This window comes from Mercenaria mercenaria, chromosome 2 (assembly GCF_021730395.1).
Source record: "Mercenaria mercenaria strain notata chromosome 2, MADL_Memer_1, whole genome shotgun sequence".
Classification (NCBI taxonomy): domain Eukaryota; kingdom Metazoa; phylum Mollusca; class Bivalvia; order Venerida; family Veneridae; genus Mercenaria; species Mercenaria mercenaria.
Window position 1 is genome coordinate 85,813,291 of NC_069362.1, and position 128,639 is coordinate 85,941,929.

The 128,639-nt window shown below is 35.9% G+C and overlaps 1 protein-coding gene across 5 annotated transcripts; it reads left to right on the top strand.

Annotated features, from left to right (window-relative positions):
* Positions 1-3,975: 3,975 nt before the first annotated feature.
* Positions 3,976-100,146, top strand: LOC123562334 (multidrug resistance-associated protein 1-like). Of its 5 annotated transcripts, none has more exons than XM_053537121.1 (30): positions 3,976-4,132; positions 22,090-22,269; positions 27,829-27,954; positions 28,295-28,432; positions 30,992-31,117; positions 34,816-34,877; positions 40,554-40,685; positions 41,697-41,930; positions 42,224-42,401; positions 42,946-43,266; positions 43,640-43,777; positions 44,912-45,058; positions 46,009-46,093; positions 49,141-49,207; positions 49,375-49,501; positions 50,030-50,206; positions 50,964-51,131; positions 52,236-52,416; positions 53,187-53,256; positions 55,919-56,174; positions 57,745-57,973; positions 61,590-61,900; positions 91,025-91,224; positions 93,596-93,722; positions 94,261-94,362; positions 95,007-95,153; positions 95,682-95,840; positions 97,046-97,212; positions 97,649-97,843; positions 98,546-100,146. In XM_053537121.1, the coding sequence occupies exons 1-30, from the start codon at positions 4,103-4,105 to the stop codon at positions 98,655-98,657; spliced, it is 4,692 nt and encodes a 1,563-aa protein (XP_053393096.1). In that variant the 5' UTR covers positions 3,976-4,102; the 3' UTR covers positions 98,658-100,146. The 5 variants fall into 5 exon arrangements, with proteins under 5 accessions (XP_053393096.1, XP_053393099.1, XP_053393095.1 ...); XM_053537124.1 differs by lacking the exon at positions 61,590-61,900 and adding an exon at positions 65,342-65,652; XM_053537120.1 differs by lacking the exon at positions 61,590-61,900 and adding an exon at positions 67,120-67,430.
* Positions 100,147-128,639: the final 28,493 nt, after the last annotated feature.

The window sequence follows — 128,639 nt, forward strand, 5'->3', positions numbered from 1 at the left end:
GTTGTTTCAGTTGTTAACAGTTCCCACTGAGCAAATTCAACCAAACATCTCATTATGATGATATGATATTTCATATCTATTTGATAGTGCAAAATAAAAGGTAAATTGCATTTTTCATATATAAAATATGTGAAAAGATACTTTGGAAGCATAGAATGCAATCATGCAACACAATAGTAGACTCGGTTTGACGGAGGCTGTTCATAAGAGGTAATGAAATGTGCAATATCCCTCACGTCCCTACCCCCTTTGTACCGGCTTGAGCGGAATATTATTATAGTAAAAATGAAAGTATTCCATTCTCTCAAAGGACCATGAATTATAACAACATACAGTCCAAGTACGGAATTTTTTTAAAACGGCCACAATACAATTAAAGACTGCTGTTTTGATAGTTAATAAAATCTGTGATTAGATCCTTTTGAAGCACAGAACGCAATCATGCAATATTATAGCAGACTCAGTTTGATTGAGTCTTATATCAGTATGGAACATTATTTTCCTACATATAATTATATTCAAGTTTTTTTTTCACTTTCATCCATATGACACAAAAAAAAAACTGAAAAAGTGTGATAATGATGCAAAACTTCATACTTTGGACTGCTTAGAGCTGTTGAAAAGGGCCTCCGTTGCCGAGTGGTTATGGTCACTGTTTCAAATAATTTTCCGGGTCACAGTTGTCGCCTTTCATATAAATATACGGGGCTTACGTTGGTCCAGGTCCAGTCATGCAGGATGTTACCCGTTGATAGGGATTTCTAAAACGGTTATGAGAGTCTAATTGTTCTATGGAAATCTAATGTTACGTCTAAAGGTAACAATTACTCGTTACATAAAATACTAAAGACAACAGAAAAACAAACCAGCAACTATAAACAATATCAAAATTCATTTTGAAAAGTAACAATTCATATATAATTTTTTCATGAATGCAAGATAAATATCTTAGCATGAAAATTTGCTAGTTAGTGCTTTAAATTGCCAAAACATACCAGATAACGTTTCATGATACCAGCTAACTTTTCATGAAAATAAACTTTTCAGGACATTAAGGGGAAGTGCAGTTTACAAGGACCATAACTACTCTGCAATTTTTTTTAATTCTGGGAATTTATTCCAACTGCATAAATAGAGGAAAATATGGGGAAGTGCAAAGCACAAGAACCATAACTCTACCGTTCCTTTTTTCAATTATCTCCCGTTTCACACAATGCTAGAGGACATTAAGTTTATGGCCATAAATAAAATAGCATCTCTAACTGATATGTGTATACTTTAGTACCAAAAGTTAACATATTTCACAACATTTCAGATGAAAACTTTGCGTCGGGGGTGGAGGAAGGAGGGAGGGGATTGGCCATGTCCAACGTGGCTCTTGTTCTTATAGGGGTGGTAACTACGTATTCTTCGATTTTACAGCTGTAAAATTGCGACTGTTTTTGAGTCATAGGTCTTTTACACACTCGGATCCTTTATGGCCATTTTACAGTTTTAATACATGTCTGTTTCGTTCAGGTGTTATTGTTTACTTTGCCAAAGCATTGGGACTAAGATTATATATTTTCATAGACCGCTTGACTTTGAACAATAGGTGAACTCTATGAAGTTGGAGGTCAATGTGTCTAATGTCAATTCCAAATCTGTCGTGTTCCTTAAATGGTCCCGAAGTGTTCCAAATAGATAGGGAGTTAAGGAACTCAACTGTTTTGAGACATACCGAATGTTTAGTTTTCAACCCGTTTACAGTTGGACACTACGCTTCCCTCTTTGATTGTGTCTGACGGATGAGGGAGGAGGAGGACTCTATGATAAGCAGTTTTAAATCCCACCAGGACTGAACTGTTTTGATATCTGTCTTCTGGTCTGTTTCGTCGGGTCCTTAAGGGTGTTTCTCTTGAACATTGCTCTGTCTTCTGCAAAGACATTGAGTACATACGTTTTTGTTTCTTAAGGTTTGCTTTTCATATATTTATACAGGAGCATTTTTGTGTTTTAATTGCCATGCCTTTTTGTTTCCATTACGTGTGTTTGAGATTCTCTTGGCGGGGATTACTTTTATTTAGACTGTCCCGTGTCTTTGGAACACTTTGGGGGTAAGAGTAAGGTTGGGTGCGCACCATAAACCGGTTTAAGCTCCCCAGTGGTGTTTTTGCCACTGACCGTTCCAAGGCGGTGCCCTACTGTGTTCCTTTATTTGTTTGTTTTGTCCTCGTGCGTTTGCTTTGTATGCGAGTGTGCGTGTGTGTGTGTGTGTGTGTGTGTGTGTGTTTCATTTTGGGGAGGCTGCGTTTTTGGAACATGGTATTCCCTTTTGATATTTGTCCTTGTTTTTTACCCTTACTGGCAGAGGTCATTAAATGGTCAAAGGACAAGGTCGAAACTTTTATGTTAAATAACAGGTTAGCACTTGAGCCTTGAAACCGTCAAATTTATTGATGTTTGGCTTGACCAATAGATGTCCCAAACTGATTATGAGGTCAATGGGTCAAAGTTCAAAAGCAAATCTATCATTTAAAGTAACTGGCGAACTATTTTGCCTTGATCTTCACACTTGATAGGGAGGTACGTCTTGACTGGTAGAGTACCCCTACTGTCGAACCTTTTTAGTCCAATAACGTGTGCAAGGTGACCCAGGTAAACGATATAGGGTCATCATGATCCTCTTGTTTAGCTCAAACTTTCTTTAAGTGGTGTCAGTTCAGAGCACTAACTAGCATAATTTCGTGTTAAAATATTTAACTAGTTTTCATGATATGTTTCTGTTTTCACGAAATCCTCCATTATTAACGTGAAAACTTCCATCATTTTCGCGAAAGTTTCATGAATACTAATAACTAAGTGGTGGCAGTTTTATGCCACCATACCTTTAACTTGTAATATAGTAGTACTAAAAATTAATATTGCATACTAACTAGTCATCAAAGTGCCAAAGTACCTCTACCCAGACAGTCGCCTTCCAGTCGTAGTCAGTTATTGACTGATTTGATTTAATCATATTTTACTGCTTTTGAAAACATATAACATAATAAGTAAACATTGGAATAAATACGGAAGCAGGAACATGTAATTTGTTTAAAGCAAATGGGTCGGATCACAAGTTTTACCAACATTAATTACGGCCCTTCCCTAAAAAAGTTAAGTAACAAAATATTCAGTTCATTGTTCGTAATTTATGTGTAATATTTAAACCAAATGAATAAGAGAAAAAAACACTAGAAAAAAGAAAGAATTTAGTAAAGCAAGAGATTAAAAATATACATTTATAAAGTAAGAACTTATAACGAGTGTAAATAATTTTTAAACAACACAACAAAAGAAAACGAAAAAAACGGAAAAAAAGACAAAACACACACACACACTCTCTCTCTCTCTCTCTCTCTCTCTAACTAACTAAAATGGCAGAAAAAAAGAGGTATTTGCTCGCCGTTCCACACCCTACATTATTTGAAAGTTCATTTTCTCAAAAACTCAGATTACAATCCAACGACTGGGAAGAATTAATTCAGTAAATTTTGATTCAATTAAAACGATTAGTTTCCTTTACATAATGTTGTACATGACTAAAAATGATGCCATTGCATGATTTCTTGTGATAAGTTATAATAGAACTTTATTGGCTGTTGCAATTGGATGCACATGTGTAACTTCTTGTAGTAGTAACGTCTTAATGATAAATAGTTCTATTTTTAGGTGTGCTGTATGCTGCATTGATGTTTTGTACACTGAGTATTGTCTTTATACTGGTTCTATCAATGTTGTCATCACATTATTATATGAGTACAGTGTGCCTTTATGTGAAAAATAAACTTGAACTGAAACTAGAACTTGAGTATCATGTAGATGTAGATTTCAGAATAAAGTGTTGAACATTCAATATGTTAGATGATATTCAATATGTTAGATGATATGTGTTATTCCATCCAACGAGCTACAAAAATAAATTTTATACATCTTTGTTCCATCAACTGTCCCAGTTTTCGGAATGATTCGACTGAATTAAAAAGTGGAACAATCGAGCATACCACGTCATGGTCGAAAACTAGAACATGGATTTTAAGCATTACTAAATAGGAAATACAAAGGATAAGGACTAGTAGTCATGTTTTGCGATCCATCGGAGGATTTCTTAGTAAGTATTATGTTATCAAAAGTACTATTCTCTTGCTTTGCCTTATTAAGATAAATTTAAACAGTTAAATTTCAACAATATTCGTACCCAGTTAACTTCGTACCATATATGAACAAAATTAATAGGAGAAAAAAACTTAGCCGAATTGTGGTCAGTAGCGTGTTTTATATTTGTGATGAAAATAAAATTTCTTCATTGGAGCTATTCAGTATATTGAATAACATTGCATAGTCTTCAAAATTATTTAGGATTGAGCAGACACTAATCTTATCCCATATAAAAAGGCAGTGGCTAGTGAACCGTCACCAGTGCAGCAGACCCGAGGTCTAGTGCACCATCATCGGTGCAGCAGACCTGAGGTCTAGGGCACCGTCATTTTTGTTATATATAAAATATAGCCTTTCTTTGAAGTATAGTTATAACATTTTGTCACCAGTAATATGTATGACCATTATTAAAAGAATGAAGTAAGATAAACCTTGATTTACCTTATAATTTACCAATTTACCTCAACACGCTATCTTCATTCTTTGGCAACAGTATTTCAGATTCACTGTCTCATGATCACAGCTGCCACCACAAAAGACAAACACGCCCAATCCAATCATTAAATAACTTTAACAAGCAATCCAACAACACCTACATTTGTAGACCTCCATTCATTGTCTTAATTTAATCTTTATTGTCTTTCACAGTTTTAACCATGGATTTCGTGAGATGTAGCTATTGTAATCAATAATATAACAAATATTGAAATTATAAACAGTTTTCACCGTGCATGTACATTATAAAATATTTGCTTGCAAGATGTCAATATTTCCGAATTTACGGTCCCATGACATAATAAAACTGAAATTAAGATCAATTTCAATTTTGATATGTATACTTACATATATATCCAAATATAGACAATAATTATTTTTATATATTCGACTTAAATTGACAAAAATATATGGTATTCATGAAAATTAAACAAAAAAAATCAAAGAAATTCATTCTGTCATTCGGAAATATCTTAGTAAATGACGGATACTAACGTTGCCGAAGAACGAAGATCAGCGCCAGAGGTAAAGCCATAAATTAACAAGTAAGTCAAGGTTTATCTTAACTCATTCTTTTGATTATGTTCTTGCTTATTACTGGTGAAAATATCTTTCAAATAAATTTTACAAAAAGGCTATGTTTTATATATATTAAAAATGACGGTGCACTAGATCTCGGGTCTGCTGCACCGGTGACGGTGCACTAGACCACAGGTCTGCTGCACTGGTGACGGTTCACTAGCCACTGCCATATAAAAATGCAATCGACAGCGAACTTATTCGTCTGGAACCAGTTCTCTAACCAAAATACCGTGCATAGGCTAGGGAACCAGAATTTTGCTTCTATGCACAATACTGCCGAAATTTACTTCGTTTCTTTTGGTAAGGCGTAAAAAAAAAGTTGTTTGTTTCCGGTGACCCGACCTACCCTATTTTTTTACCGCCGACCCTAAACTTTTTTAGTGGTAAAATCGGGCCGCATATTTTTGCAAATAAGTATATTATTATTTTTATAGCTCTTTGCACGAATGGACTACTCCACCGATCGAGCAAGTAGTTTTTTCGTGGTAACTTTACCAAATTGAGAAATTACATCAGGCAAAATTACCTGGATTGACTGGAATTTACCCGCGAATCGTAAAAATATCAAAACGTCGTGCTGGTAATTTTCCATTCCACAAGCACGTGCGCCCTATCGTAATATCTAATTTACATCCCTGTTACTTTTGACACAAAAAACGCGCATAGTGCATTCATTTTTTAATATAATCGCTTCAGATTTTCAACACCACTTGAGAACAAATACAGTTTGAGTTCTATAACAATTTCAATCAGATATCCACAGGAATGTAGGCAAAATTCTTTAAAAACGATCAAATTTTCATATAATGTTTTGTAAAATTTCTAACAGCGCGATCTTGATTATTTACTTCTTTCTTAAAGTAAATAAACGGTACATACTATGGTAATAAAATTCAGACTTTTCACCAGAATGTACAAATGTACACAATTAAAAAATCTTAAATAATGAAAAAGCGGCAGCAATTTAAATACATGGAGTAAAACGATTTTTGGCAAACAGATTTCTGTTCGCACGGCAGAATAGGTTACGTGACCTCGTGAACGTAAATAGAAATGTGGTTTTAAAATAAAGCAGTATGATGTTGTTGCGGATTTTAATAAGTTTTAAATTATTCATTGTACATGTATTTTTTGACACAACACTTTGTTAGATATTCTTTTCAAACAATAATGTAAAATTCCTTGAGGGCAAATAGGTCACAGAGGTAGACGATCCACTATCATCGTTCACGGTTTGACACATTTACATGTCAGTTTGTTCGGGATATTGCACATTCGCTTTAAAAAAAAGATAAAGAAAAAACTTTTTTATTGATTTCTTCTCAACAATTTAAGGAATCGAGAAAGTACGATTAGACAGTGATGTGTCACATGGCGCGAAAACATGACGTAATGCCATGACAATCTCGGGCAACTATATACCGCTTTGATCTCCACTTCAGATGCCATAATAACCGACACACTTCTTTTAGCTCTTTGAGGGGGTGTTAATTGATGATGAAAACAAGGCTAATTACTTAGTTTATCATCAGAATAATTACTGATAATTGTCAATTTTTTTTTTCACTTTCACAGCTTGAAAAGTCAGGTTTTAGATCGGATTTATAGTAGTAGTAAGACGTTGAACGACCACTTGCAGCTTTAATAATTCACAATTTGGGCATACCAGTCAAAACTTCATTGTCTGGCATTTCCAGTTAATCCAGAATTTTAGATTGGGGTAGGGGGTGATGGTATTAATCTCAATGCAGATCAAAGATGCAAATCATATTCCTGGCCAGTGTGCTTTTACTTGGTTTTAGTGTGAAATATAAATGTTGGGCATACCAGTCAAAACTTCATTGTCTGGCATTTCCAGTTAATCCAGAATTTTAGATTGGGGTATGGGGTGATGGTATTAATCTCAATGCAGATCAAAGATGCAAATCATATTCCTGGCCAGTGTGCTTTTACTTGGTTTTAGTTTGAAATATAAATGTTGGTTGTTGAATAATATTCAATATTAAAATTATATTATTTAAAGAGAGAATACACAGCAAGATTTCATTCAAGTTTCACGTTTAATTAAATATAAACCATGTTCTCCGCAAGTAATTGCCAACTTCTCCACATGAATTAGCGGCGGAGAATGAATGATACAGGACACAACGATCCTATGACCACTTGTTCCGTAGATCGTCTGCTCTACCTTGAGCTAATCGGATGGGCTTATAAATCTGGAAATTAAAAAACAACAACAACAAAACGCAAACATGTAAAGCAAATATTTATTTCATAATATTTAAATACACAATCAAATGGCATTTTATATTGCTAAAACATCATCAAAGTCATTGTACATCCGGGTGTAAATCAAACATAACAATAGGATGCATGTTTATAAGGTTTATAATCTCCCTGTTTGAAACTACGATAGTGTTACATGTAGGTTAAAAAAAAAAAAAAAATGCCTACCTACCTACCCTATTTTTTTTGGCCATGTCACTGGAAACAAACAATTTTTTTTTTTAGGCCTAAGTGTCATGCATGTTATTATCTTATTAGCCACTGCCATATAAAAACAATTCAGATCAGTATCCCTTAAGGTAAAAGGTAAAGGTAAATTTTATTTACCGTCGCTTTGTGAAACAGTTAACATAAGCTCTGTAAAGCTTTTTAGCGACCCTATTTAAAGAATAGATGCTGTATCAGACAGTTTGTATCTCAGAAGTCGAAAAATGGGGTATATCCCCATTTTTTGAAGTTCTAAGGAACTATTGGTTGGCTATATCGTGGCCTCAACGCGAAACTAGTCTATCTGCTTCTATTTCTATATACACATAGACTAGTTTCGCGTTGAGGCGACAATATACTTTCCATTGATGTTTTTAACCCTTTACAGGGAAATAGACAATTTTGTGTGCATCAAACCACACAGGTTATATAGAAAGAAAAGAAAGGAAGTGGCTATTCTTACAGTCCCGTAGGAATAGCCTCGCAGGCTATTCTTACGGCTGTCCCATAAGAATAGTGAAAAGTCCGCAGGTGTCTATTCCTACGGCTCTCCCGTATGATTACTGAAAAGCCCGCAGGTGGTTATTCATACGGCAGTTTTGTGTTCTTCGTATTAAAATATCTTTTTTAAATTGAATAACCATTTTAAATGACATATAATTTTAATAGCGGTATAGTGATGTTCAAAACTTTTTAGAAAAACAGTGTAAGTTAAGCGTTCATAATTAATCCATCTTATTTCGAAATAATAATTAAAAACAATTAATAAATTGCTTGTTTTATAACCTTTCCATTGATAAAAAAATATTGATATAATTTGTGTTTTAAGAAAGTTAAGGACATTAGAAAAACATCACTGTGTACTAAAAACATGTACGTTAAATGGCTTCTGCCCATCCGATCAGTGGACTTTTCACTATTCTTACGGGAGAGCCGTAAGAATAGCCTCCGAGGCTATTCCTACGGGGCCGTAAGAATAGCCACTTCCTAAAAGAAAATTGGACAAAGAAAATTTGCAAGTAATTTAAAAGATAAAGAAACGGTGAAAAGCAAGGTTATGGTGAACAGCAAGTTTTTGGGTCACTTTGGGAAAAGTTCCCAGTGTTTTTTTTTAAGTTTTGGGGGAATGGTGGTGGGGCCTGTAAGGAGGGGAAAATTGCGTCATAACCACTAAAATAGGGGAAGTATTGCGCCGTGATAAAAACAATATTTTTTGTCAAAGCATTTGCTGACTTGATCACTCGTGATCAGATTAGCAGACGCTTACTAAAGTATTACACTGGTGATACAGACAGGACGTAATAAACCCAATCGGGTCCAGTTTTCAAACGACAACTGTTGATTTCTAAGACTTCCAATCATAAATTCATTCCCTCCCCATGTAGAAAATATAACATTAAAAGACACCATTATCATTATAAAGTTTATAATAAACAAGCAATCTGGTAGAAAGTTTTTAACGACACAAATTTTTAACCTTCTGCTGTCTGTTTCATACACCAGTAAAACAAGATCTCATTCAGTTCCCACGTGATGTTGGCGAGCTTAAATTTTGCTCTATATGCCTTTCGAGTTGCCGATTTATTTATTTTTATAGCTCGAGGTCTTTGGCCAGTACTTAGCATAAAATTGCAAGCAGTCATTATATTTGCAAAGTTAGGATCTGTTTTGCATACAAGTCAATAAATTACCAAACCACTTAACAAATTGACCATTTTCCTTTGTCATTTTGGGAACATGTTGATGGAAATTGGGAAAGAAAATCCTTTTTAAATTGAGAAAAAGGTCCTTTTACCGGTACTTTATAATGAAGGAAAAAATCGCTGGTGAAGCATGTTTAATGCAAAGATCACACATTATTTTATTGCCCTGGGAAAAATATGACTTTTTTTTGTGGTGAAATATGTCAACAAGCAGACAATTTTTGGTTGCGGGTTTATCCCGCTACCAAAGTTAAGTGTATTTCTGACAGTCATGTCGCATCTTTATTTGATTCCAAATCACATCCAAAGGAATTTGTTCATGTGCTACACAAAGTAGTCCCATTCATGAACAATGGCGATGAATTATCAATGATCCAGCAGTTCTTATTCATCCTCTATCCATTCACACTGGCCATTTAGATTATATAAGATTTGTCAATGATTAGGTATTCCAGCCCATGGTTACATCACTGACTTCCAGCTAGGGCTGTCATTGATTGGGTCTTTTGCATATCGACGATACCGATATATCGGAAGACAAATATCGACGATACATCGATATATCGATTATTAAGTTAGATTAACAATCTCTTTGTTTATGGGCATGCTATATACCTTCTTGTTAATGTTATGTCTTTTTTTTTGCCTACTGTTTATATTACTGTTTGATTGTGTTGTATTTGTATCTATGAAATAAATAAAATAAGTGAAAATTAATGAAATCTTTTATAGATCTTCATTGTGCCTTCACTCCTCTTTTGCATTTATCCTACTTTACAACCTAGTAAACTATAATACCAGGGGGTTTCAAACAGCTAAAATTCTGCATTTCTCTTCCACAGATACTATTTATTTATTAAATTAATTAATTTATTTATTTACAATGTTTTTATTTATTTTTAGCCTGTTTCATACCCTGTCTTAATTTTTACCTTGCACAAGTTTACATTCGGATTAGGTACTGGCACCGCGTGTTTTTTTTTTGTTGTTTTTTTTGTTTTCTTTTTTAACTTCTGCCCAAGTTTTCAATGGGCCTCAAATTTGTAGTGTTTGACTGTTTGTTTGTTGTACTGAAAGGCATGTTTAAGCAACACCCTGTGTTTCTACGAACCAAAACAAAGCTTTTCCTTCCGTCTTTTGACTGTTTTTCCACTATTTAAGCCGGCGACGGCTTCCTCTTCGGCCATCTTTGATTGTTATTGTTACGGGCACTAGCTAAATTCTGTACCTTTTACTGAGTGATCAGCTATACGCGAACAAGTAAAAAGCCGAGATTGACGTAGAAACAGTATATATACTCTATGTTTTTACATGCACAAACAACGAAGCGACCTTTCAAGACAGGACAACGTAACTTTTTGCAAATAGATTCTGAAGTTGAGCCCTTTTTACTTCTACCCATATAGGTAGTGCCGGCTAGTGGGAAAAGACTGCTACGGTACAAGTTTAGACATGACCTTTTTTGACAACTTCCGTTACTTTCGGCACATTTTGCAGGCAGAAAAAGTTGTTTTAGAGGGTCTGAGTGTTTATCTAGACAGTTGTTTTTTCTCTCTGTAAAATATCGATTTTTGAAAATGGGAATCGATAATCGATCAACCAAAAAATATCGTTGATACATCGATATCGTTTCTATCGATGACAGCCCTACTTCCAGCTGTTCATGTAAGGTCAGGCAGAGTTTATCTTAGATATGAGGCACATAAGTATTTGTTTCTTATACATGTATATTTATAGATTGGCATTTAAAATGAAAATAACTCTAGCAAAACCGTCAACCATCAGACATCTCAAGGCTTTGATTTTTAAAGTTAAAACCCACAGAATTTCACAAGGTAAAATATGTTGAGAAAGCTACTGCTAGAATGAGAGCAATCTCTGCAGTGCTACCCATATATTTCATCAAAGTATGGGAAAAACTTTAGAAGTATGAGAAAATCAAAGAAAACAATTTCAGGACTGTTAGATGCATGACTGTGTTATCCTTTATAGCAGGTAACATAGATAGCTAACTTTTCCATTGCACTGATACAATATGAACAGGATTATCATTGTCAAGCGGTGTTCACTCAACACTTTCACTCTAAAAACGGGGGCCTCCGTGGCCGAGTGGTTAAGGTCACTGACTCTAAACCACTTGCCCCTCATCGATGTGGGTTCGAGCCTCACTGGGGGCATTGAATTCTTCATGTGAGGAAGCCATCCAGCTGGCTAACGGAAGGTCGGTGGTTCTACCCAGGTGCCCGCTCGTGATGAAATAATGCACAGAGGGGCACCTGGGGTCTTCCTCCACTATTAAAGCTGGAAAGTCGCCATATGACCTATCATGTGTCGGTGCGACATTAAATCCAACCAACCAACCACTCTAAAAACAGATTGATTTCCTTTATGTAAAGAGGACTTAGGGTAAGACAGATGATAATTGGGTGATTGTGTTGTATTTTAAAGAGGGATGAGATCATCTTCCATTTGAATTGCAGCAAGATGATTTGAGATTTTATGCATAAGCAAGACGGGAGTCAGTGCGCCAAAGATTTAACCTGCGTTTTAGACAGTATAGCATGTCAGTGACGCTCATACATAGCCCAATATGCTGCTCGACTTTGAACTGCTTCTGTTTGGTCTATTCTGGTTTGTGTTTATGGAGACCTGACTTCAGTGTTATATGGTCTGACAGGGGTCTGATAAACTATGGACTTAAGGTTTAGCAGTATATCATAAAACAACAGAAATTTTTAGTAAACGAACAGCATCTTGACAAACAACTTATCTGTCCAATACATGTTTAATTGTTCTGTCCCATAGAGTTTGATACTTAAAATATTCTAAAGGAGTTGTCTCCCTTTAAAAAAGAATGCCATTTGTAAAGAAATAAATGTAAATAATTGTCAAAAATGATGTTTTACCTAGTTATGTTAAGTTTAAACACTGGTACTTTGTTGCAAATGCATCAGACAGGGACATGTAACAGCTTTTTAAAAATGGTGAGTTTTTAAAGGCGCTGAACTGTCCAGAAGCGTGGCCCCTTAATTCATGCAGTCCCTTTCTGGAATTCAATATATATATGAGTAAATTGACAATGGTTTTGTAGAATAATATAAATGTTTTATATGCTGTTAAATTTTCATGTAAAACCATGCTTTCTTTCTATGATTTGATGATGTGCAAACTTTTTTCTCCGAAACATGGACCTAACTCTTAAGGGGTTTTGAGTTGACCGTTATATTACTGTGATGAAAATTTAAGGTTTGCTTTGCCTTTTTGGTTGACCTACAGTATTTTTGTTGGCATCCAGTGAGAGATTGTTTGAGATAACCACGCTAATGTATTTTGCTGAAGTGACAGATTCTGGTAATATGATAATGCAGGTATTGTGAGAGAATTTGGTAGAATGTTTCCTTCTTGTTATGTTGATAACTTGATACCATATCCCATTCCATCTCCCACTTTTCTAGTGTTTTTGGTGATTTTGTAGGGTATTTAGACCAACTACCCACTGCCAGGCACCTGCTCATGATGAAGTAATGTACATGGATGGGCACCTTGGGTCTTCCTCCACCATCAAAGCTGGAAAGTCGCAATATGGTTAATAATTGTGTCATGCGACGTTAAACCCAACAAAAAACAAAAAAAATTTAGGGTTGTAGCTCTTTATCTTAAACGGTACTTAATATTTGTTAACTACTGTTAGTACTCTCTATCGAGGAGTTAATTGCTACAACAAAAGAAAAAAAAGTAACACGATTGAGGTAAAGTATGGAAAATTCACGCCAGTGGTACACAAAAACATGATGTCCTCAAAGGAAAAGATACATGTACTGGCAGTGAAACAAGTCAGTCTTCCAGTAATGCAGGCCTCCTAGTGAAACCTTTAAAACCTTTAAAAACCTTTAATTTCAGAGCAAACCTTTAAAACCTTTAAATCTTCTGAAAAAACCTTTAAAACGGCCAAATAGCCTGTAATTTTCACTCAAAACCTATATTTTTGTTCAGACTGCAGGGGTTTTTTTTACGACTGGGGGAAGAGGCCCCAGCCTGTCATTGGGGGAAGAAAATAACCCGCGACCAGCAGTTTTGGGGGACTTTATCACTCGGGGGAATTTACAATTATGCATAATAAACACTTTAAACTATGTTTTTATTACATATTCTTGCAACTTTTAGCAACTATACACACTGTCACTTAGCAATAGATGGACTTGCACTAATGTTAACTTATCATTGTAACAAGGTGGGTGGGGAGAGTTGAAATGCTCAAATCATTGAATATTTAAAGGTCACATGCTTTTATTCACAAAAAAATGCTTTAAAATAAGAGTTGCTTTTGCAAGAGTCATCATATTATTATTAAATGCATACTTTTTTTGGCTTTTTAGCTCACCTGTCACAAAGTGACAAGGTGAGCTTTTGTGATCGCGCGGTGTCCGTCGTCCGTCCGTCAGTCCGTCCGTGCGTGCGTGCGTCCGTAAACTTTTGCTTGTGACCACTCTAGAGGTCACATTTTTCACGGGATCTTTATGAAAGTTGGTCAGAATGTTCATCTTGATGATATCTAGGTCAAGTTCGAAACTGGGTCATGTGCCATCAAAAACTAGGTCAGTAGGTCTAAAAATAGAAAAACCTTGTGACCTCTCTAGAGGCCATATATTTCAAAAGATCTTCATGAAAATTGGTCAGAATGTTCACCTTGATGATATCTAGGTCAAGTTCGAAACTGGGTCACGTGCCTTCAAAAACTAGGTCAGTAGGTCTAAAAATAGAAAAACCTTGTGACCTCTCTAGAGGCCATATATTTCACAAGATCTTCATGAAAATTGGTCAGAACATTCACCTTGATGATATCTAGGTCAAGTTCGAAACTAGATCATGTGCCATCAAAAACTAGGTCAGTAGGTCAATAATAGAAAAAGCTTGTGACCTCTCTAAAGGCCATATTTTTCATGGGATCTGTATGAAAGTTGGTTTGAGTGTTCATCTTGATGATATCTAGGTCAAGTTCGAAACTGGGTCACGTGCGGTCAAAAACTAGGTCAGTAGGTCTAAAAATAGAAAAACCTTGTGACCTCTCTAGAGGCCATATATTTCATGAGATCTTCATGAAAATTGGTCAGAATGTTCATCTTGATGATATCTAGGTCAAGTTCGAAAGTGGGTCACGTGCCGTCAAAAACTAGGTCAGTAGGTCAAATAATAGAAAAACCTTGTGACCTCTCTAGAGACCATATTTTTCATGGGATCTGTATGAAAGTTGGTCTGAATGTTCATCTTGATGATATCTAGGTCAAGTTGGAAAGTGGGTCGCGTGCCTTCAAAAACTAGGTCAGTAGGTCAAATAATAGAAAAAGCTTGTGACCTCTCTAAAGGCCATATTTTTCATGGGATCTGTATGAAAATTGGTCTGAATGTTCATCTTGATGATATCTAGGTCAAGTTCGAAACTGGGTCAACTGCGGTCAAAAACTAGGTCAGTAGGTCTAAAAATAGAAAAACCTTGTGACCTCTCTAGAGGCCATACTTGTGAATGGATCTTCATGAAAATTGGTCAGAATGTTCACCTTGATGATGTCTAGGTCAAATTTGAAACTGGGTCACCTGCCTTAAAAAACTAGGTCAGTAGGTCAAATAATAAAAAAAACCTTGTGACCTCTCTAGAGGCCATACTTTTCATGGGATCTGCATGAAAGTTGGTCTGAATGTTCATCTTGATGATATCTAGGTCAAGTTTGAAACTTTGTCAACTGCGGTAAAAAACTAGGTCAGTAGGTCTAAAATTATTAAAATCTTTTGACCTCTCTAGAGGCCATATTTTTCAATGGATCTTCATGAAAATTGGTGAGAATGTTCACCTTGATGATATCTAGGTCAGTTTCGAAACCGGGTCACTTGCGGTCAAAAACTAGGCCAGTAGGTATAAAAATAGAAAACCCTTGTGACCTCTCTAGAGGCCATATTTTTCATGAGATCTTCATGAAAATTAGTGAGAATGTTCACCTTGATGATATCTAGGTAAAGTTCAAAACAGGGTCATGTACCTTCGAAAACTAGGTCAATAGGTCAAATAATAGAAAAACCTTGTTACCTCTCTAGAGACCATATTTTTCAATGGATCTTCATGAAAATTGGTCAGAATTTTTATCTTGATAATACCTAGGTCAAGTTCAAAACTAGGTCACTATGTCAAATAATAGAAAAAACGACGTCATACTCAAAACTGGGTCATGTGGGAAGAGGTGAGCGATTCAGGACCATCATGGTCCTCTTGTTATTTCAATTGTACTAGAAAATCTTGTAAGAAAGGATAAGAAAGTCCGAAAATCACGATCGCAAAAACGTGTGATAAATATGAAAAAAACGAAAGCAAACATTAAAAATTCTTGATAAAATTTCATCTTTTCACCAGAACTATTCCATACTAATAATATCTGATTACTTAAAACATTTATATTTTATTTTGCTCTAGCAAAATACCTCGGCAAAGATAATAAATTTGCGTAACGGCCGACCGGCTTATTTAATCGAATCAAGCACATAAAATAATTACTTTAAATTAACAACACATATTACACAATACAGCATAAGCTGTTACCGCTAATTAACAAGTGGTACAAACATGATAATCTGACGCTGCATGTTTATCAATCTCTATATTACATACTGATGATAACCACGTGTCACTAGCGCGGGCGTGATTAAACATCATGTCAAGCTAATTCAAAATGACGCTCCGTTATGTTAATTAATACGCTGGTGTCGGACAAACATCAGACAGGAATTAACGGTTTTAATGGTGGTAAAGGGCTGAACTGTCGAATCGTGCCCAATTTCATAGAGTATCCTTTCGGAATCAAGAACCAGATATTAATGTGCGGTGTAGATACATATTATAATGTTTTATATGCTGTCAAATTCGGAAAACCATGCCTTCTTCTACTATTTTTGATGATGTGCTAAACTTTTTCTCAACACATTGGAAAATTTGTAGGCGTTTGAAGTTGACGTTATATTCGGATGAAAATTTAGGAGTTTGCATTGCTTTTGTTTACGATTTTTGGTAGGCAATTCGACGTGAGGAATTGTGGGATAAACCTTGTTTGTGGGAGTGAATCATTGCTGGTGACATATGATATTGCAGTATTGTAAAAAATTGCCGAACTGCTTGTCCTTCCTTTTAAAGCATGTAATTGTACATATACGTATTCTCCCCCCTTTTTAGTGTTTTGTTATTGTAGGTATTAGCAATTATCCTGTCAATCTGATGGTATTACAGGAATGCTTGGTTTCCCCACCACAAAGTAGTAAATCGCAATATGTATATATTGTTCAGACGTAAATTCCCACAACAAAATTAGTCCTTTATTTAACTCTTTATATTTTTAATATTTTCTCCTACAAGGTAATTTACTTCCATTAATTGGATCCTTAAAAAACCTGATGTCTTCAGGCAGTCTGTAGGCAGGCCTCTTCAGTAATGTCTCTTTTGGAGTAGACACTAAAACATGCACCTGAGAAACCAGAAGGGGCAAATCAAAGGAATTGGTCTAGAAGTTAAAGAGTCTTCGACTTCAATTTCGAACACTAGAGCTGTCTCATTCAAAGTTTAGACCCAGAATCTTCTACTAGTCTCCCTGAGTCATAGTCAGAAACTGTTTGTTCATACATGTCAGAGCCCCCAGGCAAAGTTCTAGACAACAGAAATTAAAATGAGTACATAATATTTTCCAAAACAGTGATTTTGTCCATTTTTTCCCCAATTTTCTCAGCTTCTTTTCCTCAAACTAGTCAGGAAAAGGTCTGACGTACTGGATATCTTGTGGAAGGCCATTTATGTATGCAAGGAAAAAGAGGGGCCCAACCATGGACCCCTGCAAAACTCCAGAAAGGATAGGTATGGGCTTTGAGCTTGGACCATTCAGGATTACCAGTTGAAGCCAGTTGTCGAGGGAGCTCTTAATCCATTTCAGGGTTTTGCCATGTATACCGTAGTTTTGTATTTTAAACACTGTTAACAGGACGTTTTAATGGCTCACTAATAAAATCTAATAGGATCAAGTAAACCTGTTGTTTGTTTTAAGTGTAATTAGTTGGGTCACACAGGATCTTTTTATGCCACCCTTTGAAGAAGGTGGGGTATATTGTTTTACAGATCTATGTTGGTTAGTCAGTCAGTCGGTCTGTCCGCAGATGATAACTCAAGAACACTTGGGCCTAGGATCATGAAAGTTGACAGGGAGGTTGGTCATGATCAGCAGAAGATCCCTATTGACTTTGAGGTCAGTATGTCAGAGGTCAAGGTCACAGTTGCCCGGAACAGTTAAATGGTTTCCAAATGACCACTCAAGAACGCTTGGGCCTAGGATCATGAAAGTTGATAGGGAGGTTAACTGTTTCCAGATGATAATTTGAGAACACTTTGGTCTAGGATCACGAAACTTTATAGGGATGTTGATCATGACAGCAGATGACCCCTATTGATTTTGAGGCCAAAGGTCAAGGTCACAGTGACCTGGAACAGTTAAACTGTTTTTGGATGATAACTTGAGAAACATTGGGCCTAAGATCACGAAACTTAATAGGGAAGTTGATCATGATCAGCAGATGACCTCTGTTGATTTTGAGATCAGTAGGTCAAAGGTCAAGACCACATTGACCCAGAACAGTAGAACTTTTTTTGCAAATAACTAGAGAAAATTACATTTGATACTGAGTTTACTTATGACTGGTAAATGACTCATAATTATTGATTTGAGGTCAGTATGTCAAACGTGCAGTGCACGGTGACCAAATTATTTCTGTTCCTTGCGCAATTACTGAATGCATCAAGGGGGCATTTCGTGTTCTACAAGCTCTTGTTTTCTTGGAAGTCTTGTTGGAGATACAGAATGCCAAGGCTTGTAAAGAGTTTTGTTATTGGTGAGGATACTATATATGTATGCTCCAGGGTTTTGCAAGGTACGCATGTAAGGGATATTGGCCTGAAGTTGGCTGGGTTTGACCTGTCGCCCTTCATTTAGATCAGGGTTACATACCGGTAGCATTTTACCACTTGGAAAGAATGAATCCCTCATCAATGGATTTCTGAAAGATAATTTCTAGGATTGGTGAAAGTTCCTTTGAAATTGTGTGTTGAGAATGATTGGCTGGATCTGAAGTATGAAGGTTAATAAATGATAGTACATGTACTTACCTTTTCTATGCCAGTGGCACTTACCTTGATACTTGGCATTTGTGGGTAGTTTTGATTATCTTCTGGTGGTGAGTTTAATTACACAATACATTGGAATGCTTATTTAGAGTTGTTGCTTTTGAAGTTTCAAGAGTTGAGTTTGTTTTGGTATTTTAAGGTTATTTCCTTCGGAAAGCATGTTTGGTTTTGATGTAGGGTAGATATCAGGCTGGTTTACATGCAGAATATCTTCAAGGTATTTTTCATAAGCCTCTAATTTTCTTTTGGGCTGTATGTTTGAGGTCCAAGAAATGTTTATGATTTCTAAAAAAAAATTTAAGGCCTTATCTCACTGTCTGATTATCTTTCGACTTTGATTTACCAAGGGAAGGTGGTTTCTAATATTAAATCAAAGTTTACTGACTGAATGACTGAAATATTATACGTATACATATTCAAGATTGACTTTATTGATCATATTGTAATTACTTAAAAACATTATTGGATTTTAGTCAGATTGCATAATATTATTGAATTTGAATATCAGGGACAATGGTTTTTTTAGATTTATGATATATGTCAGTTGAAAGTGATAATCATTAATGAGACGCACCATGAGAAAACCAACAGTGCGTTTGCGACCAGCATAGATCCAGACCAGCCTGTGCATCCGCCAGGGATCATCCTAGGTCAAAATTTTAGGGAGAAATGACTTCTCCCTCCGCAGAATTTAGGGAGAAGTTGAGGAATTTAAGGAGAAGAATCGGCATAGCATTCAGTTTCCTGCCTATATATATCCACTTTCTATGGGTCAAGCTGTAACTTATAAACAGTAATTATTTAAGGAAATTGATTTTTGCATTATCATTTTCATGAATTTCTAAATAAAGTATAAACTTAGCTATGAAAAAGTCGCCTTTAAATTTTTATCCGAAATTTACATGTCCGAAACTCGTAATTTAAGGGGTGCACGATCAAAACGCCATGAAATTTTTCATTCATATTTTGATTCTCGTGCTTTTATAATGCCTGATTTTTGCATCAACTTGTTCAGATTTATACATTTAATTCACTTATTTATTTATTTTTTTGAAAATAACACCAAACTCGTAGGTAATTGCGATCTTTTTACAATATTTTGTATGGCAGTTCTGACGTCCGCGAAATCATTTTTTATCCACAGTACCCGAGAATTCATTTACAGAAATTGACCGTAATCATGGTAATTGAAATAAATTTTGAAGTAATCTTTAATAAAATGAAAGAATAATATACAATTGTTGCATAAGATCATGCTCTCGTTAAGTTTATCTGCTTTTTACACGCCGATTGAAAATTTTCAAAATGGCGGCGACTTACAATATTATTGATTGACAATGTTGGATATTAACGCTACGATTGGCTGAAGTTTTACAGGCGAGTAGGCGGGGTTGACTATGGATTTATCGATAATTTAATCTAGAATATGCATAAAGTTTTACAACTTTAAGTAAACAGATAATCACTTGCTGAAAAACTCGGCGATTCGGACTTCGCCCGGAGGCGATAATTAGGTGAAGTGGCCGACTTTAAAGCGACGATATCGCTCAAATCGCCTTGTAGGATGATCCCTGATCCGCGCAGTCTGGTCAGGATCCATACTGTTCGCTTTCAAAGCCTATTGCAATTAGAGAAACTGTTAGCGAACAGCATGGATCCTGACCAGACTTTGCGGATGCGCAAGCTGGTCTGGATCCATGCTAGTCGCAAATGCACTATGTTGGTTTTCTCATGGTGCGGCTCATTTACTGAATGGTAATCTGTTTTTAAAAATCTGAGTATTTACTGTTTTCAGTTTCACTTTCTCACTTTGACATTTTTGTAAAAATCTTTCTCTTGTAAAGTTGTCAAACTCATCACAAGGCTTTTGCATCATGAGATGATCTCGCAGAGCAGGTTTCATACTTGGGGGTTACATTTTGTCAAAATTAAGTTTATGTAATATTATGAGGGCATACATGTGTCATACAATGTTGACATCATTTTTGTTCACTTTGAACTTTTTGTGATAGTGTTGCATGTAAGTTGTGTTATGAGGAACTATTGTATAAGGACTGAATGCTTTTAAGCTCTTCATAAGTCTTGGGCATCCTAAACATGGTTCCATATCTCTGACTTAGGGTTTACAAAAGTATGCCTCTGTTTGTTTTTCCTTCTGGAAACTTTTAGTAAAACTTTTATATGAAGATAGTTTAGTTTGCTGTCACTAGATGGCTCTTGTTATATTTTGAAAGTATATAAATTCATTATATGGTCCTTTTTGTATTGTTAGCAGGGTCCTAACCCTTGTCAGTATATATATAATGGAATAAAGTTAATTTAAAGAAAGATATAAAAAAAAATCTGTGGCACACTTCTTTCAAGCTAGGAATATATAAAATGCAGTAAACTTTTTTGCTCATTCCAAGTGGCTGTAAACCTTTGTCAAAAATTGAGGACTGTTAGGATATTTGTTCCCTTTCCTAACCTACATCTTTTTGAAGTCACAAGGTACATGTCAGTTTTATAAGATACTTCCATAAATGTATAATGTTCTGTCTAAAATTTATACAAACATACGAAGATTTTAGCAAATAAAATTTCATTAGGGGTTATGAATAACTCACCTTAACTTTTCATGACCATTCTGAAGTAAAAGTCTTGTGAAAACAGTGGATAATGATTCATGACCTCTCGTTATGATTAATCTGAACACAGGTCCACAGGGCAATTGTTTGCCCAGAGATTTTGACCTTTGTCATTGACATACATTGTTGTACAAAGTATTTAGGCAAAAAAGCGTAGAAGAACAGTCAATATTGATATGCTAGAATATACAGCATTTTTAGCTCAGCTTTATGAAGTATTTGGAGAGCTATCCTACTTGACCTGGATTCCAGTTTGACATCCATTCCGCATCCACACCTTGGTTAAAGTTGTAATGTACTTTCTCTTTATTTCTGTAATATCTTTACAGATTTGCTTCAAACTTTAAATAGCTATTTCTCGTTTTCACCCATATCACACAGCAGAAGAACTTATTCTCGCATCAATATTTCATGAATTATCACCCCTTTTCACATAGATTTTCATGTCAAAGTTTTGGTACACTTTCACTCTTTCTCAGTTACATGTATTTATACTAAACAGATTTGATTCTTAGTTTAAGGTAGTTGTTCCACATCATCACCCACATGACATTACTTAAGGCCCCTAACTCTAGCACCATTTTTTCATGAGTTATGTCCCTATTTTTAATTAGAATAAAGGGACATGATTCAAACTTAAAATTATTCCTCCACTTCATTATCTTTGTCGTATGACACAAGGTTGTAGAAGATAAACGCCTACCAGTTACCTGGTATAATGGTGGGAGGGGCACCCTAGTTGTTTCTCTGCTGTTTAGCTGATCATAGTTACTACTTTAAATGTCAAAACAAACGTATTTTATTTCAGAGTGAAAACCAGTACTGGAATACAACAGACCCAGACTTCTCTGAGTGTTTCCAGAAGACTGTGTTGCTATGGATACCATGTGGTTTCCTGCTTCTGTTGGCCCCGGCTCGTATCCTCATCTTACATCACAGTGATCACAAACACATCATTCCGTGGTCATGGCGCAGTCGCTCAAAACTGGTAAGAATAGCTTTGGACACTATTTCATTATCCAGACAAAAACCAAAATTACCTATCAGTATTGATGTTTATGTTTGAGATTTATTTAGAATAGTTGCACAAGTGTGAATAGAATGATATTTAAATTAAAACTTAAAATTCTCATTGAAATTTGTTTATGTAGTGTTTCTGGTTTGTGTTTCTGGTTAATTAATCAGAATTACATCTTGGATAAGATAGAGTACAATTAGCATGATTCCTTAGACTAATTTACTTACTTTTAAAAGTGTTGATTAAATCAAGATTAATTTTGTCTCCCACCTCTGATAAATGTAGGAAGTTGCCAGCAGTGTAATATTGCAAGTTTTTGATCTGTATGTGTACTAACATTTCTTTTCATCTTAAACATGAAAATATGCTTTAAATATTTTAGCTCACCTGAGCAGATTGTGCTCAAGGTAAGCTATTGAGATCACCTGTTGTCATCATCCTTAAACAAGTTTGGCTGTTAATACTCTACAGGTTACAATTTCAGCCCAATGTTAATGAAATTTGGTCAGAATATTAACCTTAATAAAATCTGCAGGGCTTTTCATCAGGAAATTGGGAAGGGCCTTGGCCTTTCATATTGGGAAATATATGTGCGGTAATTTGGGAAAACTAATAAACTGGAAGTAAACACCAAAGATTGATAAAATTTATCTCCCCAGAAACACAGACTAAAATCCAGGCTATGGAACATAACGGATTAGACTGGTAATGCATCACACCTGGTTCTGTGCACTGTTGGGCTATAGTGTGACAAAAATTGATACCAGACATTGAGACAAACGCTTCCTCTGGAAATACTAAAATGTAAAAAAAATTTTAACCATCTGTTGGCATGATTTGGGGAAATCTTACCTTGCATTTTGGGAAATATCTCTGCCACAGTTTGGAAAAAATAGTATATTTTTGGACTGGGAAGTGGCCTTATATAGGCCTCTGTTATATAAGGATGAAAAGCCCTTTAATCTCGATCAAGTATGTTACTGGGTCATCTGGGGTCAGAAACTAGGTCACTAGGCCAATTAATAGGAAAACCTTGTCAACACTTTATATAGGCCACATTTTCTACCTTATCTTTCTGAAAATTTGTCAGAATGTCTCTATGAAATCTAGGACAACTTAGAAACTAGATTACCTGTGATCAAACTAGGTCAATAGATCAAATCATAGAAAAACCTTGTTAATTCTCTCTAGAGATGTCATATTTATGTCTGCCCCCCACCTCCCCGACATATTGTTTTTGCCCTGTTCATTTGTCTGTCCGTCCGTCCCTCACACTTCATTTCCAATCAGTAACTTCAGAACCAGTTGACCTAGAACCTTCAGACCTTATAGAAAGGCAGGGCTTATGGAGTAGACGACCCCTATTGTTTTTGGAGTCACTCCATCAAAGGTCAAGGTCACAGGGCCCTGAACATGGAAAACTATTTCCGATCAACAACTTGAGAACCACTTGACCCAGAATGAAGAAACTTTATAAGATGCTTGGTCATGTAAAGTAGATGACCCCTATTGATTTTGGGGTCACTCTGTTAAAGGTCAAGGTCACAGGGGCCTGAACATGGAAAACCATTTCCGATCAATAACTTGAGAACCACTTGACCCAGAATGTTGAAACTTCATAGGATGATTGGACATGCAGAGTAGATGACCCCTATTGATTTTGGGGTCACTCTATGAAAGGTCAAGGTCACAGGGGCCTGAACATGGAAAACCACTTCCAGTTAGTAACTTGAGAACCACCTGACCCGGAATATTGAAACTTCATAGGATGGTTGGTCATGCAAAGTAGATGACCCTATCAATTTTGGGGTCACTCTAACAGTCAATGTCACAGGGGCTTGAACATTGAAAACCATTTCTGACCAATAACTTGACCACTTGACCCAAAATGTTGAACTTCATAGGATGAGATGACCCTTATTGATTTTGGGGTCACTCTATTAAAGGTCAAGATCACAGGGGACTGAAAATGGAAAACCATTTCCGGTCAGTAACTTGAGAACCACTTGACCCAGAATGTTGAAACTTAATAAGATGATTGGACATGCTGAGTAGATGACCCCTATTGATTTTAGGGTCACTATTAAAGGTCAAGCTTGCAGCAGACAGAAAATGGAATTCCATTTCTGGTCAATAACTTGAGAAACATTTGACCTAGAACCTTCAAATTTCATAGGGTGATAGGACTTACAGAGTAGATGACCCCTATTGTTTTTGGGATCGCTCCATCAAAGGTCAAGGTCACAGGGGACTGAACATAGAAAACACTTTCCGATCAATAACTTGAGAACCACTTGACCCAGAATGTTGAAACTTTATAGGATGATTGGACATGCAGAGTAATGACCTCTACTGATTTTGGGGTCACTTGATCAAAGGTCAAGGTCACTGGGGCCTGAACATGGAAAAGTGTTTCCAGTTCATAACTTAAGAACCACTAGGCCCAGAATGTTGAAACCTAGTGGTATGATTGGACATGCCAAGTGATGATCCCTAGTTGCCAACCATCAGTGTCTCTTTGACTTTCGCTCCTGTCCCCTATTGACATCTTGCCTAAAAGACTATGCGTTGGGGGAGACATGCGCTTTTATACAAAAGCATCTTCTAGTTTCTGTTAATTTTTTTCTAAACTTTCTCAGAATGTTTGTCTGTATGAAATCTATGTCATGTTTAAAACTGTATTACCGGAAGTCAAAAACTAGGTCACAAGGTAAATTCATAGAAAAACGTTAACACTCTAGAGGCAACATTTTTGTTTAATTTTTTTTAACTTTAGCAGAATTTTTGTCCCTATGAAATATAGATTTAGTACAAAAATGAATTACATAAGATCATAAACTAGGTCACTAGGTAAAATCATGGAAAAAGTTAACACTCTAGAGGCCACATTTTCTACTTGATCATCATAAATCTTTTTCAGAATGTTTGTCTCTATAAAGTCTAGATCAGACTCAGAATTTGGTTACTGGAGGTCTTTAACTACGTCAAATCATAGAAAAAACATTTCTCACACTCTAGAGTTTAATATTTGATCTTCATAAAATTCTGTCAGAATGTTTGTCTCTCTGAAATCTAAGTCAGATTCTAAACTGGGTTATCTGAGATCCTAACTAGGTCACTAGGTTGAATCATAGAAAAACTTTTGTAACATTCTAGAAGCCGCAATTTCTACTTGATTTTCATAAAACTTTGTAAGAATGCTTGTCTCCTTGAACTCTAGGTCAAGTTTAAAACTGGGTAATCAAGGTCAAAAGTAGGTCAGTAGGTCAAATCATGGAAAGGCAGTGTTAACAGGCTAAAGGCCACATTGTTTACCTGATCTTCATGAGACTTGGTCAGAATGTTTTAAAATGTAGGATAAATTTGTAACTGGGTAACTTGGGAAACAAGATATGTCATAAAGTTAATTCATAAAAAAATGCTTTGTTCACATTATAATGGCTGTATTTTCAACTTGATCATTATAGATCTTTGTCAGAATGTATGCCTATATGAAATCTTAGGTCCAGTTAAGAATTTTGGAACTTGAGGTCAAAAACTATGTCGTCAGACCAAATCATTGAAAAACTTGGTTAATGATCTACTTGATTTACATAAAACCTGGCTAAAATGTTTGTCTCTATGAAATCTAGGCCAAATTAGATAGTAGGTTATCTGTCAGGCAAGCGATATAGGGCCCCCAGGGCCCACTTGTTTAGTTCATGCTTTATTTTGAACAAAGTTTAATAGTGTTTATACACTGCCACAACTGAATTCTTGATAAATATTTGTAACTGTAAAAGTATGTTCAGAATGTAAAATAATTTACTTTGTCAAATGTAAACTACATATCCATGAACTTCATTTTGTATACTCTGTAATACCTCCGATATTACTTAACATTTTAAAAGCTCTTAAGATTGTAATTTAAGAATGCCTCTGATTTTGATTTAACATTTTCCATTGTGAATATCAGATGTATCAGACCAGTCTTCAAGTTGTTTGTGACTCCATTTTTTTTTTGCTCCCCAAAGGGTGAGCATATAGTTGCCGCTTTGTCCGTCCTTCCATCCGTCCATTTTGTTCGGAGTATAACTTGAAAAGTATTAATGGCATTTGATTGAAACTTCACATAATCATATAGGCCATTGAGAAAAAATGCAATGTCAAAGAATCATAACTCTACCTTACCTAGTTTTTGAATTTTCTCCCTTTATTATACAAAATAAGGCTTGTCTGGAGAATTACTAGAAAAGTATTAATGGCATTTCATTGAAACTTCACAAAATGATAGAGTCCATTGACAGGAAGTGCAGTGTCAAAGAACCATAACTCTGCTTTACCTGTTTTTGAATTATCTCCCTTTATTATACAAAATAAGGCTTGTTCGGAGCATTACCTGAAAAGTATTAAAGGCATTTCATTGAAACCTGACAGAATGATAGATGTTATTGATGGGAAGTGCAGTGTCAAAGAACCATAACTCTACCTTACCTAGTTTTTGAATTATCTCCCTTGATTCAATTTTCCTTCTTTTTATTACCTCCATTTATTTTTGGTTTCTAATATGTTATTCCCCATATTAGGACAAGCACATGGATCAGGGAGCATCATTCGGTTTTACAGATTCCTTGTGTTTATTGGTTCCATGCAAAACTTAACAGAATATCTTACAAAGCAAGAATGAAAAAAAAAATCAGAAATATTTTATTTTCTAGACAGTAACAGGCTTTTGATAAAATCTCAAGGCCTATTTCAAGCTATCAAGTTTCGAGTTTTATTTTCACATCAAGTCACATAATATGCATGAAATGACAACACTATACCACATAATGAAAACAATTGAAACATAATACTCATTGAACTAAACAACAATGCAGCAAATTAGACAATTAAGACATAAGTGCTATTTATAACATAAGATGTTAATCACATGTTCAATTACAACTATAAGATTGACAAATTTTATAGAGAATGAAGTTATTTAAATCAAGACAAAATGGTGTAACAAAATACAGCTACAGTTTTGTCCTAATTTTGCGATTCATAAGGTTGTCTTTGAATTTTATTTCTTTTGTCACATTAAAATAGCATTTGCAATATTTATCATATCTGCATTATTAATTTGAGCCGTGCCATGGGAAAACCAACATATTGGGTGTGCGACAAACATGGATCCAGACCAGCCTGCGCATCTGCGCAGTCTGGTCAGGATCCATGCTGTTCGCTAACAGTTTCTCCAATTCCAATAGGCTTTAAAAGCGAACAGCATGGAGCCTGACCAGACTGCGCGGATGCGCAGGCTGGTCTGGATCCATGTTGGTCGCACACCCACTATGTTGGTTTTCCCATGGCACGGCTCATTTTATGTTTAAGTAGTTGAGTTATTAAAACAAGAAAGCAACAAATGTATCGTAAGATAAAGTTACAGTTATTTTATTTCAGAGAAAACTGATGTGTGTCATTATTATTTTATTGTGCAATAAAGAACTTACTGTCTACTCATTTTAATGTTTTTCAGCAAAGATATGTTTTATGTTTGACTTGCAGGGGTTGGCCTTTGTGATTGCATTACTGGGAGCATTAGACGTAGGTTGTGGTATCTACGAACATTTTAATGGCACAACGGTCCCGGCAGTTGACTTTGTCTCACCGCTTGTTGTTGTTCTTACTATGGTAAGTTCTCATATTGTACTGTGAATTGTTTCAGCAACAGTTACTTTAAACTAGAAATTATATGTCTTATTTGCCATATTATAATGTCAGAAGAATCAAAAGAGAGATTTTAGCAATTGGATTGGAATTGGATTCAGAAATACATTCTCACTTTTTATGCACAACCTGATTTGTGATCATACTGATGAAATACAACTAAGGCAGTTAGAATCTGGAATAACACTTGTTTCACTTGGACAGTTATGTCACATTTATACGGAGACCAGCTGAAAGTCCTGAATGTCAGTCTCAGAAATTCTCTGCCATTGATATAGAACTATACAGGTAATTTTATTTCCAGGTTGTGTATGTACTTGTGGTCCACTTTGAAAGGAAAAATAGTGTTAGGTCATCTGGATTTCTTTTCAATTTCTGGTTTCTGTTAGTCCTGGTTTCCATAATAACCTTCAGGTCTAAGATTAGAGTAGCTTCATTGAAGGTAAGTGTTACAGATCAGTTCTAACTTTGTAAAAAGGGTAACAACACAATTTTTGTCTATAATTTACAGAATATTCTTTTACAGCATAAATTTGTTAAAGTAGTGTATCACTGTCTTGGAGATTACTGGTGGAAATTTGAATGATCCCAAAGATAATGATTGTCAACAGCGGGTTTATTTTATTATTACTCTCTGTCAAATTGAAAATCATCATACATGTGCATTTATTTATAAGACTAACACCTTTGTCAAACAAAAGTCGGTTTAACATGTTAAAGAATTTTTGGATGTCCACTAAATAAACTACTTGGACACTGTTATTTAGGAGTATAGCCCCTCAGTTGTTTAACTTTGTTTAGTTTATCTTGGAACCCCTAGGGGGCAAAATTTGCTACCTGTATGTATGCAGGTGTTTGAAAATATCAAAGTTTAGTAGTCGAACATCTGTCATCATAATGTATCAAGTAGGCTTAATCAGATTTCACAAACATGCTTGCAAAGTCAAACACTTACAAGTCAAATGATGTTTATCTCAAACCATAATGAGAAATAGTGCGTTTCAAAGATATTTAGGTCAGTAGGAGAAATTTTAGGACATGTTTCAGTTCTTGACCTGTAAATAATTGTTACATAATTTAATTTGTTGAAATTTATTTCATTGTATTATTTCTGATGAATAAAGCTTTTCACACAATGTTTGCATAAAAGGAAAGATATATGCATTATAAAAATGGTGTTTTTTCATGTTGTATACAGAGTTCTGCTGAGGCTGCGTTTTTGCGCCATTGGCGCGAAAAAAATATGAATGGCGCAGCAAATTTCGCGTCGGTGGGCCTTTGGTGCGCCAGAAAATCTGAAACTCGAACCCGATAACAATCGCTAGTTTGCCGGTCTTGCCGGTAGATAAACATACCTCCAGGGGAGATCACTGTGACGGATTTGAAAAAATAATGTGTCGTGATAATTGCACCATGTCTGTATCAAAATGGCGGCCGCACCGAAAGGAAAAGCGATTTTGCACAAATTTTTCAGTCCTCCTGCCCCTAAGAAAATGAACCAGACTTTAGTTACTGTTACACTGGGGAAAGATACAAATAGAAATGATACATTGAACAAAAGCGACGATTCAACTACATATGTCGCTGAACATTAAACAACAACCCCAGAATCACAGATTGATCCGACACCCACCCAGTCAATAATTTGAGTAGAGCGAAAAAGTAAGAGTAAAACATCTGACAAACAGAACTTTCAGAAGAAGTTATTGGTTGAGTATACATGGTTAAGTTATAAGGAAAAGAGAATAAATGGCATGAACTTTGTGTATAATTTTACATTTAAAAATAAAATACACTTCTTAAATGCATAAGAAATGTAAAGTCTTTTTAAGGTAAAATTGGTTCTTTTTGAATGGCCCCAAAAGTTTCAGAATGGCCCCATGTTTTCAGGGTAGATGGGCCATGGGCCCATCATGCTGAAATCCTCGGCAGAACTCTGTGTATAGATTAATATTTATGCATCATTTTTCAGTGCCAGTTTTAAGCTCAATTGTGAAGTGCTCATGGTGAGCTTTTAGGATGGTTGGATGTCTGTTGTCTATATACCTATCTGTCTGTTCGTCATCCAAAGTGTTTGTAAAGAAATCTCCAAAACCACCAAACCAGTCAACTTCACAGGAATGTCCCTGAGGGGGACCTGTCAGTTTTATTCAGATCTAGGTCAATCAGTGCAGAATTCACTTATCAGAAATCTCTTGCCAAATTTTGAAATTATTTCGGAGAAATGTTCCTTGAATGACCCGCTGCCAAATTCTTCAAGATGATTTGCTTTCCCTGTATGGCTTTACAGAAAAGTTTGACTTCTTAAAACTCTGGCTACATTGTAAAATAAATTCACAGCAATTTTTCTTTAAATTAGTGATCCCCTGCCAAATTCCTTTTAATCATTATGTTTCATTCCAATTTCAAAATATTTTAACGGCAGTTTTCCTACAAAATTGCTGCAGGCCATGTTGATTTGCTAAAATTCATGACTGACAAGGGATAGGGCTAGTTTTGATTATATCTGTAAAAATCTATGAAACTGCTGGCCTGATTTCAAAATTCCTTGAGTGATCCTCTTCCTCTATTTTGTGGGAACTTTAAACTTGTCATAAAACAACTTACTTCAAAATAATTTCACTGATACTTTTTTTGTGTGACCCTTTACCAACACTGTTCAAACAAGCTGTGAAACTCAGATGAGCTATTTAGGGCCATCATGGCCTTGTTTTCTGAACTTTTCCATTCAGGTTAATGAAAATACACTTTAGATCAAAAGTTACCTTGATTAATATTTTTAAAAAAAAATGGCATTTTAGGAAGAAAAATACTGTATTCTTTGTTTTTGATAGAGTTTCTAATAATGTCTTGCACATTATCTGTTTTTAGGGTTTTTCATTTTCAATTCAATATCATATTATTATAGATCTATGTCATATTAATTATTAGTTCTTTTCTTCATTCTCGTCATTTGTATTTCTGTTTTCTGAACTTGGTAAGTTATTTTTGTTTTTACCAGGGTGAAGTTGAGGACATGTTCCGGTTTGTGACCTTCTATGTCTTCTTCACAGTTATTTTGATACAGCTGGTCATCTCAACTCTAGTGGACAAACAGCCAGTGGGTGCAGTACCAGTAGAAGATGAGGTACATATTTGACATTATGCCATCCTTAAAAAGTATTTATTTCCTGTATTCTGTATATTCATCAAAATTTCACAGCATTTCTTTTTTTTTTCTTCATTCATGGAGTGAATTAAAATCTCCATTCAGCTATTGTTATTCCTGTTCTGTTAGGTCGTTGACAGCAAAACAATTTTTCTTTTTTTCATTTTTGTATCAGAATGAGAGCTTGTCGCAAAACTATTGACATTCAGGTTTTTTAAGTATCAGTGATTTGCTCCAAACCTGAGGAAATAATGCTATAAAGTGTTACTGTAAAAATTCCAAGTAGCAGTACAGCAAAAGTCTTGTTCTGTCTTTATGTCCCCTAAATGTTTTTAGGAGGGTGGGGTCCAGTTACGTTTACCCCTATTGTTTTTGGGATCACTCCATCAAAGGTCAAGGTCACAGGGGCCTGACCATGGAAAACCATTTCCGATTAATAACTTGAGAACCACTTGACCCAGAATGTTGAAACTTCATAGGATGACTGGACATGCAGAGTAGATGACCCCTATTGATTTTGGGGTCACTCTGTTAAAGGTCAAGGTCACAGGGACCAGAACATGGAAAACCATTATCGGTCAGTAAATTAAGAACCACTTGATCCAGAATGTTGCAACTTCATAGGATTATTGGACATGCAGAGTAGATGACCCCTATCGATTTTTGGGTCACTCTATTAAAGGTTAAGGTCGCAGTGGACAGAACATGGAAATCCATTTCCGGTCAATAACTTGAGAACCATTTGACCTAGAACCTTCAAACTTCATAGATTGATAGAACTTAAAGTGTAGATGACCTTTATCATTTTTTTGGGTCACTTGAGCTAAGGTCAAGGTCACAGGGGCCTGAACATAGAAAACTCTTTCCCATCAATAACTTTAGAACCACTTGACCCAGAATGTTGAACTTAATAGGATGATTGGACGTGCAGAGTAGATGTCCCTTACTGATTTTGGAGTCACTCGATCAGAGGTCATGGACACGGGCCTGAACATGGAAAATTGTTTCCAATTCATAACTTGAGAACTACTAGGCCTAGAATGTTGAAACTTAGTGGGATGATTGGACATGCCAAGTAGATGATCCCTATTGCAGCCGACCATCAATGTCTTTTTGACTTTTGTTCCTGTCCCCTATTGACATCTTGTCTATATGACTGTGCATTGGGGGAGACATGCGCTTTTCTACAAAAGCATCTTCTAGTTTGTACCTGAGGTTTTATTTAGGATTTGCACCCACCACCTGTCCCCACCCCCACCCCTGTTCTCTGGTGAAGTATCTACACCAACTCCGCTCCACCACCTCTCAGAAAAAATAATGAAATAAAAATGTAAAAAATTTAATTAGAAATACTCCTTAATGGTTTATTTGTGTTCATAGATGTTTTGTTATTAGCTCACCTGTCACATAGTGACAAGGTTAGCTTTTGTGATCACCCTTCGTCCGTCGTCAGTCCGTGCGTGCCTGCATCAACAATTTCTTGTATTCATACCCACCCCTTTCTGACAGTTCCACAAGAAAGTCTTGCATTTTCATCAAGTGATATAAAAGTGTACAGTGACAGGGAATGGGGCACACCCATGCAATTCTTAATGTTTTTGAGACCTTCAAAATATGGTTTGTTCTTTCTATCTGAAAATTTCAAACAAATAAAAGTGCCAGTTGAGTTCATACCAAAATTTGATTTACAAGATTACAAGTTAATTAAATAGATTTTACTAAATGTCTGTGATAAGTCGTTTAAATATTATACACATACTTTATGCATTAATACAAAGCCATTCAGTCTATTTATTATTCAAGAAATTAACTTGACAGAATTATGCTTTCATTGTTATGAACTTTGAAGTTAGTTTAAAAGTCACATAAATATCTCAGAATATTTTCTAAAGACAATTTGTGTGTGCTTTTATTACCAGTGTTTGATGTGTAATTTAGATGTGACATACATACTTTTAATGTTAATGAAATTTACTGTATAAATGTCATTTTTTTATGATTAAATTTTTTCAGTTGTTGCTACAAATAAAGATAACATTGTCAGCAGATCAAAATAGATGCATGAATATGAGATAGAAGTTGATAGATGTTTAGGGGAAAATGCTGTATATTGCAGAAGTGTTTTATGTTGTTGTACAGTTAATACAGCCATCACAATTTTGAATGTAGAAAATTAATGTGGTTACTCTAGTACATTGAATTATCTGGGGTTTCTATGGTATGCTGAAACACTTCAATAACACAGTGCTTACATGACTAAGTAAGAATAACTTCTGTGGTTTTTATTCAGATTTTGCAGGAAAGTAGCAGAATTTTTAACACATGCTTGACTTTTAATTTCATTGTAAAAATGACCCTTTGCATAACTGTATGCTTCAGAAGACACCAATGTCACAAACTGTCAGAACATTTGTTAAAATAAGGCATTCTACAGTTCTACTTGACAGTGTGTTCAAATAAGCATATTTGTAATAAATGACTTTTGGTGTTTTCCTTAAAATCTGTTGAAAGTTTTCTGGGGGGAGAAAATGCATTATTACTAATTCTACGTTTTGTTTAATTAATGCAATATTGATGCATAAAGAAGGTTCCTTGAATAGAAAGTTTTTATGAGCAAAATGTTATAATAAGTGAGCTGTAGCTTAGGAATTGTTTCAGTGTTGGGGTTGAGCCACTATCTGCTGAACCTGATTTCTTTTCTCCTTATTCAATGGTTTTAACCAGAAACACATTCTTTACATTCTTTGCTATCATTGAAAAAATAACTGTTACCATCTTATTAAAACAGTCCTTTAAAGCATGCAGTGAGTCTTTTTTTCCCCTGAAAATATTATATGATATTTTTAGCAGCTGCATGATGTTAGCATCCTCACCCTTCTGCTTTTAGCTTCTGTGTTGATATTGGTCAGCATGTTTGAATATAATGGTATAATTATACCCACATCAAACTTCATAGGAATCACTTTGCCTGGTTTGTTCTCATCTTGTTCTGCCTGTCTCTGGAACCCACACATTATGTCATTTAATATAAAGTTGCACTGTGTTTTAATGATCAAAAGATAAATTCACATACCATGTGCCATAACTCGTGACTTTTTTGGGGACCAAATTATTCCCCATCCTCACTTGAATTTTTTTTCCAAAATGACATTTCTTGCAATATTCAAAAGATGACTATTATTTATCACCATTATAACATTTTCAAAAAGGGCTAAAAGCATATCTAGTGTAAACTCTAGTTTATTCTGCAGAGATTTATCCATTCCTTCTTATAATTCACTTACGTAGACTCAAATGCTAGCATTCCATCAAAATTTATTTATTTCAGAAAATTGACTGGTGCCTCATGGTTAGAGGTAACATTTTGTTCTTGGCAAGATATTCAAGATTTCATAACCTTTATATACAAATTACCTATACTTGGATGTTGTATTGAATGTACTAGTACACTTTTATCCAGAATTTGTGTTGTATGATGTACTGAGCACCTTTCCTTGCTTGTAGGTCTAATGTACACGTTAAATATACATATATCAGTGGCATTTTTGTGTTTCTTTAGCCCATGGCCAGAACTTCAGTCTGTGTATTAAATAGAGACAGAGTTTTTCAGTGTTGTTGAGGTATAGGCTATATCTGAATGTTTTATGATATATAATTCATATGTTTATGTATTTCAGAACCCCTGTCCAGAGCCCCATGTCTCGTTTCTGTCCCAGATTACATTCTGGTGGTTCTCCAGGTAAGTCACTCATTGAATACTACATACTTATCAGAGTCTATATCATGTTGCCATTTCAAGGGAATGATGAAAAGATAACTGGTCAAGCTCATATTTGTTTACATCTTGAAAAAGAGTTTGTAAAAGCATGATTCATCTCATGTTTGCATGAGTCTGTATTGTCTCCAAAAACTTAATTTTAGATTTGTATACTGTGAAATCATTTGACTTCATTGCCTTGAATTTCATATGGATTTTAATTTTTGAAGTGTATATTAATGGAAATTATACATGGTACATCAGGATTTAATTTTGTGGATTGAGGCAACTATTAAATCCATCCAGATTAGTTCACACTAGCAGAAACTATTTTATTTGACCACCCATTATCAGTCCATACTTTTCTCAAATTGATATCTCCTTTACTTACCCAGTTTAACCAAACTTCACAGAAATGTTCGTTGGAAGATCTTCTTTAAAGTGGTTCAAATGGTTCTGCTCTGCTGCACATACAGATTGTTATAGAAAATACTCAAAACAATGTCTCTTCCTAAACTATCTGTCTGATTTGGAAATGATTTAACAGGAATGAACCTTCAATATTCGTATGATTATTATTCATAAAAAAACAAGGCCATGATGGATCTAGTTTTTATACGCCTGAAGGGACGTATTATGTTATACCCCAGGTGTCCGTCTGTCTGTTCATCCGTCCGTTAGCAATTTCGTGTCCGCTCTGTAACTCTTGACCCAATGAAGGATTTCAAAGAAACTTGATACAAATGTTCACCACACTGAGATGACGTGCAGAGCGCATGTTTTGGATGTCTCGCTTCAAGGTCAAGGTCACACTTGGGGGTCAAAGGTCATATCAGTTTGTTTCATGTCCGCTATGTAACTCTGGAACTGCTTGAAGGATTTCAAATAAACTTGACATAAATGTTCACAACACTTAGACGACATGCAGAGTGCATGTTTCGGATGACTTGCTTCAAAGTCAGGGTCACACTTAGGGCTCAGAAGTCATATATGACTGCTTTGTGTATATTGCTCTGCATTGCAGTGCTTTTGTTTTTATTTGGCAGATCCCTTTTTTGTTCACTTACAGTAAAAAAAATTTTGAATTAGTTCCCTTTTATGTTACTATAAATAGCTTATTTTGAAACTTTTTTATTATTGGCCGTGGGGAAAAACTGAGACAACTTTTCTGTGGTACAGCATGAATGGTACCTCCAATTTTTAGGTGTATTTTGACATACCTGTACCTGGTAAGGGTATTTTTGTGGACTTAGAATTTTTTTTTGGAATTTCTTCCCTTTATTGTTCCTGTCCTTTGGGCTTCAACAGTTAAGTTCTTTAAATTTTGCTCCCATCCTCTGATGTGACTCTTAGAGCGAATTTTGCCCAGCTTGGCGGAGCTCTTGTTTCCATTCTAACAGACTCTGCAGGACAGTTTTTAAAGTAAATTTGGCAATGTTTTTTAGCTCACCTGTCACATAGTGACAAGGTGAGCTTTTGTGATCACCCTTCGTCCGGCATCCGTCGTCCGTCGTCAGTCCGTGCGTCAACAATTTCTTGTCTGCACGATAGTGGTTTCATTTATGATTTTGTTTTAACCAAACTTACACACAACTTGTATCACCATAAGATCACGGTTCCTTTCTTGAACTGGCCAGATCCCATGATGGGTTCTAGAGTTATGGCCCCTGAAAGGGCCAAAATTAGCTATTTTGACCTTGTCTGCACAATAGCAGCTTTATTGTACCCCCCGACAACAAAGTTGTAAGGGGGGGTATACTGGTTTGAGGTTGTCTGTCTGTCTGTCTGTCTGTCTGTCCGTCTGTCCGTAGACGCAATCTTGTGCGCACTATCTCTCCTTATCCCCTTGACAGAATTTAATGAAACTTCACACAAGTGATCAGTACCAACAGTAGTTGTGCATGGGGCATGTTAGGTTCTTTTAGAAAAAAAATTTGCAGAGTTATGGGACTTTGTTTTTTTGTTACTATACTATATATACATAGACACAATCTTGTGCGCACCATCTCTCCTCATCCCCTTGACATAATTTAATGAAACTTCACACAAGTGATCAGTAAAAACAGTAGTTGTGCATGGGGCATGTTAGGTTCTTTCCGAAAAAAAATTTGCAGAGTTATGGGACTTAGTTTTTTTGTTACTATACTATATACATAGACATAATCTTGTGCGCACCATCTCTCCTCATCCCCTTGACACAATTTAATGAAACTTCACACAAGTGATCAGTAACAACAGTAGTTGTGCATGGGGCATGTTAGGTTCTTTCAGCGACAAAAATTGCAGAGTTATGGGACTTTGTTTCTTGTTAACATACTATGTACATACAGTCTGCATATGCAGTCTTGTGCGTGCCTAATCAACCAAACCCTTACACACAATTTAATGAAACTTCACAGAAGTGATCAGTACCAACCCTAGTTGTGCATGGTGCATGTTACATTCTTTTAGATAGATATTCTGCATAGTTATGGGACTTTGTTTTTTGTTACTATACTGTATACATACAGTCTATATACATACAGTCCACATAATTATGCAATCTTGTGTGCGTCAAATTAGAATGTACTGTGTCAGTGCATGCGGGGGGTACATTCATCACCTTTAGTGATAGCTCTAGTTTATGATTTGATTTTTACCAAACTGGCACACAACTTGTATCACCATAAGATCTTGGTTCCTTTCTTGAACTGGCCAGATTCCATTATGGGTTCCAGAGTTATGGCCCCTGAAAGGGCCAAAATTAGCTATTTTGACCTTGTCTGCACAATAGCAGCTTCATTTATGATTTGAATTTAACCAAACTTGCACACAACTTGTATCACCATAAGATCTTGGTTCCTTTCTTGAACCGGCCAGATTCCATTATGGGTTCCAGAGTTATGGGCCCTGAAAGGGCCAGAATTAGCTATTTTGACATTGTCTGCACAATAGCAGCTTCATTTATGATTTGAATTTAATCAAACTTGCACAAAATTTGTGTCACCATAAGATCTCGGTTCTTTTCTTGAACCGGCCAGATCCCATAATGGGTTCCAGAGTTATGGCCCCTGAAAGGGCCAAAATTAGCTATTTTGACCTTGTCTGCACAATAGCAGCTTCATTTATGATTTGATTTTAACCAAACTTGCACACAACTTGTATCACCACAAGATCTTGCTTCCTTTCTTGAACCGGCCAGATTCCATCATGGGTTCCAGAGTTATGGCCCCTTAAAGGTCCAAAATTGGCTATTTTGGCTTTTGCAGCCATATAGAGACTTCATTTATGGTTTTATCTTATACAAACTTCCAAAATATCTTCACAAACAATAAATCTTGGATTCCATGACAAATCAGATCCAATCGTAGGTTCCAAAGTTATTTTATATCTGATTACCTCCCCTGATTATAATCAAAATGGATTTATATCAGTAAGTACTTATAGGACTTATTTGAAATTTCATTATTGTTATGAGTTGGACTGAGACAATCAGGGTAGATAACTATGGACTGATTGTATGTCAAATTACCTCCCTTTATTTCAAATTAAAATGGGTATATCTCTGTAACTAATGAAGATACTGATCTGAAATTTCATTTATGTCAGCAGATTTATTTGGCAGATCCTTCTTTTGTTCACTTACAATTTTTTTTTTATTACTTCCCTTTTACGTTACTATAAATAGCTTATTTTAGTAACTTTTTATTATTGGCCGTAGGGAGAAACCGAGACCACTTTTCTGTGGTACAACATGGATGCTACCTCCAATTTTTAGGTGTATTTTGACATATCTATACCTTGAAAGAACTTTTGTTTTCTTTTTTGTTAAATTTCTTCCTTTTGTTGTTCCTGTCCTTTGGACTGAGATATCTTTTCTGAGGACCTTCTTGTCCTCAAGTGCAATGATAACAGGTGAGCGATATAGGGCCATCATGGCCCTCTTGTTGTTATATCTTTTGAGCTGTGAAACTGTGATGAGCAATAAAAGGTTATTCTAGCTGTCTTGTAAAATGGATAATGGTACAGTGAATAATTTATAGCCTCATGGGTGTTGGGACTGTGCCTCATAAAACACTAAAGTTGTTTTCATAGGAAGCAGACTGGAGATTGGTTCAAATTAGCTTCTGTACAGCCTACTTATACTCTTTAAGGTTTCTTTCTTAACCATTACCCTGCTAAATTTCTATAATGAACTAATTTGTCTTTCAATTTGGACAGTTCCATTAACTGTTTAAAAGTGGTGCATACCAAAAGATACTGACTGAATGGCCGACAGTGTAGATCATGATCAGACTGCATGGATGTGCAGGCTGATCATGATCTACACTGGTCTCAAAGGCAGAATCAATTGTGTCCAGCATGATAAGGGTTAATTATGTCTCCCCACAACTGGGGGAGACATACTGTTTTTGCCCTGCCCATCTGTACGTCACACTTCCATTTCCGATCAGCAACTAGAGAACCATTTGACCTAGAACCTTCAAACTTCATAGGATGGTAGGGCTGCTGGAGTAGACGACCCCTATTGTTTTTTGGGACACTCCATCAAAGGTCAAGGTCACAGGGGCCTGAACATTGAAAACCAATTCTGATCAATAACTCGAGAACCACTTGACCCAGAATGTTAAAACTTCATATGATGATTGGCCATGCAGAGTAGATGACCCTTATTGAGTTTGGGGTCACTCTGTTAAAGTTCAAGGTCACAGGGGCCTGAACATGGAAAACTATTTCCGACCAATAACTTGAGAACCACTTGACCCAGAATGTTGAAACTTCATAGCATGATTGATCATGCAGAGTAGATGGCCCCTATTGATTTTGGGGTCACTCTATTAAAGGTCAAGGTCACAGGGGCCTGAATATGGAAAACAGTTTCCGGTCAGTAACTTGAGAACCACTTGACCCAGAATGTTGAAACTTCATAGGATGATTGGTGATGCAGAGTAGATGACCCCTATCGATTTTGGGGTCACTCTATTAAAGGTCTAGGTCACAGGGGCCTGTTCATGTAAAATCATTCCCAGACAGTAACTTGAGAACCACTTGACCCAGAATGTTGAAACTTCATAGGATGATTGGACATGCAGAGTAGATGACCTCTATTGATTTTTGGGTCAGTCTATTAAAGGTCAAGGTTACAGTGGAGAGAAAATGGAAATCCATTTCTGGTCAATAGCTTGAGAACCATTTGACCTAGAACCTTCAAACTTCATATGGTGATAGGACTCACAGAGTAGATGAATGGCTCCTATTGTTATTGGCATCACTCCATCAAAGGTCAAGGTCACAGGGGGCTGAACATAGAAAACTTTTTCCAATCTGTAACTTGAGAACCACTTGACCCAGACTGTTGAAACTTAATAGGGTGATTGGACATGCAGAGTAGATGACCCTATTGATTTTGGGGTCACTTGATCAAAGGTCAGGGTCACAGGAGCCTTAACAATAAATTGAGAACCATTAGGCCCAGAATGTGGAAACTTAGTGGGATGACTGGACATGCCAAGGAGATGATCCCTATTGCAGACAACGATCAGTGTCTCTTTGACTTCCGCTCCTGTCCCTTATTGACTTCTTGCCTATACGACTATGCATTGGGGGAGACATGGGCTTTTTTACAAAAGCATCTTCTAGTCTTGCAATTTTTTTAACATAGATCATTTAAACTTGCAGTTTGGTTGTATTGGGGTACAAGAGGGCATTGGAGAAGACCGATCTATGGAACCTGAATCCCTCAGACAAATGTAAAAATATCATGCCCAAGTTTGACAAACATCTACAGAAGGAACTCAACAGATGTAAAAGGTACATTATGGATTATTGACCTTTTTACTTTTTCGAAATTACAGTTTCATACCATTACTTACTTCTATAATATAGAGCTTTTTGGATTTTTACTATTTATAGACTGTCAAAAAACTAATAGAAGTGTTGGTCGATATTGAAAGTTGTATAACAGTTCAAGTAAAGTCAGTTGAACTGAGTTTCTTATCCATGCTTATTGGAGGCCAATTATTGGTTTGAAAATTAATTAAAAAATTATTTAAAAAATTATTTAGGGTGAAATTGTATATTACGTTACTATGTCTTTATTTTTTTGTGATGAAGAATGTATACATGTATTTTATGTAATGTAAAAGGATTTGGACTTGCATAGTAATCATCAGGACAATGTGAAGGTCATTGTTTAAATGATACTTGCTTTATTTGGCATTTTATAAACCTGACCTTGGTAGTTAGGTTTGCTTCATAAACTTGGTCATCTTGCTAGTTAGGTTTTGTTCATAAACTTTGTCACCTTGCTAGTTAGGTTTGCTTCATAAACTTTGTCACCTTGCTAGTTAGGTTTGCTTCATAAACTTTGTCACCTTGCTAGTTAGGTTTGCTTCATAAACTTTGTCATCTTGCTAGTTAGGTTTGCTTCATAAACTTTGTCACCTTGCTAGTAAGGTTTGCTTCATAAACTTTGTCATCTTGCTAGTTAGGTTTGCTTCATAAACTTTTTCACCTTGCTAGTTAGGTTTGCTTCATAAACTTTTACATCTTGCTAGTTAGGTTTGCTGCTAGTCAGGTTTGCTTCATACACTTTGTCACCTTGCTAGTTAGGTTTGCATTATAAACTTTGTCACCTTGCTAGTTAGGTTTGCTTCATAAACTTGTCACCTTGCTAGTCAGGTTTGCTTCATAAACTTTGTCACCATGCTAGTTGGGTTTGCTTTATAAACTTTGTCATTATAGTTTCAGCCAAATAATAAATGATCCATCAGTTTATTTGATGTTGTGATGAAATATGACATAAGATATATATTTACACAGAGTAAATGAGGAAACAAGAACTGGTGCAGAATCCAATGCTACAGAGGTTGAGATGAAGGAGATACGTAAAGATGGGGACACACCAGAGGTTAAAATACTAGAACAACAATGTAGTAAGAAGAAACCACGTCTGTTCTGGGCAATGGTTAAGACATTCTGGTTCAAGAGCTTTATTGCTGCAGTTTACAAGCTGATATTTGACGTACTACAGTTTGTCAGCCCTCTCATTCTCAAGTAAGTTTTGTGTAGTTAAATTAAATATCTTTGTATCTTGAAAATGTACACTTTGTAAATAGTTACATTAGAATCACAGCAACTTCAAGTGTGTTTGCTCAAACTGGAAACTTAAATGCTGTCTTGGTCAGATGGCTTGACACACTTCCCCATATTGCTGTTGGTTCAAAATCCTGCCTTTCATGTAGATTTTTTACGTGAGGAAGCTTTTAAGGTTGAAGAATGGATCACAAAAATTTGTGTATGTATTCATTATTAATGTACTTAGTTCTAGTGTAAAAATTCTGTTGCAGATATTTGATAGCTTACACAACAGACAAGAGCCAGGAGACATGGAAGGGATACTATTACTCAGTTTTAATGTTGGCGGTGGTGCTGTTCCAATCAGTAGTCTTACATCAATACTTCCAGAACTGCACTATAGTTGGTATGAGACTGAGAACTGCTATCATTGGTGCTGTCTATGAGAAGGTAGGGGATTTGATCATACATATTTAAGATGGCTGGCTTCAAATTAACTGCCTTTTACTGCTGTGAGTTTGAGACCTGCTCAGGTGACGTGAGGAATCCCTCCAGTTAGCTACTAGAAGATTGTTATTTCTGTACATTAAAATGCCTGCTTGTGTCTGAAATTATGTTTAGAGAGGTGCCCGTGTCTTCTTTCACCACTATAGCTGGAAAGTTGCAATATGACTTAAAGTTAGTTATTGTGATTTAAAAGAAACAGTCGTTTATTACTTGGCTAGTGCTTTACTGTATGAATGGAAATAAATTTTAAGGTATTTTTTGGCATGTGACATTTGAGAAAGCTTTGAATGATCTTACCTGTATAGGGGTATTGAATATATCACTTCTGTGAGTATACATTCTTGTGAATACTGAAGCATATATAGTGGAAAAAAAAAATCCTTTCGAAAATTTCTAATTTTACACATTATAACTTTTCTATACATAGCCTTGACAGCATTCAGATATATAAATGCTCGTATGAAATACAGAATTGTTTCTCTTTTAGATGTTGAAATTATCTACAGCTGCTAGGAGAACCTCTACTGTGGGAGAGATAGTGAATCTGATGTCTGTGGACGCTCAGAGATTTAACGACATGATGACCTACATCAACATGATCTGGTCAGGCCCCGTTCAGATCACAATCTCTATTTACTTCCTATGGGTGACTCTGGGACCATCAATCCTGGCAGGGCTGGCTGTGATGATTATATTGATACCGGTGAATGCTGTAATTGCCAATAAAGTGAAACAGTTCCAGGTGCAGCAGATGAATCTGAAAGACAAGAGGATTAAGATGATGAATGAAATACTGAATGGAATAAAGGTTTGGAACTTTTTTCTTGTTTTACAGAAAGTGAAACTGAAACATGAAATAGTTAAAGGAATAAACACGTGTTTTTTTTTCATGTTCCAGAATTAATCCGATACCAACAGAAACAAAAGAAAGAGAGAAAAGCAATTGTTTTTAATTCTTATTTGGTAGTCCATATTTGTAGGAAGGCATTGATTGAGCGACTTCAGACCTTTGCATTGAATAAGTAACTAGCAGTTTATTGTTTTCTTATGCCATTTTATGAATGAGATCATGTCCATTAGAAACAGATTTATCATGAGGTATGTCAGGTACAAAGTTTTGAGTAGTCTTGTTGGAATGAAAATTTGAAAGGAGCTTCATTTTCTGTTTGGTTTTGTTTCAGGTGTTGAAGCTGTATGCCTGGGAGGCATCCTTTGAAAAGAAGGTGCTAGATATCAGGAATAAAGAACTTGCTGTACTCAAGAAAATGTCCTATCTCAATGCTTGTACAACATTTACCTGGACCGTGGCTCCAGTAGCTGTAAGTTTTTTTTCTGGTGTATAAACTAGTGTAAGAAATAGGAATAAAGATATTGCAGATGAAACCTTAGATAGCCTCTTGAGAGATTTAGACTTGATGTGCTAGAGGTAACAATGGGGAATTAACAAGAATAAATGCTTCAAATGATGTTTGCTTTTAGAGAAGAGTGCTGGGGCCAATGCTTGGTGAAAAATACTTACAATTATTCTGTACAAAGTTTAGTTGGCAGGGTGCGAAACTATTATAACTGTTTATAAATAAAGAACAAGATACAGTAGTTTTGCGCTTAGCCCTCAAAATGTTAGGTTAGGGTAGTCTGTCTGTCCCTGTTTACTGTTGTCTCTGTTTATTGTCCCAATTCAAGAATTATCGAAGAGCTGACTAGTTTTGTTTAAAATACAAAAATAAATAGGACATGAAGTTATAGAAAGGCTGTACTATTAAGTCTAGTAGGTCTACTTTAAAATACTCCTGTTTTTAGCATATTGTTGGTAAGTTAAACATATATTTAATTCTTGAAACTTTGGCAGAAAATTTGGGATTAAGTAAACAAATAGTGTCCACAATAAATATGTCTGTTAACTGAATAAGTACTTACAGCATTCATTGCTAAATAGGACATATGTTTAGCACTGGTATGTAGAGAGCATGGTCCCATCACTCAAGTTGCCTTAAAAATACGTTTAGTTTGCAGAGTTATATATTCTTTAATACCACATTTAGAGAAGCTTTCTTAAGAGATATTGTTGAAGTTCTGATTCTTATTATACTATTTGGGCATCAATATTCTGAAAAACTGATGGTCCTTTCTTTCTATATTATTTACAATGAAACGCTGTTGGCTTGAGAATACAAGGGGATGAGCAAAAGCTCGAGTTACCCAGGGTTTTGAGTGATTGAGATATTGGAAATATGAGAAAAATGACCTGGGACTAATATAGTTTCTTGAAGGAGTCCTGGTGTCCAAGATACTGATACTTTAGCAAACAGTGTTTTAATGTCAGTTTAAATGTAATATTTGTCATTTGTATTTAAGGATTTAAGACACAATATTAAGTTCCCTTCTAAACAACCATTTTCTCTATGTGTTGACTGTATTGAAAGCTAGACAATGAATTCATTATTTTCTGTCAGGTATGTTTGGTGACATTTGCTGTGTATGTGCTGGTTGATGTCAACAACATCCTCGATGCAGAGAAAGCTTTTGTTTCCCTCTCTCTCTTCAACATCCTGAGGTTCCCCCTGTCCATGTTACCCATGGTGATATCAAACATTGTACAGGTAAGTGTTTCTTTACCTCTGTCTCTTCAGCATCCTGAGAGGGGCCTCCGTGGCCGAGTGGTTAAGGCCGCTGACTTAGAATCACTTGCCCCTCACTGATGTGGGTTCGAGCCTCACTTGGGGCGTTGAATTCTTCATGTGAGGAAGACATCTAGCTGGCTAACGGAAGGCCGGTGGTTCTACCAAGGTGCCTGCCTGGGGTCTTCCTCCACCATCAAAGCTGGAAAATTGCTATATGACCTATAATTGTGTCAGGGCCACGTTTAACCCAACAAAACAAACAAACAAACAAACATCAACATCCTGAGGTTCCCCCCATCCATGTCACCCATGGTGGTATCAGATATTGTACAGGTAAGTGTTTCTTTTCCTCTATCAGTTTAACATCCTAAGGTTCCCCCTGTCCATACTTTCTATGGTAATCTTGGACATTGTACATGTAAGTGCTGAAAATGGTGTAATATCCTGATTGTATTTAACAGATACCTGCAATAACAAAAAAGAACTATTAAGAAAATATTTTAAAAAAGAAACAGAATAATATTATCACTGATAGAAGTATTTGCAAAATTTATAGAAACAAAATACTGTTACTAAACTTTATATATCAGACTACAGATTTCAGTGAAGCAGTCCCTCTTTATTTATTGACCTTTGATTTTTGTATGCCTGGTATTGATTGTTTGTATTTTGAAAAGAAAGTACTTTACATAATGAATTATTGTGGAGTTGTTTGATTTCAGATTGTAAGAAATAACTTCATTTGTTGTCGGCTTACTTTGGCACTACAAGCCCTGACTATCTTGGTATTTGTGGGCACAGGTTGACACCAATAGCATAGACCTCTCTTAACATCTATATTATATATATATAATAACTATTATACTAAAATTGGCTATATCTACTCTACTATGGAATCTTTTGATAAATACATTATCTATATTACACAGGTGAGGGTATCACTGTCACGTCTTCGCAGCTTCCTTGGAAATGATGAACTTGACCCAAATGCTGTAAAACGAGACCCTGATGCAAGTAAGTAAAAAATTTTAAATAATTTTATTGCTTAAAAGACTAATATCCAGGCTAGAGAAAAAGATGACTTGTTTTTAGCTCGACTATTCAAAGAATAGTCTAGCTATTCTACTCACCCTGGCGTCGGCGTCGGCGTCACACCTTGGTTAAGTTTTTGCATGCAAGTACATACAGCTATCATTTAAAGGCATATAGCTTTGAAACTTATTTATTGTTTTTCTAGGTCAATTACCAACCTCACTGGGTCAAGTTCCATAACTCTAACATGTATTTTGAGCAAATTATGCCCCCTTTTGGTCTTAGAAAATTCTGGTTAAAGTTTTACATGCAAGTTACTATCTCCAAAACTAATGCAGATATTGAATTGAAACTTCACATGTGTCTTTGGGGTTATAAAACTAGTTGAAAGCACCAAGTCTCATAACTCTGACCTTCATCTTGGTTAAATTATGCCCCCTTTTGGACTTAGAAAATTCTGGTTAAAGTTTTGCGTGCAAGTACATACAGCTATTACTAAAAGGCATATAGATTTGAAACTTATTTTTTTCTTTTTCTAGATCAATTACCTTCCTCACTGGGTCAAGTCCCATAACTCGGACATGTATTTTGGCCAAATTATGCCCCCTTTTGGACTTAGAAAATTCTGGTTAAAGTTTTACATGCAAGTTACATCTCCAAATCTAATGCAGATATTGAATTGAAACTTCTCATGTGTCTTCGGGGTTATAAAACTAGTTGATAGCACCAAGTCCCATAACTCTGACCTTTATTTTGGTCAAATTATGCCCCCTTTTTGACTTAGAAAATTCTAGTTAAAGTTTTGCGTGCAAGTACACACAGCTATTACTAAAAGGCATATAGATTTGAAACTTATTTTTTCTTTTTCTAGATCAATTACCTACCTCACTGGGTCAAGTCCCATAACTCTGACATGTATTTTGGCCAAATTATGCCCCCTTTTGGACTTAGAAAATTCTGGTTAAAGTTTTACATGCAAGTTACATCTCCAAATCTAATGCAGATATTGAATTGAAACTTCTCATGTGTCTTCGGGGTTATAAAACTAGTTGATAGCACCAAGTCCCATAACTCTGACCTTTATTTTGGTCAAATTATGCCCCCTTTTTGACTTAGAAAATTCTAGTTAAAGTTTTGCGTGCAAGTACACACAGCTATTACTAAAAGGCATATAGATTTGAAACTTATTTTTTCTTTTTCTAGATCAATTACCTACCTCACTGGGTCAAGTCCCATAACTCTGACATGTATTTTGGCCGAATTATGCCCCCTTTTGGACTTAGAAAATCCTGGTTAAAGTTTTACATGCAGGTAACTATCTCCAAAACTATTACAGATATTAAACTGAAACTTCACATGTGTCTTCGGGGTTATAAAACTAGTTGATAGCACCAAGTCCTATAACTCTGACATGTATTTTGGGCAAATTATGCCCCCTTTTGGACTTAGAAAATCCTGGTTAAAGTTTTGCGTGCAAGTACATACAGCTATTACCAAAAGGCATATAGCTTTGAAACTTATTTATTCTTTTTCTAGGTCAATTACCAACCTCACTGGGTCAAGTTCCATAACTCTTAACATGTATTTTGAGCAAATTATGCCCCCTTTTGGACTTAGAAAATTCTGGTTAAAGTTTTACATGCAAGTTACTATCCCCAAAACTAATGCAGATATTGAATAGAAACTTAACATGTTTCTTCGGAGTTATAAAACTTGTTGATAGCACCAAGTCCCATAACTCTGATATGTATTTTGGTCAAATTATGTCCCCTTTCGAACTTAAAACTCTTTTGATATTTAACATTTTGGGTAATAATTTCCTACTTCTGTGACAATATTTCGAATAGTCGAGCTTGGCTGTCTTACGGACAGCTTTTGTTGTTCTTGAAAGTCTAACTTATTAAAGAGTGGACTTTGCACATTTGTTAAACCTGTTGGCTTGCCAGACAGAGAACAAGAGTTTCAGTCTTCAGTTCAAGGTGAGCTTTGATAATTGCCTGTCTGTTGTTTTGGTGCAACATGCAATTGTTAACAATTTTACTGTAGTGGTCACAGTTGCATTTCAAGTAACAGAGAAACTCTGTTATCACTTAAAGAGTCCACATTGATCGTCATGAAAATTTTTGTCTGAATTTGTGCTAAATAATCTAGGTCAGATTTGAAAACTGTTTTCTGAAATAAAAACTAGGTCACTAATTCAATTTATTGAAAACACTTGATAACACCCTTGTTCTTACTCTAGAGTCCACATTTATCTGATCCTCATGAAACTTTGTTGGAATGATTTTGTTGATGAAATCTTAATGTTTGAAACTGGGCCATTGTGGTCAAAAATAAGGTCTCTAGGTCTGATCATGGAAAAAGCTTGTTAACAATCTATAGACCACATTTTGAACCTTGAACCTTATCTGCAGGAAACATGGTCAGTATAAAATCTAGGTTAAATTTGAAACCGAGTTGTTTGTCAAAAAGTAAGTTTTCAGGTCATCTGAAAGAGACACCTTATTCACAGTCATGATGCTATGGAGAAGCTGTATTTATACCAATCTGACTAAAGTACATCTCCTATTACGCTACGCATAGGATCTGAGAACGAGCTATTGATAGTCTCGTTCTGACGATCCTTTCGCTAGCCAATCAGGGCTTAACTTACAACATATTGTAAATCTCTGTTTAGCCTTGACTTTTGATATTTACAAATCTTACGTCGTAATGTGTCAGATAGCCGGTTAGCTCAGTCGGTAGGCCACTTGCTCTGTAAGCGAGGGGTACCGGGTTCAAGCCCTGGAATCACTGCACTTTTTTCTTACTGTTTGACATTGGAACAAGTCGTCTGATTGGTTCTTATAAAAATAGATTTGCAAAAACAAAAATAGCAAGATTGGAAATCCAAACTATACAGAAGACGTATGTGAATAGGTCGTTCTCAGATCTTCGTTTAGAAGATCAAGTACTTAAGTCAGATTGTATTTATACAGATGTATATTTTGATGAGTTGTTCTTTCATAACTCACTTTTCCTTGTTTCAGAACATGCTTTCAGTATAAAAAATGGATGCTTTGCTTGGGACTCGGCGGCAGGCACTACCTTGAAAAAGTAAGTTTACATGTTAGTTTACTGTTTGTTTAAAAAAAGTAGCATGAGATTTTTGTTGCTGGTTATAATGTATTTAAAGCAGGCTTTGGAATTGCTAAATTTTCCAAAAGATTGATGATAAGTTATGTGTGAATAAAATTCTTTTCATTGGATGTTGTTTATTACAGTATAAACCTTGAGGTTGAAGAGGGGAGTTTGATTGCAGTGGTAGGGACAGTAGGAACAGGAAAGTCTTCCTTGTTACAGGCTGTGCTTGGAGAAATGGAGAAGGTTAAAGGAGAAGTCACTGTCAAGGTATATCTTTATTGAGACTGTAGGCCAGCATGAAATCAGTCAAGGTAAATTTATATTGTTACTATGGGAGTCCCTGTGGCCAACATTGAATCAGTTACTGCTGACATGCCTTGACTTAAGAGTTTGGCATGGGTTTATGTGAAAAGACCATGTTGGCTGGTGTAAGTTCCATGTCTATCCAGGAATCTACCTGTGAATTGAACTATGCCTGGAGGGGCACATTGAGTCATAGTTCTCCACATTGAACATTATGAAAGATGGCAATTGTCATTGAACCTAGCATCTATTTGTTTGGACCAAAATCCAGCAAAATTAAACAGCAGTCATTTAGGCTGTCAACAATGAAATGTCCATTTTGGAAATACTTTTACATTGCATATCACATCACTTTATTTTCTCTACTTGAGTTCATTTTTCCTCAGAGGCAATGTAAAAGTACAGCAAATCAGGTTTTATGTGTGTTTAAAGCGAAAATCAATGTTAATTGAGCTGATTTGTTGGCTAATCTGCTTTATATAATTTATTCAGGGATCAATAGCGTATGTTTCACAGCAAGCATGGATACAGAATGCCACACTGCAGGACAATATCCTGTTTGGTAAATCAGCAGATGTGACCAGGTACCGCGGTGTGATAGAAGCATGTGCTTTACAGCCTGACCTTGAGATCATGCCAGCTGGTGACCAGACAGAAATAGGAGAAAAGGTGATATTGTTGTGCTTTATGTAAAATGTAAGCTTTAAAAAAACAACTGAAAATGTCAATAAATAAATAACTCAGTATTTTCTTATCATGAAATTCAATTTAAATCCTATCAGTGAAGCTGACATATATCAATGACCTTGTAAATGCAAAGCTGTCATTTAATCCAAGCTGCAAAGAGATGTTACCGCAAAATTTCTGTATAGATTAAAAAATATTACAATCATTTATTGTTGAACCCGCTTGCGGATGCGAAAACATAGTTGTCCAAATGGCTGTTTGGTGTATGTGCGTGCGTGCATCCATCCGTCAGTGCGAGCGTCCATCCGGATTTGTTTGTCCAGACCGTAACTTTGACATGCATGGAGCAATCTTGTTTATATTTGGCATGAATGTTAACATCAGTCAGACAGAGTGTCATGCGTAAACTCCGGGTTCCTATCTCAAAGGTCAAGGTCACAGTTAGAGGTCAAAGGGCGGGTTCAACATGGACATCTGGTTTTGGAATGTTGTTCACTGTTTTACTTCATCACATCATGCATTTTGATAAAAAAAATATATAGAGATACACAAAAGAGTACAATACAGTACAACAGTGTGGCAAGGGAATGACCATAATGCCAAAGTTATCCTGGGTTTAGTGCAATTCAAAGATAGAAAATACAAAAAAATGACTGGAACCACATGAATTGCCCGAGTGGTCTAGGAGCCATCAGTGCTCTAGAAGTGTTTAACAGTACCATCCTTTATTTACATTCAGGGTATCAACTTGTCAGGAGGTCAGAAACAGCGTGTCAGTTTGGCTAGAGCTGTGTACCAGGATAGAGATCTCTATTTATTTGATGATCCATTGAGTGCAGTAGACTCGCATGTTGGAAAGCACATATTTGAGAATGTCATTGGACCTGAGGGTCTGTTGAAAGGAAAGGTAATACAGAAATAGTCAACAGGATTAATCCCTGTATCCAAATTTAGGGCCACTATAGGTGCTCGTGTTTTTACATAGAGTTATATATGGAAATGTATGCAAAAATGGCCAAGCTTTAACATGAAATATTTTACATGTGGTACTAGCTTGTGCTCTGTTACCAAGAATATACAGTTTAGTGAAAGGAATAAAAAAAAACATTTTGGCCACATACATAATATGTGGTTATTGTTTTACTTAAGGTAGTTCTGCACGTTTGGATCGAAATTATTTCTACAATGTAGAATTTGATTAAACACTGATTTTTCAAAACTTCAGAATATACCTAGAAAATTAAGCAAATAAAAAAGATAGGGTCGTGTGCTTGATTTTTTGCTAGACTGATTTGAAAAATAGGGACCTCATGCAATATTTCATAATGAGAGTCTATGGGAAAATCATAACTTTCTTAACATTTTCGCGAATAGAAATTTTTCTACAATGTAGATTTTGATGATACTTCTCACAGTTGTAAATAAAGACATGGCCTATAATTTGATGAAATAAAATATACAGGTCCGTGTGCTTATTTTTGAGATATTTGACCATGATTAAAGTAAACCGGACATTTCACGCTAATTTTAGGACGTTATTTTGAATTATTTAACATGTGATATGTTTTAATATCATATTTTGACTTTACAATATAGCAACAGTACCATTGTAATAAATTTACTCACAGGTTGCAATTAATTCATTAAATGATTTTCTGTTCCGTACGCCGAATCCAGTCTTTATTGTACGTTTTCCGGAAAAATGTCGTCACGCCATCACTTCCGGTTTATCAAACGTGCAGAACTACCTTAAGAGCTTCAGAATTGCCTTCTTGTTTGATGGATATTAAACAATGTTGTTGAGAAGCTTCGTCCGATGGATCTCTCTGTAGTCTGTTCTGCTTGACAGAACTTGGGGAGTAATAGAACTAAAACTAGAGAAAAAACTTGAAACTCTTTGTTGATATATTAACTTTCAAACTTTAATGGAAGAATCATCCTTACATGGAGATACAATGAGCTTCACCATGCTTTTACTCACTTTAACAACACTGATTGTTCACTATTTTAGACAAGAGTACTGGTGACTCATGGTGTAGGTTTTCTGCCATATGTGGACACTATAGTTGTACTTGCGGATGGTCAGGTATCAGAGATGGGTTCATACAAGCAGCTACTTGACCATGATGGTGCATTTGCCCAATTCCTGAAGAACTACCTTTCCGAAGAATTGCAGAAAGAAAACGCTGAAGGTAGAATAACTTGACCTGACTTAAACTTCTAAATGAATAATTGGCAAAATTGTTTACCTCAGTCAGAAGCTTAGTTGCACACAAGAAACAGGACCCTTGCTTAAAGGTCAAGGTTATACTTGAAGGTCAAAGGTCATATCTGATCTAGATCAAAATGTAACATTTACAGTTGTGATTTGAACAAATTTGGACTTTGATGTGACACATTTTTGCTTTAATGAGAGGGCACGTCATGCACTCACAGTTGGTCAGACTTGCATTTGTTGGTCAAGGGTCATGTCTAATCTAGTTCAGACTATGAATTCAACATGCTTTAAGCAGTCTTGAAAATATTGCCAGAAATGATGATGAGACAGTGGCTGAGACACCCAGGTTGCTTTCTTAAAAGAATTTGCAGAATTTGTTTCTTGCAGTTGGTCAGCAAAAAATGGCTTGGCATTGTTACCCTTTATGCAATGAAATTCTTGCTAAGCAATTCATGTTTAGAGAAAGGCAACAGTTTTCTAGTTATTCATAGTTTCACACTATATGTCAACTTCTCATTACATTTTGGTAGTTAACATATTGACCCCCACTCCCCACCCACCCAGCAAAAAAGAATTCAGACAAAGTGTACTACTAACTATTGTTAAGAAATGATAGTGGCAAATGCAGAATTTTCTAGAATGGTGAGTTTTAAGGCTTTGCACAAATTATTTTAATCTTGAATACTTGCAATTTTCATTACACTTGCTCCTTCTGTGTATTATGTTAATTATTTGTGATTGTAGATATGGAATTAGATGTGGAGACCATCTCACAGATAGGAACTTTTGTTGGCAAGAGTGCAGCATTACAGAAGTAGGTTATTTCCGTATTCTAAAACTTTCAGCATTGTACTAACGTGCACTTATGTTATGAAAACCATTCAGTTAAGCATACAAAAACACCTGTGTTTGCATGAAATACTCACTGGAGGAGTTTCTTCAGTCTTCCTCCACCAAAAAGTTTACTAAACTGACATTACAGATAAATCATGACTATAAAAAGATCTTAATGAATTTTTTATTCATTTTTGATAGTTTTTAGCTTGGCTATTGGAAGAGAGCTGTTCTTGACATCTGGGCATCAGTGGTGTCATGCCTTAATTTAAGTTCATATCTCAGTAACCATTGCATGTATTGGATTGAAACTTTATAGAAGGATTCCTAGTAATCAAACCTACTGAAATAAATAAGTTAGATAACTATTGTTTCAGTTCAGTTCAATAAAGAAAATTTAGTTAATGTTTTGCATGCAACTATCCAGCTGAATCTCTGTAACAATTATATTTATTGGATTGAAACCACATGATGTTTCCCAGTCATCAGACCTACTAATTAAAGTAAGTGGAATATCACATGGTTGAATCAAATTGTGGATAATTTCTATAAGGAAATTTGGTTGATGTTAGCATACAAATTTTTCTATTGCCATAATAAAACTCCCATTACATAACTATTGCCAAGTAATGGCTATTTTAGATAGAGCTGTCAAAATAGTGGTTTTGTCTAATAGACAGTTGTTGTTAATAGTACACTTTATGTAAGGTATTCCTAAAGCAAAACAATTAGATATTTCAGTTTACTTAGATTTAGTGACTTTTTCTTGATATTGTCAGTCCAGGAGAATATTCAGTTCTGAAGTAGTAACTTTCCAGTTTCCAAGAACCAGAACTTAGAACCTATTTGTTTCAAAAATGCCATTAGTTCATGATATTTTCATTGTAGACAAGTGTCTGTGCTGTCTGACCGTATGCGGATATATCTGAGGCTGTGTCAACACCACCAGGTACACAGATTTGTCTGTAAAGCTGCATCTCCGGATTCCAAACTGAACAGATGCTTCAGGAGTCAGCACATCTTGCTTCCAGAAATCGTTACATGAAGTACCTATGCATTGAAGAAGGAAATAACAAGAAAGAGGAGGAGAAGAACTTATAGAAGTGAGAAATGAAATGAGAGGTAGTGTATTTATAGTTTAGTTATAAATTGTGACTGTCAACCATAAGATCATGTATTTTCATTGCTGGATCTTGCATATGCTTACTGCTTTGACACAGGATCTTGTTAACTTTACAAATTGTTGTAGAAATTGCTGTGCCTCTGTTTTGACACCATTAGTTAATTTCTTCCCTTCTGTTCTTGCAATGCTACTACTTTGGACATCCTTCAGGCATGGTTTGATTCCTACTACGTGCAGATGTAATTCTCTTTCTGTTTAGAAAGCATTTCTAGTTATTCAGTTTCGACAGCTAAGTCCATTAATTTGGTAGTTAAATTATGACCCCCATCCCACCACCAGTCAAAAAAAGAATTCAGACTGAAAGTGTACTCTAACTATTTTAAGAATGATAGTGGCAAATGCAGAATTTTCTAGAATGGTGAGTTTTAAGGCTTGCACAAATTATTTTAATCTTGAATACTTGCAATTTTCATTACACTTGCTCCTTCTGTGTATTATGTTAATTATTTGTGATTGTAGATATGGAATTAGATGTGGAGACCATCTCACAGATAGGAACTTTGTTGGCAAGAGTGCAGCATTACAGAAGTAGGTTATTTCCGTATTCTAAAACTTTCAGCATTGTACTAACGTGCAGTTATGTTATGAAAACATTCAGTTAAGCATACAAAAACACCTGTGTTTGCATGAAATACTCACTGGAGAGTTCTTCAGTCTTCCTCACCAAAAAGTTTCCTAAACTGACATTACAGATAAATCATGACTATAAAAAGATCTAATGAATTTTTTATTCATTTTTGATAGTTTTTAGCTTGGCTATTGGAAGAGAGCTGTTCTTGACATCTGGGCATCAGTGGTGTCATGCCTTAATTTAAGTTCATATCTCAGTAACCATTGGATGTATTGGATTGAAACTTTACAGAAGGATTCCTAGTAATCAAACCTACTGAAATAAATAAGTTAGAAAAATCTTGTTTCAATTCAGTTCAATAAAGAAAATTTAGTTAAAGTTTGCATGCAGCTACCCAGCTGAATCTCTGTAACAACTATATTTATTGGATTGAAACTTCACATGATGTTTCCCAGTCATCAGACCTACTAATTAAAGTAAGTGGAATATCACATGGTTGAACTCAAATTGTGGATAATTTTCTATATAGGAAATTTGGTTGATGTTTAGCATACGATTTGTTACTATTGCCATAATATAAAAACTCCCATTACATAACTATTGCCAAGTAATGGCTCTTGTTCAGATTAGAAGCTGTCAAATAGTTGAGTGTGTTGTCTTATAGACAGTTGTTGTTATTAGTACACTTTATGGTAAGGTATTCCTAGACTGCAAAACAATTATAGAATATTTCAGTTTACTTAGATTTAGGACTATTTTCCTGTGCTACTTGTCAGTCCAGGAGAAATATATCAGTTCTGAAGAGTAACTCTTCCAGTTTCCAAGAACCAGAACATAGAACCATTTGTTTTCAAAAATGCCATTATTTCATGCATATTTTCATTGTAGACAAGTGTCTGTGCTGTCTGAACGTATGCGGAATATATCAGAGGCTGTGTCAACACCACCAGGTACACCAGATTTGTCTCGTAAAGCTGCATCTCCGGATTCTCCAAACTTGAACAAGAATGCTTCAGGAAGTCAGCCACATCTTGCTTCCCAGAAATCGTTACATGAAGTACCTAATGGCATTGAAAAGAAGGCAGAAAACAAGAAAGAGGAGGAGAAGAAACTTATAGAAGCTGAGAAAATGGAAACTGAGAGAGTGAGTGTATTTATAGTTTAGTTGATAAAATGCTGACTGTTCAACCATAAGATCATGTATTTTCACTGCTGGGATCTTGCATATGCTTACTGCTTTGACACAAGGACTTGTTAACTTTCTATTGTCCCTGCTAGCATCCTGCATGTGCCTACTGTTTTGACACCAGTGCTAGTTAAATTCCTCTTGTCCCTTCTGTCATCTTGCACATGCCTACTACTTTGACATTCCTTTCAGCCCTGCTGGTATCCTGCATGTGCCTACTACGTGGACACCAGGACTGGTTAAATTCCTCTTGTCCCTGCTAGCACCCTGCATGTTCCTACTGTTTTGCAGGTTTCGCACAGGCCTTGAAAAGTCCTTGAATTTGATGGTAGTCCTTGAAAACTCCTTGAAAATGACAAAAACCCTAAAAAACCTGGAAAAGTACTTGAATTTTGAAAAAAACTCTTTGAATTTGACCTTTCACTCCTAGAAAATATTCTTTCCATAACTTTGCTTTGCTAAAAGAATTTGTAAGGCTTAAAATAAATCAGAGAAAATGAAAATAAATTCGTGAAATTGCAGGATCGGGCCACTCGTGTGCTATTATAGTGGTCTACGGCCACACTATCGATATTTACAAAGTGCTATTTCTACTGTATCACCGTTTGCATGTTTCCGTTTCCGTTTAAAAAAATACGGGGAATAATAACTCGCATTTTTTTTTGCAATTTTCGAGTGTTTCCAGTGAATTAAAATGAGTAAGAAAAATACACATGTTTACTCAAGTAAGTGGGAGACAAAGGACGAATGTAAACAGTGGCTGAAGCCCTATAGAGCAGACAGAATGAAGTGTATTTGTACGTCGTGTGACAAAATTTTGACGTATCATTAGTGGGAGTGCGCTAAAAAATCACAAGAAAAGCGTTAAACATCAGCAAAATAGTGAATCACATCAATCTAATAATCGAATAACGTCATTTTCAAAGGTGTGACAATAATGGTTGTTTTATTTTTGCATTACATAATAAGTTGTTCAGATTAGGTCATGGTTTTGAAAAAAAATAGTGCTTGAAAAATTGTAAAAAGTCCTTGAAAAGTCCTTGAATTTTGTCTCTGATATTCTGTATGAACCATGTTTTGGCATTAGTACTGGTAAACTTTCTCTTGTCACTGCTGGCTGGCATCTTGCATATGCCTACTGTTTTGACATCAGTAATTACACATACCAATATTGGTTAACATTCTGGTGTCCCTGCATAGATCTTGCACATGCTTACTGTTATGACACCAGTACTGGTTAACTCTTACTCTTGTCCGTGCGTAGGCATACTGTTAGACACCAATACTGGTTAACTTTCTCTTTTTTGTGCTAGGATCTTGCACATATATTTCTTCTGGTTTGACCACAATACTGGCTAACTTCCTCTTATCATTGCATATTCCTATGATTTTGATACAATTACTCGTGAGATGAGTTAATTTATTGTATTTTATCTTAATATGAATATGATGTGTAGTATATTTGTGAGTTAAATGTTCTTGCAGTGTGATTCGGCAGAGTTTTAATGACATAAATCCATGTTTACAGGTGAAACTTGGTGTATTCGCAGCCTATGTAAAGTCTGTAGGTGTGATACTCAGCGTGCTGACTGTGTTGTTTTACATACTATACAATGCAGCCAACTTGTATTCAAACATCTGGCTCAGTGATTGGAGTAATGACGCCACAAACTACGACCTGACTGGTAACTTCACAGTGGACACTAAACAAAGGGATCTTCGCCTAGGCATCTATGGCTTGCTTGGATTTATACAAGGTAAGTCTGCACATGAAATGTCATAATGTTTTAAATTTATATGTCATAAAGAATGCTTAATTCCAGTTTTTATGGAATTAAATACAAATGAGCTGCGCCATGGGAAAACCAACATAGTGGCTTTGCGACCAGCATGGATCCAGACCAGCCTGAGCATCCGCGCAGTCTGGTCAGGATCCATGCTGTTCGCTAACAGTATCTCTAATACCAATAGGCTTTGAAAGCGAACAGCATGGATCCTGACCAGACTGCGCGGATGCGCAGGCTGGTCTGGATCCATGCTGGTCACAAAGCCACTATGTTGGTTTTCTCATGGCACGGCTCAAATAACATTTTATAAAATACAGATTAAGAATTCTTACAAACAGATGTAGTGAGGGTTCTATTCCCAAAGAAAATGGAGTCTTTCTTCAAGGTAATCAGAGAAAGCTTTTGTCAAACATTCTGTTAATGCCCTGTCTGTTTTAAATCTTGGGGCCATATTCACTGTTACCAAAAAAGATCTTGTGATAAGAGAAAACCTCTTGCTGATTTTTGTCTCCATCTGCCTTGCCTAATGTTTGCAAATAAATTTCACCAGTTTTTGTGCTTGTCTTTTACCAGAGTAATAGATGAGAAAGCTGGCAAATGTGCACAAAGATAAAAAACTGAGTTTGGAGACCACTCTGAAAATACAGCATTGCCATTGGTCAGTTTCAAAACTGAGTTGAAAATCGACCAATCAGATGCTGCAGTTTTGACATCATGGTCTCTAGACTCTGTTTTGTAATCTTTACATTGTCAGTAATATTTATGGGAATAGTATCCAGTCTACTCTTAATTTTGAATTACATAAAATATTGATTTAAGTGCTTTATATACAAATATCAGGAGTTACAGAGAATTCTGTTGCAGTTGTAAAATTAACGCAAAATGTCATTTGTTTTTTAGAGAAGAAGAAAAACTTTTTAAATGTCTTTAGAGAATTGTTTACTAGTTAATCATGGTATTTTAATATTTTCTGCTGTAACCATTGATACATGTTTTTCTTATAAATGATGGATTTCGTTGATTTATTTTACTGAGTTTCGATATTGTCTAAAAAATGGCAAAGTTCTTTATTTGTTTTAAGTTATACAGATTATCTCCTTTTAAAGTTTTACATTAAGCATTGGCATAAATTGGCAGGAGAAATAGCAAGACATCTAGGCATTGTATAATTGTGTACAATTTTATTCATTAAAACTTACAAAAGGTTATAAAGAACTTTGTTATCATATATATATTGTTGTTTTATAACAATTTGCTAGTGCCAGTGATAGTTGACCAGTTAGAAACTTTGATTTAACCATAGATATTGTGTATGGTCTAAGGCAAATTTCTTTTCCTTCCTTATTTGACGGATGTAATATTTGAAGCTTAACTTCATATCCATAGTTGTTCCAAGGGACTTAAAAATCTTTAAAAGTGGATACAACATAAAGATATTTCTTATTGTTGATTGCATGATTTGGTTCATTTTTTGTAGGAGATATATTTATTTTGTTAATGAAGTCAGAAACTGTGTAGTTTAAACACATTTTAGGTAAACTCTTAGGCATGGAAAATTTTAGTTCTAAATGGTCAACTAAGACTTAATATAATCCTCCTATACCTTGCATGCTTTGCTTTACTCTGTTGATTCCTTAATTCTTTGTAGCAATTAATATTATGTACTCTTATCTAATTTACCTGCAGACGCTACACTCTGTCACTTATACCAGTTCTTCTTTTACTTAAAAGTGCTTGCTAAATCATTGTTAATGCTTACACTTTCCATATAAATTAGCTGTTCCTTAAAATTTTTAAGTTTTAAACTAGAAAGGAGTCAGTCCAAAATAGAAAAAAATATTTGAATTAGGTAAACCAAAACGAAACAGATTTCTTATATGGATCTAAAAATCATTGTTTTTAAATAGAGTACCTGCAAGTATTGACTGATACAAAATTTAAAAAGTACCCTTAATTATCAGTGGTGACAAATTTAAGTAAAAATGTAACACTTTTCATCATAGACAAAATTAATGATAGATAATAATGTGAAAAGACATTCTTTAATGTTGTAAAATGTATTGGTTATTTTCCATTTTCAACTTCTGATAAAATTTGTTAACATATAAGCTTCTTAGTACAGTCATGCCTGCTTTAGAATAGTGTAATTATTTATTTTCTATCACACTTTTTCTAAACTAGGCTTGCATAGTAAAATTGTCTTATCTGGCATGTCTTAAAGGAACAAATGTGCTGTTTGTTATTGAAGTGTATAGTCACAGTAATGTCTTGTAAAAGCTGTGTTACTGAATACCATATAATTATATACACCAGTTTAGTAGATTTAAAAGCATGAACATGAGAATGCCATGGTGCTTCATTAGTTCAGAATGATTTTTTTTACGATTTCAGATAAATATTTCCCCATAAGAAAGTCATTGAGTTGAAAAATAAAAATAAAATAAGATTGCTACTAGAATTCATTTTCTTCCATTTTAAGTTGCTCAACAAACTTGGTTTTACTCTAAAAGAAATTCTGATTTAATTGAAAGTAAATTAAATTTGTAGGCATATTGTTGTATTACTTTTGTGTTATGAAAGGGAAAATTTGTTTATGATATAATGGTTAGTAAATGTAATAAATACTAAAATGCTTTTATTTAGGGAAAACATAACTTTGGTGTAAAGGTTGACTTACATTGGAGAGGGAAATGTAAATGAGCCGTGCCATGAGAAAACCAACATAGTGGCTTTGCGACCAGCATGGATCCTGACCAGACTGCGCGGATGCACATGCTGGTCTGGATCCATGCTGTTCGCTTTCAAAGGCTAATGGAATTAGAGAAACTAATAGCGAACAGCATGGATCCTGACCAGACTGCGCGGATGCGCAGGCTGGTCTGGATCCATGCTGGTCGCAAAGCCACTATGTTGGTTTTCCCATGGCGCGGCTCAAATACTGGGGGAAATAGGGATATCATATACTTAGAAGGTTAATCTGTTGCAAGTTGGTCATGTCATGTGACTTTTTCTGGGACAGGACCACATCTCTTACTATGTTGAGCACAGAGTCGGGTAACTTTTATGGTAATTTCATTATTCTTGAAGGAAAAAGTTACGGTGCAGAAAAATAAAATGTGAGCACATTCAGGACAAAACAGTGATTTATGTATGAACACTAGATGCTAAATTTTGGAACCTACACTGGCAGTTAAGGTAATGTTCATGTCAGTGTAATAAATTTGCATTTCTTGGACTTCATGAATCTTTCTTAGAAGAGATGTTATTGGAAATACTAAACAAATTCATTAAAATGGAATGTTTATCTTTATATGTCTGAAAAACTTAGATGCTTCTAGCCTAAAACAATGTTTTGTCAATGTTATTCTTTCCTGTGCCATACACTTTCAAAACCCATTTAGGAATAATGAGGTAATCAATTAAAGGCCTTCCTGAATTGATGCTGAATGTAGTAACAGAAGTGCTCCTGTCCTAAAAAATGTCAGGTGGGATAGCAATGTATGTATGTGGGATGTGAACAATAATGCATACTGTAAACTAATCATTGAGGTAATCTTTCTGTTGAGTTAAATAATTCACATTTTAGGTGTGTTTATTTTGGCTGCAAGTATTTCATTATTTATCGGCAACGTTAGAGCTGGGCGGAGAATTCATTCGTGGATTTTAAGAAACATAGTTGCCTCCCCTATGTCCTTTTTCGACACAACACCAGGGGGAAGAATATTGAACAGATTCAGTAAAGATATAGACGTTATAGATACACTGATAGCGGTCAACTTCCAGGCATGGATTACTTGTCTTCTACGTGTGCTCTGTGTACCCGTTGTGATAGGATATAGCACCCCTCTATTTCTGACAGTGTTTGTGCCCATAGTCATTCTCTACCTGGTTATTCAGGTTAGTTAGTGTGAGTGTATGTAACCATTCTTACAGAAAGTGGGGGGGGGATTCAGCAGTTTCTGGGAAGAAAGTAGGTGAAAATTTTATGTTCTCAACCGCAACATTTCAGTACAATTTGTGTTGAAAAACTAAATTATATATGATTTTCTCTCAGCTACCTAACCAACAAAACCTCTCTTAAACTAACTGCATTACACCTAACAAGCAGATCATTATACAATAATCAGGTATTTGAAAATAAGAAAGGATACTTTATAGGAATAACTAAACAAAAACTTCCAAACAAATTGTAGAATTTGCTGAAACAGGCTTTAATTAAAGACCAGTAATAATTTTTTTGTAATTTCCTGGATTATTTAGTGTCAGAATTTCTGGAGGGAAAATACAAGGTTGTAAATTCAAACTTTGTGTTAATTTTCAAGAGATCCTTTCTAAAATTTGAATGTTGTCCATATAATTTAAGGATGACTACCCGTAATAGGCCTCAGTTTCACCAAAAGCATACATATAACTTTATAATGTAAGCTTTGAAAATGTCAAACGATAGAAATAAGGTGCATATTGACAAGTTGTATAGTGACAGAAGTTCTCAAAATGTCCTTTAGATTACCTCCCCTGATAATTTTTGTTTTTCATGAGTTACCTCCCCTGAAAACTAGAAATAAATAATGTTCTCCTTTTCCTTACGGGGAATTTTAGATTTCTTTTTGATATTTGTAGCAGAATCATATAATGCTGCTTTCTACCGCAAAATTTTCTCGAAACTCAAGCTCATATTCTCATAATCAAAGAAATTATATATTTCCCATAGGCATCAATGTTAATTTCAATATCGATTATCTCCCCCAAAAATGATGAAATTCGGAAAATCTCTCGGTGAAACGTTTTTAATTTTGAATGTCTTTAAAGTGACCAAATTTCATTTAAATATTACCATCCAGTTACAAGATAGGATATATCGCTGTTACACCATGTTATCCTTAATACCTAATGCAGCAGCTTTAAAATTTTAACCCGAAATAACATTTATAATATGATCAGGAATTCAAATTCTTTATACTTTTTCTGTACTTCAGACATTAACAAAATGCATTAACAAAATGCATGATATTGTTCTCTTATAAATACTTAATTGGAAAAAAATAACATGTATTTGTTATTTAAATTCAGCTTCTGAATAAATCAGTGTTCGCGTTTACGGCGTAAAAGTATCTAAATACGCAACGAATTTGGTTGGTACGCTAACTTTTCAAGACCATTGCGTACATGGGACGCAAAGTAAAAACGGAACTGAATGTTTTAATTTAAAGACAACAAATACTAATCACGATGTCGGAATCCCAATTTCATTTTCAGCAGCATTATTTTCTAAAAATAACACAGAGTGACGTAGCCTGTAGTCATTCAGTGACGTAATCAGACTGGTTTAGCGTACTGATCAAAATCTCAACTTATCGATGTAAATTATATGGAAACAGTCCAGGTACTTCTTGCATTGCAAACCGAAAGTAAGATGGAGTCTCTGGCGAACGCGAACACTGGTTTTATTTTTGAAAGCAGGGCTTTAGCTGGAGGTCGCCATGAGTGAAATTCAAGTCGCCGAATTTTTGTTATTCATCCACTAACAGCCTATTGTGGTACAGCATGTTGACACTTGTACTCGAATACACATGGCATAATTTCGCCTTTGTCTTCTGATACAGAGAAGTTTGAAAGCAATTATAATGGTCGCTGACACCTTTAATTTGATCAACTAAACAGTAGGGATTTAGAGCGCTCTATATTACATTAACTTGTACATTCTCCTTTGACTTTTCAAAAAATTATCTTACCTTGAATAATTTCCTTAATTCCGCGTTATTTGAATCATTTTACTCCGAACTTAGAAACATATCACTGACACTTTCTGTGACGAAAACAACCTTACTGAAATTTACACAAATTTCTGACAGCTGCTGCAGAAACTGGGTTAAACATGATTGACAACTTTTTCTTTTGATGTGTGCCCACATTAGGGGATCAAAAGGACCGTGTTACCCTTTGTGTGACGTCACTGCTGCTGATGTCATGATGGCATGTATTTAACTCACACAGTCAGTTCTAGTACAATATTGCTTGTTTTGACTAAACATTGCACTAGAAGCTTGATTTATTTTTTGCTGGGCTAATTTTAGAATATGAAATGATCAAACTGTTTTGAAATTGTATTCATAGATCTAACTAAAAGGTGTTTGGTTTTGGCAGTGATTAGGAAATTAACTGGAAAAAATACTTAGAATTACAATTTACAGTCAGTAATCACATTATATAAATTCACAAGAATGAGAAATTAGATTAACAAGGATAAGAAAGCAGATTCACTGATCTTTTCAGTTGGTTTGTTTTATAATTTGATAGACTTGAAAAAAAAAAGATTTAAACAAAGATGTGACTTTTTCCGTAAAATCTTAGTCTAGTGCTTAAACCTGTTAAAGTAACTATTAGCTGGTCAAACCCATTATATTTGATGTAACTTTGTAGATTCCAATATTTTTATACCTCTTATCAGAACTGGAATGCATTTATGAAGTTAAAGAAGAGGTGTTATTTATTGTGAAACATGGACATTTGTCAATATTGTAGCCGCAAAACCTGGGACTCAACCATATTTGGCTGGGACTCAACATTTTTGGGAGTACTGAGTCCCAGGGACTCAGTGAAATTTTCAGAAAACGCGAACACTGTAAATACAAGACTACTGTGCTAAAGGTGTTGCAATGACACATAAGTTTGCATATTTGTAAGTCAATTTCAATTTAAAGACACTTGCTGCAGTTTCTTGTATGAGAGATGGGGCAAAATTTCCCAATGATAGAATTTGTTCAAACTTTGTTTATGAACACAGTTCCATCTTAGAAACAGAAACATGCAAAAACAGTCATAGATCACCATGTTTGTTTAGGAGCAATCTGCCTGTAAAACTGCATTTTTCTTCATATTTGCATATTCGAGGGCAGATAACTCCTGAACAAGCATGGTGACCTTCATTTTTTTGTTCACACTTCTGTTTCTAACATGACACTGTGTTCATATACAAAGTTTGAACAAATTCTATTATTGGGAAATTTTTTACCAAAAAGTGCCGCACGCGTCCTTAAGTTTTCAGGTATGGATTAAGCATTTCAGTGTTAAATTTACCCGTCCTCCTTGCTTCTGAGTTGCTTCTCATGCCTACATAATAAAGCATATGCTTCCCAAAAGAGGAAAAGCTACATTTAAGCTCTATATAAACAGACAGAGAGCACTTTGAGCAAACCTTCTATGTAAGCTGTATATATTAGGAGAAAGACAGACTTTAAAGTGTAATTGCTTTTGAAATATGTATATATACAGAAAAACATATCTAAAGAAAACAGTTTTGCAAAATCTCGTATGTTTTTAATGGCCATGTAATTTCAGGGGTGTTTTTGTTATGTGGTGCTCTAAGTTTGTTTGTCGGGAATGTCCGAGCAGGGCGTCGACTTCATAGGAGCATTTTGGAAAACATAGTTGCCTCCCCTATGTCATTTTTTGACACAACCCCGTCTGGGCGGATATTGAACAGGTTCGGCAAAGATATTGATACAGTTGATGTAATAATTGTACAAAATGTGCGACACTTCATAGGCAGCCTGTTGCAGATTTTAACTGTACCTATAGTGATAGGGTTCAGCACACCCTTGATACTTACTACCCTGGTTCCCATGGCAATACTCTACGTTTTTGTACAGGTTAGTGAACTCTTCTCTTTGTATGATACATTATTTCATACATTTTAAATAGGTTATGATTTTCGTAATGGTAAGTGTACTGAATCAGTAATGGAAGTGAAATGAAATTCTTCAGTATATAACCTCAGTAAATATTAAAGGTATATATATGTAACAAATAGTCCTAACAAAAAATTGGTCTGCAGGAATGCATTAAAACGAGACATTAGCCATGACTGTAGTAATCCTGTTAAAAAAAAAATTAAACAAGCAAAAGAATGTTGTAATTAAAAAGTTCTATAACATACAAAAAAGAAAATGAACTAAGCCCAAGTGACACAGGATAACTGTGCTAATTGTTTAGAAGAATAGATGAAACTTAATGAAAAATAATTTGATTTGTGCTCCTCTTAATACTATGATGTTTTGAAGCATTCAGTTAATATCTTACATCACTTACTGACATCACTAAAAGATAATACATTAACTAATTTTGTTATTGAAATTATCACACAAGTGCGCAGACCAGTATTTAGTACTGGCCCCAGGTTCCTGTCTTGGCTGCATATTTTTTCACATACTAAATGATGATGGCTTTACAGATAAGGTGAAGGCTTCACTTAATTAACAGAAGTTTATAAGATAGTTGTAACCTTTATTTTCCTCATTTCATGTCAAAATAACCAATGTCCATGTGTGTTAGTTTTTGAAATGTTACCTTTGATGTGTTATTCTATAGTTAAATATTTTTCATCATAATTATCAGTTTGATTTGTTTAATTTACATCCATGTTATTGCATGAGGCTGGTTTGAGTTTAGCCTCCATGTTATTGCATTAGGCTGGTTTGAGTTTAGCCAAACTGTGCAATTCTGCTTGAACATTTGCACATTTGGTGACTGTAGATATTTGCTCCATTTAAGTTAGTATTTATCTAAAAATGTCTAAAGTTTTGATGCAGTATGATAAAATGGCCTTATACTATTTGTTTCTTACCTGTATAACAACATTCTGAGTATTACATTCCAGACACAGTGTTTTACCATAGATTTGTATGTGTCTTTCTTAATTATGTACATGAAATATTTTGGCACTTTTTTCTTACGTTTCTCTTTAGAATTTTTTAAAATGGTAATGCACTTTGACCAATTTTGATATAGTTACAGGATTCCGCAAAATACTGTCAGTTGAATTCATCTTTAAAATGATAATAGTATGGGACAAATATATTTAATATATTCGGACTGCCGTAAGAAAGAAAAATGTAGTTTTGTACATGCTTTACTGTTGTGATGGAGCAAATATGTATGTTATCACTGAGTTTGCTTGCTGCCTGGTTTCCTTTCATTGATAACCTGTTCTGCATGTTGGGTGAAGTATGATGGGATAAAAGCATGAAATGTTCTGTAATTTTTCTAGAAAATCAAATATATGTTGTTGTGTTTCTAACTAGTTAGTTTCGAAGTCTCTAAACCTTGGTCTTTTACAGGAGTTTTTGTTGTTGCCGGTGCCCTGTCTCTATATATTGGTAATGTGCGAGCTGGGAGAACACTTCACGCTGCCATACTAGGCAATGTAGCTCGCTCCCCCATGAGCTTCTTTGATACAACACCTTTGGGTCGTATTCTGAACAGATTTAGCAAAGACATTGATATCCTTGACGTTACAATTGCACATAATTTCCAGATGTGGATTTCATGTTTTCTCCGCGTGATTACCGTGCCAATCATAGTCGGCATGAGCACGCCACTGTTTCTGACAACCATTTTTCCACTGTTGATATTCTACTTGGTTGTACAGGTGGGTTGGGAATGAGTTTTACATAAAAGTTTGAAAATCAATGGGGACACAGTAGTTTGAAAGTCTTTATACTGATATATAAAGCTTTTAGAGGCAAGACATATACATAGCTTTTTTTGATATTGCCCATTATTATATCAGTTTATCAAGACTTTATCACTCGTATTTATGGGACATGCAGTCCTTAAAATTAATTTGATGTTAGTCCTTGAAAACAGAAAAACAGCTTTCATTTTTAGCTCACTTGAGGTCATGATGAGCTATTATGATCATGCTGTGTCTGTCATGTGTGCATGCGTCTGTCCGTCCATCATAGACAATTTCTTTAAACAACATCTCCAAAAACACTGAATTTTGATGAAACTTGGCCTGAATGTTTCTTAGGTGGTCCTATACCAAAAGTGTTCAAAGGGTTTTGCTTGATTGCACATTGGGGTTGGCAGAGCTAAAAGTAGAAAAATCTTCAAACAACATCTCCTAAACAGCTGGTCTGATTTTGAAATAATTTCACACAAATGGTCTTTATATAACCTTCTACTAAGATTATTTAGATTATTCCGATATGTCCAACAACATGGCCGCCAGGGGACGTGGTCACTTTTCCCTATATGCTGGCCTGATTCTGAAATAATTTCATACAAATAGTCTTTACATAAAATTCAACCAAGATTGTTCAAATTATTCTGATTTGTAATAAAACATGGCCACCAGAGGGTTTGGTCACTTTTCCCTATATGTACATATTTGAAACTTTAAAATCTTCTTGTGTGAAACTGCTGGTCCAATTTTGAAATAGTTCTATACAAATGGTCCTTGTATGACCACCTACCAAGGTTGTGGAAACTTTAAAAATCTTGTGTGAAACTGCTGGCATGATTTTAGAATAATTTCACACAAAATGGTCTTTGTGTGACCTTCGACCAAGAATGTTAAAATTATTTTATTCGTCAAAAAGCATTTGCCACCAGAGGGCATGGTCACTTTCCCCTACATGTTTATAGTAGAAACTGAAAAAATATACATTTTGTATTTGTATGAAACTGCTGGGGGGAGTGGTCACTATTCCCTCTATGTATGTATTGGAAAAATCTTGTTTGATGTGTAGTGGAAAAATTATTGTTTGATACTGTCATATCACATCATTCCCCCAACTTCTTACTCAACCTCCATTCCTCCCAACCCCAAACACACATACACATTACCTGTCCATATTTATCTAGTAGCAGCTTTTAAAATATTCTTGTCAGAAACCACTGACATTATTTCAATATAATTTCACAGACATTTTCCTTGCATAACCATCTACCAAAACTGTTCATGCAATCAGGATAACTCTGGTGCCATCATGGCCCTCTTCAAGGAGTTTGAATATCAATGCAAATTCCTTGAAAACTGTTTTAGCATCAGCTTCTTTTGTGGAAAGGATTAATTTTAGAAAAGAAATAAAAAAAAAGATAATATGAAAGAAGATCACTTACCAGTTCAATGCATTCTTAGCTATGACACCATTTTGGAAATAGTTAAAAGAAATTTTTTGGGGAAAATTTTCAAGTAATTGTCTCAGGGGAAAAATAGTTATTAAAAAAAAAGCAGTGCTTGAAAAACTCCTTGTAAAGTAATTGAATTATACTGGGGTGTTTTGAGTGAACAATGTTTTCAATTTTCATTCTCTTTCATTCATCTGAAGGCTCCTCACACACAACTGTTGTTTACAGCTTTTAGCAATTGGCTCTTTCTGCTGGCATTAGCCATGTTGCAGTGTTTTCACCTATCTTGGTAACAGGTTAAATCATAATACAAGTGAAATACTTGATTATCCTTGGTCATAAGTGATGCAGACATAGAGAATACAAGTGAAATGCTACAGTTATCCTTGGTTACAAGCGATTCAGACATAGAGAATACAAGCGAAATGCTGGAGTTATCCTTGGTCATAAGCGATTCAGACATAGGGAATACAAGCGAAATGTTAGAGTTATCGTTGGTTACAAGCGATTCAGACATAGAGAATACAAGTGAGATGCTAGTTATCCTTAGTCACAAGCGATCCAGACAGAGAATACAAGCAAAATGCTAGAGTTATCCTTGGTTACAAGCGATTCAGACATAATGAATACAAGTGAAATGCTAGAGTTATCCTTGGTTACAAGCGATTCAGACATAGAGAATACAAGTGAAATGCTAGAGTTATCCTTGGTCATAAGCGATTCAGACAGAGAATACAAGTGAAATGCTAGAGTTACCATAGGTTACAAGCGATTCAGACATAGAGAATACAAGTGAAATGCTAGAGTTATCCTTGGTTACAAGCCATTCAGACATAATGAATACAAGTCAAATGCTAGAGTTATCCTTGGTCACAAGTGATTCAAACAGATAATACAAGTGAAATGCTAGAGTTATCCTTGGTCAAAAGCAGTTCAAACATAGATAATGCAAGTGAAATGCTAGAGTTATCTACAAGTGATTCAAACATAGATGATTCAAGTGAAAGGCTAGAAATAACCTTGGTGATTCAGACATAGATCATACAGGTAAAATGCTAGCATTATCCTTGGTCACAAGCAATTCAAACATAGATAATACAAGTAAATGGCTAGAGTTTTCCTTCATTACAAGCGATTCAAACATAGATAATACAAGTGAATGGCTAGAGTTTTCCTTCATTAAAAGCAATTCAAACGAGTTTTTCCTTCATTACAAGCGATTCAAACATAGATAATACAAGTGAATGGCTAGAGTTTTCCTTCATTACAAGCGATTCAAACATAGATAATACAAGTGAATGGCTAGAGTTTTCCTTCATTACAAGCGATTCAAACATAGATAATACAAGTGAATGGCTAGAGTTTTCCTTCATTACAAGCGATTCAAACATAGATAATACAAGTGAATGGCTAGAGTTTTCCTTCATTACAAGCAATTCAAACATAGATCATACAAGTAAAATGGCCAAGAACTACATGATTTGCTTGAGGCTGATATGGTTCTAAAGCAATCTGTGTTTAAGTGAGCATTTATTCACTGAATCTAACAAAGAGCATTTGCATAGTAACTTCACTATGTATTAATATATTAAAATGAAATCTTGCATATAGCAATTCAAGGGTTGGAGGATGGGGCTTATTGGGTCAGTACCAAGGTCTTTGCTACTATATTTACTGTTACATCCCAGTAAATAGATTTGGCTCGGAACCAGGTGCAGTAGAATTCGGTTTTGAGTATAACATTAAAAAAGCCTCTTATCTTTTCAGGGGTATGTATATTAATTGCTGGAGTCAGTCTTTATTCTGGATGTGTCCAAGCTGGAGGTGTGTTGCATAAGAACTCTTTACAAAATGTAGTTGCATCTCCTATGTTGTTTTTTGACACTACTCCTGTGGGACGGATTTTGAACAGGTTCAGCAAAGATATAGATGTCCTTGATATACTTATAGCCACTAATATAGATCACTGGATAAGCTGTATGTTAGAGGTTGTTGCTGTACCAATCATTGTAGGATACAGTACACCTTTGATACTTGTAATTCTTCTGCCACTTGCCATCCTCTACATCCTAATACAGGTTAGTGTTATACAGTATTTCTGTTTGACACCTGTAATGTATTTAAGCAACTTTCTCCCCTTCAAAAATTATGCCCCCGTAAAATATTGTGGCTTTCAGGAATGGAAATTTAACAACTATCTTCACATTTATTGATAACAATACACAGCAATGCACTTGTCATTTTTATATGCCCGTCTCTGAAAGAGTGGGGCGTATTATGTGAACACCCATGGCGGGCAGCGGCGTGTGGGTGGCATCCAAAGCATGTACGCTCTCTGAGTCTTAACAGTTTTCATCAGGTCTTCACCAAACTTGCTGACAATGTTTGTGGGCATAATATCTGGGCCAAGTTAGATAATCACCCAAATTGCCCGAGGCACTCTTGGATTATGGCCCTTGAATTACTTGAAAAACTGAGAAGTTAGCCTTGTCCGCTTTCTAAGTAGAATAGTTTTTATTTGATTGTTACCAAACTTGCTGACAATGTTTGTGAGCATAATATCTCGGCCAAGTTTAATAACCATCCAAATCGCTCCAGGCACTCGTGGATTATGGCCCTTGAATTACTAGAAAAATGGCGAATTTAGCCTTGTCCGCTCTCTAAGTTGAACAGTTTTCATCTGATCTTCACCAAACTTGCTGACAATGTTTGTGGGCATAATATCTCGGCCAAGTTTGATAACCACCCAAATCACCCCAGGCCCTCTTGGATTCTGTCCCATGAATTAGGCCAAGTTCGATGACGGGCGTATTTTGTGACAGCTGGCACTCTTGATATTTTGTAGAAAAATTTAAACATAAGAAACCAATTGATAAATCAAGCCAGTTCCACCATCACTTGCACAACATTTTGTTTCCCTTCCATTTGTCAACTGAATGGCATTTCTGCTGTGTATCAGTTTAGTTCGGTAGATTGGGAGTTACATTTACTCTAGTAAAGAACACAAATGCAACGTTTTTGCAGTTACTTGGTGATGTAGATGGGACATACACTCAGTTCCAAAAGAAAGTGTGCACTTAGTTTTCTGTTATTTTTTCTCGGTTAATTTCATGAAAACTTATAATGTTTGGTACCAAAATTTAAATCAGTTCATAAACAAATTGGTGTGCATTTTAGATTTTGAGTTATACCTGAGAGTTAGTGTATGAAAAAATGAAACAAAAACGTTGGGGAATTTTTTGAAATATTTAAACTTAAAAAGTGCACACTTTCTTTTGGAACTGAGTATATGACATCATAATATGAATAGAATATGAGGCAATAGCTACATTAAACATTCTGAAAACATTATTTGGAAAAAGACATTTATAACTTAGATCCAGTGTTTCGTTCTGGTACAAGAAAAAACAAAACTGAAAACTTGAATTAAATGCTTTTAGATATCATTACAACAAGCAGACAAATTCTGTCACAGTTTACATGATCAGAGGGGAAATACTTTAAGCTTTTAAATTTCAAAGTCAGTAAATTTGTATGCAAAACTGTTGAGTAATTTGGATAAGTGAGTACAGTGTCATGAAAGAAGGTGACTTCATCTATGTTAATGAAACTATAATTCATAATTAACTAAGACGCCCAAATCAGATAGAATTATTTATTGATATTAAATGATTTTGTAAGATCAGTTCCTGTAAGGAATTTTTAAAAAGTGGAATTGACTGACATATTTTCCTAATGGTCTTGTCATTAAAACAAAACTTCAAACAAGGGAAGATAAGTATGGTGTGCTGTTTTAGAGAAAATCTATAAGAACATAGTTTATGAATCTTTGCTCAAATAAGGAAACGTATTAGATAACACCTTTCATGTAACAGTATACATGCACCAGACAAATATTGCCCACCAGACAAAAATAGTGATAGCATAAGTAAATGAAAAGTATAGAATATGATTCTCTTTCTTTTTTTCAATAATATCAGGAAAAAATATCATTTTCCAAGGCAGCCAGGATTGATGTCAATTTTCTTCCTTGTAGTTGCTAGACGAGAGCAGTTTAGTTATTCTGGATTTCTTCTCTTCATATATTTTCTGGATATATCCTCTTTTTCCTTTGAAAGTCCACACGTTTCTTGGATATATCCTCTTTCTCTTCATATATTTTCTGGATATATCCTTTTTTTCCTTTGAAAGTCCACACATTTCTTTGATATAGCCTCTTTTCCTTCATATAATTTCTGTATATATCCTCTTTTCCTTTGAAAGTCCACACATTTCTTTGATTTTCTGGGTATAGATGGGTGATGTTACTTGTGCCATATTACTGATTTTGATGAATCTTCTCTTGATAATTATTCTGGTTCTGACTTCTGATAGTGTACCCACTTCTGACATTTTCTACTTGTTCCTCTTCCTTTCTGTCATAGTCTGGTAGTCTGTCATTTTACATTATAGCAGTTCACCATTATTTAGATAAGAATGTGTGTGTTGATTTGTTACAGGAGTCTTCATATTTGTTGGTGCTATCTGTCTGTATGTTGGCAGCGTCAGTGCAGCAAGACAATTCCATGCTGGCATAGTGCACAACATCCACCGTTCACCAATGAGCTTCTTTGATACGACACCGCAGGGCCGTATACTTAACAGATTTGGCAAAGACATTGATGTTATAGATAACGCATTAGTCTCCATCATCTCTGGCTTTATCAGTTGTGTTCTTGGTGCGATAAAAGTCCCGATCGCAATTGCAATGAGCACACCCCTATTTTTGACCACATTAATTCCTCTTGGCATATTCTACTTCCTTATACAGGTGGGTTTTGTCAAAGGTTTGAAACGTAATTTTGTTTCAGCATTTCCTTATTAAAGCTACTGACCTAACTAACGCACATTGCCATTTGAAAAAATCAGATTTCAGCCAGAAAACATTGAATTATAATAATCCACATATTTTTTACCCTTCTATCACTATCAGTAATGGTGCAGTTGATCTCTGGTTATTATAAAATTACCAGTAATTGTTACTGATTGCATAAATTGTATTATCCTTAAAGAATTATAATAAGATAAACATATTTTAAGTGAAAAATGTATTTCAGTTAAAAAAAATAAAAACAATCCAGGCAGACATTCACTTTTCTACTTTGATACTAGTACTCATATGACTATTGTAACCTATAGGGGATTTAAGTGTAATCAACATAAGGTCTAAATATATATTAATGTTAAAGAATATATCCCATGTCTTATGATAAAAAAATTATGAAACTTGGCATCTAAATTTGATAAATGCCCTGGGTGCATCAATAGAACAAAATGCTATGTGCCGAATAAATGCCAGGTTTGATATTCTTCCTTTATATTGAAACTGTCTATATGTATGGGTTTTCCTGAAGAAAAAAAGTTTGGTGCTGCACTGCAAATCACATACCCCTCACCACTGTGAGTTTGAAACCTGGCAAACAATGTAGAATTCCTTCATGTGAGATGCCCATCAAGTGGGCTTATGAATGGTCAGTATTTTTTACACAGGTTTTCACTTATGCCTGAAATGATGCCCAGAGAGGCAAGTGGGTCTTCCTCTGCCATTTAATGCTGGCAAGTCCCATATCAGGTACAAATAATAACAAATTGATTATATTCATTAATATCAAGTCATACAAACAAAAACACTTTCACAATCTTCAATAACACTTAGTCACATATTAAAGTTAAATTACAGAACATCAAAAGGTGTAATGAGTGCAACTTTGAAATTAATTAATTGAAATGCAGAAATGCAAAAGACATAGCTGCCAGAGGATATGATCACTTTATTATGGAAACTAAAAATATCTTGTCAGAAACCTGTGGCGCAATTTCAAAATAATTTCAAAAACGTTTTCCTTAGATGATCCTGTACCAAAAGTATTCAAGCAATAACAGTAACCACTATTGTATTATAAACAGGGAAAATCATACAGAATTACATGATGACTTCTGCCAGATACCATCAGATACTGGAAAACTCCTAGGATAGAATATTCATTTACATTGTGGCTTGATTTCTGTTTTGTAATGACACATTATGTTGTAGTGTGTTTCCTGTCTGGATGTTGTAAATCTTTTTTTTTCAGTAGTTGACATGGATTTTTGTCAGCATCAAATGGTTCTCATAGTGATCTTTGTTAATAGATTGGTTTTTACTCTGTCAGTAAATGGTCATTTGTTTGATAATGGTAATGGTTCTAATACAAGTTGTATCTGTTAATTCTCTATATTGATCTACAATGGTGTTTAATGTTGTAACGTGCTTATTGTTGGGCTGCTTGGTCTCTATCATCTGTGGGTTTCTATCTATGTTTTCATTATTATCTTCTCTGAAATTATGTTCAAGTAGCATTAGTATCTAATTTGTTAATCTTCTCTCTGGTTAAAGTTAAACTGAAAAATAGGAGTCATTTTGCACACAGTTTTTGCACCGTTATATATTAGAAAGTGTCATTTTAATGTTTGCAGGTCATGTTATGTTTGTGGTACCAGTTACATACAAGATAAACTCCATAGAGTTGGATATATCTATACAACACTTAAAGTTATGTTATGTTGCCTGGTATTATGTAGCTAGGATACCAGTTACACATATGCTACCTGACAGTGTCTGTTAGATGCTAGATATTTTATTACAATGACTGCATGTCTAGAAACTAGATAGTCACTCCCTGTATCGCATGTTCTTTATTTTCCTACTAAAATGGTAATTATAGAAACGGCTAGGTTTGTCTGTGAGAAAAATGTGATTTAATGTCTTCATTGTAACAGGAAATTACATTCTTAATTAGGTCTTCCTGTTCAGGTTAGTTTTCTTTGTACAATGTAGATTAAATGAGTGGTGGGGACATATAGATTTGCTCTTGTCTGTCCTTCCTTCCAAGAATGTTGTGTCGCGCCTAGCTCCAAAAGTATTTGACGTAGAGTCACAAACCTTTACAGGAATGTTGGTCAGCATGTGTAGTTGTGCACCTGGGGTTTCGCGTCCGGATTCATTCAGTCGTGTAGGAGTTATGGCCCCTGACTTAGTAAAAATTGGTCATTTTAGTGTTGTGTCATGCCTAGCTCCAAAAGTATTTGACGTAGAGTCACAAAACTTTACAGGAATGTTGGTCAGCAGTTGTTGTTGTGCACCTGGGGTTTCGCGTCCGGATTCATTCAGTTGTGTAGGAGTTATGGCCCCTGACTTAGTTAAAAATTTGTCATTTTAATGTTGTGTCGCGCGTGGCTCCAAAAGTATTTGACCTAGAGTCACCAAAGTTTACAGGAATATTGGTCAACATGTGCAGTTGTGCACCTGGGGTTTCGCGTCCAGATTCATTCAGTATTGTAGGAGTTATGGCCCCTGACTTAGTTAAAAATTGGTCATTTAAATGTTCAGTTGTGTCGCGCCAAGCTCCAAAAGTATTTGACCTAGAGTCACCAAAGTTTACAGGAATGTTGGTCAGCATGTGCAGTTGTGCACCTGGGGGTTCATGTCCGGAATCATTCAGTCGTGTAGGAGTTATGGCCCCTGTCTTAGTTAAAAATTGGTCATTTTAATGTTGTGTCGTGCGTAGCTCCAAAAGTATTTGACTTAGAGTCACAAAAGGTTACAGGAATGTTGGTCAGCATGTGCAGTTGTGCACCCAGGTTTCACGTTCGGATTCATTCCATCGTGTAGGAGTTATGGCCCCTGACCTAGGAAAAAATTATCATTTTAATGTTTTGTTGCGCGTAGCTCCAAAAATATTTTACCTACAGTCATCATTTCACTACACAAGCCCAGACTTCTTGTCCAGACTTACTAAAAAAAAAAGTTTGTGAAACATATATGTTAAAATGTACTTGACCTAGAATCATAAAACATTAGAGGATTGTTTTATAGCCTATGAAGTGTTCTCTTTAGGATTTTACTCAGCTATGCCAGAGTTATGGCCAACTACGTGAAAAATACACATAAGGTTCTTAAAAGTTTGTGTTGCAAACATCTTAAAAATTGTTTTAACCTGAGTCATTAAACCATGTTACAGTGGCAGGAGTGGTGGCACCTGTGTCCTATAGACACACATCTAGTTCCTGGACTGAATTCCTTGAAGACAGAAAATTGGGTGCTGTCCTCGCCACAAAGTGTCAGCTGGGCATTCTTGGTACTTTTCTCAAACACTTAGCCCAAATGCTCTTTTACACGGACCAAGTGTGTAAGTAAGGCACACTCAGGACTTTGGGTGAAGTGTTTGAAGACAGTATTGATAAAGTCGGGCAGACTTCTTGTGCTGAGGAAAGCACTCATATTTCTGTTTTCTCCATTTCTTATTTTATTAAAATTCACCAAGTAACAAGTAAAATACAAAAAGTAGGTTGAAATATTTTGCATGGAAAAGCTAGCTTTAAGGGCAAGTGCATCAGAGCATCGGTTACCGCAAACTGCTTATGCCTTCAACATTGATTCACTCAAACTTTGCACCTATGGTTATAGTTGGTGTGGTTTACAAGCCTCTTGTTACATAATGCGATTGTTTGACCACTCACATTTTGATTCCTTAACATCGTAATAATACCTTTACTTTGATTAACTGATCCATGTCTAACCTACGTGAGATGCTGTTTTAGTAGGAAAAACCATCATTCAGTCTGTTGGAACTTGCTTTATTTCAGGTGTTTTGACAATTGGTGCTTCTGTCAGCCTATACAAAGGTGTCCTCAAGGCAGCGGGAAACCTTCACGCTGCACTCTTGTACAACATTGCTCGCTCTCCAATGAGCTTTTTTGATACAACACCTATGGGACGTATTCTTAACAGATTCGGCAAGGATGTTGATGTTTTGGATAATATGTTAGCCTTTATAATCAGAGGAGTAATAATGTGCTTCCTCGGTGTTATCTCAGTGCCAATTATTATTGGAATGAGTACACCCCTGTTTCTCACAACATTGATCCCTCTAGGAATATTCTACATGATTGTGCAGGTTGGTTTCATTGTTAATACAGGGATTTGCATGAAAAGCAGATTTGGAAGAAAGGAGGGGAAGACATAATGGTGATGGGGATGTTGTTGATCATTTTGAAGTGGTAGATTGAAAGAGCAAAGAAATTGTATGTGGGATTAGGGTTATAAAATATGTGGTGAGAATGGACCTTCTCAGTACATACTTTTTGAGTCCTAGTATGTAAATAACTGACATTTTGACATTACACATCATTACATTTGATGCATAAAAGCTCAATGAATGTTCTGGTTCTGGAAATGTATTGTCAGCTCTAACACACTGTACTTACTGCAATGCTGCATTTCAGTAACAAAATTTAATGAAACAGTTCAAGTAAATGTACTTAAGATTCAGAATCACAGCTGTAGTCATTACCTCTGACACACAATTTAACCCCCAAAAATACCAGTGGGGATTGCTTTTTTGCAGAAGTTGGGCATATATTTAGGCAGCTAATTAAATAAAGTGTTCCAAAAAATGGGAAGGGGTGAGTAAACATGAGGGAATATATTTATATATTGATATTCACAATTACAAGTACACATTTTCTCCAGATGCCTCTAAACTGAAACACAGAATTTCAATTACGTTTAACTTACACTTTGCTTGTTTTACATACAAAGTATTGAATTACAATTACATGTTATATGAAAAGTTTTATTCTTAATGATATGGCTGACCTATGAATTATACAGACTCATTACTTGGTGAATACCAATATTACTTGGTATATGAAATAGACCTAGCATAAGTGAAGATATTTAGTGCTGCACACCACACTACAATAAGTGTATATTTAGCCCCACACAAAACTTCTGTCTTAGGCCATGAAAAATGGTTCTATATTACTTCCCATTGCACAAATGACCACACTGGTCAGAGAGAAATCTTGCCACACAGTCCAGCTTATTTTGTCACTTTCTTGAAATCCTAGTCCCTGTCACTTGATATTTCCCTCGGCTGTAATAATAAGCTTTGCTTCTGTTTAGATAACCTAATTGTGTTGTTTCTTAAAGACAGACTTTCCACAGGTTAGCTATTGAAGAAGGTCATAGAGAGACTGAGAAAACTCCAGGAAGAATCTGTCTTTTCAATAACCATTGAATTCATATAGGTTCCTCACATGTTGGATGCTGATACCCTAATAGAAAAAGACTTGCAACAGTGGAGCATTCGCCATAACTGGACACAGTATTGTCCTAACTCATCCTTCTAGTTGATAGATTGACCCATCATACACTTCATGTACATCATACACCCCATGTACTTTCAGGCATTCTGGAGGCATTCTCTGCTTTCCTTATGGCAGTCTGTGGCATCAAAGCTTCTAGGAAGATATATCTGGCCATTCTGAAAAATCTCCTCCATCTACCAATGAGTTTTCATGAATCCAACCTAAGCGGTCGAGTTTTGAATCGTCTTTCTGAAGATATGGCCACAATAGACTATGTTGTACCATTTACTGTTCGGTCCATGATCAATGTGACTTTGCAAGCTGTTGCAAGTTTGGGTATCATTGTGGCAACTTTACACTTGTTTCTTGTTGTTGTTCCTCCTCTGGGAATCATATATTTCTTTGTACAGGTAACTTTGTTTATGCTAATTTGCATGTAATATTTCGCTAAGTTTGTTATGCCTTTATGAATGTTAACTTTAAGAGTAACAAAGCATTTTAAAATTTTCAGTAATTTCCAAATGTCCTTTAAGCACACCTGAGCATAGAGTGCTGAAGGTGAGCTATTGTGATCACCTTTGTAATGTCCCTAGTCTTTGTCTGTTATCTGTAGTTACTAGTAACAATTTTACTGTTAACACTAGACAGTGATTATACCCTTAGATACAAAGTATATGGGGGCTATCAGGGTTAGACACTAACTTATTTGAACAAGGTTCCCAAAGGAATCTCTTCTTTTTAAATCTGGGGGTCCTCCTCAGGCTTTGGGATCCCTCATAATATGATATATAAAAACAATCACAACAGGTGTCTTATGAGAAGTTACGGTCGTGACCCCAGTGGGATTCGAACCCGCAACCTCTGTATTGAGTGGCAGACACCTTAACTCCTACAGAAGAATGTATCCAAACTGATATCAATTTACATGTTTGCCAATGTCAAGACAAGGTCTCGACTTGGAGACACTTGTATCTTATAGATATAATCATTGTCAAGTCTGTTGTGACAACCACTAAAAATTATAATATCAAAAAAAAAAATTCTTGAAATTCTTGACTTCTCTTCATATATTTTAAAATATAAAATCTTAATATTACCTGGCATTTATATTTCCGATGATACAAAATTAATTGTAGTTTCTCTTTGAGGTTTGAAGATATAAAAGTGTTAAAGTAAGGGAATTATATTTTTAGGCATAAAATTCTGTTTTGGATTACTTTCACATTGAAATTCATATACAACTCCATTTTGATGTTTGAAAGTTTGATTTATAGTTAATAGACTTATCTTCCGAATCGGAATCGGTAAGTATTTATATAAAAAAAACAACCATCAAACTGAATAACACTACAAAAATAACGGATCGTAAAATTTCTGAAAGTGCAAAAAGATCGCTGAGATCGAGACTCGTAACCGACTACAGTATTCTTGTGCTAAAAATTAAAATATTTTTAGATAATATTAAGTAATATTTTGATGATCAAACGTTGGTACATCACGGGTGACTTCCGCTGCAGTTAACTCTTGGGGTGTCATAAAATATTTGAAAGCCGCGGACCTTCTGTTTTGATTAACACTTTCCGTTATGTAAGGCAAAGAGCTATAAAAATAAATATATTTTATACTTCTTTGTGTAAGGCCATAAATTCCAAGCCATCGTAAACACAAATTGTTGTTCAGGGGAAATCTGCGTGTATCACGCGTGACCTTCATGACCTAACACATTTAAAAATACTTAGATGTTAAATGGTTGTTATTTTTAGAACGAGGAAAGTCCCGCGAACCGGCCAGTTGCAAGCAGTTTTCTCAGTAATTTTCCATGACGTAGCGTCGTGCACATGTAGGAAAAAAACCCGGTGTCTTTCTTTGAAAAGTACCCGATATATTTAAATAGTAACCACATGATCTTGTACGTAAATAATGATGACGAAATCCCATATTTTGAGTTAGTAAACATCCGGAATTTGTTTCTTTAGGAAAAGAACGAAAATAAAGCGATTGATTATGAGACACGGGATAAAACGATTCTGTTCAAATGGCCGTTAATCGGTATTATACGTTTCTGTCGGGTAACCGATAGACACGGGTGAATACGTTTCTGTCTGGTAATCGATAGATACGGTGATAAACGTATCGATGTGGGAAAGGGTTAATTAATTAAATTAAAATACTTTTCAAACAAGTATTTATCTTTTACTTTTTGGATATCATTGACAAAAAAATAGGTATCCAGCCGGAATCCCAGCTTATAGTTGTTCCTCCTCAAAATTTGGGATCCTCGGGCCCCCGGGACACCGTTAGTGTCGAACCCTGGCTATATTGCAGTCATGCATGTCTGTCAGTTGGCACAGCCATCCGTCTGTCTGTGCGTATTCATGTCCGCTGCATATCTCTTAAACCACTTTGAAGATCTTCATAAAACTAGCATTAAATATTAACCATATCAATACAATGTGCAGAGCGCACATCACAGGTCACGGTCAAAATTGTTCAAATAATTGAATTCCACATAGAACTCTGGTTTCCATGGCTTAAAAAACCTTCTTTTCCAAAACCGCAAGGCATAGAGCCTTGACATTTGGCTGGTGACATCATCTAATGGTCCTCTATGAAGATTGTTCAAATTTAACTATGATGCCCCTGGGGTGAAAAGAGGAGAATGTTCAAATTATGCCCCTAGTCTGAAAAGAGGCCCTGCCCCAGGGGTCCCAAGTTTTACATAGACTTATATAGGAAAAAACTTTAAAAGTCTTCTTGTCTGAAACCATAAGACCTAGGCCTTAAATATTTGGTACGTTGCATTGCCTTGTGGTCCTCTACCAAGATTGTTCAAATTATTATCAATTATTACCCTGGGGTGTAAAGAGGCCCCGCCGGGGGGTCCCAAGTTTAGCATAGACTTGTAAAGGAAAAAACTTTAAAAATGTTCTTGTCTGAAACTGCAAGGCCGAGGCTTTTGATATTTGGTATATTGCATTGCCTAGTGGTCCTCTACCAAGATTATTGTTGAGCCCGCTTGTGGTGAGTTCGACTTAGTCGCCACTTTTGGCAGTTCAGTGTATGTGTGTGCATGCATCCGTCCGTTCGTGCGTGCATGCGTGCATCTGTCTGTCCAATTTTCTCCGGACTATAACTTTGACATGCATGGACCAATCTTGTTTATATTTGGCATGAATTTTTACCTCAATGAGAAGGCGTGTCATGCGCAAACCCCATGTTCGTATCTCAAAGGTCAAGGTCACAGTTTGAGGTCAAAGGTCAAATTGAAGTTTGTCCGGAGCATTTCTTCTTCATGCATGGTTGGATTTTGATGTAACTTGGCATGAATGTTCACCATTATGAGACGGAGTGTCGTGCACAAGAACCAGGTCCCTAGGTCTAAGATCAAGGTCACACTTGACAGCTGGCAGGCTTGGCATTCTGCCCGTGGGCATATTTGTTCAAATTATGCCCCTGAGGTGAAAAGAGGCCCTATCCAGGGTTCCCAAGTTTTACATAGATTTATATGGGTAAAAACTTTAGAAATCCTCTTGCCTGTAAATACAAGACCTAGGTCTTTGGTATTTGGTATGAAGCATTGCCTTGTGGTCAATTATATGTGTTATATAGGAAAATACTTAAAAAATTATCTGATCATATTTCCTACACTATTTAATTATAATTACCTGATGACCCCAAGTAGGATTTACTTGACTGTGACCTTGACCTGCTTTCTTGTTTTTAGCTCGTGCTCAAAGGTGAGCTTTTGTGATTGCCCTGTGTCCATGGTCGTCATATCTTACTGCTGAATATTTAAATATTCTCAAAACATTGTTCCCCTTCACTTTTCATGTAAAACAACTCTTTTTTGTAAGGATTGGTGATGATCGATTTTTTTTTAGCATCACCTGAGCACAAAGTGCTCAAAGGTGAGCTTTTGTGATCGCCCTGTGTCTGTTGCCGTCCGTCGTCGTCAGCAATTTGACTGTTAACAGTCTAGAGGTCACAATTTTGGCTCAATCTTAATGAAACTTGGTCAGAATGTTACTCTCAATAAAATCTTGGATGAGTTCGATATTGGATCATCTGGGGTCAAAAATTAGGTCACCAGGTCAAATCAAAGGAAAAGCTTGTTAACACTGTAGAGGCGACATTTATGACTTTATCTTCATGAAACCTGGTCAGAATGTTAATCTTGATGATCTCAAGGTCCAGTTTGAACCTGGGTCATGTAGGATAAAAAAAACTAGGTCACCAGGTCAAATCAAAGGAAAAGCTTGTTAACACTGTAGAGGCCACATTTATGACCATATCTTAATGAAACTTGATCAGAATGTTAATCTTGATGATCTATAGGTCACGTTAAAATCTGGATCAGGTGGGGTTAAAATTTAGGTCACTAGGTCAAATCAAAGGAATAGCTAGTGAACACTCAAAGGAAAAGCTTGTTAACACTAGAGGCCACATTTTTGACTGTATCTTCATGAAACTTAGTCAGAATGTTAACCTTGATGATCTTTAGGTCAGGTTCGAATCTTGGTCATGTGGGGTCAAAAACTAGGTCACCGGGTCAAATCAAAGGAAAAGCTAGTTGACACTTTAGAGGCCACATTTATGACCATATCTTAAAGAAACTTGGTCAGAATGTTAATCTTTATGATCTTTAGGTCAATAGGTCAGGTGAGCGATACAGTGCCTTCATGGCCCTCTTGTTTAAGATACAACCTTGAAATTTGAATGACTTATACAGTTTCGCACTGATTTTAAAATTGACTTTCAGTGACCATGAATGTGACCTACTGACATACTTTCTTGATATTTTAGCATCAGTCTGACATTTGAAACATGTAGCTCATATTACTCAGGTGACGGATCCAGGGTCATCATGACCCTCTTGTTGAACTTAATAACTTCAGCTTCAAGTTTTGCATGCAAGTTACTGTCTCCAAAACTAATGCAGATACTGGATTGAAACCCTATAGATATTAAACATTTAGGGTGATATTCCTGCTTCTGGGACAGTTCAAATAGTCCAGCATTGGCTATCTTATGGACAGCTCTTGTTATGTTTTTGTAATAACGTCCAGCCCTAAAATTGAAAAAGAACAATCCATAATTGTTTAAGTCATTTTTATATGAGCCCACTATGGATTGCCATTTGCAATTAAATCTAAGGGAAACAGCTATTGTGAAGGAATGAATTTAACAACTTTATGAAATCATCATGATTCATCCTTGAAAAAGAGAACATTAAAGTTGTTAAATGAACAATATCTTTACCAACATTTTACTTGTCTTAGCTGTTTTACCTTTTAATACTGCCCCATATCATACCTTACTGCTGAATATTTAAATATTCTCAAAACATTGTTCCCCTTTACTTTTCATGTAAAACTGTTAACACTCTAGAGGTCACAATTTTAGTCCAATCTTAATGAAACTTGGTCAGAATGTTACTCTCAATAAAATCTTGGACGAGCTTGATATTGGGTCATCTGGGGTCAAAAACTAGGTCACCAGCTCAAATCAAAGGGAAAGCTTGTTAACACTTTAGAGGCCACATTTATGACTTAATCTTCATGAAACTTTGTCAGAATTTTAATCTTGATGATCTCCAGGTTAGGTTCGAATCTGGGTCAGGTGGGGTCAAAAACTAGGTCACCAGGTCAAATCAAAGGAAAATCTTGTTAACACTCAAGAGGCCACATTTATGATGTATCTTCATGAACGGTTGTCAGAATGTTAATCTTGATGATCTTTAGGTCAGGTTCAAATCTAGGTCAAGTGGAGTCAGAAATTAGGTCACTAGGTCAAATCAAAGGTAAAGCTTGTTAACACTCTAGAGGCCACATTTAGGACTATATCTTAATGAAACTTGGTCAGAATGTTAACCTTGATGACCTTTAGGTCAAGTTTAAATCTGGGTCAGGTGGGATCAAAAGCTAGGTCACCAGGTCAAATCTGAAGGAAAAGCTAGTTAACTCTCTAGAGGCCACATTTATGACCATACCTTAATGAAACTTGGTCAGAATGATAATCTTGATGATCTTTAGATCAAGTTCAAATCTGGATCAGGTGGGGTCAAAAACTAGGTCGCTAGGTCAAATCAAAGGAATAGCTAGTGAACACTCTAGAGGCCACATTGATGACCATATCTTAATGAAACTTGGTCAGAATGTTAATCCTGACGATCTTTAGGTAAAGTTTAAATCTTGGATAGGTGGGGTCAAAAACTAGGTCACCAGGTCAAATCAAATGTAAAGCTTAACACTCTAGAGGCCACATTTATAATAATATCTCTATGAAACTTGGTCAGAATGTTAATCTTGATGATCTTTAGGTCAAGTTCAAATCTAGGTCAAGTGGAGTCAGAAACTTGGTCACCAGGTCAAATCAAAGGAAAAGCTTGTTAACACTCTAGAGGTCACATTTATGACTGTATCTTCATGAAACTTGATGATCTTTAGGTCAAGTTTGAATCTGGGTAATGTGGAATGTGACCTACTGACCTACTTTTTTGGTTTTTTTAGATACGGCCTTGAAATTTGGATGACATGTACAGTTTTGCACACCGATCTTAAAACTGACTTCAGTGACCATGAATGTGACCTACTGACTTACTTTCTTGAGGTGAGCGATACAGGGCCTTCAGGGCCCTCTTGTTAACAAGATGGACCTAACTGTCATCTCTTTTTAGCCCACCATCATCAGATGGTGGGCTATTAAAATCACTCTGCGTCCGTGGTCCGTCCGTCCGTCATTCCGTCCGTCCGTCCGTCCGTTAACAATTTCTCGTTATCGCATCTCCTCAGAAACTACTGGGGGGATTTTGACCAAACTTTGTCAGAATGATGTATTGGTACCCTAGTTGTGTCCCCCTGAAATTCAGACTGGTTCAACAATTTATGAGTGAGTTATGGCCCTTTGTTTATTTCTATATTTTACATAGATTTATATAGGGAAAAACTTTGAAAACCTTCTTATCCAAAACCACAGAGCCTAGGGCTTTGATATTTGGTTTGAAGCATCATCTAGTGGTCCTCTACCAAGATGATACAAATTATTTCTCTGGGGTCAAATATGGCCCCGCCCTGGGGGTCACATAGTTTATAATGACTTATATAGGGAAAAACTTTGAATAACCCCTTGTCCAAAACCACAGGGCCTAGGGCTTTGATATTTTGTATGTGACATCATCTAGTGGTCTTCAACTAAGATTATTCATATTATACCCCTAGGGTCAAATATGGCCCCGCCCTGGGGGTCATATGATTTACATAGACTTATATAAGGAAAAACTTTGAAAATCTTCTTGTCCAAACCACAAAGCCTAAGGCTTTGATACTTGTAATGTAGCATCATCTAGTGGTTCTCTACCAAGTTTGTTCAAATTATCGCCCTAGGGTCAAAAATGGCCCCGCCCCAGGGGTCACATGGTTCATATAGACTTATATAGGGAAAAGCTTTTAAAATGTTCTTGTCAATAACTACAACATTCAAATTTGGACCACATGTATATTTTTGAGTGGCAAGATGACCCTTGACATGAGTTGACCTTGATTTTGACCTAGTGACCTACTTTCACATTTCTGTAGCTACAGCCTTCAAATTTGGACCACATGTATATTTTTGAGTGGCAAGATGAACCTTGACATGAGTTGACCTTGATTTTGACCTAGTGACCTACTTTCACATTTCTCAAGCTACAGCCTTCAAATTTGGACCACATGCATAGTTTTGTGCACTGGAAAAAACTTTGACCTTGATTTTGACCTAGTGACCTACTTTCACATTTTTGAAAGTACAGGCTTCAAATTTGGACCATATGCATAGTTCCGTGTTTCAAAATGAAATTTGACATTGATTTTGACCTAGTGACCTACTTTCACATTTCTCAAGCTACAGCCTTCAAATTTGGACCACATGCATAGTTTTGTGTACCAAAAAAAACCTTGACCTTCACATTGACCTAGTGACCTACTTTCACATTTTTAGGGTACAGGCTTCAAATTTGGACCACATGCATAGTTTTGTATTCCGAAATAAGATTTGACCATGATTTTGACCTAGTGACCTACTTTTACATTTCTCAAGCTACAGCCTTCAAATTTGGACCACTTGCATAGTTTTGTGTACCGAAATGAACTTTGACCTTTACATTGACCTTGTGACCTACTTTCACATTTTTGTTAGGTACAGGCTTCAAATTTGGACCACATGCATAGTTTTGTATTCCGAAATAAAATTTGACCTTGATTTTGACCTAGTGACCTACTTTTACATTTCTCAAGCTATAGCCTTCAAATTTGGACCACATGCATAGGTTTGTATACCGAAATGAACTTTGACCTTTACATTGACCTAGTGACCTACTTTCACATTTTTAAGGTACAGGCTTCAAATTTGGACCACATGCATAGTTTTTATTCCGAAATAGAATTTGACCTTGATTTTGACCTAGTGACCTACTTTTACATTTCTCAAGCTACAGCCTTCAAATTTGGACCACTTGCATAGTTTTGTGTACCGAAATGAACTTTGACCTTAAGATTGACCTAGTGACATACTTTCACATTTCTGTAGCTACAGGCTTCAAATTTAGACCACATGCATAGGATTGTGTACCGAAACAAACTTTGACCTTGACATTAACCTAGTGACCTACTTTCACATTTCTCAAGCTACAGCTTTTGAATTTGGACTACATGCACAGTGTTGTGTACAGAAATGAAATTTGACCTTGAGGTAGTCAGTAAGTCTTGAAATTTGGAATACTCAAAAATGGCACATTGGTGGGCGCCAAGATCACTCTGTGATCTCTTGTACTTAATTCACATAAGCAGGAACATACTTACATCTTCATTTGCCAGACTTATTTGAAACTGAGGACATTTCAATAGCACAGAAAAGAGAAAGAAGTAGCTAAACACAAAGTTTTAAATGTAATTAGTATACATAAACTTATATAACATTCATTCTTTATCAAAAACACAGTATGCAGGAACACAACACTAGTTATCTGCACAACATTTTAATCAATAAAAAAGTACAGCACTTTACTAGCAATACAATAGATATTACAAGAAATTGTATTTAAATGAGATCAAACTTCCAAAGTTAGTCTGAACAAACAAACAAACTCAAGAGGGTATAATTGTAATTATTGATAATGCAGGCACTGTGGCATATGCTGCGTTTACACTTAGCCACGATGTCCACGACTTGAGAGAAGCGTGGGGCCTCGTGGGATCGAATCGTGGTGATCTTGAGGGAACTTGGTGGAATCATGATGATCGTAAGGATCGTGACAAAATTTATGATGGTCAAAAATTTTGCCACGATTTATCTTAAATCTTGATAGAGCGTGATAGAATGTGGAGATCATTGTAGAGCGTAATGCAGACCTTGATGCTCCATCGTATGGTGAACTTGGAAACACGATTCTAAGTTCCACTAGATCTGGAGGCATCCTTACATAGTTGACATTGGAGCCAACATCTTCACGCCTTAGTTCTGTGTTGAAAAGTTGAGGGTAGTGTCCCAGTTAGTGCCTTCAGTTTCCATTTAACAATGATCTCACCCAGCAGGTCTTAGGCCTTCTATTTCTTCTTCTCCTTCCTCTCTCTTCTATCCTGCCGTTTTTCGTCCCTTGTTGCTGCTGCCGACGAGAAACTATTAAAGGCATACACGAAAATTGCAAATTCAGCATCTTGTTCAGCTCTTTGATGCATAGCTCGTTCCTCTTTGGAATCTCTGGAGAGAATGAGAGGATGACCCATGCCTCCTTTTTATACTCCAGTCGTGCTCAAAACGTGACAATCTTGAACAAATGGTGGCCATAAATAGTAGGAGAGCTTAACAAAACTTAATAACGTGAGGGATCTAAACAGAACGTGACAAAACGTGATAGCATATCGTGGTAATTGTAAGAGAACTTGAGAGAACGTGATAAAATCGTGGCAGATCTCGACCAGAATCGTGTTGGTTTCGTAATAAAACGCTGCAGGTAGTAACAAAACATACTGAGAGCGTAAGAAAGCGAAGGAAAGCGTAGTAATACAAAATTCTTGCAATAAATCGTGGAGTTCCGTGCTTTTCTTTAAATCGTGGACATCGTGGCTAAGTGTAAACGCAGCAATACCAGAACATTTACAAGACAGAGATTTGTCATTTACCTAGATACATTTTGTATACATGAAATTATATGTCCTCAACCACTGCTATATTTTCTGGAATATTTATAGTGGGTAGTATGATGGAATAGTGGAATAGTGATGTCAGTATTGTCACTGGATTGTTTCAAACCATCATATACTTAAAAATTTTAGTACCCATGTAAGCTTTTACTGATAGGAAATAATTATTATTGTATAATGAAATTTATATAATTTCAAAAGCAGTTTTAGAAGAACACAATGTACCAACTCTATTATAGTCTTGACTGGGGTTTTAAATATGATAAACCTATATATTCTTAGAAGTGTATTCTACAATATAATGGCTTGCTAAATCATATATATCATTGAGTCAACATAGTGTTGAAATGGCCCTCATTTCAGACTGCTGTATCCCCCATTGATTTTATATAAACTGTTATTTAAACTTATGTAGAGAGACAACTTGTTAAATGTAGATGGTCACTAAAAACAGTTGGCACGTAATGACAATTTGCAAGTTATATCAGTGTATGTATTTTATATATATGCCATAGTATTACATGGCAGAAATGGAAAGTTGAGTGCTAATATGATTTGTATTTAACCCAATATACATTATCACACAGAAATAAACAGATTCTCATTACATGCCAATGACCTTAAAAAAGATGAAATGAGCCATGCCATGAGAAAACCAACATAGTGCTTTTGCGACCATCATGGATCCAGACAAGCCTGGGCATCCACGCAGTCTGGTCAGGATCCATGCTGTTTGCTTTCAAAGCCTATTGCAATTAGAGAAACCGTTAGCGAACAGCATGGATCCTGACCAGACTGCGTGGATACATGCTGGTCGCGAATGTACGATGTTGGTTTTCTCATGGTGCGGCTAAATAACCTTCATTCAGGAGTGATGCGACCTGTACTGTCCTTAACACAAGTTTGACTAGAATAGGTTAAATACTTTATATTTCTGGAGTATTGTTGTATGTGGACTTTGAAATTTTTGATGTTTAAAAACAGAAAAATTCTATCAGAATGATTAAATATAATGATATTAGTATGCTTGCATGTTACTGAAGATTGCTGGGTTTGGCGGGGAAACATGGTGCTTCCTTTAATCTGCTGCATTTTGCAACACTTTATGTAATGTCAAGTTTTATGTTTTGGAAACATTTGAGCCGTGCCATGGGAAATCCAACATAGTGCATTTGTGACCAGCATGGATCCAGACCAGCCTGCGCAGTCTGGTCAGGATCCATGCTGTTCACTAACGGTTTCTCTAATTGTAATAGGCTTTGAAAGCGAACAGCATGGATCCTGGCCAGACTGCGCGGGTGCGCAGGCTGGTCTGAATCCATGCTGGTCGCAAATGCACTATGTTCGTTATTTCATGGTGCAGCTCATTTCTGTATTTATAATCTTAATTTGCTTGAGAAGATTTTTTACTTGACTGCATAGCTCAATAGGAAGAGCGTGGATCATTGGGTCTTGAGCTCGAGCCACCGGCGAGGCTACATTCTTCATGACAATTTGATGGAAAACATTGTGTCAGAATTCATTCATCCTCCACCTCTGATTCATGTGGAGAAGTTGGCAATTAAGTGGAGAACAGGTTAGTAGTGGTACATATTCCAGGAATACTGGTTAGATTAGCTGCCAGCCATTATGCAACTGAAATACTGTTGAAACCCAAATTTAGGAGGAAAAAAAATGAAAAATTTGTTACTTGTATTATTGTCATATCAGACTTCACTTTCTTACTACATTCATATTAATATAATCTGAATAATGTTTACAGCGCTTCTATGTGGCAACGTCCCGCCAGCTTAAACGACTCGAGTCAGTGAGTAGATCTCCAATCTACTCCCATTTTGGGGAGACGGTTACGGGAGTGACAACTGTGCGAGCATATAGACAACAGGAACGGTTTATAGAAACTTCTGACAATAAAGTGGATGCTAACTTGGAATGCCATTATCCCACTATTATATCTAACAGGTGTGTATGTCTGTAGAAATATTTTGTGCCACCTACCAGTAATAACTGGGGAAGGCTTAAAAGATTGTCTGTGTCATTTGATGTATCCGTATATTACAACTTTCACAAATGGTCACCATTGATATGTAGATGAACTTAAAGAAAGAAATGACTGAAAGTTTCTAAATTTTTAGAACCCTTTTATGGACAGACTGCAATTTTTTTCTTGTTTTGCTTCTTGTTTTTGTTGGGGTCTATTTTAAGCCATTGTTTAAGCAGGTACTAAAGGGTAATCGTTTAAAGCAATATAGAGAATTTTACTCAGTTATCAAGGAAAGTGTAATATTAAATGTAGCGTAATATTAGATATATCATATGTGAAATCAGTTTTATAACAAGCATTTATGTACATTTTGTATCAGTTCTGTCATAAAACCATTGTTTTTGTTGTTTGCAAGGGGTTTTTTTTAGCTCACCAGAGCACAAAGTGCTCAAGGTGAGCTATTGTGACGGTCATTGTCCGTCGTCCGTTGTGCGTCAACATTTGCCTTGTGAACACTCTAGAGGCCACAGTTGTGACCCAACATTTATGAAACTTGGTCAGAGTGTTTGTCTTGTTAATCTCTAGGTCAAGTTCGAAACTGGGTCATGTGGGTTCAATAACTAGGTCAGTAGGTCAAATCAAACGAAAAGCTTGTGAACACTCTAGAGACCACATTTGTGACCTAATTTTTTATGAAACTTGGTCAGAATGTTTGTCTTGATGATCTCTAGGTCTAGTTTGAAACTGGGTCATGTGGGGTCAAAAACTAGATCAGTTAATCAGATTTAAGGAATAGCTTGTGAACACTCTAAAGACCACAATTGTGACCTAATCTTTATGAAACTTGATCAGAATGTTAGTAATGATGATCTCTAGGTCAAGTTTGAATGTGGGTCATGTTGGGTTAAAAACTAGGTCAGTAGGTCAGATCAATTGAAAAGCTTGTGAACACTCTAGAGAACACATTTGTGACCCAATCTTTATGAAACTTGGTCAGAATGTTAGTCTTGATGATCTCTAGGTCAGGTTCAAAACTGGGTCAAGTTAGATTGAAAACTAGGTCACCTGGTCAAATCAAAGGAAAAGCTTGTGAACACTCTAATGGCCACAGTTGTGACCCAATATTTATGAAACTTAGAAAGTTTGGCTTAATGATTTCTAGGTCAAGTTTGAATCTGGGTCATGTGGGGTCAAAAACTAGGTCACCTGGTCAAATCAAAGGAAAAGCTTGTGAACACTTTAGAGGCCACATTTGTGACTCAATCTTTATGAAACTGGGTCAGAATGTATGTCTTAATCATTTCTAGGTCATATTTGAATCTTGGTCATGTGGGGTCAAAAACTAGGCCACTAGGCCAGATCAAAGAAAAATCTTTTCAACACTCTAGAGACCAGAATTTAAGTTTGAAACTCATGAGAATTAGTCAGAATGTTTGTTTTGATAATTTATAGGTCAAGTTCGAATCTGGGTCATGTGGGGTCAAAAACTAGGTCACCGGTCAAATCAAAAGAAAAGCTTGTGAACACTCTAGAGGCCACTGTTGTAACCAGATTTTTATGAAATTTAGTCAGAATGTTTGTCTTGATGATCTTTAGGTCATGTTCAACTCTTGGTCATGTAGGGTCAAAAACTAGGTCAGTAGGCCAGATCATGGCCCTCTTGTTTAACAGAGGAGTAAATGTGTGCTTAGGACAGCTGAAGCTAACACTCTTAGATACCATATTTTCTACTTGATCATCATAAAAAATTAATCTTTGTCAATGAAATTTAGGTAAAGCCCAAAAACATGTTACTTTGTCAAAATAAGGTCATTAGGTTAAATCATAGAATACTTTGTTAACAATGTAGAGGGCACTTCTTCAGCTTGATCATCTAAATCTTTGTCAGAATGTTTATCTGTATGAAACCTAGGTCAAATTTAAAAGTTTGGTACCTGAGGTCAAAAACTGTGTCTCTGGGTCAAATCATTGAAAAAGTTGGTTAATGATCTACCTGATTCACATAAAATGGTCAAAATGTTTGTTTCTATGAAATCTAGGCCAAATTAGATATAGGTCATCTGGGATAAGAAATAAGCCACAAAGTGCATGCTTATCTAAATTAGCATTTTTACAGGTATAGTGTTAATGTATATCTGTTTTCTATTTTAGCCTCTGCAAAATAGCTTGGGAAGCATTGATACCCTAGCACAGCAGAACTCAGGCACCAACAGGTCCCTCAGAATTTTGTAAATGTTTTTTATATCAGAAAAAAAAAACTGTTTTAACATGCATAATCTCTGTGTTGTATGATTGACTTTGTTGAAAATTAAATTGCTATAATTACATTTACATAATTATATCTTTTAGGTGGTTAGCCATTCGTTTGGAATTTGTTGGGAACTGTATTCTGTTTTTTGCTGCACTGTTTGCCGTCATTGCACGAGATTCACTGTCCCCTGGTATTGTGGGTCTCTCAATCACATATGCTCTAAATGTAAGTATTTGTTCAGCACTTTTTATTGTTTAAACCAAAACATTCATTTATAACTGTAACACACAAAAAAAACAACACTTCTAGTAATGTTATTCGAAAATCTACATTTTATGGACATCACCCGTCTACATAAAATCTTGATATTTAAAAAGCATGAAAAGCATGTGGTAGTTTCATGGCAGTCAGTTTGATCCATTTTACATCTTACCTTTTTTGATACATATTGATGAAATAATGGCTCTTTTCCACTTTTAGAAAGTTTTGAATGTAAGCAGCACTGTCAGAAACTATTGTAATGAATGCTTTCAAATTTTTCCTTTGACATCATGACATGATGATTCTGCACCAGGTTCCATAACACCAACTTAAGTTCACAAAATTATTCCCCTTTTTCAACATAGAAAATTTTAATAAAGCGTTTGTATTATGTTGAAGGGATTCAAATAGCTGAACATGCTTTGTGAAACAGTTGCTGGTAGGTTTGTACAATATTCACTTTGAAATGCGTTTTCAAATATGTACGAGTTCCTCTTTCCAGGTGACTCAGACCTTGAACTGGATGGTGCGTATGACCACAGAATTGGAGACGAACATCGTAGCTGTGGAGAGAGTGAAAGAATATTCTGAAACACCCACAGAGGTAAGTTAATCTTATTTGAGCCGCAGCATGAGAATCCCATCATAGTGCATTTGCGACCAGCATGGGTCCAGACCAGCCTGCGCATCCGCGCAGTCTGGTCAGGATCCATGCTGGTCGCTAACGGTTTCTCTAATTGCAATAGGCTTTGAAAGCGAACAGCATGAATCCTGACCAGACTGCGCAGATGTGCAGGCTGTTCTGAATCCATGCTGGTCGCACATGCACCATGTTGGTTTTCTCATGGTGCTGCTCATTTATACATTAAATGCCCAATAGTTGTATTACCAAGTCAATTTCCAGCAGGTACTTGCTTATCTTGAAAACATGTATTTGCTCATAATGATCTAATGAACTGACTCCACTTGTATGAAATATTTTCTGGAAGTGCATTTGATGTCTCTCTCTACCAGTGAAAGTAGAAAGCACCTGTTGACCCAAGCTGACAGGGCAGCTGTAATTAAGCCCTAATCCTTTATTTGTTCCTGGAAAGACATGGTATTCTGTAGTTTAACATAGAATGTTGCTTCTTCAAGCGTAAATTTACGTTACTTGAACGACTATAATTGTAAGTTGAAATTTTTAAAATATGTACATATTATTAAGGTTATACTGGAACTGAGAAAAGCTTATATTATACATTTCAGGCTGCCTGGGAAATTGCTGAGAAACGTCCATCTGAAAGTTGGCCTGATAATGGACAGGTGAAGTTTGAGAACTACGGGACTAGATATAGGGAGGGATTAGATCTGGTTATTAAAGGAATTGACTGTACTGTCAATCCAGGAGAAAAAGTAAGTTACTAATTTTTAAAGAATACCTTGCAGTTACTAATGCTAGGAAAAAAAAGTCTCACATGCTCTCACTTGTGATTCAAGTCTTGCTCCGGTTGTCATGTAAGGAAGCGATCCAGCTATCCAGCTGGCTTGGTGAAGGTCCTTGTTTCTACCCAGGTGCTTGAAATAATTTCCAGAAGGATACCTTTGTTCTCCCTTCACCATTTCAGCTTAAAAATGGCCATATGACTTGAACTGAATTTGTGTGACTTTAAACCTAACAAACAAACAAATAAATAAAAAAAAACTTGGGAATTTTCACTAATTCTAAATGGGAAAGATCTGGTTGTAGCTTATTTTGATTTATGTAATCTTCAAAGCTATGTTCAAATTACTTATCAAGCTGTCAAACAAGTTTCTGTCAGGCTCAAGTTAAAACTGAAATCACTACAGTTGTAACTGTCAGACTTATTTTTCAAGATTGAGTACCAGAGAAATTACTTGTGTTGTGTAGTGATGTTTCAAGTGAAAAGTGACTTATTTCAGGTTGGTATAGTTGGACGTACGGGTGCTGGAAAGTCTTCCCTTACTCTTGCTTTGTTCCGTATCATAGAACCTGCACAGGGACGCATCATTATAGACGGTGTGGATATTGGGGAAATAGGTCTACATGATCTACGTAGTAAACTTACAATTATACCACAGGTAGGTTCAAGCCATGGTTTTACAGCTGGTAATGATAGAAGTGTAATTTTAGCCTCACAACCATTCAGTCTCGGGAATTCAAGAAAGCGAATATTTGTCTCTTTTTATCTCTGCAGTGCCCTAACTACGCTTGGGTAGCTGTCTGTCTGGGTGTGTTTTTTTTAGCAGATTATGTTGATACATTTGTACCTATACAAAAATTACAGTTTCATAACTTGTAACATTATATCTATGAGAAATATTCAAAACTTGTGTTTCCTTGTTATTGATGTTTCCACTTAGGCCGCTATAACCCTGTCTAAGTTTGTACCTAAGACACTCTAACTCTAACTCTGTCTCAGTTTGTACCTAAGTAGCTATAGCCCTGTCTAAGCTTGTACCTAAGTTACTATAACTTAATTTAAGCTTGTACTTAAGCCACTATAATCCTATCTTTGTAGCTTAGCCACTATAACCCTATCTAAATTTGTACCCAAGCCACTATAACCACATCTTAAGTTCGTTCCTAAGCCCCTGTATGCCCCCCCCCCCCCCCCCCCCACACACACACACACCTCAAGAAACTAAGAAAAGCCTGCCTCACTATTTTTTCAGGTCTGAATATGGGACTGCTCTGAATATTATGTTAACACATGCAAACCCTTTGTATTAACAATTTGAATTAGTCTGGACAAAGTGATTTTAAAACATTTGAATAATGCCCACCATTTCTCTTTATGTTTAGGTAAACACATAAGGAGACAATGATTGAATGCAGAACTTAATAGATTTATTTGAGCCGTGCCATGAGAAAACAAACATAGTGGGTTTGCGACCAGCATGGATCCAGACCAGCCTGCGCATCCGCGCAGTCTGGTCAGGATCCATGCTGTTCGCTAACAGTTTCTCTAATAGTAATAGGCTTTGAAAGCGAACAGCATGGATCCTGACCAGACTGCGGGGATGCGCAGGCTGGTCTGGATCCATGCTGGTCGCAAACCCACTATGTTGGTTTTCTCATGGCACGGCTCATTTAATGGTTCATTTCTGTTACAATAATCTGTATGAATGATCAAAAACCATATTACATATTACAATATCATTTTATGTACTTTTAGAAACATTTTATTTTACCTAGTTATTCCTATCAGTATCTTGATACAGGTTCTCGGGAACCATTATTTTTCTATTAACCACTTGAAAAAATACTTTAAATATGTTTTCAGGAACCAGTTTTATTCTCTGGTACACTGAGGATGAATCTTGATCCATTTGACCAGCATACAGATGATGCTGTATGGACAGCTTTAGAACATGCTCACCTGAAAGCATTTGTGTCCAGTCTACCTACAAAGTTAGAGTACGAGTGTACTGAGGGAGGAGAAAATCTCAGGTATTTACTTATACGTTTAATGCAAGACAATTTCAAAAGAAGCAGTAGTGCATTTGTTTACATTTCTGAAGCTGACAGAAGGTATGATGGAGAACGACACTATAAAAATAAAGAAATACTGTGGATAGTTAGGGTTAGTAGATGAACATGTATGAGTAGAGGTAGCTGAGAGGCAAGGTGAAATATTCATTTTAAAACCTTTCATCAGTTTTAATTTGAACATTTGGATTTTACAAAGTAACATCCAACATCCATCAACGCCAGTGGTTTTCCAGCATCTTGATAAGTTACATACATTTTCATCATTTGAAACTTGACAGTAAAAAATCCATACAGGTATGATCACTATTTCATGTTTTCATCAAACTTCAAGCTGTAACTAGTTACAAGAATATTATTTAGGTGTCTGAACTTGGAATTTAATTTCTGTTTCCAGTGTTGGACAACGGCAGCTGGTGTGTTTAGCAAGAGCTTTGTTACGGAAGACAAAAATTCTGGTCCTGGACGAGGCGACTGCCGCAGTCGACCTGGAAACTGATGATCTGATACAGCATACTATACGTACAGAATTTAGTGATGCCACTGTGCTTACAATAGCTCATAGACTTAACACTATCATGGACTACACTAGGTAAGGTTTTTTCTTGTTCACAACATTGCTGTTTCAATTGAATTAAGTTGCATTGGTACAGTGGATGTATAAAGGTTAATAATAAACAGCTTCTGAAATTAAGATGCCAGTACATCTTATTTTTCTACAGATAAAAGTTTGTAAGCCTTATATTATGTTTTGGAAACTCTGTTAAAAGAACAAGTTGAGCTGAAATTGTTTATTTGTTACGGTTGGACCTATCTGACATTTATTTACATGTGATAATAGAAAGTTGTATTTACTACTTACAACCTGTTTATTGTCAGTTTGAGAATATCTACTGAAATAAAAGGTTTTATCTACTTCTTGTGACTTTATAAGTTTGCCTATACTGTGCTTCTTGTTATAAAATTTATGGAGTGAAAAAGGGTAATGCTTGGCAGATACCTTACATTATAAAGGATTGAAAAAAAGATGTATGTACAGTTAGTTAAATATTTTCAACTCTATAAATGTATGACAGTCGGTACTGTCAATATTTTAAAGCATTAGCTTTGAGATAGCAGTATGTTTAGGATCAGGTTGGTAAGGAAACTTTCAGAAAACAACAGTTATTTCAGTTTTCATGAAAGTACTGTTTAGCTCTTACAGTCTTTTCAACTTCTGAGTATCTTGCTCTCAACCTTTGATTGTCTAGGGATATGAAAAATAAACTCTGTAAGTACCTTATTTTATTTTCAGGGTAATGGTGCTGGACCAGGGAAATATTCGGGAGTTCCAGAGTCCACAGGAGCTATTACGGAATAAAGATAGTATATTTTATGGTATGGCTTCAGATGCCGGCCTGGTCTGATGATATAGGTGCTCTTAGATTGTGTGGATTGATGGAAGTGTTAGTATAACTGTATTTAAGAATGAAGAGGCAACCTCGAGTGTTTTAGAATACATTGGTGACAGTACACAAAAATTATAAAGCTGCCAGAGTTCACAAACATGGTTTTATAGAAATGCTTCAAATTAAAATGGACCATTTGACAACTAAATTCAGGTGAAGATACGTATACTTTGTATCTATAGTAAAACAAGGATCACTCAAGGTGACAATTGGAAGAGTTAAATACTGGAGTTACCCAGAGTTTCCAGTTCAAACATAGAGAATATAGGGGAAGTGACCAGGAACCTAATGAATGGCTTGAGCAAGCCCTCATACGTGAGAGGGCTGTGTTACACTGTACATTAAATAGCTGTTGCTTCATTTTGAAATTACAGAAATGATTGTTTTTTTGTGATCGCTCAATGTCTGGCATGTGTCTGTCAACATTTTGCTTGTGTATGCGATAGAGGCTGTATTTATCAATAGATCTTCATGAAATTTGGTCAGAATGATTACCTTGATAAAATCTAGGTCAAGTTTGAATATCGGTCATCTGGGATCAAAAACTAGGTCACTAGGTCAAATCAAAGACAATACTTTGACCGCCTCGATAGCCTAGTGGTAGAGCGTCCGCTTCGAGTGCGGGAGGTCGTGGGTTCGATCCCCGGCTGCATCATACCAGAGACGTAAAAAATGGTACCAGTGGCTCCCTTGCTTGGCACTCAGCATTAAAAGGACAGAAACTGGCCTCTTCTCTCATACCCTCATGGCGATGGATTCCATCAGGAATGAGGTGTCGAGAGTGATTAATATAAGTTGTAGAACTTCTTTCACAATCGACCTAAAATAAGTTATGTATAAACTAAAGACAATACTTGTTTAAACTGAAGAGACCACATTTTTTGGTTATATAGGAAAAAATACTTTAAAAATTATCAGATCATATTTCCTAGACTGTTTAATTATAATTACCTGATGACCCCAAGTGATTAGGGGTCACTTGACTGTGACCTTGACTTACTGACCTACTTTCTTGTTTTTAGCACACCTGTCAAATAGTGACAGGGTGAGCTTTTGTGATCGCCCTTCGTCCGTCGTCCATCCACAATTTCTTCTGAACAAGATAGAGACCACATTTTGCAAGCAATTTTGATCAAACTTGTACAAAACTTGTATTGGCATGATATCTGAGTTCCTTTCAAAAACTGGCCAGATCCCATCATGGGTTCTAGAGTTATTGCCCCTTAACCCTTTACTCCATAGATACTCCTTTTAACGCATCTATGCATTACTCCATAGATACTCCTTTTAACGCATCTATGCATTACTCCATAGATACTCCTTTTATCGCATTCTACTACACTGATAATTTAAATGCAAAATACCAATAAAATATATTGGCAATGAAGCCCACAAAAGCATATTTGTGAAGTTTAAACTGTTAATTAAAAGATCAGTTTCAGAAAAACTTGTGGTTATAATTGTAATTTATTGATAATTATCACTTTTAATTCAGGTGGCATTTTCTGAAAATCACACTGACTTTATATATATTAGGACAGCTATTGATGGATGGAAAAGTAAATAGGTGACCCAAAAACAAGTTATTATTTGCATTCTATCATTCAACTATGGCAAATTATGTAAAAGTGAGACATAAGATTGGTGTAATAAAAGATGTGGTTACCACAACAACCATTAAAATCCATAGATCACTTGTCAACATTATGGAATTTATGCTAATTGACCTGGGCCCCTTGGAAGTGTGTTTATTGTGCACAGCTGTCAAAACAAAGCAATTAGGGTGTTGTCTGCACCCTTATTTATGATGTGGATCAACAAATTTTATAGAAAGTGTCTTTGTTCAGTACTTCTTATCAAAACATTATGTAATTAATTAATTTTATGATCTATGAAGTTCTGTAACTTTGGTAGGGGTGTAGATTTTAATGATTAATTAAATGGGTTTGCTTATTTTGAAAATCACTTAATATACACCTTTCTAGTCTTTCATTTACCTTCAATTAATAAAATTGTGCATTTGTAACAGTAAAAATATTTCTTTTCTGTTGTATCACATGCATAAAACAGCTAAATTACAATAATATTCTAAGGTCTTAGGTTTGTAGCTTTCTATTGTGAAAAATATTTATCACAAAATTATGAAAAATATACCATCAGAAAGGAAATTTAATTCTAAAAATAAATTATGTTGGACACTAATTGGTTAAAACAAGTATTCATAGACTAATTTTGATCTGAGTAACACAGGTATAAATTTTGCATTTTTCTCCAATAACCTGTATGGAGATAGTGTACAGATAATGCAGAAAGATTCTTTTATTTCCTCCAATACTGAAGAGCTGAACATATATACAACATTGAATATCATAATATATACATGTCAATGGAAAATCCTATATAAACATACACATACCACACATATTTATATGTTTACACAATGTCACATAAGTTCTAATTACAAACAATTTAAGGCATCAGTAAGAGTTAACTAGCACAGGTCAACAGGATCATCAATTAAGAAATTCTATACATAATCAGTTTGGAAAAAGATGTACTTGTGAAACACAATACAGCCGTGCCCCCGGCAGTGACCGTAAACCTTGCATGAAAACAAGCATTATTTTTATTAAAACTGACGTACGAGCATAACAAATTTGAATTCCATATACATTTTATAAATGATTACCGTAATCTTATTCATGCAGTATCATACGTTTCATGTATTTGGTAATACTGTAGTACTTAAGACAGTATTCATTGCTTTCTATTGCGAGATTAAGGAGGTACCAGCACTGCTCTTTCGGGCACAGTGGGAAAAGCTGTGTAAATGCCCTCATGCCGCATAAGTCTATTATAGAATCCCACAGTTGCATCCGTATAGAGGCATTTTTCAGACAGAAGCAAATAAGATGTACGTTAATGTCTTCACACAGCAATTCACACTTTTTACATCTTTGCACAAAGTGTGAAGACAACATCGAACCTATCAAATTTACAAGAAATGAACATATGTTTAACAGTTTTGGGTTTCTCCTTGCTAACAACCATAATTGACTTGGCTTTTCTACATTGAGAACGGTATTTAAAATCGGTCTATTTTCACAGAGCCTAACTATCCGTTTGAGGTGATCTGGCTTCACTACTGTCTTTTGTAAGATGACTTTCCACGACAAGTTTGACGGGAAAACCCCGGTGCGTACGTAGACTTTCAAGTAGCCTAACAATTCGTATTTTTGAAGTACTCTGTAAATATCAGGCAAAAAACCACAAGTTTGATTATCAAAAGTTAAAAATCTAGTTAACCGTGGAGAAATATGTGTTTAGCTAGATACTGACACGGAAGGCGACACAATTGCCCGAAGAACTGGAGTTTCTTGAAATCAATCATTGCTTCTATGGAGCTGAGGTTTATAACACTCAACGAGAAGTCTGTACTTACGTTCTGCCTTAACTGCTGCATAAATTTCAGACAAAATCTATGCGCCCGTTCAAGTTTAAGCATATCCGTTTTTGAGTACATGTTCCACAATTCACACCCGTACAGTGACTTCGGAATAACAATAGATCTGTATATAGTTCTGGACGTAATAGGATTTAATGCTGCAGGATGGATTCCACTACTCGAAATATTTAAGAATGTTCCACGAAGTTTCGTACACGCTTTACATATTGGTTTATAGGTAGAAAGGAACGTGTCCGTTATAAGCCCAGATGTGTATAACATTCAACCTCCTGAATAGTTTCACGACCAAGGGTGAACGACTGAACCGAATCAACACAATTCGTATTATTGTTAAACACCATGATGCCGCATTTATTTGCATTATATCTGTATCGCCACTTCTGTGCATAATTATAGCAAATGTCCAGCATACTGTCCATGCCATATTTAGAGAAAGACACCAGCAACATGTCATCGGCCACTGTAGGAGAACACAAGTTCATGTTGTAAATACACATTCCCTGTCTGCTGCGTTCAAGATCCTTTATTAGACCGTTGATAAAAACAAGATAAAACAGAGGTGAACTTTTCCCCCCTTGTCTAGTTCCTTGAAGTACTGGAAACATGCTCGAAAATAAACCTTGGTATCTTACTCGGCTGGTCACATTATAGTACATATCTTTAAAGGCTATTAGAGAAGTAGTATCAATATTAGCTTCAATCAGTTTGTAAAAGAGTCCGTCATGCCATACGTTATCAAAAGCCTGTTTGCCGTCAAGGAAACACACATAAAGTTTTGAAGAATTCTCGCGTGAAAAATAAATGCACTCACGTAAAACAAAGGACGTCATTAAACATCCCAGTTTTTCTTGAAAGCCACCCTGTTGCCGACTTAACGTGTCTGTTAGTTCATCCTTGCATCTCGCTAACAATACCATTTCAAAGACTTTCAATACAGTTGACGACAGTGTTATAGCGCGATAATTGTTCGGATCGTCCTTACGTTTATTACCGCCTTTATGCAGTGTAATAATAATGCCACGTTTTAAGGAGTCTGGTATATATCCGTGTCGTAACATGTGTGTATACATATTTGCTAAGGCACTAGAGATCACAGCTTTACCGAAAATGAGATGCTCATATGAAATGTTATCTTCACCACAGGCTTTTCCTTTTGGTAACGTTTCGATTGCTTTCGATACATCATCTGGCAAAACCCTCACATGTTCATCTGGTTTAATGTTATTAAAAGTATTTTCAACAACCGTAGTAACTGTATACTTCCACTGTTCATCAAAATTTTGAGATTCTGCCGGTGAATATAACGACTTAAAATATAGACCCCATTGCTCTGTTAACTGTTCTCGGTCTCTGACAACAGTATCATGAAATTTAATTCCAGAGGACATTTTTGACTGAGACTTCTTTTTCCTATGTCGTACTAGTTTCCAAAACTGATCAGAGTCTATTTCAGCTGTTTTATCAAGCTCTTGGTCAATAGATGTCAAATAGTTTTCAATACAAATTCGATGCATGGCCTAAATACACGCTTAGAGTTTTGTAGTTCGCATAACTAATGCTGGCTTCATTACGCGACCGGCCATCACGACACCATGACTCACGAAAAGATTTCATCTGTCTGTGATATTTTGCAAGTTCGTGGTTCCAAAAGGGTTTCAGAAATGGCTTGAAGCGTTTACGCGGAAGAGATTGTCTAGCACTACTCAACACTTTCTCTGTGAACTTAGAGTATATAGTGTCCAAATCGTCTCTCTCTGGGCAGCACACTTCAAGATTTACAAACTCGCTATCAGATATCAATAAAGACTGGTAATACATTATATCGTCATCAGTTACCTTTTTCCAATTTACATTGTACATATCACATATAGGTTCAACAGAAAAGTCTACATATTTATGGAATGACGCTATAATAGGTCTATGTCTTGAGACATTCAAACTGTCATCATCTACAATTTCACAATATCTCATCAAATCTAGTATTTCTACCGGTACACAAATATAATCAATTAAAGACCTATACTTATTGTCGTAAGATACAAATGTGTGATCAGCACCAATACACGACGATAACGTGTTGACTGCCTTTAAGTTACAATCTGACAAAAAGTTAATGAAATATAAATCACGTCCATTTAACGCATTATGCTGAAACCTAGCATTAAAATCGCCCATGAAAAGAGTTATCCCGCTTCCAGAATACATATTATATAAATCATACAATTTGTCAACATATTCTGTAAAAACACTAGTTGAATAGTTTATACAAGGGAAATATACTTGAAATATAAATATGTATTGCGCTGGAGAAATTTGTAGCTGTATACCGATAATCCGGTCATCATCAATACATAGAGGTAAAACATAATTATCATATTTTTTAAGCCACATTATAGCAACGCCCCCTTTACCTATTTTTCTCTTGCTGAAAACCGTTAAGTCTGTATCGCATACCACATGGTAATTATAATCACTTGTAATACTGTTAAAGAAATATACATTGTGTGGGAAAAGCCAATGTTCAGATAAACCACAAATATCAATTTGTTTTGATTTAAGTATGTCCCCTAGGTATGATGCACTAGACATAATACCAGTAACATTCCAAGTCATTATATTTAACAAATCCATTTTAAGTATTTTGACACTTGAATATGAATAGTACATACAATTTCAGACTAATCTACTTGTTCTATAAGCAAGTTAAACCGATTTTCATGCACAAAAGTGTCTGTTTGATTAAGTCTGTCTGCCCCATTTTCGCGCGACCAAGCATGGACGTCTGGATATGGGCACGCGTCCGCCTAATCTCTAACCTTCGACGAGCATCACGTGACATCCATGGTGCACATTTAATATGTTTAGGCCAAAAGCCTTCTCTCATCACAAGGTTTGCGTTTTCGTCGGCAGTGAGGTTAAGACGCACAATTACTTTATTCGATGATGATCTCATGGGAAATTTACGTATCGTGAACACTTTGGGTCCACATTCAGATTCTATATTGCGCCAATGAAAGCCTCCTCTTGAAATAAATGTATGTAGTCTATCTACATCTAGAGACTTTTTGAAACCAATAACACAGAAGTGTTTTGTATGTCTACGTATCAGTTGGTGAAAAGCACTATCTACACTGCTTTTGTCACTATTTCTAACCGTAACACGAACTGCAATAGGATTTGACGCTAACGAATCGTTGTTCGTGTGATTTAGGTCCGAGAGCACGTGAGTTGGTGTTTCACCATCCTTAGTGAGATCGATACATTCCGTTGTGAGATCGGTATATTCCGTCACGGACGGGACATCAGCACCCTGCGTGAGATCATTTGAATCAGCAACAGGCCGGACATCGCCAGAAAGTGTATGGTGTACAGGGCGGGACACCTGTGTCATTGTGACTGGTGTCAACGACAAGAACTCAGCAATTTCGTCAATAGTCATATAGGTAGTAATAGAATCATATATACTAGGTATTATCACATTACCAAACTCAAAACATGATTCCGGAACTTTATTCTCATAAGCAGGTGGGAAATCTGGAGTTGATGTATGGTGTACAGACGCAGACTCTTCAGGTAACGCTGTGTCTGAATTCACAGGGGCGGACACATCTGCACCGGTGTACTTGGATATATACACGATATCATTAGAGTCAATGAAACTTTCTATCCCATATACACGATCATCAAGGACCTGCAGACGACTCTCTAGCTCCTTCGTGTGGTAGCATTGTTTCGTTTTAGAATCCAACTCTAAAATACATCTCCGTATGCTCAGTCCGCATTCGAGAATATCACATTTAATGCCCTTCATCTCAGCTTTAACAAAATTCATTTGCGCAGTTCTCAAATGATCACTTGCATGTAGGTTCTCCTTGAGTAGTAAGAAGCCAGCTTGCAACGTTGCCACAGTGTCCTTGAGCAACGCCATTTCACTAGCACACTGACAAGCACTACTCTGTATTGTTTTATTGGAGGCCGGCGTATGCGTCGCTGGATTGGACACCGTCGATTTGGGCGTAGATACAGCCGAGGATCTGGTCTTAGACGTGCTAATCATGTCTTTTAGTACTGAATAGTCCTCACCTTCGGCAACTTGTATGATATTATAGATATCAAGAGCAAGTTTATATACCACAGGTTCACCTTTACGTGTGAATACCCTTCGTTTAAGTTCTGCGTGAACGCCGAATGGAAAATCATTGTTCTCCTGCTTTATCACTTCAAAGTATGTTTGACGAACTCTCTCGAGATCAGGTTCACTGGAGGCATTGCCCCTTATAACCTGTGCTATGAACATACCCTTTGGGTAATCACGATATAGTGTCACTAGTTTATGAAATTCATTAATATCGTCGTAGCTATGTTCATTGTCATTAGTGCCTGTTGGTTGCGGGGACAAGGGTTGGTTGGACTGTAAAGATGATGACATGCTAGGGCTTGGACACCCTATCATACTAGTATCACCATCCACTGGGTTATCTTCTGCCATAATTGATTGTTTACAAATACCTTTAGCACAATAAATCACAACAGTCCAGTAATCAGATTAGCCAGTTTAGTCCCGTTATAGCCTGGGGCTATCCGCCGACCAATCCGACGTGACCTCTCCACTGAGCGATGTTTACGAACTTGGTTTGTTGAAGACAAAAGACTTTAAAGAAATGTTCGTTTACTCACAAGATACTGTCTATAGTCCGATTTTATCACTATATTCTGAATTTAGAACTTATATCCAACAATCACATATCTATATTTTCCAGTATATATCGTTGGAAAGTCATTTAAGTGGCAATTATTGTCAGAGCAAAAAATAACACCACTATTACAAACCGGAACCGGAAATAGAAAACCTGAGTGTATTGGGTATCAATAATCAATACTATTGTATCTGTATGGAGTAAAGGGTTAAAGGGCCAGAATTTGCTATTTTTGTGTGTCAACAATTTCTTGTCTGCACGATAGTGGTTTCATTGATGAATTTATTTTAACCAAACTTGCACACAACTTGTATCACCATAAGATCTTGGTTCCTTTCTTGAAATGACCAGATTCCATTATGGGTTCTAGAGTTATGGCCCCTGAAAGGGCCAGAATTAGCTATTTTGACCTTGTCTGCACAATAGCAGCTTCATTTATGATTTGATTTTAACCAAACTTGCACACAACTTGTATCACTATAAGATCTTGGTTCCTTTCTTGAACTGGTGAGATTCCATTATGGGTTCCAGAGTTATTGCCCCTGAAAGGGCCAGAATTAGCTATTTTGACCTTGTCTGCACAATAGCAGCTTCATTTATGATTTGAATTTAATCAAACTTGCACAAAACTTGTGTTACCATAAGATCTCAGTTCCTTTTTTGAACCGGCCAGATCCCATAATGGGTGCCAGAATTATGGCCCCTGAAAGGGCCAAAATTAGCTATTTTGACCTTGTCTGCACAATAGCAGCTTCATTTATGATTTGATTTTAACCAAACTTGCATACAACTTGTATCACCACAAGATCTTGGTTTCTTTCTTGAAGCAGCCAGATTCCTTCATGGGTTCCAGAGTTATAGCCCCTTAAAGGCCCAAAATTGGCTATTTTGGCTTTTGCAGCCGTATAGAGACTTCATTTATGGTTTTTTAGCTCGACTATTCGAAGAATAGTCTAGCTATTCTACTCACCCTGGCGTCGGCGTCGGCGTCACACCTTGGTTAAGTTTTTGCATGCAAGTACATACAGCTATCATTTAAAGTCATATAGCTTTGAAACTTATTTATTGTTTTTCTAGGTCAATTACCAACCTCACTGGGTCAAGTTCCATAACTCTAACATGTATTTTGAGCAAATTATGCCCCCTTTTGGACTTAGAAAATTCTGGTTAAAGTTTTACATGCAAGTTACTATCTCCAAAACTAATGCAGATATTGAATTGAAACTCCACATGTGTCTTTGGGGTTATAAAACTAGTTGAAAGCACCAAGTCACATAACTCTGACCTTCATTTTGGTTAAATCATGCCCTCTTTTGGACTTAGAAAATTCTGGTTAAAGTTTTGCGTGCAAGTACATACAGCTATTACTAAAAGGCATATAGATTTGAAACTTATTTTTTCTTTTTCTAGATCAATTACCTACCTCACTGGGTCAAGTCCCATAACTCTGACATGTATTTTGGCCGAATTATGCCCCCTTTTGGACTTAGAAAATCCTGGTTAAAGTTTTACATGCAAGTAACTATCTCCAAAACTACTACAGATATTAAACTGAAACTTCACATGTGTCTTCGGGGTTATAAAACTAGTTGATAGCACCAAGTCCTATAACTCTGACATGTATTTTGGGCAAATTATGCCCCCTTTTGGACTTAGAAAATCCTGGTTAAAGTTTTACATGCAAGTACATACAGCTATTACCACAAGGCATATAGTTTTGAAACTTATTTATTCTTTTTCTAGGTCAATTACCAACCTCACTGGGTCAAGTTCCATAACTCTTAACATGTATTTTGAGCAAATTATGCCCCCTTTTGGACTTAGAAAATTCTGGTTAAAGTTTTACATGCAAGTTACTATCCCCAAAACTAATGCAGATATTGAATTGAAACTTAACATGTTTCTTCGGAGTTATAAAACTTGTTGATAGCACCAAGTCCCATAACTCTGATATGTATTTTGGTCAAATTATGTCCCCTTTCGAACTTAAAACTCTTTTGATATTTAACATTTTGGGTAATAATTTCCTACTTCTGTGACAATATTTCGAACAGTCGAGCTTGACTGTCTTACGGACAGCTCTTGTTTTGATACAAACTTCTAAAATATCTTCAACAACAATAAATCTTGGATTCCATGACAAACCAGATCCAATCGTAGGTTCCAGAGTTATTTTATATCTGATTACCTCCCCTGATTGTAATCAAAATGGATTTATATAAGTAAGTACTTATAGGACTTATTTGACATTTCATTATTGTCATTAGTTGGACTGAGCCAATCAGGGTAGGTAACTATGGACTGATTTTATGTCAAATTACCTCCCTTTATTTCAAATTAAAATGGGTATATCTCTGTAACTAATGAAGATACTGATCTGAAACTTCAGTTATGTCAACAGATTTATTTGGCAGATCCTTCTTTTGTTCACTTACAATAATTTTCTTTTAATTACCATAGATACCCGTGTATAATGCGCACCGGTGTATAATGTGCACCCCCGATCTTATTCCAAAATCCTGGGGAAAAAAAAATAAATAAAAATTTTTGATCAATTTTGAGGTGGATGGAAAACGAAAGTAGAGTTTACATCGACACCGGTAATAAATTTTATCTCCGCGGCGGAAAGCAGCATAGGTCTGACGGTACTATCGATTTTTGTTTTCTCGAAAATAAAACCAGTAAATTATTGTTATATTCGTTGTTTTACCTTTTTTAATTCACTATTTTGAATAAATAAATAGCAGCTGATTCAATATTTCGGAATGGTATCTTTCAAAATGACATGAGCTTCTCAATTCAAACTGATAATAAAAGATGTGATAGTCTTTTTGTCACGATCATAAAGCCAGTAATTACCGGCAATTAACGTGTCACCTCGTGTCAATTATGTTGTTCACAGTTTGATCTCGACTAAAGATAATTCTCGATCTTTAATTAGTATCATAATTTTTGTGATTTGTAAACATTTCTTTCGTCAAAATACTTTTAAATTTATATGAAATTAATTTTGTTTGAAAGAAAAATAAACAATTCGATCTTTTACGGAACGGAACGGCAATCTTAGATTTTAGCGGAGACAGTAAGCGCGGGGAGTAGTTTCCCTTTACCAAAATGGCGAACATCGGTAACAAACTTGTTTTGAAGTTGGAAAATTGTCTATACCTGTGTATTATGCGCACCCACGATTCGGGGGTGGTCCCGGGGGTAAAAAAACTGCGCATTATACATGGGTATCTATGGTACTTCCCTTTTACGTTACTATAAATAGCTTATTTTTAGTAACTTTTTTATTATTGGCCATAGGGAAAAACCGAGACCACTTTTCTATGGTACAACATGAATGGTACCTCCAATTTTTAGGTGTATATTGACATATCTGTACCTTGTAAGAATTTTTTTTTCTTTTTGGTTAAATTTCTTCCCTTTGTTGTTCCTTTCCTTTGGACTTAGATAATTTTTTCTGAGGACCTTCTTGTTTAAAGTTACAGCCTTGAAATTTGGATGACATGTTCAGTTTTGCACACCGATCTTAAAACTGACTTGGCGACCATGAATTTGACCTACTGACCTACTTTCTAATATTTTAGCATCAGTTTGCCATTTGAAACATGTTGCTCATATTACTCAGGTGAGCGATTCAGGGTCATCATGACCCTCTTGTTAAAGTAGATTTAGTCAATTTGTGGGTCATATTTTTTGTAACAATTTGTCTGAAATTGTTTATAGCCAAGAGCAGATTCTGCTCTAAATTTCTAATAATTTTGTTTCACCTGTAAGATGCACAAGGATTTTTTATTTGTCCTATGTTGTTCTGATAACATGACTTGCTGTATTTAGCACATTACCATTTCCTTGTATTTGTTTTGTTATATATGTGTCTGTTGCATTGAGGATTGTTTTTTGGTTGTTTTTTTAGTTTAGTCTTATTAAACATGCTTTTTCTGAGTGTATTTTTATTTATTTATTTTATTTTCTTCAAAAAAGGCAGTATATCTGAATTACTTATTAAATATAAACTTTCCAAATGAAAATTGATATATTAATTAAAATAAATAAATAAATGGTACTCGAACTGTTGTAAAACACCCCGAACATGTTTGTCATGAAAAGGATGCTAAATAAATCAGGTATAATATATAACTTGCAGAATTGTGTTTGGATAGTTAAACTCTAAAATGAAGGACCTGTATCTTACTGACCTGTATTCTGTTCACCTTTATATTGTTGACCCATATCATGTTGACCTGACAATTGATTTTTATTTCACCTTAGGTATGAAGTGGAAGTATTTTTATGCAAGGATGCATTTTAATGTTTCTTTTTGTTGTGTTTATAGTTTGATTTTAGTATTGCTTTATTGAAATGTACACTTACATATACTCTACAAATATACTATGCTTTAAGAATTTATAACATTGATGTGTATTGTTAACGATGCTTTTTACCTTTGTGGCCTTGCCTCTGTCTCTTGACAAATTATTTTTTTATGTATGTCTATATTTTTAGCTTCGTATTTCCTCTTTTGAAGTTAAGTTTAGCATATATGCTCCCTCCCCACATAGAAATTTTCCAAATTTTTTATTTTAAGACGAAAACTACAATGACTTGTTTGCAGGTAGTACAAAACACTATCATGTTTCTCTAATTTCTCTAAATCTTTTGTTGTGCACCCCCCCCCCCCCCCCCCCCCCCCCCCCCCCCCCGTGTGGTGGGGCCATATAGATTGCTCTTGTCCTTCCGTCCGTCCGAAGTTCGTGACACGCCTAGTGCAAAAAGCATTTGATATAAATTATTGAAACCTTGCATGAGTCTTTATTATGATATGAACTTGCGCACCTTCTATATTTGGTCTGGCTCCGCCCCTAATTTTAGAGTTATGGCCCCTGAAAGAGTCAAAAATGCACATTTTCACCTTGTGACACGCCTAGCTCAAAAAGTATTTGATATAAATTGATGAAACCTTGCATGAATCTTTATCATGATATGAACTTGCGCACCTCCTTTTTTTTTATACGCCCGTTTGAAAAATGGGACGTATTATGGGAACGCCCCTGGCGGGCGGATGGGCGGGCGTCGTCCACAGACCTTGTCCGGAGCATATCTTCTACATGCATGGAGGGATTTTGATGAAACTTGGCACAGTTGTTCACCATCATGAGACGGAGTGTCATGCGCAAGAACCAGGTCCCTAGGTCTAAGGTCAAGTCACACTTAGAGGTCAAAGCTCAAATTCAAGTATGACTGTCCGGAGCATATCTTCTTCATGCATAGAGGGATTTTGATGAAAGTTGGCACAATTGTTTATCATCATGAGACGGAGTGTCATTCGCAAGAACCAGGTCCCTAGGTCTAAGGTCAAGGTCACACTTAGAGGTCAAAAGATAGAAGAATGAAAACTTTGTCTGGAGCATATCTTCTTCATGCATAGAGGGATTTTGATGAAAGTTGGCACAGTTGTTCATCATCATGAGACGGAGTGTCATGCGCAAGAACTAGGTCCCTAGGTCTAAGGTCAAGGTCACACTTAGAGGTCAAAGGATACAAGAATGAAAACTTTGTCCGGAGCATTTCTTCTTCATGCATGGAGGGATTTTGATATAACTTGGCACAAATGTTCACCACCACAAGACGGAGTGTCTTGCGCAAGAACCAGGTCCCTAGGTCTAAGGTCAAGGTCACACTTAGAGGTCAAAGGTCAGATACAAGAATGACTGTCCGAAGCATTTCTTCTTCATGCATAAAGGGATTTTGATGTAACTTGGCACAATTATACACCATCATGAGACGAAGTGTCATGCGCAGTTCCCTTCTTTAGAATTACTTCCCTTTGTTGTTACTATAAATAGCTTATATTGTAACTTTTTCATTACTAGACTTAGGGAAAAATCGAGACCACTTTTCTGTAGAACAACATGCATGTTACATCCAATTTTGAGGTGTATTTTGACCAATCTCTACCTGGTAAGGATTTTTGTGTGGACTTGCAATTTTTTTTTTGTATTTTTTTTTTTTTTTAAAGATTAACTTCCCTTAGTTGTTACTATAAATAACTTATATTGTAACTTTTTTATAATTGACCGTAGGGAAAAACCAAGACCACTTTTCTGTGGTACAACATAGTTGTTACTTTCTAATTTTAGGTGTATTTTAAGGTATCTCTACCTGGTAAGGAGTTTTTTTGTGGACTTAGAAAAACAAAAGAATTACAATGATTACTAAACAACCATAAAATTGAAATTACATCTGCAAATACAGGTGCTAGAGTAAAGAAATTTGCTGTGACGGACGTATATTGTGACATTCTGGCACTCTTGTTTTATCTGGGTCCGCCCCCTATTTCCAGAGTTATGGCCCCTGAAATTGTAAAAAAATGCACATTTTCACCTAATTATGTGCCTCACTCCAAAAGTATTTAATGTAAATTTATGAAACCTTGCTTGAGTCTTTATCATAATGTGACCTTGCACACTTGGCATTCTTCTTGAGAATTTTAGCGTTTATTACAGAGTTATGGCCCTTGAAATAGCCAAAATAGTGGATTTTTTGTTTGTGATGCTCATAGCTCAAAAAGTATATGGTATAGAATAATGAATCCATTTCATAATTTATTTTTTTTTGAGGCTATACCCCATTAAGACTGCAAACATTCGAATGATTTCCCCTTATTTGTGAGAAATGTACCAGTGGGGGGCACACCCTGTGTCCTACAGACACATTCTAGTTCATCTTTTAACGAAATTAATGGACAAAAATCGTGTATGAAAAATATATAGGTTAGATCTTTTCATAGCATTAACTATGTATGTGAGATTTTATCTAGACTGTCAAGATTATTGATGATTTTTTTTTTTCTTACTGTATGTAAAATGTAAGTTGTGGAAAAGATTTCCATGAAGAGTGTTTTTTTAGCTCACCTGAGCAATGTTTTTCTGATCGCTCGATGTCCGGCGTCTGTCGTCCGTCAACGTTTAGCTTGTGTATGCGATAGAGGCTGTGTTTTTCAACTGATCTTCATGAATTTTCGTCAGAATGATTACCTTGATGAAATCTAGGCAGAGTTCGAAAATGGGTCACCTGGGGTCAAAAACTAGGTCACTAGGTCAAATCAAGGAAAAACCTTGTGTATGCGATAGAGGCTGTATTTTTCAATTGATCTTCATGAAATTTTGTCAGAATGATTACCTTGATGAAATCTAGGCCAAGTTCGAAAATGGGTCACCCGGGGTCAAAAACTAGGTCACTAGGTCAAATCAAGGAAAAACCTTGTGTATGCAATAGAGGCTGTATTTTTCATTTTATCTTCATGAATTTTGGTCAGAATGATTACCTTGATGAAATCTAAGCCGAGTTTGAAAATGGGTTATCTTGGGTTAAAAAGTAGGTCACTAAGTCAAAGCAAAGAAAACCCTTGTGTATGCGATAGAGGCTGTATTTTTCAACTGATCTTCATGAAATTTTGTCAGAATGATAACCTTGATGACCTAGACCAATTTTGAAAATGGGTCATCTGGGGTCGAAAACTAGGTCACTAGGTCAAATCAAAGAAAAACCTTTTGTATGCGATAGAGGCTGTATTTTTTAATCGAGGTTGATGAAATTTAGTCAGAATGATTGCCTTGATCAAATCTAGGTCAAATTCGAATAAAGGTCATCTTAGCTCAAAAACTAGGTCACTAGGTCAAATTGAAGAAAATGCTTGTTTACACTTAAGAGACCACTTTTTTGATCCAATCTTAATGAAAATTGGTCAGAATATTTGTTTCCATGAAATCACTATGTCAAACATGTTTACACTGTTATGGTGTGTTTATCAGGTGAGCGACCTAGGGCCATCTTGGCCCTCTTGTTTTTTTTTTCTTGTAAAGGTTTTTAGTTTTAAATATTATACTAGGAGCCGAGGATCATTACATGTGACATTTAAGAAAAGGATGTTCCAGGAAAAAATTGTTTCTAGGTATATTATTTTATATCCACCAAGATGCTAATGTTCTAATGTAAACTTCTGGTCATAAACAATTTGTGTTTCATGTATATAGGGTAGGTTTCAAGGGTAACTTTGGTTACAAAAAAAATATAGTTGCTAGAACATGTTTTAGAGATGAGTTGTCAGTTAATCATGTTTTTATTTATTTGAATACTAAGTTTACTTGACTGAGCGATAGAAATTGATTCATCTCTGTAATACTGCGTTTATTACAAAAGTCATCAGTTCTTTTACATTTGCATAAATCAAACTGTAGTTTAAGGCAAAACAGAAAGCACAGAAAATTGCTTTGTAATTGTACATCAATGCTATTCATAAAAACTCATTCTCCTGTTTTAACCTGGTTAAATTGCAATCAGGTAATTGAGTATTATAATTAGTTAATATAGCAGGTAAATGAAGCAAAACTAGTGTATTTTTTTCTAGTAAACATGTATTTTTGGCGTGAATGGAACACCTGACTAGTTGGACCATTCTCCAGATTATGTTAGAAATGTAAGGAATATTCAGTCCAGTTCTTGTGATGCTTTTGTGTTAACATATAGCACGGTCCTAGTCATTGGTTATTGCTGTTGATTTACATATCACATGTGTATGATACTGGTCTTGTTGATTTATTGTTTGTTTTGGTTTCTGTTATTACTAATGTAGCTATATATTTCATATAAACATTGTTCATAGCTTACCAGAACCTTAGACACATTGATTTATTAATCATCAGTTAAGTAACTGACTTGGAACAGATTTACAGTGTACTTGCAATCAAACATTTATATAGGTTCTTATTTTTAGCAAGGACCTTTGAATTCATTTTTTGCCTTTTGGAGCTTATTTCGTATTTTAAAGGTAGTAATCATTAGTGTATATACCACAGCAGCATATAGTTATAAATAAGTGATTAAGGTAGTGGGTTTTATATCTGTTATGAACTGTAGGTTAGCCTTTTTTTTACAGAAAGAAAAGTTTCAGATATAAGCACATTAACTGAAAAAGTGTCTTTTTTTTTTTGTCAGGCCCGCTGGAGGAAGCGAAGACATAATTGTCTAAATGGCTATTTGGTGTGTGCATTCCTGTGTGCGTCTGTCAAGATTTGTTTGTCCGGACCATAACTTTGACATGCATGGAGCAATCTTGTTTATAGTTGGCATGAATGTAAACGTCAGTGAGAAGGAGTGTCATGTGCAAACCCCAGGTTCCTATCTCAAAGGTCAAGGTCACAGTTGGAGGTCAAAGGTCATGTCGGATCTTGTCCAGCCCATAACTTTGACATGCATTGAGGAATCTTGTTTATATTTGGCATGAATGTTTAACTCAGTTAGATGGAGTGTCGTGTATAAATCCCAATTACCAATCTCAGAGGTCAAGGTCACAGTTGGGGGTCAAAGGTCATTTTAGAATTTGTCCAAGCCAGAACTATAATAAGTATGAAGTGATCTTCTTTTCTTTAGTGTAAATGTTCACCTCTATGAGACGGAGTGTCATGCAAAAAGCTTAGGTACCTATATCAAAGGTAATTTTAGAGCTTGTCAGAGCTGTAACTTTGCCATGCATAAAGCAATCCTTTTAGCTCGACTATTCAAAGAATAGTTGAGCTATTGGACTCGCCGATGCGATGGCAGATTTGGTTAAGTTTTTGTATGTAAGCTGGTATCTCAGGAACCATTTGTGGGAATTGATTGAAACTTCACACACTTATTCACTGTGATAAACTGACTTACATTGCACAGGTTCCATAACTCTTTTGCTTTTTTACAAAATTATGCCCCTTTTTTGACTTAGAAATATTTGGTTAAGGTTTTGTATGTAAGCTGGTATCTTATTATCCACTAATGGGAATGGATAGAAACTTCACGCACTTGTTCAATGTCATGATCTGACATGCACTGTGCAGGTCCCATAACTCTACTTTGCATTTTTTCAAAATTATGCCTCTTTTTCCACTTTAGATTTTAGTATTCATTCAATTGACAAGGCTGTTGAATAGTCGAGCATTGGTGTCTTCTGACAGCTCTTGTTTGTTTTTTGTTTTTTTTTTCATAAATATTTGCCTCAGTGAGACAGAGTGTCACGTGTAACTCCAAGTCCTTTTGACAGCTGGCAGGCTCGACATGTTGCCCGTGGGCATCTTGTTATAATTGCAAGATGTAGTACTAAATTTTTGACACTTTCATGAATTTGCTACATGGTAACTTTAAAAAATTCACTTCCAATATATGGAGAATGGAATATCAGTCTAAGGATTAGGGATAATTTATAAGTATGTGCTGTATTTTAGAAGCCCATTTGTTTAGACAAATTAATGCGTTTTGTGCTTGTGTGTTATGCATCTGTCTTAAACACTGTTCTTTAATTATTACATACGTAGTTTCATTGAATTTGAAATATTTAATAGATAACTTGCAGTAGATATTTGCAATTGTGCTTTAGTTTTGTAGTCATGCAAGCATAGCTAAAATGGACAGCTAGTTGCCTGCATCTTTGGTATGAGAACATTTATTGGAGCATCACAGGGCCATTGTAGCTCTCTTGTATACTTTGATCAAAATGAATGTTTAGTATCATTTTCATGGTGATTTATTTTCAAATCTCTAGAAGTAAACAAACTTGATTTTAGAAAAAAATCTCAAGAGTATACAGATTTTATTACTTCTGTCTGACATATATTTTATAGATTCTAATTTTATTTTCAGTAATTTGTATTTGATTGGCTTTAATAATGTTTTGTTACAGGCAGTATAGAGTTAGAATTCCATACCCATTCCAGACAAGGGCAACTGTAGTAGTTTTGAAATTCCTGTATTTGTTTTAAATTATCATAAGATTGTTTATCAAAAAGTTTATAAACTGAACCTTGATGGTATATTTAACGAGAGAGAATCAACCTCCATTCTGTGTTTGCTTTATGGAAATTTGTCAGTAAGAAGTTCTTCGAGAAATGAAGGTGTATAAAATCTTAAGAGAATGTGATTTCTGTAGAGAAATTAATGCCAAAGACTGGAAAAAGTGTTTTTTTCCGTACTTAAAAGGATTTATTTCTTAGAAATCTTGCCCTTCAAACCATTTATGAGATTTGTTATCATTGAAAAAACATTTTTAACATCCTTCATTTCTTATCATTATGAGGAATAATCTCGTAATAACACAGGTCTCAGAAATATATTGGTTTTATAATCTTCTTGTGAAAGTTATGTGCCCATACTTAGTGTTATTCTTATCTCTTCTAAACATAATCCATTACTTCAGCTTGGTATGATATATATATATGTTTTGGTATAAATCTGATGAAAAAAATTCTAGTTCATTTTTGGCAAGGAAAATCAACACGAGCCATTAGTAGTTTTCTTAGACATTGTCTGTTAACTCCAGATTGTAAACTACAGTGCTTTGGATGTGACCTATATACCCAGTTGTAAGGTACGTGCCCTCAAATGTGACCTATCTGCTTCAAATCTAAGGTACTGCCTCTCACACACAGCCTATCAATATCTATGAAAGGTACTGTCTTTCACACCACATGGCCTATCGGTATTTACTATAAATGTAAGAAACTGTCCCTCACACACAGTTTTCAGTATCTACTTCAGTTGTAAGGTACTGTCTTTCAAGCATGACCTCAAATGAAAGGTACACTCCTTTACACATAACCTAACAGTATTTACTTTAAATGTAAGCTAATGTCCCTCACACATGACCTAACAGTATCTACTTTAAAGGTAAAGTACTTTCCCTCCCACATGACCATTGGTAGCTACTTTAAATGTAAGCTGCTGTCCTTCACACATGACCTAACAGTATCTACTTTAAAGGTAAGGTACTAGGTATCTATTTCCAATGTAAGATACTGTCCCTCACACATGACCATTGGTATCTTCTTTAAATGTAAACTACCGTCCTTCACACATGACCTAACAGTATCTACTTTAAAGGTAAGGTACTAGGTATCTATTTCCAAAGTAAGGTACTGTCCCTCACACATGACCTAACAGTATCTACTTTAAAGGTAAAGTACTTTCCCTCCCACATGACCGTTGGTAGCTACTTTAAATGTAAACTACTGTCCTTCACACATGACCGAACAGTATCTACTTTAAATGTAAGCTGCTGTCCTTCACATATGACCTAACAGTATCTACTTTAAAGGTAAGGTACTAGGTATCTATTTCCAATGCAAGATACTGTCCCTCACACATGACCATTGGTATCTACTTTAAATGTAAACTACTGTCCTTCACACATGACCTAACAGTATCTACTTTAAATGTAAACTACTGTCCTTCACGTATGACCTAACAGTATCTACTTTAAATGTAAACTACTGTCCTTCACATATGACCTAACAGTATCTACTTTAAATGTAAGCTGCAGCCTTCACATATGACCTAACAGTATCTACTTTAAATGTAAACTACTGTCCTTCACATATGACCTAACAGTATCTACTTTAAATGTAAACTACTGTCCTTCACACATGACCTAACAGTATCTACTTTAAATGTAAACTACTGTCCTTCACATATGACCTAACAGTATCTACTTTAAATGTAAACTACTGTCCTTCACATATGACCTAACAGTATCTACTTTAAATGTAAGCTGCTGTCCTTCACATATGACCTAACAGTATCTACTTTAAAGGTAAGGTACTAGGTATCTATTTCCAATGTAAGATACTGTCCTTCACACATGACCATTGGTATCTACTTTAAATGTAAACTACTGTCCTTCACACATGACCTAACAGTATCTACCGGTACTTTAAATGTAAGCTACTGTCCCTCACACATGACCTAACAGTATCTACTTTAAATGTAAACTACTGTCCTTCACACATGACCTAACAGTATCTACTTCAAATGTAAGCTACTGTCCCTCACACATGACCTAACAGTATCTACTTTAAATGTAAACTACTGTCCTTCACACATGACCTAACAGTATCTACTTTAAAGGTAAGGTACTAGGTATCTGTTTCCAATGTAAGGTACTGTCCCTCACACATGACCATTGGTATCTACTTTCATTCATGACCTGTCTGCTTCCTGTTTTTGGTATTTTCAGTTGGATGTTTCATGTTCACTAAGTTGTGTGGTACAAGCCAACATGACCTATGAACACATCTTTATAAGAGAGTTGGTAGTATTTATCATAGAGTTAAATACTTCCATGTAACATGTTCCTAGTATGGGCATAAATCTTTATGTTTATGTCTCATTTTTTGTTTGAGGGCCAGTTTTATTTTAGATGTTGTTTGATTTACGAGAATATGTAGTTTGTTGTCATAGTAAAGTCAGTGAATACATTTTTTGCTTTGTGTACAATTAGTGATGCAATAAAATGGAACAGTTTATTATTGTTAAAATTACCTACAGAAGGTAAAGTAAAGCTATAAAACTTAATTGACAGAACTTGGAAACTTCAGTCGAGAAGTTTGTTCATTTGTGATTCCTGACAACACATTTAAATTTTGGTTTCCCATCCAAGTACATTTTAACAGTCTGACCTCAGAGAAGTGTATACATGTTACGCAAGTATTGGATAAATGATTTGTATATGGTGATTATTATAATAAATGATAGCTGCAAATAGTTGTCTTCATTTGTTTTTTGTCTGTGTTTAACTATATTTGTATTGTGTATTTCCTAGTAATACCTATACTATTGGGCTATACTGGATTCCGCTGTATCTGTCAGTCGGTCCAAGCCTACATATGCATACTTAGGCGGCTAAAGGAACAGTAGGTAACTGAAGGATTTTAAAATTCATTGATGTCGACATACATGGACTATACTTTGTTGTTCACTTAGTTATGGCCCTTTATTATATCCCAAGATACAAGTATCTGGGAGCTATACTGGATTCCAGTGAACGTCCATCCGTCCATCTGTAGAAGGAATTTGTCCGTGCTATGTCTCGGCAATTATTTGCCAAATTTTCATCAAACCTTGTAATTATTATCATTACCAAGCCTAGTTGTGCATGTGCAAAGCGAGTTTCATTTGGATGATTTTTAGCTCACCTGTCACAAAGTGACAAGGTGAGCTTTTGTGATCGCGAAGCGTCCGTCGTCCGTGCGTAAACTTTTTGCTTGTGACCACTCTAGAGGTCACATTTTTCATGGGATTTTTATGAAAGTTTGTCAGAATGTTCACCTTGATGATATCTAGGTCAAGATCGAAACTGGGTCATGTGCGGTCAAAAACTAGGTCAGTAGGTCTAAAAATAGAAAAACCTTGTGACCTCTCTAGAGGCCAGATTTTTCAATGAATCTTCATGAAAATTGATCAGAATGTTCATCTTGATGATATCTAGGTCAAGTTCGAAACTGGGTCAACTGCGGTCAAAAACTAGGTCAGTAGGTCAAATAATAGAAAATCCTTGTGACCTCTCTAGAGGTCATATTTTTCATGGGATCTGCATGAAAATTAGTCAGAATGTTCATCTTGATGATATCTAGGTCAAGTTCGAAACTGGGTCACGTCCGGTCCAAAACTAGGTTAGTAGGTCAAATAATAGAAAGACCTTGTGACCTCTGTAGAGGCCGTATTTTTCATGGGATCTGCATGAAAATTGGTCAGAATGTTCATCTTCATGATATCTAGGTCAAGTTTGAAACTGGGTCGACTGCGGTCAATAACTAGGTCAGTAGGTCAAATAATAGAAAATCCTTGTTACCTCTCTAGAGGTCATATTTTTCATGGGATCTGCATGAAAATTGGTCAGAATGTTCATCTGGATGATATCTAGGTCAAGTTCGAAACTGGGTCACGTGCCTTAAAAAACTAGGTCACCAGGTCAAATAATAGAAAAACCTTGTGACCTCTGTAGAGGCCATATATTTAATGGGATCTGCATGAAAATTGGTCAGAATGTTCATCTTGATGATATATAGGTCAAGTTCGAAACTGGTTCAACTGCGTTCCAAAACTAGGTCAGTAGGTCTAAAAATAGAAAATCCTTGTGACCTCCCTAGAGGCCATATTTTTCAATGGATCTTCATGAAAATTGGTGAGAATGTTCACCTTGATGATATCTAGGTCAATTTTGAAACTGGGTCACGTGCGGTCAAAAACTAGGTCAGTAGTTCAAATAATAGAAAAACCTTGTGACCTCTCTAGAGGTCATATTTTTCATGGGATCTGCATGAAAATTGGTCAGAATGTTCATCTTGATGATATCTAAGTCAAGTTCGAAACTGGGTTACGTGCAATCAAAAACTAGGTCAGTAGGTCAGATAATAGGAAAACCATGTGACCTCTGTAGAGGCCAGATTTTTCATGGGATCTGCATGAAAATTGGTCAGAATGTTCATCTTGATAATATCTAGGTCAAGATTGAAACTGGGTCACATGTTATCAAAAACTAGGTCAGTAGGTCAAATAATAGAAACAAGAGGACCATGATGGTCCTGAATCGCTCACCTCTTCCCACATGACCCAGTTTTGAGTATGACGTCGTTTTTTCTATTATTTGACATAGTGACCTAGTTTTTGAGCTCATGTGACCCAGTTTTGAACCTGACCTAGATATTATCAAGATAAAAATTCTGACCAATTTTCATGAAGATCCATTGAAAAATATGGTCTCTAGAGAGGTCAAAAGAGGTTTTTCTATTATTTGACCTATTGACCTAGTTTTCAAAGGTACGTGACCCTGTTTTGAACTTTACCTAGATATCAAGGTGAACATTCTCACTAATTTTCATGAAGATCTCATGAAAAATATGGCCTCTAGAGAGGTCACAAGGTTTTTCTATTTTTATACCTACTGGCCTAGTTTTTGACCGTACGTGACCCAGTTTCGAAACTGACCTAGATATCATCAAGGTGAACATTCAGATCAATTTTCATGAAGATCCATTGAAAATTATGGCCTCTAGAGAGGTCAAAAGATTTTTCTAATTTTAGACCTACTGACCTAGTTTTTGACCGCAGTTGACCCAGTTTCAAACCTGACCTAGATATCATCAAGATGAAAATTCAGACCAACTTTCATACAGATCCCATGAAAAGTATGGCCTCTAGAGAGGTCACAAGGTTTTTTTATTATTTGACCTACTGACCTAGTTTTTTATGGCACGTGACCCAGTTTCAAACTTGACCTAGATATCATCAAGGTGAAAATTCTGACCAATTTTCATGAAGATCCATTCAAGGGTATGGCCTCTAGGGAGGTCACAAGGTTTTTCTATTTCAAGACCTACTGACCTAGTTTTTGATCGCAGTTGACCCAGTTTCAAACTTGACCTATATATCATCAAGATAAACATTCAGACCAACTTTCATACAGATCCCATGAAAAATATGGCCTCTAGAGAGGTCACAACGTTTTTTCATTATTTGACCTACTGACCTACTTTTTGATGGCACGTGACCCACTTTCGAACTTGACTTAGATATCATCAAGATGAACATTCTGACCAACTTTTTATGGAGATCCATTCATAAGTATGGCCTCTAGAGAGGTCAAAAGGTTTTTCTATTTTTAGACCAACTGACCTAGTTTTTGACCGCACATGACCCTGTTTCGAACTTGACCTAGATATCATCAAGATGAACATTCAGACCAACTTTCATATAGATCCCATGAAAAAAATGGCCTTTAGAGAGGTCACAAGGTTTTTCTATTATTTGACCTACTGACCTAGTTTTTGACGGCACGTGACCCACTTTCAAACTTGACCTAGATATCATCAAGATGAACATTCAGACCAACTTTCATACAGATCCCATGAAAAATATGGCCTTTAGAGAGGTCACAAGGTTTTTCTATTATTTGACCTACTGACCTAGTTTTTGACGGCACGTGACCCACTTTCAAACTTGACCTAGATATCATCAAGGTGAACATTCTGACCAATTTTCATGAAGATCTCATGAAATATATGGCCTCTAGAGAGGTCACAAGGTTTTTCTATTTTTAGACCTACTGACCTAGTTTTTGAACCCACGTGACCCAGTTTCGAACTTGACCTAGATATCATCAAGATGAACTTTCAGACCAACTTTCATACAGATCCCATGAAAAATATGGCCTTTAGAGAGGTCACAAGGTTTTTCTATTATTTGACCTACTGACCTAGTTTTTGATGGCACGTGACCCAGTTTCGAACTTGACCTAGATATCATCAAGGTGAACGTTCTGACCAATTTTCATGAAGATCTTATGAAATATATGGCCTCTAGAGAGGTCACAAGGTTTTTCTATTTTTAGACCTACTGACCTAAATTTTGACGGCACGTGACCCAGTTTCGAACTTGACCTAGATATCATCAAGGTGAACATTCTGACCAACTTTCATAAAGATCCCATGAAAAATGTGACCCCTAGAGTGGTCACAAGCAAAAGTTTACGGACTGACACACGCACGCACGCACGCACGGACGACGGACGACGGACACCGCGCGATCACAAAAGCTCACCTTGTCACTTTGTGACAGGTGAGCTAAAAACTTGTGACCTCTCTAGAGGCCATATTTTTCATGGGATCTTTATGAAAGTTGGTCTGAATGTTCATCTTGATGATATCTAGGTCAAGTTTGAAACTGGGTCAACTGCGATCAAAAACTAGGTCACTAGGTCTAAACATAGAAAAACCTTGTGACCTCTATAGAGGCCATATTTTTCAATGGATCTTCATGAAAATTGGTGAGAATGTTCACCTTGATGATATCTAGGTCAAATACAAAACTGGGTCATATGCCTTCAAAAACTAGTTCATTATTTCAAATAACAGAAAAACCTTGTGACCTCTCTAGAGGCCGTATTTTTCAATGGATCTTCACGAAAATTGGTCAGAATTTCTATCTTGATGATATCTAGGTCAAGTTCAGAACTAGTTCACATGAGCTCTAAAACTAGGTCACTATGTCAAATAATAGAAAAAACGACGTCATACCCAGTTCATGTGGGGACAGGTGAGCGATTCAGGACCATCATGGTCCTCTTGTTCACTTAGTTATGGCCCTTTATTAATTTTTAGCTCACCAGAGCATGAAGTGCTCAAGGTGAGCTATTGTGACCAGTCATTGTCCATCATCGTGCGGTGTGCTTCATGCATCAACATTTGCCATGTTAACACTCTAGAGGCCACATTAAATTTTGTGACCCAATCTTTATGAAACTTAGTCAGAATGTCTGTCTTGACGATCTCTAGGTCAAATTCGAAACTGGGTCATATGGGGTCAAAAATTAGGTCACTAGGCTAGATCAAAGTAAAATTTTGTTAACACTATAGAGTCCACAGTTTAAGTTTGAAACTCATGAGAATTGGTCAGAATGTTTGTCTTGATGACCTCTAGGTCAGGATTGAATCTGGGTAATGTGAGGTCAAAAACAGGGTCACCCAGAGGTATCACTCTAGAGGCCACATTTATGACCCTATCTTTGTGAAACTTGGTCAGAATGTTTGTCTTGTATTTTTCGTTAGGTAAGCATCATCTTCAAAAGTAATGCTGTTGCTTTTCAGATCGCGGTTTTCAACGTGTTTTTTGGTTGAATTTTCAATATAGCTATGTACTGCCCCATTTGTAATAGAAGTAAATGTTTCGTATACGTAGGCTACTTCTTGGTGAAAAAATAAACACAAAAAAAAACACCAAAAAAACACCTGTTTTATATCATCGAAAATAAAAGTATTAAACTGATGCGCTCGAACATGCTTCTTATTTTCTAGCTGAAGAACAAAATATCCCTTCAAAAGGTCATATGAGCCGTGCCATGAGAAAACCAACATGGTGCATTTGCGACCAGCATCCGCGCAATCTGGTCAGGATCCATGCTGTAATTGCAGTAGGCAGTTGACCAGATTGCGCGGATGCTGGTCGCAAATGCACTATGTTGGATTTATCATGGCGCAGCACATATTTTTATTTTGTCTATAGGTCTACCATGCCTATCAATAGCACAATAATGTTTTAACATGTCACTTTGGATTTCACTGAACGGCCGAGCATGAGAAATAAAGATGCGAGGATGGAATTGAAAAATTATAGGTTATTAGCTTTGTATTGGGAAATATGCACGAGTTCTTCAGCGGAAATATTGCGCGACTTTAGGAGCGCAATATTCTTCTGCTAAAGAATGAGTGCATATTTCCCGATGCAAAGATAATAACCTTTTTATTACATAAGCATCTACACGTATAAATATTATGTAAATATCATAAATATGTTCAATAGCCTGAATAGGATTGACAATACTGAACTAAATAGAAACAAGAAGGCCATGATGGCCCTATATCGCTCACCTGAGTACCATTGCTTTAACCAAAAACAAAAACAAAAAATTCTTACAAGGTATAGATATGTCAAAATACACCTAAAAATTGAAGGTACCATCCATGTTGTACCACAGAAAAGTGGTCTCAGTTTTTCCCTACGGCCAATAATAAAAAAGTTACTAAATAAGCTATTTATAGTAACACAAAAGGGAAGAAATAAAAAAAAATATTGTAAGCAAACAAAAGAAGGATCTGCCAAATAAAAATAAGAGCACTGAAATGCAACGCAAATGCAGAGCAATATTCACATAAAACAAAGTCATATGACCTTTGACCCCTAAGTGTGACCTTGACATTGAATTTAGCCATCCGAAACATGTGCTCTGCACATCCTTTCAATGAGTGAACATTTGTATCAGGTTTCTCTGAAATCCATCAAGGGGTTCAAGAGTTACAGAGCGGAAGGGAAATTGCTAACCAACACACAGACAGACAGACGGACACCGAGGCAATAACATAAAACGTCCCTGCGGGCGTATAAAAAAGAATCAAGATCTTATGGTGATACAAGTTGTGTGCAAGTTCAAAATAGCCAATTTTGGCCCTTTCAGGGACCATAACTCTGGAACCCATTATGGGATCTGGCCGGTTCAAGAAAGGAACCAAGATCTTATGGTGACACAAGTTTTGTGCAAATTTGGTTAAAATCAAATCTTAAATGAAGCTGCTATTGTGCAGACAAGGTCAAAATAGCTAATTTTGACCCCTTCAGGGGCCATAACTCTGGAATCCATAATGGAATCTTGCCAGTTCCAGAAAGGAACCAAGATCTTATGGTGATACAAGTTGTGTGTAAGTTTGGTAAAAATCAAATCATAAATAAAACTGCTATTGTGCAGACAAGGTCAAAATAGCTAATTTTTGGCCTTTCAGGTGCCATAACTCTGGAACCCATAATGGAATCTGGCCAGTTCCAGAAAGGAACCAAGATCTTATGGTGATACAAGTTGTGTGCAAGTTTGGTAAAAATCAAATCATAAATAAAGCTGCTATTGTGCAGACAAGCTCAAAATAGCTAATTTTGGCCCTTTCAGGGGCCATCACTCTGGAACCCATAATGGGATCTGGCCAGTTCAAGAAAGGAACCGAGATCTTATGGTGATACAAGTTGTGTGCAAGTTTGGTTAAAATAAAATCATAAATGAAACCACTATCGTGCAGACAAGAAATTGTTGACGGATGGACGGACGGACGAAGGGTGATCACAAAAGCTCACCTTGTCACTATGTGACAGGTGAGCTAAAAATAGTGCAACAACACACACTGAATTACGTCACGCACCCCGATATGAAATGCAGGCGTCAGTGTATGGAAAAATATTGACGTTTCCGGTACCAGTGTAACTTAACGGGGAATAGAAACGAGTATGTAATAACTGGTATTATGTTATTTGAAAGAATAAAGGCAATTATTAATTTGTTTAACGTAATCCCTTATATAGGCGGTTGTCCTCAAATTAAAATATGTATAATTTAAATCATTAATTGCATTGAGGAATAATGTTTTACCTTGATCGAACGGTCACAAAAATAGTGAGCACCAATCAGTACACAAACATGTATTCATGGTATTTAAAAACAACCTTTTAAAAGACTGTTATCAACCGAACTTTTGATACGATTATAAACAGGAGTAACCAATAATGAAAATGAGTTAAATGGGTTGCGCGCATCTCCGCTGTCCCCACCTCTATTATGATATCTACAGCTGAAAAAATGATACGCACTTGTTATTTTACGTCGATGCTAACGAGTAAGTACAAACACATTTTTAGAAAAAAAGCTGAAAACCTGAAATGGAAATAACTTTAATTTGAAGTAAAATGTTAATTCAGGGTCTTCCGTACAAGAAAATACTACAAGTTTTGGACAGTTTGTTTTAATTTTCCATGTGTTATTCAACAATAAATATATCTGACATCGCAAACTGTGAGCAAACCCCTTAATGACGTTTGTATGGACGCCGCCATCTTGAAATGGACGTCGCGTCATTTTACAATGCAAGTCTATGGGGAAAAACATAAAATCTTGAATTTTAACTTCATTTTACATTTTTTCAAAAAAATGAAAAAGGTGCCTAGAGATATTAAGGTATTAGGTCACTAATAGAGAACCTCCTTTTTGAAGAGTATTTAATTCCTACTATAAACCTATTTTTACTGCAATTCTTAGGGGGGCGTAGGTTCAAGCCTTACTGGGACCAAAATTTTTTTTTCTTTATTTTCCTTTTTTACAAGTAAGTTTTTACTTCTTTCAAGACTTATTATTGATGTTTTGTACAAAAATGGAAAAAGATGAATCTTATAAGCGATTTTTTGGTGTTCAAAGAGAATTTACTACTTAAACAGAAGGGGTAGAGTTCAAATCTTTAAAAATATTGAGTAACGCACGGTGAAAGTTCTCTATTTTGCTTTCACTCTTAGATTATATATTGTGGAAGAAATTTAGGTAGGTTTTACGTCTTCCCTAAGGTTATTTTTAAATGGAGTAAGCAAAATTCAAAACAGAAACAC

What these genes read in the sequence shown, in the direction of transcription:
- LOC123562334 (XM_053537121.1), top strand. Translation starts at nt 4,103, where the DNA reads ATGTTTTGCGATCCATCGGAGGATTTCTTA. An exon ending in TGATATCAAACATTGTACAG is followed by an intron (nt 45,059 to 46,008) that starts GTAAGTGTTTCT and finishes TATATTACACAG; the next exon opens with GTGAGGGTATCACTGTCACG. An exon ending in CAATCACATATGCTCTAAAT is followed by an intron (nt 93,723 to 94,260) that starts GTAAGTATTTGT and finishes TCCTCTTTCCAG; the next exon opens with GTGACTCAGACCTTGAACTG.